Raw genomic sequence first — 138,126 nt, forward strand, 5'->3', positions numbered from 1 at the left:
TGGGTCTTGTGCATCCTGGGGAGGATGGACTCGCAGGGCAGTTGTTCTGTACAGCACTGAGCCCAGCAGGTTCTGAGACTGACCGGAAGGCCAGTCCCAAAATCAGGAAGAGTCTGGGCCAAGCAGGCTGTGCTGTGTGCCTGTCTGAGCTGATGTCACCCATGGGCCCAACCAGGTCTGGTTGGCTCATGGGCTGTGGCCCTTTCTCCCTATCTGATGAGCTCGGGAGAAAGAGTCCGAGGATGTCAGGGCCCTTTTCCAGGGGAGACCAGATGTGTGGTGCGGTGGAGGAAAACTGCAAGGATTCGGGACCCCTGGTGTCTCAGGCAACTCCACCAGTGCAGTGCACGAGGGCCACGGAATTCCCCTGTGTCTCTCCCACTATTTCTGCAAATCGGCAGAACTTGTATCCTACCTAATAGGAAGGAATAAATAATGCTGAAATGCTCTGAACCACAGACTGTGAATTATTGCAGACTGTGGTTGCTGTCTGTCTTTTCAGTCCTGTGACTGTTTACATTTATGCCAGTGTGCTTTTAAAACAACGTGGCTGTGTTGTTGGGGGTTGACAATTGGGAGAACTTACAGAAAAGCTTGTTGTACAATTGTGAAGCTAAATGCATCTTCGCAGCTGTTAATTATGATTGAAGGTTTGGCCCGCTAGACTGTGAGCTCCTTCTGGGCGAGGGCTGGATGGCATTGACTTCATTTTCCTAGTGTCCTGCATAGAGCCTGGTGCAGAGTAGGTGCTCAATAAATGTTTGTGAAGTGCCCTATTGGTGTGTATTCCTTTGCAACATTTTTCCTGTGTGGGCTGGTCCTTGGAATGTGGTCCTCTCACAAGGTAGCTGTCAGAGTAACTGCTGGTGGTGTGGTTCTTCCGTGGCTTAAGCCCCAAATCTCGGGTGGCAGGGATCTGCCCAGCCTTAGCCGGGACCCCAGGCACTCCATGAGCTTGTGTAGCGGGAAGCTGCCTGTGGGTACCTCTGGGCCTCCAGGGAGAGGCAGAGAGTGGAGCCTGGGACATGGCTCCACCCAGAGTGCAGAAGGAGGTTTCTGAACACCAGTGAAGGATTGCTTGGGGTCCACCACCTGGGCCAGAGTCACTGTCATAGAGCCTGCAACACCAAGAATGCCTCCCTCGCAAATATCATGACCCAGGGGCTGGTGGTGGCAGCTTTCTCCAGGTGCCATGCTGAAGTCCAGCCACAACTGAGAGAAGAATCGGGACAAGGGTGTCACCACCCAACCCCCTGACCCAGGCCCCTAGTGCCCAGTACTCCTTTGCGCTCTGAGGCTGGCAACCCACCACCCTTCACAACTGCCCTCCTTGAGGTCCAGCTCAGGGAGGTCTTTTTGGAGACCTGTGGGCAGAGCCAGACTGAGAGAAGGGAAGAAGCACCCACTTCTCTCCTTGAAGAGAAGCTGAGCTATGGTTGGACAATGGGTGTCACTGGCTGGGCACCTGTGTAGCACCCGGTTCCATCATGGCTCTGGTCCAGATTGTGGCTCTGGCAACCTGACCCCTCTTTTCCAGTGCCCCCCACCCCAGCTTTCTCATGCATGTGGACACGCACACACACAGCCAGGCTGCAATCTGGCTCAAATGAGACTGCCTTCCGGCCCTTGGTGAACTGGGAAGTCCTGCACACCATGGGGTGTGGGGAGGTCTGGGGTGGGAGAGCCTCTCTGAGGGGATTGCAGCCTCTCTCTGTCTGTCCCCTGGGCCAGTCTTGTGGGGGGCACACAACTGACCGCGAGGCAGGATGGGAGCTGCCGTTGCAGGTGCGCTGACAGGGAAGGTGACCCCACCGCAGCCTGTGTGTCCATTCCCCACCTCCTCGGAACCGGTTGCCTTCACATCGCTGAATCCAGCCAGTCCCCTCTTTCGGTGGTCAGAGCTCACCTGCCTCCAGACAGGAAGCAAAGCCGCCATTTGGGCCTCCCCAACACCAACAGTAAAGCCTCTGGTCTCCTCAGGCACCACCCGCAGCAGGCTCGGGGCAGCGGGAGCAGCACCCTGCAGGGTCAGACTGCACAGCCGCGAAGGAAGGCCCTGGGCAGCCCTGGTGCCAGGAACTGTGGGGTGGGCAGGACACTGCCCTGGTCCCCACGGTGCGTCACCCCACACTGTGCCTCTGATACAGATGAGGAAACCGAGGTGCCTCCAGCTACACATGGTACCTCGCCTGCCACCCCAGAGCAACTACAGCAGCAGAAGCTGGCCGGGCCCAGGTCTCGAACTGTAGAGCTGCTGTCTCTGGGGCCCCGCGGCCGGTCTGTGCACTAGGGAGGCCCAACACATCTTCCCTCCAGAGCCTGGGGACCCATGGTAGGTTTGGGGCAGGAGTGGACTCAGGAAAAGTGGACAGTATGAAAAGGCAAAATGATAGGATACTGAAAGAGGAACTCCCCAGGTCAGTAAGTGCCCAATATGCTACTGGAGATCAGTGGAGAAATAACTCCAGAAAGAATGAAGGGATGGAGCCAAAGCAAAACCAATACCCAGTTGTGGATGTGACTAGTGATAGAAGCAAGGTCCGATGCTGTAAAGAGCAATATTGCATAGGAACCTGGAATGTCAGTTCCATGAATCAAGGCAAATTGGAAGTGGTCAAACAGGAGATGGCAAGAGTGAACGTCGACATTCTAGGAATCAGCGAACTAAAATGGACTGGCATGGGTGAATTTAACTCAGATGACCATTATATCAACCACTGTGGGCAGGAGCCCCTTAGAAGAAATGGAGTAGCCATCATGGTCAACAAAAGAGTCCGAAATGCAGTACTTGGATGCAATCTCAAAAACAACAGAATGATCTCTGTTCGTTTTCAAGGGAAACCATTCAATATCACAGTAATCCAAGTCTATGCCCCAACCAGTAATGCTGAAGAAGCTGAAGTTGAATGGTTCTATGAAGACCTACCTACAAGACCTTTTAGAACTAACACCCAAAAAAGATGTCCTTTTCTTTATAGGGGACTGGAATGCAAAAGTAGGAAGTCAAGAAACACCTGGAGTAACAGGCAAATTTGGCCTTGGAATACGGAATGAAGCAGGGCAAAGACTAATAGAGTTTTGCCAAAAAAATGCACTGGTCATAGCAAACACCCTCTTCCAACAACACAAGAGAAGACTCTACACATGGACATCACCAGATGCCCAACACCAAAATCAGATTGATTATATTCTTTGCAGCCAAAGATGGAGAAGCTCTATACAGTCAACAAAAAACGAGACCAGGAGCTGACTGTGGCTCAGATCATGAAATCCTTACTGCCAAATTCAGACTTAAATTGAAGAAAGTAAGGAAAACCACTAGACCATTCAGGTATGACCTAAATCAAATCCCTTACGATTATACAGTGGAAGTGAGAAATAGATTTAAGGGCCTAGATCTGATAGATAGAGTGCCTGATGAACTATGGAATGAGGTTCGTGACATTGTACAGGAGAAAGGGATCAAGACCATCCCCATGGAAAAGAAATGCAAAAAAGCAAAATGGCTGTCTGAGGAGGCTTTACAAATAGCTGTGAAAATAAGAGAAGCGAAAAACAAAGGAGAAAAGGAAAGATATAAGCATCTGAATGCAGAGTTCCAAAGAATAGCAAGAAGAGATAAGAAAGCCTTCCTCAGCGATCAATGCAAAGAAGTAAAGGTAAACAACAGAATGGGAAAGACTAGAGATCTCCTCAAGAAAATTAGGAAGGGAACATTTCATGCAAAGATGGGCTCAATAAAGGACAGAAATGGTCTGGACCTAACAGAAGCAGAAGATATTAAGAAGAGGTAGCAAGAATATACAAACTGTACAAAAAGCTTCATGACCAAGATAATCACGATGGTGTGATCACTCACCTAGAGCCAGACATTCTGGAATGTGAAGTCAAGTGGGCCTTAGAAAGCATCACTACGAACAAAGCTAGTGGAGGTGATGGAATTCCAGTTGAGCTGTTTCAAATCCTGAAAGATGATGCTGTGAAACTGCTGCACTCAATATTCCAGCAAATTTGAAAGACTCAGCAGTGGCCACAGGACTGCAAAAGGTCAGTTTTCATTCCAATCCCAAAGAAAGGCAATGCCAAAGAATGCTCAAACTACCCCACAATTGCACTCATCTCACACGCTAGTAAAGTAATGCTCAAAATTCTCCAAGCCAGGCTTCAGCAATACGTGAACCGTGAACTTCCAGATGTTCAAGCTGTTTTTAGAAAAGGCAGAAGAACCAGAGATCAAATTGCCAGCATCCACTAGATCATGGAAAAAGCAAGAGAGTTTCAGAAAAACATTCTATTTCTGCTTTATTGACTATGCCAAAGCCTTTGACTGTGTGGATCACAATAAACTGTGGAAAATTCTGAAAGAGATGGGAATACCAGACCACCTGACCTGCTTCTTGAGAAATCTGTATGCAGGTCAGGAAGCAACAGTTAGAACTGGGCATGGAAAAACAGACTGGTTCCAAATAGGAAAAGGAGTAAATCAAGGCTGTCTATTGTCACCCTGCTTATTTAACTTATAGGCAGAGTACATCATGAGAAATGCTAGGCTGGAAGAAGCACAAGCTGGAATCAAGATTGCCGGGAGAAATATCAATAACCTCAGATATACAGATGACACCAACCTTATGGCAGAAAGTGAAGAGGAACTAAAGAGCCTCTTGATGAAAGTGAAAGAGAAGAGTGAAAAAGTTGGCTTAAAGCTCAACATTCAGAAAACGAAGATCATGGCATCCGGTCCCATCACTTCATGGCAAATAGATGAGGAAACAGTGGAAACAGTGTCAGACTTTATTTTGGGGGGCTCCAAAATCACTGCAGATGGTGACTGGAGCCATGAAATTAAAAGATGCTTACTCCTTGGAAGGAAAGTTATGACCAACCTAGATAGCATATTGAAAAACAGAGACATTACTTTGCCAACAAAGGTCCATCTAGTCAAGGCTATGGTTTTTCCTGTGGTCATGTATGGATGTGAGAGTTGTACTGTGAAGAAGGCTGAGCGCCGAAGAATTGATGCTTTTGAACTGTGGTGTTGGAGAAGACTCTTGAGAGTCCCTTGGGCTGCAAGGACATCCAACCAGTCCATTCTGAAGGAGATCAACCCTGGGATTTCTTTGGAAGGAATGATGCTAAAGCTGAAACTCCAGTACTTTGGCCACCTCATGCGAAGAGTTGACTCATTGGAAAAGACTCTGATGCTGAGAGGGATTGGGGGCAGGAGGAGAAGGGGACGACCGAGGAGGAGATGGCTGGATGGCATCACTGACTTGATGGACATGAGTCTGGGTGAACTCCAGGAGTTGGTGATGGATAGGGAGGCCTGGCATGCTTTGATTCATGGGGTTGCAAAGAGTCGGACACAACTGAGTGATTGAACTGAACTGAACTGGACTCAGGAATCGGGAAGCGCATTCAAAATGACAAGCACTCACACCTTTTTTTGTTTTCATAGTTTCATTTATTTACTTACTTATTTTGACTGTACCGCATCTTCATTTCCGTGAGGGCTTTTCTCTGGTTGTGGTGCCCGGGCTTCTCATCACAGTGCTTATCTTGTGGAACACAGGCTCTAGGGCACTAGGTCTCAGCAGTTGTGGCTCCCGGGCTCTACAGCACAGGCCCCATAGTTGCAGCACACACAGGCTTAGTTGCTCGAAGGCAAGTGGACCTTCCCGGACTAGAGATCGATCCTGTGTCCCCTGCATTGTCAGGCAGATTATTTACCACTGACCCACCAGGGAAGCCCACTCATACCTCCTTTGCTCCAGGACTGTAATAGTGGTGCCCAGGGCCCTGGTCATGCCACCTTCCAGAGGCCCCCAGGCCCTGGCCCCTGCTGGGATCATGCCCTATGCCTGGCAGTGCCCACTGGAGGGGCTCATCACAGCTGTTTCAAGTGATGATGTCTGGGAACCAAGCCGAAGGCTTTGAGGGTGTGGGGAGTCTTGTTCCTCACCGACCTCTTTCTCCTGAAAGGTGCCTGGGCTCCTGGGTGGGTCCTGCCTGCTGCCCTGGCCTCACTCTGACCTCTGACCCTGGGTCAGGCTGGGCTTAGTATTTGGAGGCTATAAAAGCAGTATGTGATGTCCACATGAGCTGGGGCTCCACTAGGGGATAGGGCATAGGGAGGGGCTTCTCCTGTCCAGACTCTTCCCTAACCCCTCCACTCCTTCTCTCTGATCTGACCACTTGCCCACCCACATCCTCCTGGTTAAGCAATTGGCCTTGGAGAGACAAGTCCATGGCCCTCCAAGGTCAATATCACTGTACTCTTCAGAGCTCAGGCTCAAGGCACCACTCGGACCCAGGCCCCAGCTGTCAGCTGGATGCGAGGCGTTCACTGTTCGGGTGTTTTGAATACAGTCCTGAGCAAGAGACCGTGCTGCAGCTCTCCCCACACTCTGGATGGCAAACTAGGAGCTTTTCCGGGCATCCAGCAGGGATGAGCACCGGGTGAAAGGGCCCTATTGTTTCTCTTTTCTTTCATGATCATGGACATCTTTCTTTTTCCTCACCTCTCAGTTTTTGGGATCTTAGTTCCCCAACCAGGGATCAAGTCCAGTGAAAGCACAGAATCCTAACCACTGGACCACCAGGGAATTCCTGATCACAGACATTTTCACACCCATCCAAAAGAAGAGAGAGAGGGAATAATGAACCGTGATGTATCCATGACCCAGTCTGAACAAATATGGCCAACTTTGGTTTATCTTCCCCTCCCTTCCAGATTATTTAAAAGCAAATCTCAGGAGTTCCCTGGTGGCGCAGTGATTAAGAATCCTCCTGCCACTGCAGGGCACACAGGTTCCATCCCTGGTCGGGGAAGATTCCATGTGCCTTGGGGAAATTAAGTCCACGCACAGCAGCAGCTGAGCCTGCGCTCAAGAGCCCACAAGCTGCAGCTGCTGACGCCTGTGTGCCCAGAACAACAAAGAACAAGAGAAGCTCCCGCAACGAGCAGACTGCGACCTGCAGCTCGAGAGGAGCCCTTCCCTCTGCCACCGGAGAAAGCCCATGCGGCAGCGAAGACCCAGCACAGCCAAACTACATAAATGAATAATTTTTAAAGTGAAGAAGAGCTAAAGAGCCTCTTGATGAAGATAAAAGAGGAGAGTGAAAAGTCTGACTTAAAACTCAGCATTCAAAAAACGGAGATCGTGGCATCCGGTCCCATCACTTCATGGCAAACAGATGGGGAAAAAGTGGAAACAGTGACAGATTTCATTTTCTTGTGCTCCAAAATTCCTGCAGATGGTGCCTGCAGCCACGAAATTAAGACACTTGCTCCTTGGAAGGAAAGCTATGACAAACCTAGACAGCATATTAAAAAGCAGAGACATCACTTTACCCATAAAGTCTGTATACTCAAAGCTATGGTTTTCTGGTAGTCATGTATGGATGTGAGAGTTGGATCATAAAGAGGGTTGAGCACTGAAGAACTGATACTTTGGAACTGTGGTGTTGGAAAAGACTCTGGAGAGTCCCATGGACTGCAAGGAGATCAAACCAGTCCATCCTAAAGGAGATCACTCCTGAATATTCATTGGAAGGACTAATGCTGAAGCTAGAGCTCCAACACTTTGGCCACCTGATTGAAGAGCCAACTCATTGGAGAAGACCCTGATTCTGGGAAAGGTTGAGGGCAAGGGGAGAAGGGATGAGGGGAGAAGATGAGATGGTTGGATGGCCTCACTGACTTAATGGACATGTGGACATGAGTTTGAGCAAACCCCAGGAGATAGTGAAGAACAGGGAAGCCTGGCGTGCTGCAGTCCATGGGGTCACAAAAAGTCGGACACAACTTAGGGACTGATCAACAACAACAATTAAAAAAAAAACAAGTCTCAGATATTGTATCATTTCATCTGTAAATAAGTCTGTATCTCTCAGAAATTCAGACTCTTTTCAGTAAAACATATCATATCGCACTTGCAAAATTAATAATTCCTTTCTGTCACTTACCCTGAACGTGGGGTATCTCCTCCCAGCCGCTGCTACTGACCTTGGACGAGGGTTATCTCTTCTGGGCTGCCCACCACTCCAGTGCTGCACTTTGCTAGAGGAGCCGTGAAGAGATACCCTATATCCAAGGTTAGAGAAACCCCAGTAAGATGGTAGGCACTGAGAGGGCATCAGAGGGCAGACAGACTGAAACCACAATCACAGAAAACTAACCAATCTAATCACATGGACCACAGCCTTGTCTAACTCAATGAAACTAAGCCATGCCATGTAGGACCACCCAAGACAGAACGGTCACGGTGGAGAGTCCTGACAAAACGTGGTCCACTGGAGAAGGGAATGGCAAACCACTTCAGTATTCTTGCCTTGAGAACCCCATGAACAGTATGAAAAGGCAAAAAGATAGGACACTGAAAAATGAATTCCCCAGGTCAGTAGGTGCCCTATGTGCTACTGGAGATCAGTGGAGAAATAACTCCAGAAAGAATGAAGGGATGGAGCGAAAGCAAAAACAACACCCAGTTGTGGGTGTGATTGGTGGTAGAAGCAAGGTCCAAAGCTGTAAAGAGCAATATTGCACAGGAACGTGGAATGTCAGGCCCATGAATCAAGGCACACTGGAAGTAGTCAAACAGGAGATGGCAAGAGTGAACGTCAACATTCTAGGAATCAGCGAACTAAAGTGGACTGGAATGGGTGAATTTAACTCAGATGACCATTATATCTACTACTGCGGGCAGGAATCCCTCAGAAGAAATGGAGTAGCCATCATAGTCAACCATAGAGTCCGAAATGCAGTACTTGGATGCAATCTCAAAAACGACAGAATGATCTCTGTTCGTTTTCAAGGCAAACCATTCAATATCACGGTAATCCAAGTCTATGCCCCGACCAGTAATGCTGAAGAAGCTGAAGTTGAACGGTTCTATGAAGACCTACAAGACCTTTTAGAACTAACACCCCAAAAAAGATGTCCTTTTCATTATAGGGGACTGGAATGCAAAAGTAGGAAGTCAAGAAACACCTGGGGTAACAGGCAAATTTGGCCTTGCAGTACAGAATGAAGCAGGGAAAGGCTAATAGAGTTTTGCCAAGAGAACGCACTGGTCATAGCAAACACCCTCTTCCAACAACACAAGAGAAGACTCTACACATGGACGTCACCAGATGCCCAACACCGAAATCAGATTGATTATATTCTTTGCAGCCAAAGATGGAGAAGCTCTATACAGTCAACAAAAACGAGACCAGGAGCTGACTGTGGCTCAGATCATGAAATCCTTACTGCCAAATTCAGACTTAAATTGAAGAAAGTAGGGAAAACCACTAAACCATTCAGGTATGACCTAAATCAAATCCCTTACAATTATATAGTGGAAGTGAGAAATAGATTCAAGGGCCTAGATCTGATAGATAGAGTGCCTGATGAACTATGGACGGAGGTTTGTGACATTGTACAAGAGACAGGGATCAAGACCATCCCCATGGAAAAGAAATGCAAAAAAGCAAAATGGCTGTCTGAGGAGGCTTTACAAATAGCTGTGAAAAGAAGAGAAGTGAAAAGCAAAGGAGAAAAGGAAAGATATAAGCATCTGAATGCAGAGTTCCAAAGAATAGCAAGAAGAGATAAGAAAGCCTTCCTCAGTGATCAATGCAAAGAAATAGAGGAAAACAACAGAATGGGAAAGACTAGAGATCTCTTCAAGAAAATTAGAGCTACCAAGGGAACATTTCATGCAAAGATGGGCTCAATAAAGGACAGAAATGGTCTGGACCTAACAGAAGCAGAAGATATTAAAAAAAGGTGCAAGAATACACAGAACTATACAAAAAAGATCTTCACGACCAAGATAATCACGATGGTGTGATCACTCACCTAGGGCCAGACATCCTGGAATGTGAAGTCAAGTGGGCCTTAGAAAGCATCACTACAAACAAAGCTAGTGGAGGTGATGGAATCCAGCTGAACTACTTCAAATCCTAAAAGATGATGCTGTGAAAGTGCTGCACTCAATATGCCAGCAAATTTGGAAAACTCAGCAGTGGCCACAGGACTAGATATGGTCAGTTTTCATTCCAATCCCAAAGAAAGCCAATGCCAAAGAATCCTCAAACTACCTCACAATTGCACTCATCTCATATGCTAGCAGAGACTTCCCTGGTGGCTCAGACGGTAAAGCGTCTGTCTACGAAGTGGCAGACCCAGGTTCGATCCCTGGGTTGGGAAGATCCCTTGGAGAAGGAAATGGCAATCCACTCCAGTACTCTTGCCTGGAAAATCCCATGGATAGAGGAGCCTGGTAGGCTACAGTCCATGGGGTCGCGAAGAGTCAGACACGACTGAGTGACTTCACGTTCATATCCTACAGAGTAACGCTCAAAATTCTCCAAGCCAGGCTTCAGCAATACGTGAACCGTGAACTCCCTGATGTTCAAGCTGTTTTTAGAAAAGGCAGAAGAACCAGAGATCAAATTGCCAGCATCCTCTGGATCATGGAAAAAGCAAAAGAGAGTTCCAGAAAAACATCTATTTCTGCTTTATTGACTATGCCAAAGCCTTTGACTGTGTGGATCACAATAAACTGTGGAAAATTCTGAGAGAGATGGGAATACCAGACCACCTGACCTACCTCTTGAGAAACCTGTATGCAGGTCAGGAAGCAATAGTTAGAACTGGACATGGAACAACAGACTGGTTCCAAATAGGAAAAGGAGTACGTCAAAGCTGTACATTGTCACCTTGCTTATATAAGTTATATGCAGAGTACATCATGAGAAATGTTGGGCTGGAAGAAGCACAAGCTGAAATCAAGATTGCCGGGAGAAATATCAATAACCTCAGATATACAGATGACACCAACCTTATGGCAGAAAGTGAAGAGGAACTAAAGAGCCTCTTGATGAAAGTGAAAGAGGAGAGTGAAAAAATTGGCTTAAAGCTCAACATTCAGAAAACGAAGATCATGGCATCCGGTCCTATCACTTCATGGCAAATAGATGGGGAAACAGTGGCAGACTTTATTTCTGGGGGGCTCCAAAATCACTGCAGATGGTGACTGCAGCCATGAAATTAAAAGACACTTATTCCTTGGAAGGAACGTTATGACCAACCTAGACAGAATATTAAAAAGCAGAGACATTACTTTGCCAACAAAGGTCCTTCTAGTCAAGGCTATGGTTTTTCCAGTGGTCGTGTATGGATGTGAGAGATGGACTTTAAAGAAGACTGAGCCCCAGAGAATTGATGCTTTTGAACTGTGGTGTTGGAGAAGACTCTTGAGAGTCCCTTGGACTGCAAGGAGATCCAACCAGTCCATCCTAAAGGAGATCAGTCTTGACTGATGTTGAAGCTGAAACTCCGATACTTTGGCCACCTGATGCCAAGACCTGACTCATTTGAAAAGACCCTGATGCTGGGAAAGATTGAAGGCAGGAGAAGAAGGGGATAACAGAGGATGAGATGGCAGGATGGCATCACCGACTCAATGGACTTGAGTTTGAGTGGACTCCGGGAGTTGGTGATGGACAGGGAGGCCTGGCGGGCTGTGGTCCATGGGGTCGCAAAGAGTCGGACACGACTGAGCGACTGAACTGAACTGAACTGAATGTCACTTAATATCCATTCAGTGTTCACATCCCCCAGCTGGTCCATAAACACTTTTTTTTTTTTGATTGTGGGAAATATACGTAGTGAGTACATTCATATTGTTGTACAACCCATGTCCAGAACTCTGCCAGGAATCTTGTTGAAGCTGATTTCTTTGAATCATGGTCTAAGTATGTTCCACACACTGCATTCAGTTGACGGGTTTCAACCTGTAACACCTTTCTTTCCTCTTTTTCCCTAGACGTTTTCTTTTTCCTTAAGAACACAGTGGCTTGCTCTGTGGACTGAGGTTCCTCCATTCTGAATCTGGCTGATCACGTTCCCGTGACATCCTTGCAAGTCCATCCATCAGGGGATGCAGTTTTGAAATGGGGGGCTTGAGAGGGCCTCCTCTGAAGACATTTAAGCAGAGAGAACATGTAGTTACTTAGGGAGAGGAGTTCTGGGAAGAGGGACAAGGAGGGCCAAAGCCCTGTGGATTTTGTTTCCTGGGGGTTCACAGACACTGTTGGAAGCACTAAGGAATCTGCCCAGGCCAGAAAATGTCCCTGCTGTCCTTGAGGCTGGGGACCTCAGGCACTGCCCTCCCAGGGAGGATGACGGTAAGGAAAGTTGGAATGTTCCCCCGGACACACGTGCTGCCAGCCAGGAGCAAGCCTGCAGCTTTGGGCACACTGATGAGTCATGGCCACCCGCCCGTGCCCTCCTCCTCCAGGAAGCCAGTTAGAGCCCCGGCTACCCCCTGGTGCTGACTCCCCTCTGACAGCTCCAAGTCTAAGGCTGCTCTTGGCCCATCGGACATCTGCACAAGATGAGATGGGAACTCCTTGAAGGCTGGCCGCCTGTGGGCCCCCGTGGGCTGCTCCAATGTCTCCAGTCCTTCCCTGTAGTCCTTTGCTTATACTTGGCCCCTGACTCAGCATCACCTGCTCTAAGAAGCTTTCCTTGCTGCTTCCTCCAGTCCCTGCACTCCCACGGGCCCCAGGTCATCCACTTAGGGTATTCCCCTCTGAGACCCTGGAAAACCTACCCACTCCTGCTTTGCCCTCTGCTTCCCACCAGCACTGCTTCTGCCAACATGGCCGCCTGATGCTCAAGGCATCAAGGATGGTCAACCTTCTTAGCCATGGAGGTGGCAGAACCCTGCCTGTGGACAGTGACCCAGAATGGGAGCGTGCGTGGCTCAAAGGGCGCCTCTTACCAGGAGAACAGACTCTGAAGGTGGCCTCCATACCTACTGCACCTGCCTCTCCCGACTTGCCATCCCAAGTTGGTATACACTGGCCTCCCTGCTGTACTGGGCGCGTATGAGTGAGGCTGGTAGGGACACGGTCTCCTCCACCCCAGGCACAGGGTCAAGTCCTGGCCGAAGAAGGGCGAGAGTGACATGGCCACTGCAGTAGGGTTTGAGACATTGTCTCAGACTGTTCCGGCTGCTGTCACAGAATACCATCAAGTCACGGCTTATGGGCTTTCCCGATGGCCTCGCTGGGAAAGAATCCACCTGCCAATACAGGAGACACGAGAGACACAGGTTCGATCCCCGGGTCGGGGAGATCCCCTGGAGAAGGAAATGGCAACCCACTCCAGTATTCTTGCCTGGGAAATTCTAGGGACAAAGGAGCCTGGTGGGCTATAGTCCATGGGATCATAAAGAGTCCATGCATGCATGGCATACAATAACAGAAATTTATTCCTCATATCTCTAGAGGCTGAGAAGTCCAAGATCAAGTTGCCAGATTCAGTGTCTGGAGAGAGCCTGCTTCCTGGTTCATAGACAGCTGTCTTCTTATCATGTCCTCACACGGTGGAAGGGAGCAGGGAGCTCTGTGGAGTCTCTTTTTTTTTTTTTTGGAGTCTTTTTTATAAGGGCCCTTGTCCTGGGATTTCCTGGTGGTCCAGTAGTTAAGAATCCACCTGCCAATGCAGGGGACGTGGCTTTGATCCCTGGTCCAGGAGCTAAGAATCCACAGTCCGCAGGGCAACTAAGCCTGTGTGCCTCAACTACTGAAGCCAGAGCATTCTGGAACCTGTGCTCTGAAACAAGAGAAGCCACCTAATTGAGGAGCCCACACACTGCAACTAACAGCCCCTCGCACCGCAATGAAGACCCGGCACAGCGCATCCAAAAATAAAAAAATATTTTAAAAAAAGAACTCTCATCCCATCCCTTCCTGGCCTAATCGCCTCCCAGAGGCCACACCTCAAGTACCATCACCTCAGGGGTACTGTTCAGTTGTGCCTGACTCTCTGCGACCCCACTCACCTGATTCATTAGGGAGAGAACTGGGGCCAGGATGGGCTCTCTCACATCTGATTCAGGGTTGCTGTTCTGGGAGGTGGGGAGAATACAGCAGAGAGATTGAATAGAAGACTCGGGAGGCTAGCTAGAGTCTGCCTAGTAATGACAGCAGCTCACTCACAGCACTGGCTGTCCACCCAGCTCTGTCCCGGCATGTTTCATGTATTATCTCATTATTGCCTCACAAGTCAACCCTGTGAGGTAGGTACTTTTATTATCCCCATTTAACAGATGGGAAAATTAAGGCAGAGCAAGGTTGAGAGGCTTACCTAAGATTACACAGCCGCTAAAGAGCAGCCTGGCAGCAGGGGCTATGCGTTTGCTCACTAGCCCCACACAATCTGCCTTTCATGGACTCAGAAGCCTGAAGTCCATTCCCGTGTTCCTACTCCCACTGGCAAGGGACCAAGCTTCTCTAGGCTTCGATTTCCTTCTGAGTAAACCTGAGGAAATAATAGTGCCTCTCGCTTGTAAATGTGATTAAATCCACATAGGACCCAATGTGGGTTAGCCCTGAGAAAAGGGAAAGCGCCTGGGAGTTCCTGTCCTTGTGTAGCTCACATCCTGGTGGAATAATAGGTGTATTCTATTCCATCAATTCTAAGATGCATGTTTCTCCATACTCTAATCTCTGAAATGTCCTAAATTCAATATGAAAAGTGAAAGTCACTCAGTTGTGGCGGACTCTTTTTGACCCCATGGACTGTAGCCCACCAGGCTCCTCTGTGCATGGAATTCTGCAGGCAAGAATACTGGAGTGGGTGGCCGTTCCCTTCTCCAGGGGACCCTCCCAACCCAGGGATCAAACCCGGGTCTCCCACATTGCAGGCAGATTCTTTACCAGCTGAGCCACCAGGGAAGCCCCAAATTCCATATGGTGTGTGGTAATAATGCTTCCTTGGTAGCATTCTTCCTTTTCCATGGACAGAGGAGCTTGGCAGGCTACACTCTATGGTGTCGCAGAGTCAGACACGACTGAGCAGCTTTCATTTCACTTTCAATAACGATAAAGTGCATGATGAAAGTTCAGAGAAATCGAGAGATAGTAAAGCTCAGTGAGATGGGAGGATCTCCAGTGAGTCAGAGGGCATGCATAGGTCTTGCCACATCCTATCATCTGACTCTTGATCAGAAGGTAATTCTGGGCTGCTCTCCTCACCCACAAGGTGGCCTGCCTGGAATGAACAAGTTCTCTGGCTCCCCTGATTGGGAAGAGAAGATGGAGAACAGTTGCAATGGTTCACAGGGGTGAGAATGAAACTCTCCATCCAGCACTTTGGGCTCCCCTTGGCTTTTCCTCTCCTGGCCGTGGGAGGAACTGCTACTCTGAGCCGCTGTGACTCTGCAGCCAGGAATCTGTAATCCTTGCCTTCTCCAGTGGGCATCACAGCAGCCCTGGAGCACTGCTCCTGTTGGCTGACTTCTACCTGGTCTGGGGCCTGTGGGAGATGCCTTTATTCTTGCATTGGTTTTCACTTATTCAGGTTGGAAAGTCTGGAATTATCCTTAACTCTTCTCTCTCACATATCTCCTAAACCAATCCATCAAAAAAAAATCCTTTTGGGGACTGCCCTGGTGGTCCAGTGATTAAGGCCCCAGCTCCCAATGCAGGGGGCCTGGGTTCAATCCCTGGTCAGGGAACTAGACCGCACATGCTGCAGCTGAAGATCCCGCATGCCTGCCGCAACGGAAAATTGAAGACCTTAAATAAATAAATAAGATTTTTTTTTTAATTTAAAAAGAAAGAAATCCTGTCGGCTCTATCAATCTTATTAATAAATCACTACTTCACTGCTGCTGCCTTGCTCTGAGCCATGGTTACTCCTCACTTGAATTATCCTAAAAGCCTCCTTCAGGGTTTCCAAATTTCTGCTCCTGCTTTGGCCCTCTACTCTATTCTTTTTTTTTTTAATAATTAAAAAATAATTCCTGCATTTATTTATTTGGCTGTGCCGGGTCTTAGTTGCTGCTCTTAAGCTCTGTAGTTGCAGGGCTTGAACTCTTAGTTCTGGCATGTGGGATCTAGTTCTCCGACCAGGGATCAAAGCCCAGTCCCCTGCACTGGGAACTCGGAGTCTCAGCCACTGGACCCCCAGAGAAGTCCCCCTCACTCTATCAGCAATCTGGCAACCAGTCAGATTGAGTCACTACAGTGGCTCCCCACCTCACTCCAAGGGAAAGTCAAAGCAGCAGCCCACCAGGTCTGGCTCCACATCACCTTTGACAAACCTAGACATCGTATTAAAGAGTAGAGACATCACTTGGCTGACAAAGGTCCATCTAGTCAAAGCTACGGTTTTTCCAGTAGTCATGTATGGATGTGAGAATTGGACCACAAAGAAGGCTGATCACTGAAGAATTGATGCTTTTGAACTGTGGTGTTGGAGAAGACTCTTGAGAGTCCTCTGGACAGCAAGATCAAGCAGTCAATCCTGAAGGAAATCAATCCTGAATATTCATTGGAAGGACTGATGCTGAAGTTGAAGCTCCAATACTTTGGCCACCTGATGTGAAGAGCCAACTCATTGGAAAAAGACTCTCCTGCTGGGAAAGACTGAAGGCAAAAGGAAAAGGTGGCTGCATAGGATGAGATGTTTAGACAGAATCACCGACTCAATGGACATGAACTTGAGTAAACTCTGAGAGATAGTGGAGGACAGAGGAGCCTGTCGTGTTGTAGTCCATGGGATCACAAAGAGTCAGACATGACTTAGCGACTGGACAACAACAACCTCCTACTCACCCTCATGCTCACTCTGCATCAGTCTCACTGGCCTCCTTGTTCTTCAAACAGCCAGGCCTCCTCCTGCCTCAGGGCCTTTGCACCCTCTGCTCAGAATGCTCTTCCCCCAGATAGCTGCAGAACTGCCTTCCTCCCCTCCTCCAAGTCAGCTCAAATGTCACCTTCTCAGTGAAGCCTACTGCTGCTGCTACTAAGTCGCTTCAGTCGTGTCCGACTCTGTGCGACCCCACAGATGGCAGCCCACCAGGCTCCCCAGTCCCTGGGATTCTCCAGGAAAGAACACTGGAGTGGGCTGCCATTTCCTTCTCTGATGCATGAAAGTGAAAAGTGAAAGTGAAGTCGCTCAGTCGTGCCCGACTCTTAGCAACTCCTTGGACTGCAGCCCACCAGGCTCCTCCGTCCATGGGATTTTCCAGGCAAGAGTACTGGAGTGGGGTGCCATCGCCTTCTCCGAGTGAAGCCTGCACTGAACACCTAATACTGCACCTTGCTTTTCATTGATCCCCCTTAGCTGACTCTAGTTCCTTTTTTTTGGTGGGGGGGAAGCACTTAATATTAACTACTATGTTTGCTGTCTGTCTTTCCCCAGTGGAGATGTAAGTTCCCCAAAGGTGGAGATCTTTGACTCTTTTGTTCACTGATACACCTGAAGAGCTTAGAACTGTGCCTTGCACATATTAAGTGCTCAGCAGAGATTTGTGAATGAGTGAATCTGCAGATTAGAGAGAGGTAAATGTGTGGCAGTAATTAATCTTTGAGGAGGTTAGGTGGGTTCAGGGATATGAGAAGATGATATTTGAACTGGATCTTGAAGTATCAATACATCCTGAATTCCAGATGACATAGGTGATGGGCAGTTGATCAACCTGAACTGACTGGCAATTGAGCGGAATGAAGGTGAGAGAGCTTGGTGGCAGGGCACCAATTACAGGGAGGTGTCAACCAGTGATATGTAATCAGAGAGGATATTCACAAGGTTGAGGTCAGATTGTATAAAGTTTTCTTTTACTTTCTTTTTTTTTGGTTGTGCCACTTGGCATGTGGAAACTTAGTTCCCCACCCAGAGATCAAACCCACATCCACTGCAGTGGAAGCACAGAGTCTTAACCACTGGACCACCAGAAGTCCTGGGCAAAGTTTTCAATGCAGGCTAAAGTCTTTTCCTACTGCCAGGACCAGCTACAAAATCTGCGGGGCCCAGGGCAATTTGAATAGGCAGGGGCCCCTTGGTAAAAATTTCAAGAGGGGTAACAGTAGAGCATTATATCAAGCTTCAAGCTTAAGGCCCTTCTAAGAGTGACTTTGTGAGACTGCACAGGTCACAGGCCCACAAAGTCAGCCTGCCTAGCCCACAAGGGAGCTGGTGAGAGCCTTCTAGCCGAGGAGCTGTAATTGGAGCTGGACTTCAGGAAGATTATTCTGGCTTGTCTGGTGGGGCAGGTTGGAGGGAGTCTAGGCAGGGAGACCGGTTAGGCAGCCTTGTGAGGAAGAGGAGACAATGTAGGGTGGGGGCAGGGGCCAAGGGGCAGAATACAGGGATGAGAACTCGAGGGGAACGGAAGCATGCAAGAGGCAGAGCGAGCGTAGTCAAGTCTCCCCGGACAGGGGCCAGGGAAGCCCGCTGAGGGCAGCTCCATTTGCTTCTCCAACCCTTTCCCCTTTTTCCTTACTGCAGGGACCCCAGGTTTTGAGGCTATTTCGCGCACAGGATTCAGCGGTGAGTCTCCCTTTGGCCACCAGAGGGCAGACCATTCTCATGGATTTTCCGGATGAATTTGGGGTGGGGGTGTGTCCTCCGGCTTCACCTCTTCCTCTTTTTCCCTCTCACCTCCTTCTGTGTTTCTTCATCAGCTTCTTCCTCAAGGGCTGGGTGCCTGAATGGAGCCGAGGTGGAGCATGGAGCGGTGTCCTGGAGTCCCACGCATTTATTAGGACTGTAAGTCATACCTGTTAGGAAGTGCGTTCATAGCTACTTCTCATTGCTCTGTCTGGCTGCCTATTTCTCTGGTTGACTTAGCCAAGGGTTCTGCTCAAAATGCTGGAGCTGGAGTTGGAAGTCAAGTGTCAGAGGTCCATCCGCACTCTTTCCCTGCAAGCTCTTGGGCCTCTCTCTGTACCTTCTGCGGACTCGCTGCTTGGGGTTGGTCTTTGGGTCTTGTAGGGATTCTGGCTTCTGTCTACCTTAAACTGCTGTTGAACCTAGGGTAGGTTTGAGGGGATGGTTTTCCAACATGTCTGGGGTACAATGGGTGGGGGCAGCCAGACGAGTCACACCTGCCAGTCTACTCACTGTCCTTGGTGAGGTAGCCGAGGGGGAAGTGAAGAGTGAACTTAGACTGCCACATGGACTTCCTGTTAAAGTAAGGGGCCCTCCAGAGATGAGAGGGACCTCAAGCTTATGAATAGTGACCTCTATTCATTAATAGGAAAACAGGCCCAGAAAGGAAAGGAACGTCTCCAGTTGTTCATTCTTTGTGCCATCCTGAAGAAGCCTCATTTTTCAACCAGTTTCTCTCTTTTATTTTCCCCATGAGTTTCCTTGTTTTAGAAGGGATAAGTGAAATGTGATTAAAGATGAGAATGTCTCCTGCCCAACCTCAGAGGGATATTTAAAAAGGGAACTGGCATGACTCAATATTGCCATAGTGCAATGCCGTTTCGTGCTATTTTGAACAATTAGAAGACTTTTTTTGAAAGCAAAAAATAAAAAAGGTACAAATCCAAAGATATTATTTAGAATGTCATCACGGGAACAAAGGTATGGATTCTTTCAAGATAGGGACGTTGAGGAGCTAAACAGAGATATTATGTGATATTTTCCCCCAAGATCCCATTGCATTTTCACTGCAAAGAGCTAGAGGTAGAATGCAGGGTTGAGGGAATCTCTGAAGACTTTGGCAGCTGGGAGCCAAGGACGTTTACCTGGTGTTTGCCAGGGACCTTGAGAAGTCCTGTGGATTAGATGTGGGGTACACGGATAGACAAATAGAAGCCAAGATGGACGACAACAGGTGATGAACGGTAGGTAGACAGGTAATAGACTAACGCTGCATCTGACAGGTGACTCACATGTTGATAGATAGGCTGGATGATAAAGGAGATGTATTTAATGAGCTGACTAAGAGGAACGGACACACAGATAGGAAGTTGCTTTAGAACCAAACGATGTCAATACCAGGGCTTAACAGTTTTATTTTCTACTTAGTCAAATAGTAACACGCACACGTGATCTACGCTCCCTGGTCAAGATTTGCAAATACCCGAAAACTGACGGAAAGAAACGAAGAGTCAGACTTTGGGTACCATCCGAGGGAATGACCCGAGGCTCGCCCGATCTCGGGTGTTGCCGGAAATGGCCGACGACCGCCGTCCGCGGCGGGGCGGGATGGGGGCGTGGCCCGCTCCCAGCGCGCGGAGAGGCTTCGGGTGTTTCCGGAAACTGCCGAAAACCAGCTTGAAGTGGGCGGGGAAAGGCCTGTAGGCGTGGCTGGAGTACCCGGAGTCTCTTCGTAGATTTCCGTAAACAGAGCCGAAGCTTGGTCTTCGGAATCGCGGAGCAGCGCGCGTCCCCAGGATTACCTTCTTCGGGTGTTTCCGGAATTCACCAGTAGTCGGTGGCTGGGAGGAGAAGGCGCGCCTCCCTCCCGTTTCTAGCCGCTTCGGATGTTTCCGGCTGCTGCCGGCGGAAAGAGCCGAGGACCGGCGGTGGTGGCGGCCATGTTGGGAGCAGCAGGTCCGGCGGCGGCTGCCTGTGTGCCGGGCGCGGAGCAGTGCCGCTGAGGGCAGGGGAGGAGCGAGGCAGGCGGCCGGCTGCGGCGGCAGAGAGTAGGCGGAGCGGCGCGGCCCGGCCGAAAGGCGGCACGGCCCAGCCGGGGGTCGGGGGGGTGCGGTCCGGAGCTGCTCGGAGCCGGCGCGGCCTAGCCCGAGCGGCGCATCCCCGGGCTGGCGTGAACGGCAGCCGGGCCTCCCCGCACCCCCGGCCGGGGCCCATGCGGCGGGTGCTCCTGCTGTGAGAAGCCCCGCCCGGCCGGGCTCCGCGCCTTCCCTTCCCTCCCTTCCTCCAAGCTTCTCGGTTTCCCTCCCTTGAGATACCGGCGCCATGTCCAGCGCTCGGACCCCCCTACCCACGCTGAACGAGAGGGACACCGAGCAGGTAAGGAGCCCGGAGGGCTCCCCACATTCTTTGGCTGGGCCCCTGCACCTTGCAGAGCCTCCTCCCTCCTCAGCTCTCCTCGTGCCCCGGCTGCCAGCCTGTAAGCCTCGGCTGCCCTGTCATCTGGCTCCTGGCCCCGTACACCTCCCTTCCGCGTCCTGTCCGGGGACCCAGCTCGTCCGGACTGCAAGCTGCACACTTGTCTTTCTGCCGACCACCCCCCTCCCCCCGGCCCTTCTCCCTTCACCGCCCTCCTGCGCTCTTCCGTGTTACCTCCCCAGCTTCCTCTTCTCTTCCCTTTTTCTCTCAGGGGCCTTTTTGGTCTTCCTCCACCCACGCTGAAAGCAGCCACCTTCCTGCTCCTAGACCAGCACCCTGCGATTCGCCCCAGATCGTTGTCCACCTCTTCCTCCATCCCTCCAGCCTCGCTTCCCCTCCGCCCGCACCGGTTCTCCCAGTCCCAGTTATCACCCTCAGGGTCCTTGCCCCGGACTGTGACCTCGATCCCTGTCCCCTGTCAGTTCCCCGGCTTTTTACCCTGCCTCCTCCTGTTCCACATTGTGCTCGCCCTCTTGCTTGCAACCCACCAGCTCCACCCTCATCACCTTTCCAAATCGCTCGCCTACTCTTTGCTCATCACTTTCCCTTCTCTTCTCCAGGAGCTCCCTGGTGCCTCGCGCTGGTATTTGTTGCTTCCGTGTTTCCCCGTACAGCTGTCATGAGCATAGTTTTCCCACAGGTTGTCTTTGGGGTTCCAGTCTTCACTCCCTTCACACTCCTGAGATCCCTCACGTTCTTTTCCCCTGGGGCTTGTTTTTTTAAGTTTTGGTTTGGCCTCCTGTTTCTCACTGCGAGTGCTGTACAAGCCTTCTCCCTGGACTCTTCCTGCGGAGGGAAAGACTCTCTATTTCAGCCCTGCTCCATTGACACCACCTGTTGCGCGGTGCTTTCCCAGGCCTCGCTTCATCCTGGTCCTCCCGGTTCTGTCTTCTTACACCATAACACAAGCCGGGCCGTTATGCTTTCCTGTTTCTTCACTCAGGACTCTGTCACTTAGTATCTTCCCCTTTGCTGTTGCCTTCTCGTTTCTCTGCCCTCACCCCTTCTTTCTTAGTACCATTCCTCTTGATCAGGATTGCCTTTCATCTCCATACTCTTCTCCAGCCTTCTTCACATCATATTTATTCCCCCGACGTATGCCCCTGTCCATCCGCTTGTGGTCGGCTAGCCTTTGTGACTCCCGGGACCAGGAATTTTGCATGCTGGTTTCTTGAGCTGCTCCCACTCCCCTCATCCTGGCAATCACTGCTATCATTTGTCACCCAAGGCTTAGCCTTTTCTGTGTCATCTCACCTTGCAGCCGAGAGGCGTCCACTTTCCACCCCTCCCCTTTCTTTCACCATCTCTGGTGTCCCTTGCTGCCTGCTCTGGAGAGTCCTCTGCCTGTCACACCTTTCCTGGTGGAGAAATTTACTAGGCAAAAAAAAAAAAAAATTAACTTGAAAAAAGAGCTCTTCACCCCTGGGGCCTGCGGTGCCTTTTTTGCATCCTTTTCTCTTGTTGCATCCATTATGTTTTCCTCTTGTTCCCTTCTTTCTGGCTAGCGCAATAGAACCATTGTTATATTCTCTTGCATATTAATGCCTCTTGCATATTAACATTAACATCTTAAAAGAAATCTTTCCCCTTTTCATTTTTCCAATGTTTTTCTCTTTTGTTAGCCCCTCAGTCTCTGTCATCTGGACAGTCAGGACCTTAAGAGGAGTTCTGGATAAGTTTTTTCTGCAGTGGTTGACCCTTTCATAACCTGTGGACTGACTGCTTCTAGGGGGTGAACAGGTTGAGAGGGAGAGATGGTTGAGTTCCACTGTATCACTGGGTTTGGCGTGGGACTGCGGTCTTTAGAAACAGGAGCATGGTCTCCATCTCAGTCTGGCCCTCAAATGCCAGCTGTTTCTCTTCTTCCTGGGAACCACCTTCTCAGGGCCCTCTCGAGGTTACCTCTTCCATCCCTTTTCCTATCACAGCCTTTATTTAGCACGTAAACCCTGCTTAACCAGAGGACTTCCCCAGACTGTTGATTCTGAGCTGGTAGGAGGAAGCCAAGTGACTGACTGGCACCCGCAGGCATCTGGGGCGTGGCGGTGGAGTGCCTACTCTCTCAGCAGGGCTGTGGGGGGCATTGTGTTCAGCAGAGCAGAGTAACTGAGTGCCTCAGTGTGCTTTCTTTGTGTTGTTTACTCAGTGTACATGTATTCTTGCCACGGTCGTCTTCTTGTGATGTGTGCATTGATTTCCTCTCTTCCCTTCAAGCCTCACACACACCTGAGCATGTTGCAGGAACCTGGTGCTCGCCTCCCACCGATTTTATGATAGCCAAACTCTGTGAACCATTTGGGAATGTAAGCTGCTGCTTGATAACTTTGTCCAGAGAACTGGCTGCATACGTTGTCATCTTGCTCCAAATTATGAATTACTCATCCTGTTTCCAGTCTGTGGATTTAGGTTCCCCCGAGCCACTTCATTGCTTCTGCTGTCATTCTCAGGATAGTCCCACTACGGACTTGATATTAAGTCTTAGCCTTGAAAAAACATAGGTTTTGAAAAACCTTACAAGCAGATGTGGTATTTTTTAAAACAAGAAAAAAATATGTAACAGCTCTTCGGGTCATAAGGCCAGAGAGGCCTGAAGCACTGGCCTCTTTTGGACTAGATCATGCTACCAGGTGAGACCAGAAAGCTCTTCTTGGTCGTGTTGCGAGTTTAACTAAAGTGGTTGTGGTAGAAGCCTTAATGTTGCGAGATAAAAAGCAAGGGATGTGGTTGGGTTGGTTTTTTTCCCCCAAAGGTCCTCTGTTACCTTACTTAGATTTAAATTATTTAAATTGGTTTCACTGAAAAACAGGTAAACAGACTCTACTGGTTGTCTTCAAACTCCAGTCTCTTCTCGCTCTTTCTCTCCCCCTTTCTTTAAAACATGTGGCTGATGAGAACCTGTTTCTAGGAGCTCTTTGATCACATCTGAATTAAACACACATAGACCCAGAGAGAGAAAATGTTGAAGCATAAAAATAAACCTGGTGTTGCAGAGACATTGCCTGCTTGCTGTCGACTCTGCTTCTAACAGTGAAAGGAGGAGATGAAAGTTAAGCCCTGCCGTTATTGTGATTTTTGTGGCACCTGATTGCAGATATGCTTTTTCACAGTCATAGACTCTTCTGTTTGCAGAAGGAGGGTTGTAACCTGGGACTGGTAGTTTGGGGCAGCTGAATCTGTGAGCTGAGCTTTCTGTTCACTTTTCCAAATGGCTCTGTTGGCCTGGAGGCTTGGCAGCAGTGGAAGCAATCAGCAGGATGACTGTTTGTCTTCCAGCCAGCAGCAGCAGAAACAGGCAAGTGCAGAGGGGTCCAGCGTGCAGTGTCCACCTGCCGCTGGCGAGAGCTTTCTGGAATGCCTGGTGGAGGCCTGCATGGCCCCAGGCCTCCCCCGCCTTTGGGCCTCGGGAACCACAAGGGAGAGCTCCTGCGAGAAGGAAGGAGGCTTTCACTGCCAGCCCTGCCTCTGCCTCTGCGCCTGCCCCTCTGCGGTGGGCGAGGGTGGGGGCTTCTGTCGTCCTTCCAGGGAGTGAGTGGCATTGTTTATTCTCTCAGATGATTCTGGGAAGAGGAGTTGGGAAGTCTGGGTAAGAGAGCAAATCTAACTTTCAGGATCCTGTAAAGAACCACTGAGCCACTCCAAACACACATAGCTAGCTCACGGCTCCCAGGGTTGATTCTGCCTGAACGTTTCACTAAATAATATGGTTTTAGTGTTGTCTCGGCGAGAGCTCGGTCCCCTCTCATTTCACTCCCTGTCCTGCAAGCTGTGCGGCAAGACCTGTGCTCTGGGTGCTGGCTCTGACCTCTGCCCTTTGACTCTGGCAGGGGCCCTTGGTGGTGCTGCCTTCTGGCTAGAGGTGTGGGTGCATTTCAGACCATATAGTCTTTACTTTCTGCTTTACCCCTGGAATGCGGAAAGAGGCCTGGTTAGAGCAAGGACACCAGTGGACCCTGGAGTTCACAGAGCTGCCATACTACAGCCTTCGCGCCTGGCCAAGGCAACTCCCTGGTAAACTGTAATAATTTCTCTCTAGTCTGTGGACTTTGGGAAGCAGCTAAGAAGAGGGATACAAGGCAGTCATTGAGATTTGGCCTGCTTCAGGTTACACGGTGACCAAAGATTGGGCCTGATTTTTTTTTTTTTTTCCCCCAGCATAAATGTCTTAAATAGAGTTGGTGCCTGTGAGGTAGGGAGAGACTGAGAATTTGTTTTCTGAGAGGTTTGCATGGTTAGAGGTCTTGGGAGTCAAAACCCTTCAGACTATACTGCTTCCCCTTTGGACAGAACAACCTCATTCTCAGTGGGCACTTGACCAGGACTAAGCCATGCCTTCATGAACTCTTTCCCACTGAGCACTTAGCCACCTGGCTGGCATTTCTCTTCTCCCAGGAGCTTCCATGACTCTCCTACATATGTATTATGTCGACCTGAATGAATATTTTATGCCTAAAGTGCAGCTAAGCCTCAGACTTTGTGGCCCATTATCGACAAGCGAGGTGGGGGCTGGGCGCCACCCTTGGCCCCGTGATAGCGTCTCTGCTAAGTGGACTCCCCCCAGCAGCACTTTGAAGCCCATTAATGGGTTGGGATGAGGCAACCTCAGCAGATGGAGAGCGCGAGGAGGGCGGCCACCCTTCGTTCTCCGAGGCTGCCTGATAAGGCTCTCCTGCAGCCAACCAGGTCTGGCCCCAGCTCCCTCCGCTTGGTTAAGCTGAAGACTGACCACTAGGCCTCTTCTTTGAGAGGAGTTATGGAAAGCCTTTGGTTCTCTCTTCGTCATGGTGATGCTGCCGTTTATTTGCCACTTTCCTGTCAAAGCCAAAATTGAGAGGGATGTGGAAAGGGTGGGTGGAGTTTAAACCTGGCCCTTCCTCCTTCAGCGGAAGTTCAGCAAAATGACAAACCAGATAGGTGGCTGGGTTTCCTTTTCTCCATGGTAGATTCCAGCATTTGTACATTTTGCACTTGAAGCTTGGATTCTCCGGGCTTTCTCCCAGCCTTCATCAAACAGGCGTGAGTCACTGAAGTGTTATCTATGCAGGTTCCCTTTCAGTCTCAGCAATGGGAAGAGTAAACCTTTACAGACCCGGTGGGGGAGGAAGCCACCCATTTCCCACTTGTGGCCTGGGAGGAGGCTGTCTGTCCCCATGTTAACTCTGAAAGTTCTTGTCACTCCCCCACCACAGCCCTCTCAGTGTGGGCTATGGAATTTCCTTGCCTTTTTTTTAGACTTTAAGATGGTGCCTCTGGTTCTGAAAAAACACCAGGAGGAAATCTCCCTCGATTTCCAGTTATCAGTTGGAGGAGGAGGAATCCCAGGTCCTTTGACTAGACCTGCCTCTGCGTTGGGCTGTGTAAATAAGCTAGATCCCTTCATCTGAACGTCTAGAGGGTTTGAAGCTTCCTTGGCCCCTGTGGGGAGTGCTTCACTCATTCCCCCTTACTTCCATTGATTCTTTCTCATTAGAAAAGGGTGAGTGCTCCCTAAGTTGCTTTAGTCGTGTTCTCCTCTTTGCGACCCTGTGGACTGTAGCCCGCTGGGCGTCTCTGTCCATGGGACTTCCCAGTTAAGAATTCTGGAGTGGATTGTCGTGCCCTCTAGGGGATCTTCCCGATCCAGGGATTGAACCTGAATCTCCTGCGTTGGCAGCCAAGTTCTTTATCTCTAGCGCAACCTGGGAAGCCCAGAAAAGGGCAAAAACATGTATCAGTATATTTCATCTTGTGCAGCAAACTAGTGACTTTAGGCTTACAGAGTCGTAAGAGTCACAAGTAGGTAGGAGGGAGGGTGAGGTGGACCCTTGGCTCAGAGGATCCTGGGGACAGTGGGGGAGGGGAGGGGTGGGTTCAGTGACTGGCTGCAAGCCACGTTTTTCTTTTTAACCTACGGAAGGCGGAGCAGACCAGCGACTTCTCTGTAGAACCAGTCAAGCTGGTTTTGAACCACCTCGGCCTATTTTCCTCTGTGCTATTTGGGAAGTTGGTGATTCAAAGATCTGCCTCCTCTGGGCTCTGCTCATTGAGGCATGAGTTTGGGTGATGTCTGTAAACAACCCCCTTCCCTCCCCTGGTCTCTGAGTTGGGCCTCTCCAGTGAGTGGGCTTTCTCCACACGCCATGCTGCTTTGTCTTGGGCACCTTTCACCAGCATCTTGAAGGTACAGCTCCTTTCCTTTGCAGTTCACAGCTTGGCAGAAGGCCCTCCACCTGGCCAGGAGGTCTGTGCTTGGCTCCTGGTCTGTGGATCTGGAAGGGAATCTGGACTCCTGCCTCCTGGCTATTGTGACCCGGCTGCTAAATCCAACCAGACCCCAGACCTTTTGGATTGGTGCCTAGGAACTGTCTGTCCAAGCCCACTGGAGAAGAAAAAAGGAGAGAGAATAGGTTTTGGTCTTTGGCAGTTCGACAGGTACTTCAGCCATGGGGAACCGTTTGGTTGTCCTTGGTGGAGGTACCTGTAGGAAGCGTGGGAGACTTCAGTCACCATGTGCTGGCATTTCCTGAACACAGGAGGGAATCCGTCTTAGGGAGGAGACAGTGCGGCTGGACCGCCAGTGCCGCTGATGTGGCAGGATCGTGTCCTCAGTCTCCCACTGAGACAGCCTCCAGGCCACGCCTGCTGGTTGACGAGTGAAGCCACCTGCAGGCAGCGCACTAGCGTCTGGCCTTGGCACAGCTGCAGTGGTCTCGTGGTCTCTCCCGAGCACCGTATGACTGAAGGGTTTTGTTGTGGGTGCTGAAGATCCAGTGTGCAGGGCACCCCCTTTTTCTCACCTCTTTGGACCTTAGGGTCTGCTGGCTTTCCCTCACCCCTCACGTCCCCACCTCCTCTCCACAGATGGCCACGTTTTGATTGTCTTTGCAAATAGCATTGGCAGTGTCTGTGGCTTGCTGCTTTGCTTTGCCCACAAAAGTTTGAGGTACTGGTTCTCCAGTCACAGGAAGTGGGGCCCCTCGGGCCCGTTTGGTCTAGCGTAGCATTCTGATTGAGTTGACTTTATGGCAGAGTTGAAAGGGGATCCCAGCGCCTTTGGATTTCCAATAAATGGTGTCGCTGTAGTCAGATTGGGTGCTACGGCTAGAGTTCCTGAGCTGGAATCTTGGGATAGGCCCCACTGTGACCTTGGGCTTCCTCTGTCCCTATGGGGCTGTTTGTTCTTCTGTTAAGAAAAAGGAGTTATAATAGTACTGTCTTAGAGGTATAGCTGTTGTGAACGTTAAAAGAATTAATGAATATAAAGCACTTAGAATGGGGCCTGACAGGATATAAAAATTATTGTCATCATTGTTTCAGTTGACCAAATTAATGAATTTTGTCCGTGTGTGTTGTGTGTGAAGTCGCTCATTCGTGTCCGCGACTCTTTGCAACCCCGTGGACTGTAGCCCGCCAGGCTCCTCTGTCCATGGGATTCTCCAGGCAAGAATACTGGAGTGGGTTGCCATTTCCTTCTCCAGGGGGTCTTCCTGACCCAGGGATCAAACCCAGGTCTTCTGCATTGCAGGCAGACGCTTTATCCTCTGAGCCACTAGGGAAGCCTGGTCTGAGTGCCATGCAACTCTAGGTGGCTAGAAGGGAAATACTTTGGATTATCTCTGTGTTGACTGGGTGCTTTTCTTAGGATTTCGGAGTTAAAAATTTTTTTATTTTTAATTTTACCAGTCAGCTATCTGAAAGAAAATAGGATGCAGTTGGAGAGATTTAGGAGGAGAAGGGGATGACAGAGGTTGAAATGGTTGGCTGGCACCACCGACTCGATGGACCTGAGTTTGCGCAAGCTCAGGGAGTTGGTGATGGACAGGGAAGCCTGACGAGCTGCAGTCCGTGGGGTCACAAAGAGTTGGAGCGATTGAACTGACTGATTGGAGAGGTTTATATACTTTTGAAAGCACTTTTTTTTTTAAGTTCATGTATTGACAAGATACCAATATTAGGCAGCTTTATTGATTAAAGGAAAAAGAAACACATGACCCTCTGCTGGTCCGTACTTCTGTGTTGTGAGTCGTGGTGGTGGTGGGTGTGCAGTCTCTTCATTGGCTGGAAGGCCAGATCTAGCCCCTGGAACCCCGGCTTTTCTGAGTTGCTGGGATCTGGGTGTCAGAGGAGGCCCCACTGTTGCCTGGATTGGATTTCTTTCCTCATGTTCCTTTCTTCACGAGCTGTGTCTACGCTTTGGCAGCAGGAGAAAGCTCCCTGTTTCTCTTGAAGACCACATGGGAACCTAGCAGCTGGTGATTTTAGGTTCCTTTTCCACTAGCCGAGGGGCCTGCAAGGGCAGGTTCTTGTTACCTTTGGTGGCTTTTATGAAGTGAGAAGAAAGCCTCCCTTTGGGAACCCTGGGAGGGTGACAGCCATTCTCAGCCGTTCCTGTGGATTTGTGGACTTTGAATCTTGAGCTGAGGTTTTGGTCTCAGTTGGCTCCTGTTGATGTTCCTCGCTTGCGCTTCTAGAGCCTAAATGCCTTATCAAAGCAGCAAGTTGCTTAGTTTTTTCACGTTGCCACTGTGGAGGGGAAGAAAGGTAAGTGTCGCTGCTGCAGGGCTCATCTCAGAATATGTCTTTCACTGCATTTTCCGCTTCCTTTTGACCCTCTGCTGGCTTGTCTCACTTCCTTTTTTTCTGTTCGGTTGCTTTGAACTCTGTCCCTTCCTTGTCACTGTCCTTCCTGGGTTTTCATCTCCATGTCCCTCTGCCTCACCTGTTTGTACGCCTCTTTTGCAGCCTGGCTCAGAAGGGGAATTTTGATAGTCTGAGATCTCCTTCATGTATAGAATCCCAGAACCACCCCGTCCTTTCTTTCTCTGTTCTTCTGATTTGTGTAAAGTTAAGAGCTCCCTGCTTTGGAAAACATTTTCTTTTTTTGTCTCTGGAGCCACTTTCCTCAGTGAAGCCTGACTTGGCATCCCAGTTTCCCTGGTGACAGGGTCTAAGCTAGTTCTGGCCAATCAGGAATGCCAAAACTCTAGACCATGTCTTGGGAGAGATCTGAGGAGGCACTTAATACTTTTGGTAACACTGTGTTGGTTCTCAAAGTGTAGTCTGGGGACCCTTGGGGTCCCTAAGACCTGTTTGGTGCTATACAAAACCCAAATAATTTTCCTTGTAACATTAATGCTATATTTGCTCGTTTCACTCTCATTCTCTCCCGAGTAGACAGTGTTTTCCAGAGGCTAAACGATGTGTATTGACGTTATCACTCTTGGCTCAGAGTATGTGCTGCTTTTCTTTTTTTTTTTTTGCAATGTGTGCTGCTTTATTTTTGTTTTTCCTAGAATTTTTAAGGTAGTACTTTAAGGTGTAAATATGGAAGTTTTTGGTGGTGAATTCATCACTTCTTCTGTGCTTTTACTAGCTTTCCAGTATACCTGTTGTAATTTCTGTAAACCTCATTATTGTCCAATAAATAGTTATTTTAAAATCCCAACATTTTCCTAGCACCTTTGAAGAAACATGAAAAGTAAGGATAACTTCCAGCACTTACTTGTAAAAACTTTGGGGGAAACTAATAATTCTTAAAATTATATTTATAACTTACTTTAGCCTTAATTCTGTTTTATTCTAAAATAGAGGAAAATTCATAGTATTTTTCTTACATTTAAGGATGAATTGTTGGCTTAAAAAAGAAAGGTTGGAAGTTTTGCTTTCTCAAACACAGCTGCTAGCTCTGTTTACTGCAGTTAGAAACGTATCAACAAGTGAAAGGGAGGGATGTACTCTGAAGAAACTTGGCAAAACTGTAAACAAGAAATGAAAAAAAAATTTAAAAGAAATGAAATCATAATGAAAGATATCTTCTCATCTTTATAGACGCTAATAATGTAGCTTATTGTGTGTTCTTTATTTTTAGTGTTTTCATGTAGTAGTAGGGTGCCGGTTGGCCTTCCCTGGTGGTTCGGACACTACAGAATCTGCCTGCAATGCAGGAGACAAGCGTTTGATCCCTGGGTTAGGAACATCCCTTGGAGAAGGAAATGGCAGCCCACTCCAGTATTCTTGCCTGGAGAATCCCATAGACAGGGAAACCTGGCAGGCTACAGTCCATGGGGCTGGAGAGAGTCAGACACAACTGAGCGACTTAACACCGCAGCTGTTACTACAAGGGTACCAGTTACGTTGCAGCTTCATTCAAGAGCAGTCGTCAGAGATTAAAGAGAGAGGAATTACGTGTTTTAAGTGTACATACCACAGTCTCTTTAAAATCCAAAACTTGTTCCAGCATTTCCAGCTAGAAGTGCCAAAGTCACTGAAGCCTCTTACAGGATGAGGTATTGCTTTGTCCAGAGAAGCCCACTCAATAGCTGAGAGACTGATAAGAAGTTGTGAACAGCTGGGATTCCTGAATGCACACTGGATGAAAAGTCGGTAAAGTTTGGGGCAGTGCCACTTCATGGTACTGTGCTATTGAATTAAAGATTCAGCTGCAAACATGAAGACTGAGTTAATGTCTTGTTTATAGAGTTTTACTTTCACCTTAGAAATAAGCCGATATATAGGCATGGCTCAACTCGTATCACCACCACCTATACTTCAAAAATATTTTCTCTTGTGGGAATGCTCAGCAACAAAACACAAGTTGTGGTAAATATGCAAAGGGTTGAATGACTTTTTTGGCTCTCACGGTTTTTCCTGGAGCAGCTTTGTTTCCAGTTGCATTGTTGGTACAGAAGCAGCGAGCAGCAGAGAAAACTGCTGGCGCCATAACATGAATCAGGGTAGGGGCACCAAGCTCTGCTGGTGGTCGTCATGGACTTTGCTCTACGCGCTTGTGGTTTAAAAAAAAAACTCATTGTCACTTAAGAATGTCCTGGATGAAGCACTGAAAATTGTGTGTTTGGTGTTTTGTTTTGTTTTTAATTAAATCTCAGTCCTCCAGTAAATATTCCAAGCGATGAAATACAGACTATCCATGGAGCATTACTGCTCTTTACCATAGTCCAGCTGTTGGGGAAAATGCTCTTGTGTGTTGGAGCCGACCCAGCTGAGCAGATCATTTTTACTTGAGATAACAATTGATGAACAAACTATAGTTATTCATGCATCAGTGTTTAGTGGACATCTTCTTGAAATTGAACAGAGTGAGCCTGTCATCATTGCCAGTGATAAAATTCAAGTTTTCAAGCAAAAATTAGAATTTTGGAAAACTTGGATTTGTCACAGTTTTTTTTTATGAGATTGGTGGTAAGATTAATGGAGTATGATTTTTTGATATTGTATGAAATCCCAGTATTTGGAAATTCTGCATAGTCAGTGAAGGAATATTTCCTCGGTTCAGTTCAGTTTAGTCACTCCGTTGTGTCCGACTCTTTGCGACCCCATGGACTGCAGCACGCCAGGCCTCCCTGTCCATCACCAATTCCTTGAATTTACTCAAACCCATGTCCATCGAGTCAATGATGCCATCCAACCGTCTCATCCTCTGTTGTCCCCTTCACCTCCTACCTTCAATCTTTCCCAGCATCAGGGTCTTTTCCAGTGAGGCAGCTCTTCGAATCAGGTGGCCAAATTATTGGGAGTTTCAGCTTCAGCACCAGTCCTTCCAATGAATATTCAGGACTGATTTCCTTTAGGATGGACTGGTTGGATCTCCTCGTTATTTCCTCAGTTATCAGTTATCAGTAGGTAAAAGAGCAACTCAGTGCAAGGTGACCAATGGATTTTAATGTAAAAGTACACAAAAGATTCATTTGATAAAATCTCAGATTGCACATTGCAACTAGCCTTTAAAAACAACCACTTGTGGAGTTTTGGTCTAGTATCAAAGAAGAAAATCCTCAATATTTGAAAGGCTATTAAACTTCATTTTCCAACTACACATTTGTGTGAAATGAGATTTTTGTATCTTTCACCCAACCTATGGAAACACTGAATGCAGAAGCAGATACAAGAAATCTCTTTCATTAAGCTTGACATTAAAGAGATATCTTGGAGTATAAAACAGTGCAACTGTTATGAATTTCATTTTGTTTTAGAAATAGTTTCTGCATTTAAAAAATGGGTTATTTGTGTAAACAGGTAATGGGTTTGTGGTTATTTTAAATGAATAAAAATACTTTAAAAAATCAGTTTCAGTTTTTCATAAGGTTACTGTTGATAGCTATGACCCACATAAACAAAAGATCTTTGCAGTCCTCCATACATTTTTAAGAATGTGAAGAGTTCTTGAGACCAAAAAGTGAGAGAAACCTTTGTTGTAGACAAAACCTGAGGTGACGGTCCCCAGTCTTGGGCTGGCTATCTGCGATGACTTCATAGGGAGCCCTTGTTTGCAGTTCCCAGCCCCTGTAATCATGCCTGCCTGGGCCTCAGAGACTTTGACCCCAGTGAGCTTATTTCCTCCTCCTCCTTTTTTTTTTTTTAAATAAATTTATTTATTTTAATTGGAGGCTAATTACTCTACAATATTCTGTTGGTTTTGCCATACATCAACATGAATCCTCCACGGGTGCACACATGTTCCCTATCCTGAACCCCCCTCCCCCCTCCCTCCCCATCCCATCCCTCTGGGTCATCCCAGTGCACCAGCCCCGAGCATCCTGTATCATGCATTGAACCTGGACTGGTGATTTGTTTCACATATGATGATATACATATTTCAGTGTCATTCTCCCAAATCATCCCACCCTCGCCCTCTCCCACAGAGTCCATAAGACTTCTATACATCTGTGTCTCTTTTGCTGTCTCACATACAGGGTTATCCTTATCATCTTTCTAAATTCCATATATATGCATTAGTATACTGTATTGGTGTTTTTCTTTCTGGCTTACTTCACTCTGTATAATAGGCTCCAGGTTCATCCACCTCATTAGAACTGATTCAAATGTATTCTTTTTAATGGCTGAGTAATACTCCATTGTGTATATGTACCACAGCTTTCTAACCCATTCGTCTGCTGATGGACATCTAGGTTGCTTCCATGTCCTGGCTATTATAAACAGTGCTGTGATGAACATTGGGGTACACGTGTCTCTTTCATTTTCCTTCTTCTAATATATACAGCATTGGCCCTGTCACGTTTTTTGATTGTTGTTTTATCTGTGGTTTGTTTATTTCCCCCATTTTTTTCTCTTTATTCCCTGACTTTTTTCTTTTTCTCATTTTCCCTTTCTCTTATTTGTAATTTTTCTCATTTTTTCTTTTTCTGTTCTTTAGTTTGTTAGGTTTTTTGGGGGGGAGGTCTGGCATTGTGTTTTGATTGCATTATAAAAATCAGTTCATCAAGTGGACTTCCTTTGGTGTCTGTGAAGTTGTGGCTTGGAAATACTTTTTTTTTTTTTTTTTCATTAAAAGTAAGTAATGTTTACCTGTAATGAGTTTATTAATGTTCTTTAAATGAATAGAGACATTGATAAGTATGATTCATATAAACAGAATCTTTTGGGAGATTCAGGTTATTTTTAACACTGCAAAGACTTTCTGAAACCAAGAAGTGTAAGAACCACAGTTGTAGACAAACGAAGTTAATTCTTCCTGGCTTTGTTCGGTTAATTTCTTGGTAATTTCATAAAAATTAAAAAAAAAACAAACTTTTTTTTGCAATTCCCAGAACCTTTTTAGTCCTGACTGGACTCACGAAGGCACTTGCTGCCTTGATTTGCTGTCGTTCTATCTGAGAAAGCTGGTTCTCTGTGACCAGAGGGATTTTGACTCAAGTTGGCTTGTCTCCTCCTATGAATACATAACTTTGACCTTATGAGGGTTTTTAAACAGATAAATTTTATTTCTTTAAAATTTTGAACTTTGGAGAGTTAACAAAAATAATCCAAAGTTTTTGTATGTTCTTCACCCAGCTTCCCCTTATGTTCAGTTCAGTTCAGTCACTCAGTCGTGTCCGACTCTTTGTGACCCCATGAATCGCAGCACGCCAGGCCTCCCTGTCCATCACCAACTCCCGGAGTTCACTCAGATTCACGTCCATCGAGTCAGTGATGCCATCCAGCCATCTCATCCTCGGTCGTCCCCTTCTCCTCCTGCCCCCAATCCCTCCCAGCATCAGAGTCTTTTCCAATGAGTCAACTCTTCGCCTGAGGTGGCCAAAGTACTGGAGCTTCAGCTTTAGCATCATTCCTTCCAAAGAAATCCGAGGGCTGATCTCCTTCAGAATGGACTGGTTGGATGTCCTTGCAGCCCAAGGGACTCTCAAGAGTCTTCTCCAACACCACAGTTCAAAAGCATCAGTTCTTCAGCACTCAGCCTTCTTCACAGTCCAACTCCCACATCCATACATGACTACTGGAAAAACCATATATTAACATCTGATCCAACCATAGAACATGTATCAGAACTGTTAGTCAGTCTTGGTATCATACTGTTAACCAGACAGCTTCAGATCTCATCAGTTTTCCTGCTGGTGTCCTTTTCCTGTCGAGGATCCAGCCCAGGAACCCACACTGCATTCAGCTGTCACGTCTCCATAGTCTCCCGTCCTTTCACATCTTCCGTGGCATTGGCAGCTTTGGAGAATGCTGGTCAGTTATTTTATACAGTGTCCCTCATTTACGGCAGTGCTCATGGCCTTGTGCTTTGTGTTTTCATTGTGGTCAAATATGGGTAACAGAAGTTACATTTTTAAGTATATAGTCCAGTGGCATGAAATCCATTAACAATGTAGCCAGCACCACTATTTGTAGAACTTTTTGGTCATCCCAAACAGAAAATCTGTATCGATAAACAGTAACTCCCCATCTTTCCCTCCCCCAGCCTTCCTTAACCTTTTTCCTACTTTCTCTGTGAATCTGTTTGCTTTGAACACTTCATATAAGTAGAGTCACACAGTACTTGTCTTTTTGTTTCTGTCTCATGTCACGTAGCATAATGTGTTCAGGGTTTCATCCTTGTTGTAGATTTAATAATTAAGTTTTAAAAGTTAACCTAGATTTTACTATGATGATATGTATTAACTTGATATGTTGGAAGATAGTTATTAATACACAGTTGTAATGAGTTCAGTACTATATTTTAAATGAATTAATAGATTAACATTTTCTCAGTTGAAGTTATAATACAGTAGCTCTAATCCGCATCAACAAAAGCTATTTGAGGCCCTTAGTAATAAGAGCATGAAGGGTTTTCCAGGAGTGTGAGAATTGCTGTTGTAGACAAGGAGGGAGTTGACCATCCCTGTCCTTGATTGGCTGGTTACTGCCGATGACCTCATAATGAGCCTTTGTTTTGCAATTCCCAGAGTCCTGGCTGAAATGCAGGAAGGCACTTGCTGCCTTGGTTTGCAGTGTATCTAGCTAAGGAAGCTAGACTTTAACCAAGTTTGGCTCATTTCCTCTGCCTAATAGGGGCATTTTCCTTTTTTTTTTTTTCCATTAAAAAAATAATTTGGCTTACTCATTATGACAGTAGTTTGTGTTTTTTTTAAGCTTATATATTGGCTATTGGTCAATTCCAAATTTGGAAACTGCAAAGCTTGCATAGCCTCTATCCTTGAAAAACCTTGGTACCCATAGTAGCTGAAGGCTGGTCGGCTCCAGGCACCCACTAGGGCCAGAACACCCAACAGTCTGTTCTCAGGGTGGCTGCAGAGCCTCCACACTCGGTTCCTTTTTCTTCGTAGCTTAACTCTTTGTTGGCCCTGTTTCTTAGTGAACCTTGCCTGCCAAACCCCACTTTCATGAAAGTGCTTTGCTTTCTCTTGGAAGAGGCTAAGCGGATTTATGTATGTAACAGCGTGTGGACTTTTATCTTTGCTTGATGAATCTTTAAGAGTTACAGTTGGAGTAAATATATTTCTAAACTACTTTATTGTTTTCCACCTTGTTCTTTTGTTTGTATTCATTCTCTCAACGAAGCACCTCTCACTTTTAAAAGCTTCTCTTAGTACCACTAATAGTAGACCTTTGGGCCTCCTCTAATAGTCACTTCGATCAGCTTTAAGCAAATCTGCTTACACTCATCTCATTTGCTCAGGATCACTTCTCATCAGAATCATTAAAAAAGTTTAATCAAGTGATTACCTTATATCAATTTGTGTCTACATATAGACTTGTGGGATTATAGCTCTGTTTCCTATCACTCAGCAAGTCCTATAATCCTCTGCTTTTTACACAAAGCATGTTTCTTTTCGGATACACATGTGGCTTTCACTTCAATTCCCAAAGTGAACTTGATGTGCTTTTTTCTCTCTCTTCGGCCCCTGGTCTGTATGGAAGACAGACTTTTGCTTTCAAAGGAGATTTGTTCACTCTGTTAGCTAAGGCAGTGACTCAGTGACGGTGCCTCCTAGATGGCCCTCTAAGTACATGAGTCTGTTCCAAGTGGTTGGGAAACTCTTAAAGGCAATAGACTGACTCTTGAAGAGTAGACAGTGCCCCCACCCATTCCCACGAGGTGCTGTTTGCTCTGAGGCTAGTGTCTTTAGCTGCCATATCATAACAGCCAGCATTTATTGAGCACTTTGTCCCAGACACTTGTTTAACTAGCTGTTTTACATTCATTAACTCATTTAATCTTTGTAAGATAGTAGATCTTATTATTTTCCCCACTTTGCAGATGAGGAAACAGAGGCCCAGAAATGTTGAGTAACTCTGTTTAAGGTAACAGACTTATGTAGCCCAGAGTGTTTGTTGGTGTTAGAACAAGACTTTCCTGACCATGAAGAGCACTTTGGCTCTGGCTTCAGTTGTGTCCAGGAGTGGAAGATAGATACCTCAGGACTAGCTCCCAGTCGGTGTGGGGCAGAGCACGCCTCCCCCACTGGCTTCAGAGTCCTGCGTGGTCTCTCTGCCCTCTGAGGCCTGTTGTAAAGATGGCATGGTGTAGAGATGCAGCTCTCTGGGTTTAGCTCCCTTGTCTTAACAGCTTATGGGAAACTTTTTTTTAACCTTACTATTTAATCCTGGCTTCCGATTTTCCTGTTCATCTCTTCTCATCTTCTAGAATTCCAAGAACCTCTAGAAAAACTGGAGTCTTAAGACCTTAAATTGGTAACCAGCAAGTAAGTAGCCTAGGACAGTTTGGATTCTTAGATTTGCCTGTTCTGCTTGGTAGCACCTCACTCCCGCTGCCCCCACCCCCCCAAGAAAACTTTTGTTTGTGGACCTTAACTATGTTTTATCCTTACGAAACTAATCTTTTCTTTTTACATGCCATTATGTACCAGTTTCACACGCAGAGGCCCAGAGCTGCTTGCGTTTGGCCTTGACTGCCAAGGTCACGGAGCGCTGTAGCTGGTAGTGCCAGGACCCGTGTGTGTTTGGGATTGCCAATTCAATCCTGGGAGCTGAACTCTGGCCATCCTGCTGTGTCTCTTTATCCCATTGCTTGTGTAATATGCCGCTACTTCCTGTTTGCCTTTGGCAGTCTTTGGATCACTCCTGTCTCCTGAAACTCTGCCTGTGGTCCTCCTAGATTTTAGGAGCTGTTTCTCAGTGAGAGTGAATCTCTGGGATTTCAGTTAACTTGAGTTTGTAAGTTTGTGGTGTAATTTACTTGCATGTCACTCCTGGTATGATAGTGCCTTTTCTTTTATCCTGTTAAAGGTTTTGATTTTATTAACTAAATTCTGAAATTTTGAGCTGATTTTTTAAGATCCCAGCATGGGGCAAGGGTAAAGGGGTGGACTGCTGCCTTTGATTCAAGCATCACACTTCCCCACTTGCGCCCCTCTTGCTGCCCCTAGTAGAAGGAGTTCAGCTGTGTGATTGTATTTGTGTTCAAACCTGTTTCACTTTTCTAAGATCATGGTTATGTGCCGTTTCTACGTTATTTTAGAATCCATCCTTTTGTTACAGGAAGAAACCACGGTCCATGTGAATTATGGTAAGAAGCGCGCCCTGTTAAATTTTTGAGTGGCTCTCCCCCTCCCCTCTTCCCGCCGCCAGCACGTTTTTATCTGTCCTCAGAGGTGGCTGCTGTTCACACACAGGTGTTCTGTAGTGATGCGGGCCACTGCTTCCTTGGAGAGCGCATGGCGGTGTTCTCTCGCTAATGAAAAGGCTGTCATAATGGGTTAGGTCCTTAGGGGCTCTGCCCTTCTGCACTTGTATTCCCAGGGAGAAGAGTCTCTCCGTTAATTACCGCACCACGCTGGGCAGAGAGGTGTGGCTGCTAATTGATTAGATGACCGTCGTTGGCGTTGGTGTGGAACTGTTGGGTGGTTTTTTTTTTTTTTTTTTTTTTTTATGGTCTTTCCCTTACGTGCTATTTTTTTTTTTTTCGATTCTTACATGTTATTATACATGTTTCAATGCCATTCTCCCAAATCATCACACCCTCTCCCTCTCCCTCTGAGTCCAAAAGTCCGCTATACACATCTGTGTCTCTTTTGCTGTCCTGCATACAGGGTCATCATTGCCATCTTCCTAAATTCCATATATATGTGTTAGTATACTGTATTGGTGTTTTTCTTTCTGGCTCACTTCACTCTGTATAATCGGCTCCAGTTTCATCCATCTCATCAGGGTGGTTTTGTTTTTAAATAAAATAGATTTGAGTCAGGTAAGCGTGTTTTGAAGAGATGAAGATTTCCTTTTATCAGCCTCGTGTCTTTGGTGCCATCCTTATTTTTTAACTTGGTCATAAGAAGTGCTGAACTGACTTTTCTCGGCGTGTTGCTGCTGCTGGCAAACAATGTCTTTTCCTCTCCTGCACCTCTGGTGTGCTCCCTCTGTGTTTGGTACCATCAGAATCCTTATTTGGTTCAGTTTTCATTCCCTCCTTCTGTCTTGGAGTGGTTGAACCCTGTTCTGAAATATATTTTTTAAGATGGTGTTTAAAAGCAAACCCTCTGCCTTTCTTGAAACCTCAGAATCTGCTTGTGAAACAGCCAATAGGGCAAGCTGCCAAATCTACAGTTAAAACCGATCCCTTAATGACAGAATGTCAGAGATTGATGTTAAACCTTCATTATGATTGTGGTGTGAGAATTTTTCTCATTAATAAATGTTTAGGTGCTGAGCTCCCAGTTTCACATTTGGAATGCTTTCTGTTCCAAAATTCTGCATAGTAAACCATCCCAAAAGAATCTCATGTGGCTAATCTGCTCTCAGCTGTAGGGAAGATTTTCAGCAAGCCAATCCCCATTCTCCTTCACCTATTTACTTATTTTTTTTAATTTCGGGAAATGATTTTCTTTTGAGTGATGTGGACCAAGTCTCACTAGCTTTATCATTTTTAAGGTAGAACTATATATAAAATATATAAACAAAAAGGACCTACTGTGTGGCAGAGGGAACAATATAGCTGTATTCCGTGTCTTGCAATAACCTATCACAGAGAAGAATATGAAAAAGAATCTGCACGTTTGTGTACACACAAACATTTAACTGAATCACTTTCCTGTACACCTGAAATATTGTAAGTCAACTAAACTTCAGGGTTTTTTTCTTTTTTAATTTATTTTAATTGGAGGATAATTACAATATTGTGGTGGTTTTTGCCAAACACCAACATGAATCAGCCAGAGGTGCCCACGTGTCCCCCCCGATCCTGAACCCCCTTCCCACCTCCCTCCTCTCAACTTCAGTTTAACAAAACAAACAAAAAAAGAACTAGCTTCAGAATTATTTTTCTCCCAACAGAGAAGGACTGGGGCTTTAATCTTTATTCCCAGGCCCTGAATTAACTTTGTTTTTTGGTTGTTTCATTTTTAAGACGATATAGACTCTTCTGTTTGTCCAGGGAATTTCTAAGTACTTTGAGGAGTGAGTATTCATGCCTTCTTAGAACCTTCCAGAAGAATTCTGATGTTGCTGGTAGCCTGCTGATTAAGAATACAATTTAAAAACTGATATGAGTATTCAGCAGGCTATCGCACTGAATGAATGAATTGATGAGGGAGACCAGGCTCGACAACTGATGATTGGGAGAGAAAAGGATAAATATGTTAACGGGTCTCCGCAGTCACAGCTGGCACTGAGATTTGGGGCTCTGGATACAGAGCTTTAGGAAGTCCTTCCACACTTTCACCAAGAGCACCCTATTCTGTTCTAATGCCAGGGGCATTTTTTTGACTTGATTTGCATGACCTTAGACCCGCACAACTTTTTTGACTTTGTGCTTAAGCCTGTCCTGTATCATCTTTGCTTGTATACTGGGCCTGTCTCTGGTTTCTAGATGGGGATGAGACAAGGAAGACTGAATGACTGACTGTTCAGTGCGTCTCCCCAAGTTGATTTCCTCTTAATCAGCATCTCACGGCTCTCATCACAGCCCACTCTGTGGGCAGGCCTCCCCATTCATTGGCGTCTCAGGGTTTAGATAGATCCTGCCAGAACTCATGGTCCTAGCTAGAAGCAGGACCTGGGGATCTCTAAATCTCTCTGAAAAATAACAAAGTCCTGACTGAAATTGCTCTGTGTTCTTGCTACCGGAGGGGGCTTCCCTGGTGGCTCAGTGGGAAAGCATCTGCCTGCAGTGCGGGAGACCCGGGTTCGATCCCTGGGTCAGGGAAGATCCCCTGGAGAAGGAAATGGCCACCCACTCCAGTATTTTTGCCTGGAAAATCCCAGGGACAGAGGAGCCTGGAGGGCTACAGTCCACATGGTTGCAAGGAGTTGGACACAACTTGGTGATTAAACAACAAGAAGCTTCTGGTAAGCTGGAGGGCACAGGCAGACTGTGACTCTGGTTCCTGGATTTGGTCCTGTGCTAGGCAGTGTGATCTGTGCTTCCCTCTCCTATTAGATGGGCAGCTTTATTGAAGGCTGGGCCATATTTTATCCTTCTCCGCATCCCTTTCTTCCCTAGAGTCTGTTAGAGTGCTTTGCATGTGATCGCCTCTGAATGAATTACTTGTGAAATAAAAAAGAAAAATTACAACATGGGTAGTATTCTTCACTTACTACCACCCTTGGGAGAGTGTGTCTGTATTGATTTGTGAATCAGACATCTGCCTATTCAGTTTTTGACCATGTAAGTCACAGGTCTTAATAGGTTCACCTTAACAGGTTCAATAATGACGAAAAAGAACAACTTTTTCAGGATGAGAGGCTAAGGAGGATGTTTTCCCCTATCACTGGATTATCTTAAGAACCCAGAGAGGAGACCACAGGGAGGGCGTGCACTGAGTGAGGCCTGTGTGGCTTCCTGAAGTAGGGAGTGGAGCCGAGAGAGCCCTTCCAGCTTTGCTGAGTTGTCTTCTTGCCCCGGACACACAGCATCTCTGGCTGCGTTGTTGTCTCTGGTTATAAATTGGCCTCATCTTCCCCGCTTTTGCGATGGGTGAACAGAGGGACACTGTTGGGAGTTTAGTCCAGGGTTGGAGAGGCCGTGGGGTCTACATCAGAAGACTGTGGAGTTAGCTTTAGTGGGAGAGCCGCTCGGGAGCATGGCACTGAAGAACTGGCTTCACAGCACCTCGGCACCTTTTTGTGAGCGTCTTAGGGGAGATAGTTACCTTTCGGAACTGACCGAGACCTGTGAAGTCAGGGACTGTGTTTCTCGGACTCTTGAAGATAGGGCAAGAATGAGATGGCCATTTTCTATTTTCTTCTTGATTCCTTCATCTTGGTGACTCAGGGTGTGAGAGTGCTGACGTTTGCGGCTCCTGGTTTTGAAGCAGTGCAGAGGAGACCAGCTGTGTAGGGTGGTGGGAAAAGGACCTGTTGGACTAGTCTGCTTGGACCCGCCTCCCCTCCCCCCACACTGGGCAGGGAGGGTGAAACTGCTGCTTGCTGGCTTTGCCAAATGGGTTTCTCCTCATGGGTGGGATACCATGGCGGGCAGGTGGGCAAGCAGGCAGCTCCCCGCCAGGAGCCCTCCACAGAGCCGGGCTGCTAGGGAGTTGTGCTGAGAGGGGCGGGGGGCAGGTGCTGGGCCCTGGGTGTGCCAGCTGCCCTGCCAGGGGCTCGCCTACTCAGAGCTGCTGAGGCTGAGGCTGCAGGGCCCTTGGGCCTCCTGGGAGGACTGTGGGTCACTGTGGCCACATTTGTGGTGTGTGGAGAGGCTGGGAGTGGTGAGGAGCTGGTAAATTGTGGGTAAGTGAAGTCTCGCGAGGAAGAGGATTCTGGCACACTGAGTTCAGGGTTGTAGTGTTTCTAAGTCCAGAGTTGTCACCTAGCTTAACTTGAATTTTCTCAGCCCTGGGAGGAAGAGGTTTTCCAGTGTGCGAGCTTGGTGTCCAAGGCATGTTAGGTGAGGGTTACGGACCCAGGCTTTTAGGCAGGTTGATGCAATGTTAAGACAGGGTCAGGATGTGGTCTTCAGAATGTGCAGACCGTGCCCACTTCCTGCTGGAAGGCTTGTGAGCACAGAGACACTGAGAGCCCTCACGTCCACCGATGACAGACCCTCTGAGCTCACCGCCAGCCCCTTCTTGGGCAAGTGGGGAAACAGGTCCCAGGAGGGTGAACGCCTGGCTCCAGCGATACAACCTGTTTGGGTGGTGCTGGATCTAGACTCGCTCTGTCTTGGGGACTTGGAGCTGTACCCCCATTGCTTCACTGCAGAAGCAGTCCTCTTGCTCAGCAGGCCTGTGCAGGGTCTCCCTGCAGCCCTCAGAGCAGAGGGGAGGCTGGGAAAGGACAGGTGGAAGGGCAGTCGGCCCCAGCTCCACACACACACTGGCCACGAGCTCTGAAATCCTGCCAGAGACTGCGTCTGTAGAGGCACCAGAAGGCCCTGGAGAATGGATTGAAAGCCACGGGCGCCAGCTCTCCAGCCCTGGCCTAGGTTGAAGCAGTCACGTGGAGCAGAGATGTGCGAAGAGTTGTCTGGTAAAGAGTCACTCTGAAAAAGGCAGGAAGACCCTGCCCTTGGCTTTCTCTCATGAATTAGAAGAGCATTTCTTGAAAGAATGTGAGGTGCTGGGCACTGAGGACACGGGCTTGGCTGAAGCCCTGGAACTTCCCTTAGGTCCCTCCCAGTCTCGCACCGGAGAAGGTGATGGCACCCCACTCCAGTACTCTTGCCTGGAAACTCCCATGGACGGAGGAGCCTGGTGGGCTGCAGTCCATTGGGTTGCTAAGAGTCGGGCACGACTGAGCGACTTCACTTTCACTTTTCACTTTCATGCATTGGAGAAGGAAACGGCAACCCGCTCCAGTGTCCTTGCCTGGAAAATCTCAGGGACAGGGGAGCCTGGCGGGCTGCTGTCTATGGGGTCGCACACAGTCGGACATGACTGAGGCGACTTAGCAGCAGCAGCCGCAGTCTTGCACAGTGGTGAACAAGACAGCTACCTGGAGTTGTGAAGGAGGCCGGCCGTTTCTCAGGAGCCAAGTCCCAGTGCAAGAAGGCTGCTGTCCTCAGGACGCCCGGAGTGACGGGCCAGGACCCTGTGAGGGCAGGGAAAACTTCCCGGAGGATGCGATGTCTGAGCTAAGGCTGACCAGGAAGGAGACTGGGAGCGGAGGATAGAGGCAGTGTTCCAGGCAGTAGGAGGGGGCGGCAGAGGCTGGAGGTCTGGAAGGACAAGAGAAGACAGGTGGCAGGAGCGCAGGGTGAGACTCCCAGAAGGGCCAAGGGCAGGGCTGGAGCTGCGGGCAGGGAAAGGGAGCCAGCCAGAGGAAGGCAAAGTCGGAAACGGTGGCTCCGGAAACCAGTTGTACATGTGTGTGCACCTGTTACCTGTGTGTACGTGTGTGTGTCCTTCATGTGTGTGTGCTTAAGGGGAGCTGTGACCAGGGAGCCACACAGTGAGGTTCCTGGTGCTGGTGTCCTGCAGTGATGACTTTGATGTCCCCCACTTGTAGAGTTGAGGAGGGACTGGTGTTTCTACACGCAGGTGTGGGTGGAGGGCAGGCCGTCCAAGGCTTCAGCCTGGGGGCCGGGCTGGCTCAGGACACTGGGGCTTCTTCAGGCTCAGGGCTCAGGCCCCATTTCCCTCTTCCCATGGGGGAGTGACTCACGGGTCGTCGCCACCACTGGGTGGGGAGGGGGCTCTGCAGGCTTTTCGGAGGCAACCTGTGGCGGCCGAGGCTCGAGGCTGGAGGCTGGTGAGAAAGCGGAAGCACCCGACAGCCATTTCTCCTGCCCCTCCTGACGGGTGTTTCTGTCGCCGCCGTGTGGCAGCCTTGGGCTCTGCTCCCGCCACGGAGGCGCGTTTCCTGTCCGTGAGAGGGACCCTCCTCTGTGGCTGAGGCTCTGCCCGCTACAGCCCGGCCCGTGAGAGGCCCCCCGCCCTCCTGTCCTTGGCAGTCAGGCACAGGCACTTGCGTGGTGGGCCCTAACTTTCAGGATCGTGGAGGTGACCATGCTGCAAACTAGAGTTCAGGGCACGGCCGGCAAAGTGTGTGAAAGCCGACCTACGGTTAGCGTGGCCCCCGTCTGCCTCCAGAAGGTGTAATGGGACAGCGTTTCACTTGCTGACATGGTGGCCGGGCTGTCTGCTCTCCTGCCAGGGAGCAAGTTTCGTTCCCATGCTAGTCCGGCTTTTACTGTTTCCCCTCCTGCCTTTCCCCAGAGACCATAAACCTGCCTACCTCCTGTTATGTTCTAGTTCTGATAGGAGTACCATTCAGAGTTCTTGGCAGGAGACCAGCCCACTTCTCCCCGGGTTGGTCTCCCCTCCTCTTCCCAGCGTGTCGGATGTGTTCGCTCCCCAGAGTTCTCTTATGCAGCTGGCTGGCCCCGTAGTGCCCAGAGATTGGAGCGCTCCTGCAGCGGGAGCCCAGCTGCTTCCCTCCCCAGCTTTAGGGGCTGGGCTTGAAAATAGAGACTCATAATCTCCCTTTCTCCTCCTTCCCCTCCGCCTCCCCCACCACACACCGAGCAAACTGGAGTGACCGGCTCGGGGGCGCAGAGTGGGACTCAGCCCGCCTCACCGCTCTGCGTGGCATGACAGCAGCAATCTGGAGGAAGATTAATGGACGCGTGAGTGTGTGAACTCTGGGGCATGTTACCGTCTCAGACTGGCCCTTGGTGGCAGGTGTGGACTCATTCTGGTGTTAGGGAGATGAGGGCTCCTTTGGGGAGACGATGACCCAACCAGGTGTGTGTCTGCCAAGGCCGCCACCCTTTCTCGTATGTGGGGAAATGGAAAGTGCTTCTAAATACCCCTGCTCTCCAGAAGAGCTAGGTGGGTGGTTTGGAGAGTTTATTCTTGGAATCCCTTGCAGCACAATATCCCTTTCTTCCCTTAGCCGTGTTCTTAGCTCCTAAGCTGGATTTCCTACCTTCACTTCTCATAGGATGGGCCCATGTCCCTGGCCTCGGTAAACCGTGGGTGAAAGGTTAGTGAAGGAGTCACTGCTCTTTTGCTAGGAGGAAGAGGTGGGGGAGGGAGCCCAGGTTGCCAGCAAGAGTTTCGTGTCCCTCTCTGGCTGGCTAGAGAAGGGTGCCCCCCTAGCTCCCGTCTGCCCACCTCTTCGGACAGCCAGAAGAGCACCCAAATAGAGACCATCCTCTTGCTGCTGAGGCCTGAGTGCCCAAGGCAGAGAGCAGATGGTAGCCACCCCCTGCTAAGAGGGCTGTGACAAGCAGCTTCGTAGACAAGCACCAGCCAGGGGCCAGTTTCTGCAGTAACCCTGTGGAGAGCCCGGATGGCTGGGAGCAGCGGGGCCACAGGCTCTGGGGCTGATGCTGTCCCCTTCCTGTGTGTGGTGGCTAGTAATGTCGTTGTGAAGGTAATACCCTGGTTGGAGAGGACAGCCCTGACACCCTGCTGCCGGAGCCCCTGTGCCCTGGAGTTACTGGTCTCCCAATTCTAACTTTGATTTGGGCAAGAAGTGGTCATGCAGGAAGTTCTGTTTTGATAGTTTGACTTCTGATTGGGGATTTAGGCATCTGAGAACTGAGTGCTTTCTTGATGCAAAAGTACCCTGGAAACCCCTTACTTAAGCCCCATGCTACATAGATCTTGGTTAGACAGAAAGCCTTTGCTTGGACATTAATTTGGGACTCTTAATGGGGTCATCTGTTGCTCATTCCTCTAATCCCCCTGACTCTTCCCAACCCCCTGCCCCAAAAGCCAAACCTTTTATACGAAGAACTTCGGGAAAATGGAGCAGTGTCTCAAGGTCACTGGGTCATAACTGGTATTTGGCATAGTGAGCGGGTTTGTTGTTTGGTAAGAGATTTATGCTTTTTATTTGAGCAAAAGATTTCTTGGCGGGAGGCCTCTGTGTTGTGTTCCCAGTGCTTGCCCTGTGCACAAGGTTTGCCCCCTTTCCTCCCCGACAGGTCATTTTAATCCTCTTGCCCATAAACAAGTGGAGCAGAACATGTCGGGCCAGCTCACATGACCTCGGTTATCTCTTCATGGGCTAGCCAGCATCAGCTTTGGATACCACAGTCACTTGACGTGGTAGAGCTGTCAGGGTCAAGAGGTGGAGATGCCAGGAGAAAGCCTGGGTCCTCCAGGAACGGGAACCAGGAGTGCCTGTGATTCCTAAGGACCAGGTAGAAGTCAGCTCTCATGGCACAGGAGTGCGAAAAGGAGAGCCAGACCTTTTCACTCCGTCTTGCCTTTCTCATCCCCGGATTCCTACTTCTGGTGTCTCATTTCTCTTTCTCCTGTGTCTCAGATCCTGTCTGCAGGGGCCCAGGACATGCAGCTGTGTCAGGAAACTGCCCCTGAGGCAGACACATGCCAACTGTAAGATACAAAACCTGAGCCTGAAAACCCCATCTTCCCAAACAGTGATCTTGTTCTGTTGTGTGAGGACAGCTGGCGGCAGGAGCCTGGCTGCTACCGAAGGCTGCTGCGTCTTCAGACCAGCGCCGCTCAGGAGCTGGGCGTGTGGCTAGGTTTTCACCCCCACTGCCACTGCTCTGCCCTTCCGTGTCTCACCACGGAAGAGGCGGGGCTCTTGGTACATAACAGTCAGGGGCTCTAGCCACACCTTGTGAGTGTGTGTGTGTGGTTCTTAAATACTAGTCACATTTCCCATTGTGACTGTTAATTTGTAACATTTCCAGTTCCATATACCTGGAAAATCTTGGCAAGATTGTTGACATTGTGTATTTCAAAGCTCTGGTGTACACTCTGGGTTTTCCTAGGGTTGGACGTGTGTGCATTTCAAGTGCTTTTGATCCGGGCAAGTAGAGTGGCCTTTTATGGAAGGGATAAAACAGTTGAGCTGCTGGAGCCCTTTCTGGCTCTGCCAGAAAGCCACATCCAAGTCCAAGCTGTGCAAATAGATGACCAGAACTTGGTCTTCAACTCCAGCACTCCTAGGCCAGTTCAAAAGATCCATCTCCTTTTTTTTTTGGAAAATAGAGAATTTGTGGTAAGCATTGGGTAAAAAGTTAAAGCCAAAAGCCATGTCTTTTTCTGGCAACCTGCAGACTAAGTTAGGAAAGCATGTGGAGTTACAGTAATAGTAGCTAGCCTGTCATGAGCATTGAGTATATGCCAGGAATTGTTCTAAGTGGATGGTGTTGGATGATCCTGACTTTAGCCCTCCGTCTTTTCTTGATAGAACCCCCTTTATGCCTGTGGGTTCTTTGTCCTTGTCCTGGTGGTGGCATGGACCAAACAGAGCAACAGGCTGGGGAGAAGTGTCCTCCTGCAGCCAGGCATAGTCTTCTAACCGGAGGTATCCCAGCAAGGGGGTGAGGGGGGCCGGGTTGCACTCAGTCTTCAGGTTTTTATTTAAGCCAGCATGCCGACTGGCAGTTAGAGCTGCCCTTCAGGATTTGTTGGGGGAGGATCTATATCTCTTTTGCAGCCATCCTTTCTTCCCTGCCCTCTCTGAGTGAATTTGGAGGTGGAAAGCTAGAAACTTGGCTGCTTGCCTCCTTCAGAACAGCCAGCATCCTCTTGTCTGCAGTCTGTGTAATAAATAGTGCATCTCACAACGCCCTGCAGTGGCCCCCTTCCTCCCCAGCACCACCTGTCGGTTGATGGCTCTAGTTCCTGAGGGCTTCCACCAGCACAGGAGTCCATCTGCACCAGAGGACCTTGCTCCCAGGTTCGCGCCATAGACGTCGGAAAGCTCAGCGCCTCCAGCAGCGTCCTCTGGACCCACATCTGCCTGCCGCCTTGGCCAGGGCTGAACTGGCCTTTTCTGGACTACTCCTTTCTCTTAGAACTAGCACAGAGTCTCTTTCTTGGATTCTGTCTCTGAAAAGATGAATTAACTATTAAAATGCTTTTTAAGAAGGCACTTAACAGTGGAAAATGACTGTCACCTCATTTACTGTACTCTCTGCTCCTGGGTCCTGCACACAGATAGCTAGAGCACCCTGAAGTAGGACCGTTGTTGCTGCCAGGAAACAAACGATTTGGCTTCCTAGGCAGACCCAGGCCCGGTGTCAGCAGCTGTCTTGTGCTCGGTCCCACGGAGAAACTTGTGCTTTCCAGTCTTCTCCACCAAGCTCCTGACAAATGAGCCCTCCTCTGTTTATCCAGCATGCTAACTAAGGCACCAGCCCAGGCCATGGCCACGGCATGTAGCAGAATTCAACAGCCTCTGCCCTTGGCCTTGGTTGAGACTGCAGTGGTAGTGATGGGCCCAGTGAGGTAGAAGAGAGGGGTGTCTGTGACTTCAGTTAGCAAGCAGGGAAGACAGTTGTGAAAAGTGTTTGCCACTGCTATGTCAGGCACTGTCCCAGGCTCCCCTCTACCCGCCCTCTCTGGAAGTTCTGCTCGGTCTTCCTTCATTAGCCCTTCTGTTCCTTTCCTCCAGCCTTGTTCTTCATCTCCACCTGGATTTCTGTTTCCTTAGACCCTCCCTCCTGCCCAGCCACCCCAGATGTTCAAGTCGTCTTATGTCAAGCCCTCACTGAGAGTTTGAAGGTTAAGAAACCCCAGTCTCTACTGCCCATGCTCCTTGGAGAGCAAAGATGCGTTCCTGTCCCGTGTTGGAACGCTGAATTCACTTTCCTATTCCGGACTCTGGTTTAAGGGTCATGTTAGTTGCTCATTCGTGTCTGACTCTTTCGGACTCCTTGGACTGTAGCCCACCAGACTCTGTCCATGGAAGTCTCCAGGCACGAATACTGGAGTGGGTATGAATTCTTTCTCCAGGAGATCTTCCCAACCCAGGGACTGAACCCAGGTCTGCATTGCAGGTGGATTCTTTACCATCTGAGCCACCGGGTTTAGGTGTTAAATACGGTTAATATAGTACTTCAGAGACCGTGTTGGGCCTTGACAGGATGGGCTGGCCTCGTTTGTAACATGTTCCTCCTCAGAATGGAACTTTGGGTAAGTTGAGGGTTTCTTGACTAATACGCTACGGCAGATGTGTGTGCCTTGTGGGAGCATTCTCATTACTTGTAGTCATAGCGCTATCTATCACAAAAGTAAGTTGTCTTTCTAGATGCCAAATGCCAAAGATAAATGTGCACACACCACTGCCTACCCAGAAAGTGTTCCGGAGAGCTGTGCTCAGCTCCTGCAGTTGTTGTGAGTTCTCCATCCCGACTGATTTGACCCATTGTCATTAGCACCGGTTCGGGGTAGCCCTCATTGCTCAGCTTGTTTGCCCTTTCCTGCTTGGGTTTCTAGCGATCTGCTGAAGGAGGAAGATGACCCGTCGACCTGCAGGAACAGCCCTGTGGGCAGTTAATCACAGGAAGAGCAGCCAGTTGGAGGTCAGTGGTCACTTAAGTGGAGCAGCCGCCTCACAGCCTGGCCAGGCGGAGACGGGTGCTGCGAGAGCTGGTGCTGGCTTGGTGGTTTCTGCTCTTGTCCCGCTTGAGCTCTGAACTCGTGGCCACGGTAACTTCTGGGCAGCAGACTTTAGGCCCAATCTTCTTTCTGATGTTTCCTCCTCCTCCTCTAATTCCCTCGTTGAAACTGGAGGAGTCGGGAAGTAGTCGTTTTTCCACTTTCAGAGGAAGGTGCAGTGGGAAGAGGCACTTGTCTTATTCAGCACCTTCCAGTGTAGAGCTGGGACCAGATAGAACCCAGAAGGCCTGTTTCCGAGCTTCATGAAGACATTTGAAAGAAACTGCATGGGAAGGGCAGAGACACGGGCTTAAATCTGCACCCAGGTAGAAAGGCTGTTGCATAAACGCTGAGAGGGGGTTGGTTTTGTTTTAAGATCTCGTGCTTCCTTTTCACTTTGTGTTGGCAAAAACCCCAGGAGAAGATGGGGGATTCTGGGAGGAGATGATTATGCTGGGTGGTGAGTCAGCTGAGCTCCCCAGCTGCCGTTTTCCGTTCCTCTGCTCTCCTGGAGCAGGAGGCAGTTTGAGGAGGGGTGGGAGGCAGGGTGGGGATGCTGACTTTTACACAGAAACGAGGCAGGGGTGTGTGGATGATCTCTAGGGCCAACTCAGTTCATTGGCTCAAGGAGGGAATACTGAAGCAGAGCTCTCAGTGTGGCAAGCACCAAGGAACTGTCTCCTGAAGTCTCTGTCGCGTCCCCAAATCAGTGGCTCTTGGAGTAGCCTCGGCTGCCTTACATTGTCACAGCACGACACCGTGGTTTTGACGGCAGAGCAGTGGAGGGATCGAACGTGGAGAGGCAGAGAGAGCCGTGTGAAGCGGGAGGGCCTGGGGGTTGTGGGGCAGCAGGAAGTTCAAGGAGAGGGAGCCCCCTCTGGGATGACTGGGGGTTGTGGGGCAGCAGGACGTTCAAGGAGAGGGAGCCCCCTCTGGGATGACTGGGGGTTGTGGGGCAGCAGGATGTTCAAGGAGAGGGAGCCCCCTCTGGGATGAAAGGAGCTGGGGGTGGGAGTTGGGGGCAGCTGCTGCTCGGCTCCACCTGCATTCCGAGTCCGTCTCCAGCTCTCCTTGATGACCACCCCGGCCTTGAGCTTTGTGAGAGATGGCGCACCAAGGGCCCTGTCTCCGGAGAGAAGGGTTGTTAGTGAGACTGATGCTCCACGGGTGTCACCCATCTTTGGGGCACGCAGTCTGTGGCCCTCTGCCCGCTTGGATGTTGTCTGCAGGGTACACTGATGGGGGTTACTGGTGTAGATCCCAGAAACTGTCATGAAGGTGGCCCAGCGTGTTGTCTTCCTTATTCATTCGTACGCATTTATTCATTACCTTACTGGATACTTCCGCTCTGTGCTATAGGCGTTGCTGTGGGCCGTGAATCAGACAGACCAAGGGCCTTCCCTGTACGGTGTAGTCTAGTGAGAAGGACGGACAGTAACCAGTCAACTTCAAAGGGCAGTAAACGCCCTGAAAGGGGAGAGGGATCTTGCAGCCAGAAGCTTTGATCTTCCTTCCTCTGCCCTTGCTTATCTCCCAGAGGGAGGAGGGGAGCAACTTTAGGGATCATAAAGCGGTACCACTTTTATTCTATGTAATTTCCACAAGTATTATAAAGCAGGGGAGCTAGGAGCGCGCCCTGCTAGGCACTTGGGGCACACAAGGGTGACCTCTGACTTCTCAGAGCACAAAGAGTGGGGTTAAGGCATAGAAGCCCAAAGTCAGAAGAGCTGAGTGGGCACAGACAGGACGCTGTGAGAGAGAAGGAGAGGTCACTCTCAGCTAAGAAGGTGTCTGGATAACTATTTGAATAAAAGGATTTGGGATAAACAAGGGATAAGAGGGTTACTTACATGGACCACTTAAAAGAGGGTGTTACGTGAGAGCCGGAGCCTTTCAGTATGTGTATCTGTAGCTCTCCACACCACCATTCTGATCCGTTCCAATCCGTTCCCTACATAGCAACCAGGGTGGTAGAGCTGGGGTCCCACTGCAGGTCTGTCTGACTCCGGAGGGACACCCCGCACCACTTTTACAGCCAGACAGCGTGCTCAAGACAAACTACTGGGCAAAGAAAAGGCCCTTAGAGGGCGGCCGGGGCACCTCGGCTGCCCTGGCTCTTCTCCGTCAGCTCCCCACGATTCTGTGTCAGGAGAGCCAGACCTTTCTGCTACAGACTGCCTTCTGCCTCCCCCAGAGCCCTGGGCTGCTGGCAGGCTGGCTCTCCTGTGATATGGAGGAACTAGCTGGTCTCCATGGTTACAGTAACCCACTGGTACGGGAGGAGCCGAATGGAGCGCGAGGCTGGCAGTGTGAGCTCCCCCCAGCCCGTGGCACCGTGTGGCACTGGTAGGTTGGCTGTCTCTTGGGCCTGTTCGGAAAGGAAGGGGTTAAGGAGCTGACAAGGACGGGAAGAGCAGGCACACCTTCCTCCTCTTCTGGGCTGCTCCGAGGGCAGAGGCGTGGCTGCCTTCTCATTCACCCACTTCTCCTGGCAGGAGTGGTTTTATGTCAGGAAGGAGGGTCCTTTTTGTCTGACAGCCTGGCCGTGGTAGGAATTTAACTTTTCCTCATTCTAGAAGGAAAACCAGCTTTGCCGCACTTGTAATCAAGTTCTTAGAGATTAGAGCTCTTCTCAGAGCTCAGAGAACCCCTGTAGATGGGAAACAAAAGTTCCTGCCTGAAAGTGAAGAGAAATCACAGAAAACATGGCGGACACCTTGCTGCTCACCAGGCTCCGTGGTCAACACTGGCGTGGACTTTCTCATTTCCTCTTCACACTAATCCTGTGAAGTGGGAGCAGCTAGAGTCCTCATGTCTAGAGATCTGGCGGCTCCAAGTGTTCTCGCTGATGGTGGTCTGAGCTGGTAAGGAGCAAAGCAGGGCTCCCAGCAGGCCCGGTGCCTCCCGAGCTCTGCCGTGCCGTCCACAGGCACATTGTGAGTCTCGTGTACGGTCCCCGTCCTCGGTCTCTGGGAGGCAGAAGCCAAATCTCTCTGGACTTTGTAAACGGGCTCCAGCGGTGGGCGCTCATTGAAGGTGTGCTCAACAGGCAACAGTAATTGGAGACTGAGACAGAGACCAGGCCCCAGGCGAGCAGATGCCCAGGGATGAAGTGGTATGGAAACTTCTAAAGCTCTGGTTGCTCCGTAGAATCCACCGTGTTTGAAGAGGAGCCCAGCATTTCAAGTGACTCAGAAGACAGGAGATTTGAGGAGTGCTCCTGACACGCTGGCTTCTGTGCATGAAGGGGTGTGAGCTGGAGGGTGGCTCAGCTCGGCTTTCACTGTGGTCAGTTCTTGCCCGCCAGACTTCCAGGCAGACACTGGCCCTGCTGTGGCTGCTGGGAGGTGCGTGGACTCCTTGCGCGGCCTGGGCTGCAGTGCCCGTCTCCCACCCTCAGGGTGAGGCTTGCAGCTCAGACAGCCGGACGACAGCCAGCCACCTTCCTTTCAGCTTCACCTTAGTCGCAGGCTTTACTGTCCTCCTTTGTTGGGGAGGCATCTGCCCTGGCTCAGAGAAGGGAGCGGTTTCATACAAACCCACCTCCCCTCTGCAGTGGAGTGTTAGGGGCTTGCAGGGGTTCCTCAGGTGGCGGGTCACAGTTCACGGTGGGAGTGCGTCCAGGCCCTCCACCCGTCAGTGCTTGCCAGCCTTCCCAGAGCTCTCCTACCCAGCACGCTCCGCTGGCTTATTGACTCTTGGCAGTTGAGAGGGACAGTTGCTCAGGCTGAAAGGGTGCAGAGAAGGCTCCTGGGTGCCGTGAAGGAGGAAGGGTGAAAAAACTCGTGCTTTGCCCCATGGCGTGTCAGCTCAGTTCTCCCCTGTCTCTCCCGCGCATCTCTGAGGTCAGTGCTTGGCACCTCCTCAGTTTACAAACCTTTCACTGCCTCCCACAAATGCAGTCAAGGAAACGATCCCGGTGTCACGTCGCAGAACCCTGGAGGCTAGAAAAGGAAGCCATTTGACCCCACTCTGGCATCTGAGCAGAGGGGCAGGCCTGACAGCCCAGGGTCCAGAATAAAGCCTAATCTCTTCCACTGAGTTGAGTGCCCACTTTAAAGGAGTGAGAGGAGGGGGTGCTGTGAAACAGTCCCCAGCCCCCAAACTGGCCTTAACCAGACATTGGTGCTCCTGCTGTCCCAAGCACCTTTCCTGAATCTTCATATCTTTCCCTCCTCTTAGTCTGTGAACAAAGAGCCGGAGACTTCTGCTTCTTTGGGGAAAAATAAGAGCAGATTAGTCTTCAAGAAGGGTTGAAGGGAAGCTGGTAAATGCAGCCATGAGGAACAGCAGAGTGCTGGAGCGGGCACGAAAGCACTGGGCCCCAGGCCCAGCTCTGCACTGGCAGGCTGGCCTTGGGCAAGTCTCTTAACTTCTGTGCTTAAATTTCTTATATGTAAAATGAACATGCTAGGTTTATGGTGTGGAGAACACAGGGTGTACCTGCCAGCAGACGGTAGTACCAGGGATGTCGAATCTGTTTACCAGGGCTGTACAGAAGGTGAACACGGAGTAGCGTCGTCTCCCGTGTGTCTGTGCCAGCTGCTGTGAGGGCACCGGGAGCTCTGCCCTTCCCTGGAGGAGTTTATGGCCTCCTGGCACGAGCGCTTTAGAAAGAGTTGCCTAATGGGAAAGATGCTAGCCTAGAGTAGTGGAATGAATGTGAAGTAGATCTGGCAGCCAGAGGAAAAGTCAGTACCAGAACCCAGAACGCGGCAAGGAGGGCTCAGCAGGCGCCTGGACCGCTGGGGCTTGGCCAGAGGAAGGTGTGAGGAATGGCTGCCCCTGCTGCGCCCAGGGCTGGGGGAGGGGTCACTGGGGGAGCCTGGAGACGGTCTCCCAGAATCGGGGCTGGAAGGAGTCAGAGAAACGTCTGGTTTGTACCCAATCTTTGGGCAAGATTTAGGATTAAACATCTCATTGTCTATCAGTGACAAAGCTTCTTCATCTAGAATCCATAGACCTAAGGGGCTTCCTAGGGTTCCTGAGTCTCCTGATACTATGTCCATATCACTGCATACAAGTGGAGTGTGCATTTTTCTAAGGTTGAACGCTGCGTTCTGTGAAGTAGGAGGTCCATCTGCCACTGTTGGACAGCTGGTCCTGCTCCCCCCCCCCCCCCCCCCTGGGTCCGGATGGCGGGTTTGCCGCCGCTCTCTGGGGCAGCCTGTCTGATTCACACGGAGGCCCCCCCTCCGCTCGCAGATGTGAGCCCCTACCCAGGCCCCACCTGCTGCAGGTGCAGTCGTGGCTTTATGACAGCCTGGGCTGGAGTAAGTCTCCTCCTCACCCTCTTCCAGCTGTTACCCAGCAGAGCACCTTGGGGAGGGTGGGGCAGCCCACTTCCGGGGAGGGGGAGGGAGGAGGAAGTGGATCTAAACCCGCCTCTTTCTCTCTCTGTCTCCCTCCCTTCCCGTTCCCCTGGGGCCCCTTTCCTCCCACCTGGCTCCTGGGTGGTGTCCGAGGACTGTGTGGGCTTCCCGGCCACCAGGCCCCGGCCTGCACGAAGCCACGGGGCTCTGTCCCCGTCCCTCTCCTTGCCAAGCCCGAGTTCTCTCTGCTAGTGGTGGTTTCGGTTGCGACACAGTCCGGGTTCCCAGAGCCTCTCGGCCTGGCTGCTGCGCTCTTTTTCATTGAGGAGGTGGTGGAAGGTGTCGCCTGCTTCAGCTGAGTAAGGGTGGCTGGCGGCGCCGGCAGCCCCCGCCCTGGGCCTGGCTCTTCCCGGCCTCTGTACTTTGCCCTCGCTGCCTGACAGGTTCTGCTCTGGGCTCTGCTGAATGGAAGTCGCTGGTGGCCCTTGTCCCTTTCTCCAGCCGGGTATGTTGCCTCCTGTTTTCGTTTTGTTTTTTTTGCTGTGGAATTGCCCCCTCCTCTCTCATCCCTCCTACCCCACACACAGGATCTTTGAGGAGTTGCTAAATGGAGCCAGGGACTAACTAGCACAAGGCACCTTCCTGGGAAGAGGCACGGGCTAAGAAACGAAGAGGGTGAATCCCCAGAGAAGATTCGACCCTCAGGTGGAGTCAGCAGGCCTGGCCAGAGTGAAAGGAACGGAACGAGACAGGCCGAGGCCCCGGGCGGGCACACGAGTGCCACGGTGAGGGGTGACGGAGCGGGGGCGGCCCCCGGGGCCAGTGCCCAAGGGACAGGTTTCCTCCGTTCCACAGGGCCCAGGCGCACTCTGCCTCTGGCCCAGGAACGCCTGTCGCCCTTCCCAGCTTGGCCCCTTCCCGGCCCTGGGGAAGTCTCGGGACACTCGAGGCCAGCCCTGAGTGCAAGGCCCCAAAGCGTGAGGTTTTTCTCGGGAGGAACTGCTGGTCAGAGCCTCCAGCGTTAGGGAAGGGGCCCTGCCTACCTGAGTCAGCGCCGGGCCGCTCGGGGTGGAGGCTGTCTTCCGGGCGAGTCTGGCAACACGCCTAGGCCGGGTTCTGAGATCCCAGGTTGAAGGGCCCACTGGATAGAAGACTTTGTTTTTCTTCATCTTCATGCCCTGAATTCTGCCCTCTTCTCAAATGAGGACCCCAAAGCTGCCTAGGCCCAACTTCTCAGTCAGGCCTGCTAAGTAACCTGCGTGTTTTGCTATTTGGTTCCAAATCCTACCTCCCAGGGTGACCCCTCGTTCTTTGTGAAAGCTGCCTGAGGGCCATGGTGTCCACTTTGAGCGGACTTCTGAGACCTTTGGGGCCTGCCCATTCTGTGGTGTGGGCCAGAGCTTGGAGGATGTCGTGTTCCGTGTCTGCGCGCAAGGAGGACAGAGGGGGCGGCAGAGCGTGGTTCTGGCCAGACCCTGTTTAGTTGGCCCAGAAGGGCAGCCAGTCATCAGCCTCCCAGCTTGTTGGTGAGATCTGTGTCCAGGTTACGTGGGCCTCGTCAGAGCCGTGGAAGGGGCCCTGTCTCCGTGGTCGCACCTGCACCCCTGCCTCTGCTCCAGGCTCCGAAGAAGCCGCCGGGTGCAGGGCCCTGGTCCAAGGAACATTTCCGACTGAGGACTTGTCTCTTCTTCCCCCCGGCACCCTCTCCTCACTCTGTCCCTCATCCCTGCTGTGGGAACTGTGTCTCAACGTGGAAGAGGGAGAGGGGAAGGACTGTGTCCTTGGCATCCTGAGAGTTGAATGGTTTTGTCAGAAAGGGGAACGTGTGGCTTATAGAGCAGGGGAATCAAAGAACACGCCCCAGCATTTTCTGCTTGTTTGGGACCCAGACAGGTGGAACCTTCTCTTTGAGTGTCCTGGAGACCTCGCTTGGAACTAACCCTTTGCAGCTGCTGTGGCGAGTCCCCTCCGGTGAAGGCAGAGTGGCTGATGCCCAGCTGGGACCTCTCCCCAGCAGGGACATCTCCCTAGCGGGGGGACCCTACATCTCTTGGCCTCCATCTGAGCTGCAGCTGGATCAGGAGGACTTGACTTTGATGTGAAAGTCTTGTTGACCGTGAGACTTCTGGCTCTGCAGACAGGCTGTGTAGCATTTGAAGTGAAGTGAAAATCGCTCAGTCGTGTCTGACTCTCTGCGACCCCATGGACCGTAGCCTTCCAGGCTCCTCTGTCCATGGGATTCTCCAGGCCAGAATAATGGAGTGGGTCACCCAGCTGTTCCTTTCTCCAGGGGATCTTCCCAACCCAGGAATTGAACCCACGTCTCTCTCATTTCAGGTGGATTCTTTACTGTCTGAGCTACCAGGGGAACCAAAAATAATGGTAATCCTGGTGGTTCTTTATTAAGCATTGGCTAAGGCATTTTACCTGTTCTTTGGAAGGACTGATGCTAAAGCTGAAACTCCAGTACTTTGGCCACCTCATGCGAAGAGTTGACTCATTGGAAAAGACTCTGATGCTGGGAGGGATTGGGGGCAGGAGGAAAAGGGGACGACAGAGGATGAGATGGCTGGATGGCATCACTGACTCGATGGACGTGCGTCTGGGTGAACTCCGGGAGTTGGTGATGGACAGGGAGGCCTGGTGTGCTGCGGTTCATGGGGTCGCAAAGAGTCAGACATGACTGAGCGACTGAACTGAAGGCATTTTACATGTTTTCTGTCACTTAATGAATGTGAAATAGGACTGTTTTATCACTGCTTTACAGATAAGAAACTAATGCTCGTAAACGGGGGGAGCCTGACCTAGACCCTCGGCCTGTGGGACGGAGGTCCTCGGCACCCACTAGACCGTCTGCTGGCACCCGCACGTGGGAGCATCCCGTGTCAGTCATCTTTTAGGGTTTCTTCCTGCTTCGTAGTAATGTCATCTCCCTTTGAAGGATGTTGTTGATGATAGTAAAGTTAACATGTGTTGAGTAAGAGGCAGATTTGGGACCTGGACCCTGGCAGTCTGTCTCTCCTCCTGTACTCTTAGTCACGCCTCTGTCCCAGTGTGGAGGGTGTTTGTTGCCATTCCATGAAGATAGTGTGCCGCTGAGCCTGGGAGTGACTGGGGAGAGGGTGCTGGCCAGCTGTGCCGCACAGAGCAGCCCCAGGGCTGAGAAGCGTGGAGGCAGAGGGGCCGAGCTCAGGATGGGCAGTTGGACGCCCAGGTTAGCTTCAGGGAGCAAAGGACCCAGACCCTCAGGTCGACACTAAATTCTCATTCCAAACTCTGAGGACTTGGTGACTGCCAGACTCCTGCTGCCTTTGGCTCATATCCTCAGAAAATAGGGGCGTGACCAGAAACTTGGGAGGTGAATTAGAGGTTGCCAAGGAGACTTTTCCACCCATCTTCCTCTCTCGGAAGTGGGGGCAGAGGGAGGGTTTTCCTTGTTCGTGGCCCCTTAGGGCTGAAAAGCAGCTGGTTGGGGAAGCATCCTCCTTGCCGAGGAACCCTGGACAGTTCCTTGGGTGGTAACAAGTCATTTCTTTGTGGTTTTTGAGGGTTTCACTGAGAGCCAGAAAGGACTGTGAAAGAAAGAACTTTGAGGCACACTTCTTTGGTCCCCTTGCTTGCTTCCAGACTGTATCCTCGAAGCTTCCAGGGCAGCTCTGGACGGCTCTGGGACAGGGCTCTGGCTGCCCTTGACCCGCGTGGCGCTGGAGTGGTGGCACCGGGTTCTCTGAAGAGGCAGATCAGGGCTCTTGACCAGCGTTAGACCAGACTCTTAACAGTTTGATTGAGATGTAACTCACATCCCATACAGTTCACCCTTTAAAGTGTACGCTTAAGGGGATTTTAGTAAATTCATGGAGCTGTGTATCCATCACCACGGTCAGCATTTCATTCAGAATTTTTTCATTACCGCAGAAAGAAACCTCAGCCCATAGCTGTCATCCCTCAGGCCCCTCCCCTGAGGGGAGTCCCCTCAGCCCTGGACTCATCTCTTTTTTTCATCTTTTCTGGATTTGCCTACTCCAGAGTAGGCATTTCATATAAAGGGAATTGCACAGCCTGCAGCCCTTCGTGGCCAGCCTTGCTCACTGAGCTTAACATTTTCAAGGTTCATCCCTGGTGTAGCGTCTGTTGGTGCTCCTGCTTTCTTTAAGTGCCCGTGAATATTCCACTGCATGGAAATGTCACAGTTTGTATGTCCATTTGTCAGTTGATGGGCATTTGTGTTGCTTCCACTGTTTGGCGGTTGTGAATGTGGGATATTATGAACATCCATGGGTGTACAAGTTGTTCTTGGGTGTGTAGCTAGGAGTGGATCACTTGGAACTCTACATTTAGCCCTCTGAGGACCATACAGTCTCCATACAGATGGATGTTTTCATCTGGACCGTGCCTTTTTTGCATTATGTATATATGCCTGTTGGTGCCAATTGTTGTCATTTCTGCTTCCTCACACCCTTATTTGAGCTAGGGGATATCTAAGGAGGGCCTTGCTCAGATCATCATTCCATGTTTTCATTGCACAAGTGTTCATTGAGCATCTGCCATAATCCAGTCTACCTAGGTGCTGGGTTTTATCAGTGAATAAAAGATACGTGCCCGCCCTCATGAGTTTCCATTCTTAGGAGATAGACAACAAATCAACATAAAGTCATACGCAGTAAAGACAAATGTAAAGCCCTGGGTGCCGAGTGCTTTGCAGTAATTTTGACCACATTGCCCCCGCGAGTGTTCAGTTTTGGCCTGATTAAAGTGTGAGCAGGCCACAGGGAGGGCAGTAGGCGGCACTCCCCTACACGAGCGGGAGGAACTGTTGGGCTGTTCACGGGGGACGTATTCCAGAGAGTGGAGCCAGGGATGGGACGGCTCGTAGTAGGATGTTGATGCTGGACCCCAGGCTGTGCTCTTTTGGAATGGAGCAGGGCTCGCTTTCCCTCTCCTCTTACCCCCCTGCCTTATGACTTGCTCTCTGCACGCCTCCCTGCCTCCCTACCCCAGCCTCTTACAATTTTTTGCAGAGAGCTAAGGGCCAGGGCATGGGGAGCTGAAGGGAGGCACACTTCAAGGTGTGCGTGTTTCTACCCGGCAGCCCCCCTTGGGACACCTCGACAAGCCCAGCAGTAAGTCCAACATGCTGCGGGGCCGCAACTCAGCCACCTCTGCTGACGAGCAGCCCCATATCGGCAACTACCGGCTCCTCAAGACCATCGGCAAGGGTAACTTCGCCAAGGTGAAGCTGGCTCGGCATATCCTGACTGGGAAAGAGGTGAGCGCTGGCCCTGGGGACGTGGCAGCACCTCTCACTGTTGATATCCCAGCAGTATGGTAGGGCTGCTCCCCAAGGCAGCCTTCTGTTTATCGGGCAGAAATGAGATGTGAAAAGGGAGGGATGCTCAGAGGGATAGGGTCAGAAGAAGGCGGAAATATGAAGGGAGAAGCAGATTTGAATCCTGATCTTAGCGTGGTCAAAGAGATAATCCTGGGCTTTTTTTGTCTCTCGTGCAGGTGGCTGTAAAGATCATTGACAAGACTCAGCTGAATTCCTCCAGCCTCCAGAAAGTAAGCTCACAGTACATCCTGTCCCTTTCTAAACCTTTGTCAGGAGTCGCTCATCTGCTGATCCCATTTGGACCTCCTCCTGAACCCCTGGGCTTCCCAGGTGGCACAGTATAGGAAATTCGGATTCAGTCTCTGGGTCGGGAAGATCCCCTGGGGGAGGAAATGGCAACCCACTCCAGTATTCTTGCCTGGGAAATTCCATGACAGAGGAGCCTGGCAGGCTATGGTCTGTGGGATCCCAGAGTCATACGTTATTGAGCACACAGACGCTTGAGCCCCTGGTTCAGAGTCTCCAGTTATTTTGTTGTTCCCACTATCCCTCTCCAGGGCTCTGCTCTCTTCAGGGTTTTGTTGGATCCTCTGTGCTGACTTCTGCTTGGGCTTCCTGGCCTCAGACACTGGCTCGATAGAAGTCTTTTTGCCCTTTCCCAGCCCCTCGGCCTACCTGTCTGACTTACTTACTGCATCTTGTTATTTTCTGGCTTGTGACCAGCCCGTATGCAAAAACGCATGTATACAGCTATTACTCGAAACATAAGCAATTGCTTTAACATCTGGAATGATCCAGGGGAGTGGCTCTAAGAAGTACAGGGATAAGAGGAGGCAGAGAACCTGCCCCCCGGATTCTGGGCCAGCTCCATTTCAAGAGAATGGGGATGGAGGGCTGGGGTTTTTAGAAACTGAACTCCAGTTTCAAGCCTCTGATAATATGTGCAGATTAAGGACAGGTACTCCCAGTTTTCCTTCTCACTTTTAGGCTCCTCCTGACTAACAGTTGGCAAAGTGATTTGCATGTAGTCTTTGCAAGGTGAGACTTTTGCTTCCCTTGACTTAGAGTGGAAACTGAAGTCTTTCTAGCTGGTCAAGGAACCCTCCAAGTGGTACCACATATGTAGGAGTGAGGAAAGAAGGTTTTCATTTGCAGAGGAGGGACAGCTTACCAGTGACTGTTGGTGTAGAGGTGGAAACAGCCCTCTCCCCCCGCCCTGGGCTAAGGCAGTTTAGGGGAAGGAAGAAATCTCCCATCGGGCTCCCAGAAAGCGGCCCCTTTTCAGGTCAGTCAGATTTGCTCATTCTCCAGATGACCCTGGCTCAGATTTTCTGACCTTGATTAACCCAGATCTTTTGATCTCATGGCAGATTGAGCTTTCCTTTTCATGAGCACATTGTGTTAGTTGGGTTAGGAGAGGGTATAACCTCATGCTAACAGAGCCAACTACAGCGAGATTGAGAAGCTTGGGGCTCGGGATTGGCAGTTGTTACTGAGAAAGACACTCACAGAATTAGTGTAGGTTGAGATGCCATGACACACTGACGGCCAAAACCAAGGTGTTTCCTATTTTTTTGTTACCCCTGGGATCCCCTCACGGTTCTTTGAGTCAGAGGAAATGTGGCTGTCATCACCAGGGCTTCCCTGCTGGGAGCTTTCCGGAAGGAAGGGAAAGAGGGCTACTCTGGACACGTTGGCTCGGACCCCACAGAGCAGAAGCCAGCCTGGTGTGGGCCGTTCGGTCTTTGGAGCATCTCAGGCTGCCAGCGTCGGCTCGGCCGTCCTGTCTCCCACTTGTCTCCTCCCCCTGCCTCTTCCTCACTGGCTGGCAGACACCAGCACCAGACACAGGTCGCTTCTAACCCTCTCCATGGCCAAGGCCAGACTGACTCTGGCCAGATCACTCTGTTTAAATTTGATCCCAGCAGCAATCCCTAAACGACACACCTTAAAGAAACTGGCCTCTTCAGGGCTCTAACCAAGCTCAGGAAAGTCCACGCTCTCCTAGGAGGGCACTCTGCAGGCCCAGCGAGTGCCCTCAGGGGAGGAGCCCTGGCAGCTGCCTTCAGGCCCCATTTCAGTGTTGCTCCCCACTCCTGCCACTGAGCTGGTGTCCAGGATTTCTTGCCTCTTCATCCACGATATCTCCTGGGCCAGGGAAGAAAGCAAGGAAAAACCGGGGCTCTAACAGGAAAGGGGAGTGAAGGTCAGAATCAGGTTTTCAAGAGTTGGAAAACCTGTCTCCCATTTCCTTTCCAGCTCAGGAAAGCTCTGGGACTTCATTAAAGGGGGAAAAAAAGATAGGTTCACTTTCTCCCCATAAAATATAGCCTAAATTAGGTCTCCATACCTCCCCTCAAAAAACAAAAACAAAAACACAAAACAGCTAGTTCTGCTCCTTGTGCAAGTGGGAAGGCCTAGAAGTTACCAAAACCCCACCCCCAATTTTCTGGCCCCCGCAGAGGGGATGGGGTTCATTTCTGTCATTTTTCTTTATGGAAATGTATGGTTTGGAGTCCCTGATTTTGTTTCACAAAGAGAGCGTGAGTGTGTGTAGGTGGATTTGATTAAAATTGGCATCAGCTATATATAGGAGTGGCTTCTTCTGTCACCACCCTGAGGCCCAGGAGAGAAAGGCGCACCCACGAGTGCCGAGCCCTCTGACTTCTGTAAGTCGGAAGACAGTGGGGTCCCCCTTCAGAGCTCCCTGCCCCTTCACACAGACCACACTGGAGTCTGCTTTGTCTGTGAACTGTAGAAGCAGCTCAGGTTCTAAATATTCATGTCCATGGGCTCACGCTCCCTCCTTCAGAGGCACCCAGCCAAAACCGTCTGCTGCTGGGGGGCTGGATCGGAGCAGACAGCACCCGAGGGCGCAGCCGGCTCACCCCGATGCTGCCCCTGAGGGTGCAGGTCGGGAGAGCCCCGCTGGCCTCTTGCTGACCCTTCTTGCTCTCCTCCCCGCTCGGGTCCTTCTCAGCCCCTGGGAACGGGCGTGGAAGAGGTGGACTGCCAAACTGTTTCTTCACCCTGGGTCTTTGCTCTTTGGGAAAAGGCATCCTAGCGATGGATCTGTTTGGAGGGGACCTGAGGGGAGCAAGCTGAGCAGGCATGACCCCTGCTGCTATTTTATTTTCCAGCTGTTCCGTGAAGTAAGAATAATGAAGGTTCTGAACCATCCCAACATAGGTGAGGACTGTCGTCGTTCCTCTCCCTCCCCCACTGCGCAACTCCAGTTCCCACATGTAGGCCTCCTCCGTAGTCCTCCTCCTGGAGACACAGTGCCGGCCGGAGTCCGGAGTCTTCCAAGACGCCTCTGGGGAGGCCCAGCTCAGTCTGGCTCTGCCCCTGGCGCTCAGGGCTGTCCTTAGCGGTGTGGCTGCCACGAGGGGAGCTTGTCCTCGGGAGAGCAGGAATGAGAAGGGAGGAAACGTTTGTTCTGAGGATGCCCCTGTGCATGTCGGGGCTTGACCTGTGACCCCCTGCTGCTGCTCTGACTCAGAGCTTGGCCCTTACTGTTGCAGTTAAGTTATTCGAAGTGATTGAGACTGAGAAAACGCTCTACCTGGTCATGGAGTACGCCAGTGGAGGTAGGTATGGAATTGCCTCTTGCTCCTTGTCCCTGCCTTCCCCAGCTCCAGCCAGCTCTGATGTAGACCCCACTCCTGTCACTTGCAGGAGAGGTGTTTGATTACCTAGTGGCTCATGGCAGGATGAAAGAAAAAGAGGCTCGAGCCAAATTCCGCCAGGTGGGTGTGACTCCCTCCCTGGGCTGTGGGCCCAACCGCTCCTCTGGGGGGTTGGCATGCAGGGAGTAGCTGCCCACTCTCAGCAACCTCGGAGGGTCCTTTGGGCTCTGCTTATCAGTGTGGCAGGCTGGAAGTCGGTCACAGGGTCGCAGCTCCACCAGCCCGTATGGCCGCCTCCGGGCTGACCCCTCTTCCTTCCTTTCAGATAGTGTCTGCTGTGCAGTACTGCCACCAGAAGTTCATTGTTCATAGGGACCTAAAGGTAAGGCACGCTCTCGTCTCCCGTGTCTGAGTCAGGGCTGGGCCGTTCACCTCTGTGAACAGTGACAGAACCGCGACACCCTGATGTCCAGGGAAGCTCTAGCCTGTAATTTTTTTGGAGATGATGAGGGAGCCCCTAGGGCTGCTTCTGACACAGGCCTGTGTGACTCGACTTAGGCTCCCATTCCCGCCAGCGAGTAGAGAGCCTCTGCCATTCCACCTCTTCCGGTGCTGCCAGGCCTGGCAGCCAGCCGAGGAAACAGGGTTGACTGTCCCACAGCTGCATCACAGCTGCTTTGCAGATGTGAGCACTCCCATCTCTGTCCCTCACATGTTAGTGTGTGCGAGACTACCTCTGGGTCTTCCCGGCCCGAGTCCTCGCAGGTGACCACGATTAACCCAGGCCTGACAGGGACGCTTTCCACAGCTCACAGCCCTCAGCCTTCAGATCCCAGCCCTCATACAGCTGCCTGTGTGAGGAGCGGGCTTTGCCACCCTCCTCAAACCCAGCCCAGCGTCTTCACGCATATTGGAGGCCGCCCTGGAGTTGGTGGGAAGAGTACTAAGATTGAAGATGACTTCCTGTTTTTTTCTTCCGTTCCCCTCAGCTCCTTCCTGTCTGGTGCCTTGGTGTGGTCCACTTGTTTCCTGACATTTTCCTTCTTACCTCCCAGGCAGAAAACCTGCTCTTGGATGCTGATATGAACATCAAGATCGCAGACTTTGGCTTCAGCAATGAATTCACCTTTGGGAACAAGCTAGATACCTTCTGTGGCAGTCCTCCTTATGCTGCCCCAGAGCTCTTCCAGGGCAAAAAGTACGATGGACCCGAGGTGGATGTATGGAGCCTGGGAGTCATCCTATACACACTGGTCAGCGGATCCCTGCCTTTTGATGGACAGAACCTCAAGGTGGAGTGAAGTGCAGGCTTAGATCATTTGAATTCTCATTTCTTCTCTTGGCCGCTGGTCTTGTCCCCGACCTCTCACCTTCACTGCTTTTCTACATTTTTCCTGAGCCAGAGCTTCAAAGGGCTTACAAAAGGTAGCAGCTATTCAAAGGCATTATGTACCCAGCATCATAATCTCAGTTCTTCTCTTGAGAGCTGGGATAAATTGTATGTTTGTTCACCTCTCCAAGGTACTCAGGATTGCAAGCCTCGGGCTCCTGAAGCCCGAGGGCATGGGGTGTCTGACAGCACCGCCTCTCTAGTGAGGGGCCTTGTCCCAGGCCCTCTGCCTCCTATCATATTTCATTTCTATCTGCCTGGACAGTCAGACTATCAGGAGCCTGGATGTTAGGTTTCTTAAACCCTTGTCCTTGGGTGATTTAAATTTCCCTCCTACAGGAGCTGCGGGAGCGGGTACTGAGGGGGAAATACCGTATTCCGTTCTACATGTCCACAGACTGTGAAAACCTGCTCAAGAAATTTCTCATTCTCAATCCCAGCAAGAGAGGCACTTTAGAGGTGAGCAGCCTGAGACCGTCTGGCCAGGTCCTGGGTTCCAAGGAAACCTCCAGACTGAGTTCTCCCTCTCTGCCGTTCTCCTTCCCTTTGCTCCCCAGCAAATCATGAAAGATCGGTGGATGAATGTGGGTCACGAAGATGATGAATTAAAGCCTTATGTGGAGCCCCTCCCTGACTACAAGGACCCCCGGCGGACAGGTGAGGCTGTGCTGGGCAGTGAGGCTGAGCCTGCCTGGGACTCAGGACCTGCCTTAATTGTGTGCCCTCCCGTGCAGAGTTGATGGTGTCCATGGGTTACACGCGGGAAGAGATCCAGGACTCACTGGTGGGCCAGAGGTACAACGAGGTGATGGCCACCTATCTGCTCCTGGGCTATAAGAGCTCCGAGGTGCGTGACCCCGCTCCATCCCCGTGTGTGCCGTCCTCTGTCAGCAGCAGCCCCTTGCTTCTAGCAGCTGTTGAGGGCAGACCTCATCTCCGAGTAGCTGTGTGGCTGTACTCTCTACTGACTGATTTTAAGCTCCACCTCTGGGGGGCGCTAAGGCCCCACTGGCCTTTGCTTTCTCTGATCGCCATCAGTGGTTCAATGGGAAAGCTGATGGGGTTGGGCCTGGGTCTGGGTTACCACACGGTGAGTATATCTGGTTCATTCTGTGTTGGTTAGGCAGCGTCTTGGTCCACCTGGGTCAGTTCTTTGTTGCCACCAGGCATGTTTCCATATGTGTTTTGTGTCTCTGTGTCGAGAAGTCTTGGGATTCCTGGGTGCTTTGTGTCTTACAGGAGCCGTGAGTCTGTGTTGCTTCTGCTCTGTGCTCATGTCTGGGAGTGTGTATCTGGGGGCCTATATGTCCATCCCTCACGTCTGTCCATCTGGAGGCCTCATGATTGTTGCTCTGCTTGTCTGGGTCACCGTGTCTGCACCTGAACCCATGGGTCTCTGTGGGAGTCGGGTCCTGCTTACCATCTGTGTCCCACTTGCACGCACGTGTGGCCTCCCTGTCCCCTTGGTGGTGTCAGACTCCTTTTCTTGATTCTTAGCCTGCTCAAGAGGTATTGGGGGATGTCTCTGAGTCTGAATGCTTATTTTTGCACATGCGTGTGTGTGTGTGTGTGTATGTGTCTGTGTCCCTCTCTGAGGGCGAGGGTCTTTGTGGGGAGGTTGGTGTGTCTTTGGCTGTTTGTCAGGGTCTGCATTGCTACTTTTCTCTGTTTATCTAAATGCACTTTGGTCTTGCAGTGGGTATGTCTCACGGGAGCCCAAGTGGATTTGTGTCAGGCAGGAATGTGGCGTGGAGGTGGGATTGTCCACAAGCAGCTCTTCATCCCTCCCTCTTGTGTTCTCGCAGCTGGAGGGCGACACCATCACCTTGAAGCCCAGGCCTTCAGCTGATCTGACCAATAGCAGTGCCCCTTCCCCCTCCCACAAGGTACAGCGCAGCGTCTCCGCCAACCCCAAGCAGCGGCGCTTCAGCGACCAGGGTGAGTACTTCCGAGAGTGGCAGGTGTGGGGCTCAGCCCTCTCCGATGGGTTCTGGGGGCTTCAGGTAGCACAGCCTGAGTTTCAGTCCTGTTCAGCCCTTACTAGTGTGTCCTTGGGCAGGTCACTGCAGTACACTTCTCTCACCCTGTGAAACGGGGTTGCTGGCCACACGGTAGGAAGCATGAAGCGCATGGTGGGTGTTCAGTGTGCCGCCCTTGCCCTTACGCATTCCCACCGTCCCTCTGGCCCAGCAGCTGGCCCTGCCATCCCCACTTCCAATTCCTACTCTAAGAAGACTCAGAGCAACAACGCAGAAAACAAGCGGCCTGAGGAGGACCGGGAGTCAGGACGGAAGGCCAGCAGCACAGCCAAAGTGCCTGCCAGCCCCCTGCCTGGCCTGGAGAGGAAGAAGACCACCCCCACACCCTCCACGGTGAGCCATGCCCCTCCCCCCTCCTGGCCAGCCCCGCCCTCTTTCCCAGGCCCCCACCCCGCCTTCTTGCTGTGGGGCCTGCCCTCTCCAGGCAGCTCCTTCCTTAACCAGACCCGGCTTCCTTTGACTGCCTACCTGACCTTCCCTCCTGGGCCACTTGTGCTTACTGTAGAAAACCCTGCCCCCCAGAGTCAAAGCAACATCCTTTCTCCCCACCACTGCTCATGGTAGAAAGGGGAGAAGGGAGCTGGATTTGTCACCACTTTGGTTTTCTGTGATACAGCTCTTCCCTTTCTTCCCCACAGAACAGCGTCCTCTCCACCAGCACAAACCGAAGCAGGAATTCCCCACTCCTGGAGAGGGCCAGCCTTGGCCAGGCCTCCATCCAGAATGGCAAAGACAGGTGAGCAGGCCTGGGCCCTGCCTGCTGTGCCCCCCAGAGCCGCTCCCCCAGCGGTGACGTCTGTCAGCAGCACACTCCCCTCCCGCTCCCTGGAGTACCGTCCTGGCTCTGTCCAGTCCAGCCGTCCACACGCCAGCACCTCCCTGCTCTCCCCTCCATCTCCTCCTCCCTGTGCTCCTGTGACCGCTTCTTGCGGGGTACCCAGTGTGACTCCATGACCATCTCAGCCGCCTTCTTGCTTCTTGACCGCAGCCAGGGCATGGCAACTGTGCTGTTCTGGGCATCAGTGCCCCAGGGACCCCGGCTCAGGACAGAACCCAGAGACGCCCACTTGAAGGGTGCACACATTGAGGGTGACTCCAGCTGTGCCTGTGAGAGCAGAAGCCCCTGACCTTGACCGTCGGTGTTGATCTCCTGGCTCCTTGTCTTCTGAGCTTAATGAAAACTCCTCTTAGCAGCACCCTGCTCTTTCTGGCAACAGCACGTCCTTGTTCTTAGAATTCCTAGGAGACCAGTGCAGCTCGGGGGCAGTGGCCTCCTGTCGGCTTTCGCACCCTGCCCTCTGCTCCTCAGCCTTGCCTCCCTGGGCTATGACTTGTGCCCCATTGCTGCTTCTGGGCCTGACATGCATCCTGCCGAGGCTCCCCGCTGGCCCTTCCCGCCCTGCCCTTGCTTCCTAACCAAGCCTCCTGCCCCCGCCCGCCCCTAACCCAGGCCTCTCCGCTGCTTTTGTCTCCTAGCCTAACCATGCCAGGGTCCCGGGCCTCCACGGCTTCTGCTTCCGCCGCGGTCTCTGCGGCCCGGCCCCGCCAGCACCAGAAATCCATGTCGGCCTCCGTGCACCCCAACAAGGCCACTGGGCTGCCCCCCACGGACAGTAACTGTGAGGTGCCGCGGCCCAGGCAAGTGTGGTGGGGCAGCTGATGCACCGCTGCCCTCAGCCTGCCCCCCCTCCACCCCCCACAATTTCTTCCCACCTGGGGGTCCTGCTTTGTTCTTGTCATCTTAGCCACAAGAGGTGGCTGTCTGCTGCAGCCGGGAGGTAGAGGGAAGCAAAGTAGCTTACGGCCCTCCTCTCCTCCTGTTCTCCCTCTCAGAACAGACATGCACGAAGCCGCCCCGAGGCTCCAGAAGGAAGCCTTTTTGTTCTGAGCCTTCCTGGGCTTCCCTAGGACCCAGGGACAGTCAGCATCTCAGGGACTCAGCCCTTGAGGGTTGGTCAGCATTGTCCCCTGGAGGTTCCAGTCTGCCCAGCTCCAGGGAGCTGCTCCTCTCCAGCCTGTACTGCCCCCCACACACGAATCCTTCCCTGCCTCCCTCCCTCCCCGAAACCATCTCCTCCCCCTCCCCCTTACTGGCGTCCTCAGTGGCCACATCCCTCCCTCCTGTGTCCTCTGTGGTGCCGCCTCCCTCTGCCCCAGCTTCCCTTCCCCTCTTCCCGCCCCAGGGCGCTCCAGCCGCTGGCGGGGCCGCCGCCTTGTGCCCTGATGCATCTCCCCCAACTCTTTTCCCGCAGCACAGCCCCCCAGCGTGTCCCTGTCGCCTCCCCCTCCGCCCACAACATCAGCAGCAGTGGTGGAGCCCCCGACCGAACTAACTTCCCCCGGGGTGTGTCCAGTCGAAGCACCTTCCACGCTGGACAGCTCCGGCAGGTGCGGGACCAGCAGAATTTGCCCTACGGTGTCACCCCAGCCTCTCCCTCTGGCAACAGCCAGGGCCGGCGGGGGGCCTCGGGGAGCATCTTCAGCAAATTCACCTCCAAGTTTGTACGCAGGTGAGTAGGGGGCCTAGGGCAGCAGAGAGGGTGAGGCCAGGCCCTGCACCTGCCTGGCGGAGGGGATGAGAACACCTGGGGTTAGAGCTGGGAGTAGGTCCCTAGGGGGTTAGAAGCAGCCTCAGGAAGCCTAAGAAAGTGAGTCTTGTTGGCACCTGAGGCGCTCAGACCTGTCCATCCCTCTCAGGCCTTCCCAGCTCCTCATACACACCCCTTGTTCTCTGGCCCAAGCAGATGGCCGATGCCGCCTCCTCTCTAGGAGAGTGTGAACTCAGATGCTAAAATAAAAGCCCCCCTCTTCTCTCCTGGGTTCCCATGGAAACTTATATTTGGTGACGCAGCTGCAAAGTCATGAGGCCTGAGCCAGGCTGGGCCGGCAAGGAGAGTTTCTCCTGGTCTCTTGTCTCCCCCCATTTGACCTCCTTGCTCCCCACCCAGTTGGTTTTGTCTGTCACAGCCATATTCGTCTGCTGGGCTGGACGGGGTGGGGTGGGGGTGGGGCGGTGTGCCAGGATGAAGGCCACGATTTAAGTAACTGCTGGGGGCCCAGGGTGGCTCCCACGCAGCCTGCTGCACTCTGACGCTTTCCAGTGTGGGAACCAGGGTGGAGATCCTCTTCATGAGGTTTCTCACTCCTGGCCCCTGATGACCCATAGAAGCAGCATTCATCCTTGAGGTGCATCCAGCAGCCGGCCTCGTGGGGTGCTCCCTGTCTCCATCTCCCTGCTTCCTCAGCCATCTTAGCGAAGCTCAGGGTACAGCAAGCAGGAGGCTTGGAGAGAGTGGGTTTGCCCGCCCTTCCTCCGTACTTTGCTCCACTCAGCTAGCGTAGCCAGGCTGGGCCCCTTTCCACCTCGGCATACAGCTGTGGGGCTGCAGGGTGGGGCATGAGCAGATGGGGGTGTCTGGGACTCTAGTCTCGCTGAGCGGCTCTTCAGAAAGTGGGGGTGACCCTTGAACCTGTAAAGCCCACTCCCCACCTGCTTATCCACATACCGTCTTGTTGGTTTTTTTTTTTATTTCTTTTTTTATTTTGTCTTTTTTTGTTTGTTTTTTTAGAAATCTGTCTTTCAGGTTTGCCAGAAGGTAGGCGTTGAGCCCGCTGTGTGTGTGTGTCTGTGTCCTGCCTCCATCACTAACGCCCCTCTTTGGCTCTTGCGCCCTCCTCCATCTGCTAACCATGTCCGTGTGGCACTCTCTGCCATCTTAAAGGGAAGACAACAGCCTCTGACAGGGTGGCCCAAGAGGCCACGTTTGCCCACTGAGGGCAAATGGCTCTGAAAATGATGGGCCTGTCCCCCAGCGAGGGGGACCTTCTCAGGGAATTCTCCCTTTAAGATTGTCTCCTTCCCCTGGCCCCCTACCCCGGGTTTTGGTCACAAACGTGATGGGCTCCTCTTCCGGCCGTTTCCCGTGTCTGTGCATGCGCTCTGAAGAAGCTCCACCCGGGTCAGAAATGTGTCTGGGATGGTGTCTCACTCTGGGTCTCCTGGGCCTCCTCTTCCCTGGTGCCCTGAACTGAAGGTCCTCTGGGATGGCAGGACTTGAGGGGCCCTGCAGGGACACCGGGGTGTCCAGGCTTCTGCCTGACGCCTCAGGCCCGAGAAGCCTTTGCCTCTCGAGCGGGGCACAGCACCCCCTTCTGGCAGCTCCGTGGAACAAGCCCAGCCCTCCCCCACCCCAGCAGGCCTCAGGCCTCCAGCCTTTGCTGGGCGGCTGGAGCTGAACATCCTCTCTGGGCTGTGTTCTCCAGTTTTGGCCTGTGGCTTCCCACAAGCCAGGAGCTGGGACGTCCTACCCCTGCGCCCTGGCAGCAGAGGGAGATCCCCCCCGCACTCAGGCACCTGCCTTCCTGGGCCAACTCCTGGCTCTGTCGCCCCCAGCCCTGCCTTCGTCTTGTCTGGAGGCCTGGGTGGGCCGCATACCAAGCTGAGGAGCAGGTTGGAGCCCTGGTTCCCCAAGGCCGGCAGCCCAGGCCCTGCCCTGGGGCGGGGACACCTGACAGGCACCCGGTGCCCGGCTGACAGACAGCCGAGACAGGGTCTCCAGGCTTTCCCCCTTCCGCCCGCCGCTCCCCACCCAGCTCTTCAGTGCATGGCTGGCTGTTGACTCATAAGGCCCCAGTGGGGGCCTCCACCCCCGGCGCAGGAGCCAGGTGGGGCCCGAGAGTGCAGCCAGGCTCCTTTCCCTGCTCGGCGCAGGCGCCTGCTCGCTGCGCTGGTTGCTGGTTGCGTTCGTGCGTCTCTGTGTCCTTTTACATGTGCCTCTGCTGCTCGCGCTCTCCTCCGTCCTTGCTCTCCTCCGCACCCCCAGTTCCCCGGCTCCAGGCACCCATCTTCCAGCCAGGAGCTGGAGAAGCCGCTCAGCGGGGCCAGACCTCTTCCCCACCCACCCTCCCAAGGTGTCTGCTCTGCCCTCCGTCTCCCTTCTGTATCAGCAGATGGCCTGGCAGGCAGGGGAGTTATAAAAGAAAGAGGGAGGCAGGCCTGTCTCCAGCAGGCCTCAGGGCCCTTCTCCCCGACATCCAGCCCCAGGCACTGAGCCCCAGGCACACTCCCAGCAGGTCTTAGCCCTTTGAGCCTCTGGAGATAGGCCTCTATTTATTCCCTCACCCCTTCCCTCTAAGAGGACCGCAGTTCTGAGACCCAGCCGTAGGGCCCTAGAGCAGGAACCTCCTCCCCAGAGCCCGGGCTGTGGGCTGTGTGCTCCATGAGCGCCCGCACGTCCACACCCTTCTCCCCGGCTCCTCCTTGCTGGCACAGATCTCCGTGTGGGGAGGGGCAGCCCCCCCCCCCACCGTGCTGGGCTCCCTGTTGGAGAGGGACGGTCAAGCTGCCAGCCTGAGGGGCCACGGGCCACCGAGCCTCACGGCCTGCCAGTGATGGGCAAGTGGCCTTCTGGGCTGGGGTCCTGCCCGCCCACCGGTGGCACCTCCCCGGACCCGCCCTCACAGAGGTCCCAGCACTAAACTCTCCCTCGCTCTGTTTTTTGAGGAACCTGAATGAACCTGAAAGCAAAGACCGAGTGGAGACGCTCAGGTGAGAGAGGGCTGGAGCCAGCGCCGGCCCTGCGCGGGCCACCGGGCTCGCCATGAGCCTCCTGCTCCTCTCTTCCTTCTGCCACACGGCTCTTCCTCCCGTGCTTCTGCCCTGGCTCCACCCTCGTGGGGCCTCCCTCTCCTCATAGCACCCCTCACCCCTACTGCAGCAGGTGTGGGCCCTTCTGAGATCCGGTAGATTCTGGAAGCAGGAGCCTCAGGTCGGGTGGTTGGGGCTACAGACTCCCACCCACGGACAAGCTCAGCTCTTGTGAAGCAGCCACTTCTCTCTGTCCGGTCTGTGAACTGCTCGGGGCTACTGTGCGGTGCTCCCTGTTCTTCCCTGAGCCTCCGCTCTTCGAAGGAAAGCATGGAGCTGTCACCTCGTCACCCCTGGCCAGGGGTTGGCTCCTCCCTGCTCTGCCCTGAGAGACGGGGGTGCAGGACTGCCCAGCCTCCTGGCCCGCTCTGTTCCCCGAGCCAGCTCTAACGCTCCCTCTTCCAGCACCGCTGCCTCCGGGGCACCCTCCCGCTGTCCTCTCTGGTCTCAGGGTCCATCTGCCAGGGGGGTGCTCCCGTGGGTGAGACACCGCAGCGCCCGCCTGACGCCCACCTCTGCCCTCTCAGCAGACCTCACGTGGTGGGCAGCGGCGGCAACGACAAAGAGAAGGAAGAGTTTCGGGAGGCCAAGCCCCGCTCACTGCGCTTCACATGGAGCATGAAGACCACGAGCTCCATGGAGCCCAACGAGATGATGCGGGAGATCCGCAAGGTGCTGGACGCCAACAGCTGCCAGAGCGAGCTGCACGAGAAGTACATGCTGCTGTGCATGCACGGCACGCCCGGCCACGAGAACTTCGTGCAGTGGGAGATGGAGGTGTGCAAACTGCCGCGGCTCTCTCTCAACGGGGTCCGGTTTAAGCGGATATCGGGCACCTCCATGGCCTTCAAAAACATTGCCTCCAAAATAGCCAACGAGCTTAAGCTTTAATAGGCTGCCAGGAGTGGGGGGCGCGGAGGCGGCCAGCTGGACTTCGCTGCTGGGGCCGGCGCTCCGCCCGCCCGGGCCAGACTGCAGAGATGGGTCGGTGTGTCTCCCCTGCTGGCACTTTCCCCCTCCCCGCCCTTCTCAGTTTTTTCTTCCATGTTTGTGGGGGATGGGAGATGGTTCTCTCCCCCTCCCCACGGCTACCCCTGCCCATAGAGCCCCCCTTCCCCCCTCTCTCCCACAGGAGGCAAAGGAAGGGGAGGGAGGGGTTGGGGGGGGCAGGGCTCCCCCTCGGTACTGCGGTTGCACAGAGTATTTCGCCTAAACCAAGAAATTTTTTATTACCAAAAAGAAAAAAGAAAAAAAAAAATTTCCCAGCGGCCACCTTTCCTCCCTGCCCCATTGGGACAGTCGAGACTGGATCTGTGGGGTTTCCCGGGAGGGTGGCTCAGGGCTGGAACACTCTCAGGCAAGAGTGGTGGAGTTCCCTGTCAGGCCCTCCGCCAGGCCCACTTTGGGCTTCTCCCCTCTCCTCTCCTCCTTCCCCTCCAAGCAAACCACCAGAGGTGGCCTTCCCCTGACCTCAGGCCCCTGGGCTGGAGGCCTGGGCGGCTGGGGGCTGGGGCTGGGGCGGGGGTGCCGCGCAGCCCAGAAGCGGGGAGGGGGGGGTGGCTGGCGGCGGCCTGGGGCTGGCAGGCTAGGCGCGGGGCTCGGCCTCCCTCCACACTGTATCCCCTGCCCCTCCTTCCCCAGAGGCTGGGCATTTCCTTCCACAAGCTGCTGTGGGGACATTTGTTCCCCTCCTCAAAAAGTCTGTGCCATCTTCTCCCACCCCCTCCTGGGTAGAAGGCGGGGCTGACCCCAGGGCTGGGAGGGAAGGGGACCGCAGGGCAGATGGGCTCCCGGCCCCCAGGGGCCGCCCGGGCTGCTAGTCTCCGGAATAGGGACGATGGCATCCTCCTTTCTGGGAGGGCCTTTGTCTGAAAGCACAGCCCCCTCACCGGTCCTCTCCCCGCTGCCCCTCTTCATTGGCATTAATCTGGGCACCAGCTAGTTCCATAGCAGTGACTTCCCTCACCACTCATCTCTCGGCCTTGCCTTCTCTTCCTCACACTGTCGCCCCTCCTCTCAGGAGACACTGCCCCGGGCCTCCAGGGCCGCCTGGCCGAGGCTTCGGAGGGCAGCGGGGCCGGGAGCCTCTGCCCTCCACGGGGTTGGGGGACAGGTAGGCCACGGGCCTCCCAGCTCACCGACCTCCACAGCCAGGGTGGGAGTGGCTGGTTATGGGCGCTTGGCTGGTGGCAGCCGCTGCTTCCCTTAATTTATTTCTCTGCTGTTTCTGTTCTTGAGAAATTGGGAGAGGGGGTCCTAAACAGAGGCTGCCTCTACCCTCACCTGAGTTGTACATTTTTTGTGATGGGTTTTATTTTTTATTTTATTATTTTATTTTTTTTTTTGATTTATGACGACTCCACCCCTACTCATCACCCCACTCCCAGGCCTGGCTCCATGGCAAGTCAAGCCCTTGGGTCCCAGGAAGGGGCCTCGCCAACCTCAGCCCTCCCTCCCCAAGCCCTGACCATGGGCTTCGGCTCCTACCAAGGGCTCCCCCTCCCTCCTTCCCTCCCCCTTCCTGCCCTATGGAACAGCCCGGGTGCTCCCAGGGGCCCGGAGGGCAAGGCTTGGCTCCCAAAGGGGGTGGTGGCTGGGGGTGGGGGTGGGGGGGCGGCTCCCAGGCAAGGTGGCCCCTCCCCACCCAGCCCCCCTTCCTGCACTTAGTTTCTCCTCTGGATCAAACACGTAATAAAGAGAATGTTTGGAATCTGAGCTGCCTCCTCCTGTTTCTCATCCCAACTGGGCAGGGACCCAGTCCCCATGGGCAAGATATGGCCCAGCCCACCTGCCTTGCTGGGGAGAACTGATTGCTGTTTGGGCCCTGGAGAAGGGACAGTGCTGGGTGGATCCATGGCCCTGACAAAGACACTAAGCCTGGGACCCTTAAACCAAAAGAAGATTCAGTGAGCTTGAAGGTTTTATTTTTAAAAAACATTGAAAAATAAACCCATGTCTGCATATGTTCCCAACCCTCACTCTATCTAGGCTGGTGGGCAGGGGGGCACCCTCAGAGCTCCTCAGCATCCCCACTTGGCCCCTGAAGACAGAAGAGCTAGCTCTCTGGCCCCAAGGGACCTCTCTGCCCACCTCTCCCCTCCAGTGCCCTCCCCACCTCACCCAGACTTATTGCTACAAGAAGGGAAAGAGGAAGAACAGCCGACACATGAACTGTCCTCGCCCCCAGCCCCCACACTATGGTCTCTACCCGCTACACGAAGGGCAGGACCAAAGGCCAAGCCCTGGCCGCTAGGAGACAGCCATTCCAGCCCCAGCCAGGGAAACAAAGTACCCTGAGGCCAGCTCACAAGGCCCCAGACCCTGGCCGGGCTTGGCCACCAGAAACAACGTGCAGAACCCACGGGGCCAGCTGTGCCAGGCGCGGCAGCCCTGGGTCCTGAAAGACCTGGCGCGACCTCTAGTCCCTTCTGTCCTTGGTGAAGCCGGAGGTCCCCCAGGGACACCTAGCCGAGGGCTTCTGGAGCCTCTGGTTGGCGGAGAGCCTCAGGGCTCAGAGCGAGGGTGCCGGAGGCTCCAGTGGGGCTCCAATCAGGGTGGGTGGGGGCTGAGGGCCAGGGCGGGCACTGTGGCGGGAGGCAGCCAGGGCAGGGCGGATGAGAGGTGGTGGTGGCTGGTTGGGGGCCAGCCGGGGCTGAAGGAAACGGCCCTGCTGGAGTGGGGGTGGCTGGCGTAGCAGGGTGGGGGCCGTGGGCAAGGGTGGCCTCAGCAGTGGGGGTGGCTGGGACAGCGAGGTGGGAGGTGGAGGAGGGGGCGGCGCAGGGGGCCCCGATCGGGGTCCCGACGTGGAGACGGACGTGATCTGGACCTGAGAGGAGACAGAAGGGCGAGAAACGGGGTTCGAGCACGCCCGCAGCCCATCTTTAAGGACGGAGGTGGTTCCTCTCCTCTCTCCTCGAAGCGCTTCTCTCTCCCCTTCTCACCTCATCATCTTCCTCCAGGGCTGGGGCTGGCAAGGGAGCCCCTCTCCTGGCCTCCTCCACAGGGACCGGGGCTCCAGGGGCCCCATCCTGCTCGGCTTCCCACTCCTGCAGCACCTCCTCCAGATTGAAGCGGCGCCGGTAGCTCACAAAGAAGGTCTTCACCTGGGTCAGAGTCTTGTTCCCAATCACCTCTGCAATAGCCCCAAAGTCTTTGCCATACCTACGGATGGCTGCAAGGGTCAAAAGGGCAGCAGAGTGTGAATACCGCCTTAGATCTAGTTACTTCCCTGATCCTTCCCCTCTGCCCCAGCTCCCTGGGGGGAAGGAGACACTCCTGGGGCCCTCTGTTCTCCCCAGAGCCTCACCCACCTTGTACGGCCAAGAGCTGCTCATCCGTGGTCCAGCGAGAGTTGAACTTGGTATTGGCCTGCAGAGCAAGGGATGGATCCTTGAGACTCAAAAATAGGAGAACAGAGGACCTGCTCTCCAAACAAAACTCCCCGTTCTTGCTCTGCCACCAGACAGAGTCCCTCCTGCCCCCCAAACTTGAAAGAGCAGCCTCACCTCAGGGGGGCGGAGTGGATCAATGCCGCCCTCCAGGGCTTGGCGGAGGCTGCTATTGGTCTGCTTCATGCTTTGCACCTGGGAAGGTAAGTCAAGAGAGGGCCATCAAACTCCACACCAGGAGGCCATCAATAGCAACCCTCACCCAGCCATCTACCTCATCTCACCGCTCACAACCATTCAGTAGGGGAGACACTGGGGTTTGCCCCTTTTCAAAGACCAGCTTTATTTATTTATTTATTTATTAGTGACCAAAAAAGAACATCAAGTTACCCAGAAACCCAGAGGATGGAGAAGATGCAGGCTTGGCAACCACACAACCTCCCTTACAGCTCAGCTGCCCCCAGTTAAGAGTCCCCAGCTGCCAACTGTCCCCTCTCACAGCTCCTCCTTCCCCTGGGCCCCCCTACCTGGCGCTTGAGGGAGATGAGCTGGGAGTCAAGGCCTCGAAGCGTGAGGTTGGCAAGGTCCGGGCTCCCTGACACTGCGGTGAGGCCCTCGGGGCTCAGGTACATGCCTTTGGGCGGGCGCCTCCGAGTTCTCAGCGGATGGTGGCGGTACTGGGAGCCCTGGGCCTCCTTCTTTCCTGGGCCCGGCCGGGCATTCAGGGGCCGAGAGGGCAGAGGCTGCCAGGGAAGAAAGAGGAGGTGGGCGGTGCAGAGCCCAAGGAGAGGGCGGGCCAGCGGGCGGGCCAGCAGAGCTCTGCACCCTCACCTCTCTCTTGGGGTCTCCCGCGTCCGGCTCCCCCTCACTCACGGCTCCTCGTCCCTCTTCAAGCTCATCGCTGCTTACACGGGGGCCAAGGAGCGGGTGAGGCAGGGGCTAGGGCCTGCAGGAGCACCATCTACCCCCACCCATAGCTTCCCCAGACCCCGACCTGTCCTCCTTGTCCTTTCGGCCCCCAAGCCGCCGAGCCTGTCTGTCCATTACACTGGTCCGGCTGCGGGTCTTCTTCCAAGAGTAGTAATACTTCACCAGGCTAGGAATCAGCTTGTCAGGCAGCTGGGGGCAGGGGGGCAACGCCAGAGGCTGGAGCCCACCTAAGACTCCAGGCCCCGGGAAGGCTTATCAGAAAGAAGGGCCCAAGGAGCGCCGACAGGGGTGGAGGGCTTTACCATCTGCTGGATCCGCTGGAAGCACTTGCCGTGGAAGCCAAAAGCCTGTTCAAACAGCACCTTGTCCTCCACCGTCCACTCATCCGGGAATGGGGTGAAGTTGGCCAGGTCAGCCAGCGACTTCTCTACGTCGTGTTTATGCCACAGGAGCATGCCCAGTGCCTGGCCCAGGAGAGAGGAGGACTCAGGCTCAGCTGCCCCCAGCACCGTGCTGTCTCCTCCCCAAATCCCTGCGGGGCCGAGGCTCACCTGCTCAATGTTGTAACCGTGCTTCTCCTTGGCCATCGCAATGTACTTGTCAACTGCAGAGGCGGGAGGAGCCAGCTCTTGGAGGAGGGGTTACAACTCCTAACCCAGGCCTGTCCAGACAGGGGTATGCCCCCAGGGACTAGGCCCCTGACCCTGAGCCCCAGGGCAGGGGTTGAACCCACATGTCTCAGCCTCTAGCCCACTTCTGGGAGGAGCCGGCCAGCAGCTGATAGGAGAACCAAGCCCCCAGCTCCCAAGGGTATGCATGAACCCAGGATCCCACCCCACTCACGCTTGGCATCTGACACACAGTGGTTGGGGGACCACACCAACATCCCCTTCAGCTCCTTGTTACTGTAGCGTGCGGGGCTCTCTGAAAGGCAGAGGACAGAGGACACCATCACCCGGGTGGCCCTGGCCTGGACCCAAGGCCAGAGGGCGGCGGAGTGAGGCCTGTGAGGTGAGGCCCAGAGGGGAAGGAGGGGCAGAGAACCAGACAGGAAGGCAGAGCAGGAAAACTAACCATGCCACAGGGCTGGCCACCCACCCCCGCCTGTCCCACCAGTGGGCGCCAGTTAAGGGCTCCCTCAGGTGGGGCCCAGGGCCAAGCCACGGGCCCTCAAGTCCCCTCCCTTCACAGCCTGTCCTGCCACTCACCAGGCTTGCACTCCGGAATTACGGCCTGGTAATTGGTTCCAACGCGGATCATGCTGTCTGTGGAGCCAGGGGGAGGCAGTCAGGACTCCGGGGAGGGAGGATGGGAGGATGGGAGGATGTGGCGGGGGAGGTGGCTGGCCTGGAGTTCTTCCTGACCACCCAGGGCCCCCATCTTCCAGGAGGCTCACTTTTCCCTGATCATCTCCTCAGTTACCCTCAGTCACAGAAGCAACTGGAAAAGGGAGAGACCTTGCCTAGCTATAGCCCTGGGGGGGTGGGGGGGAGGACAGGGGCCAGTTTTAAAGCCCAGGCCCAGCAGAGCCCTTTGTTCTGACTTAGTGGGGGGGGGGGGGTCGAGGGGGGTTGGAGGGCTGCCCCTAGACCTGGACCACAGCCCTGCAGGGAATCCAAGGCTCCTCCCCACCACATGAGCCTCACGGCTTGGTGTGGAGGTGTCTTTCCAGCTCCTGCCCCGACCAGACCTCACTCCTCTGCAAGGTGGTAAGGTATGAGGAGCTGAAGCTGTGAAAGGGAGGGACGCCTGAGTACCTCGGGGGCTGAGGGCAGGGAGGGGGCAGGCAGGACCGCCTTCCCGGCATCTAGGGGCCCAGCCTCCAGATTCCCAGTACCGGCTTGGGGAGAGCAAAGCAGAGGCTCCGATTCAAGGAGGGCAGGAGCCATGCCTAACAGTATCCCTGGGGTCGGCAACTCTCCCCCGCGCGCCTCCCCCCGCCCCGGGCCGGTGCGCCTTTAACCCCAGGCTGCCGGGCTCACCGTGCGAGTGCTCCTCCTCGCTGCTGTCATCCTCCGAGTGCGGCTGTCCGCCGTTGGGCGCCGTCTTGGCCCGGCTGCGGGATAGGATCCCGGAGCCCGCGCTTGGCTTCTCCATCACCGAGGGCATTACCCCTGCCCAGCCGCCCCGGGGGGCGCGGGAGCCTTCGCCGAGCCGCGGTGGTTGCCGCGCTCGCCCGGAGTGCCGTGCCCGGCCCGGCCTGGAGGGGTCGCCACTGAGGCTACGAGAGCCAGGAGGTCAAGCGTGGCTAGGGTCCGGCGGGGCAGAAGCCCAGCGGGCAGCCCGGCGCTCTCCGCGACCCCCAGAGGTGAGGGCTTCAGAAAAGTTTGTGTAGAAGTGGGGTACGCGGGGGAAGAGCCGCAAGGTCCGGTGCGGCTGCGGCGCGCTCGCTCTGTACGCCCCCACGGAATTGGGGGCTCCCCGGAGAAGTCGGGGCAACCTGCCCTCGGGGTGCCGTGGAGCCCCAATTGCCCGCCTGCCCACGCAGTTCAGCAAGCGGGCGCTGCGGCGCAACTGCCGCCCGCCCCCGCCCCTCCCCGCGAGCTCCGCGTCTCTCGGCTGCACCAGGATGCCCCAGTCCCCGGGCGGGGACCCCTGTCCGGACCAGACCCCCGCCTGCGACGGCAGCCGGCGGCGGCGGGACGGCACGCACGGCGCGCGGCGCTGGGGCAGAGTTGCCGGGAGGCGGGGGAGCGCAGCCGCGGGCGCCGCCTCGCACCCTAGCCGGCGCGCTCGCTCGCTCGCTCGCTCGCTCGCTCTCCCCGGCGCGCTCGGGCTGCTCGCTCGCCCGCCCGCTCTCCGCCGCCGCTCGCTCCTCGCGCACACAATGAAGCTGCTGGCAGGGAAGTAGTGCCGGCTGCGGCCTCAGCACCCCTCCCCCAGCCGATGCCTCCGCCAGCTGAACATCTGGCCCTGGGGTGGGAGGCAGGGCCCGGGGGGCGGGGCCTGGGGGCCGGGGCTAGACCTCCGGGGGGTGGGGTCAGGACCCGGGTGGCGCGCGGCTTCCCTCTGCCTGCCCCCGGGACTCGCAGACTTGCCCCCCAGGGGGAGACCCTCTGCCCCCCCACCCCACCCCCAGGAGTAGCCAGGGGTCAGCCCCACCCACGCGCACACCAGCCCCACACAGCAGCGGGCTCGGGTTACCGCCGCCTGCCCCGGGGGCCCTGAGGCCGCCTGCCCGCCCGCCCGCCCGGGTGGAGCCCAGCTTTTCCTTCCATTTCCCTTCCTGCCAAGGAACTCCCCGCCCCCCCTTTCCGCAGAGGGGACCCCCCCACGCACACACACATCATGCGCCCTTGGGGGCCAGAGCGGATGGGAGGCCGGACAGGCGAGGATTGAATTCCTCCAAGAGCTACTGGGCCAAGGAGCCTGGCTTCTGGTGTGCATCTGTGGGTCCCCAGGGGTCACCTCAATTCCCTTTAACGGCTGCAGTGCGCACCCCAAAACAGTGGCCCATGGGGTTGTGGGATGGGGCGTGGGAAGTGCAGGGGAAGACCTGGACTGCAGAGTCGGGGGGAAGCTGGGGGTCTGTCCTCCCCGCCCGCCCCCCACGCCCGCCCCGAGTTCACTGTCACCCCAGCTGGGAGGAGAGCCCCCTCCCCCAGGACGAGCACGGGCAGAGTGACAGACCGGGAAGCGGGTAGCGCGGCACAGACGGAGAGGGGGGAGGGGGTGGGCAGAGACTTTCAAAGCCAGACCCAGCCACCCTGCCAGGCACACAAAGAGCCAGCACACACACCGGCGGCGGCGGCTCGGAGCCTGCGAGCCGCGCCGGTGCCCGTACCCGCCGCCCCAGGCACGTGCTGCGGCGCACACAGGCCGAGGCCTCCTCCCGCCCGCGGCCCCTCCCACCCGAACCCCGGACTCCCAGACGCACCTCCGCCCGGGCACACCCCGCTGTGCCCAGGCTGAGCCGAGCCGGCGCTCGCACCCTCCTCTCCCTTCCCTTCCCTTCCTCGGCCACTCTGTAATCAGATTCCTAAATTTAGAAGCAACCCCGGGCCCAGCCAGGGGTCCCCGCCCCCACACGCTGCCTGCGGCCAGCCGGCCGGGGTCCTGCGGTCGGGCCACGACCCGGCCGGGGCCTCCAGGTCCCGGGGGCTTCTGAGGGCGGCTGGGCAGAGGCAGGCCCGACCCCACCCGGCTGCGGTGCTGTCGGGCCACAACTGGGGCCACCCAGCCGGCGGCCACGTTGCCCGCCACACCTCCGGCCAGAGCGCTGGGGCCTTTTTCCTCCTCTTAAATCATGGGTTGGGCACCAAGCCCCAGGGTGGGGAGGTCTGGATGGAGGAGAACGAATAGGCCAAGGGCAGGTCTGAGCTGTGAGGTAGGCTACAAATGAAAAGAGCCTCCTCAGCCTAAGCCCTCCTGAGTGGCAGGGTGCCACCCCACCCCCAGCACCTCCAATCTTTAGGGAGCCTCTCCTCTCTGTCCCCTCCCGCCTGGCAGGCAGCCAGGGCTGCTTACAGCTCTCTCCTATGATGGAGTCTTCCATTTTGCCCACAGCAGCCCCCCATTAGGCAGGGCCTCGGCTGAGTCCCCTAATTCCCCCTTGCCTCTTTCCCATACTCGTACTCAGGGTTCAGGGCCCAGCATCTCACCTCACCGCCAGACCTCAGCATCATGCTCATTCTGGCCTCCCTCCTCCCAGGCTGCCCCAGGTACCCCCAGCCACCAGCATCCTGCCATCCTTTGCACCCTGCCCCCCATAAGGAGGTAGCTGTGTTCTCACTTCTCCCTGGAGCCTGGAGCTCAGGGCCAGAGAAGATTCTACTCTGGAGGTGGGGGCAGGGAGAGAAGGCTTATGCCTTGGAGTTGCAGAGGAGGGGGGGAGTCTGCGGACCCTGGTGTGATGAGGCTTCTGCCTAGGAGGTGGGACACCACATGGGAAGGGTATCCTAGGAATTTGGGGATGATGGTGGGGGCCACGATGTCCAGAGAGGAGGTACATTCCTAGTGAGCAAACCTCCCCAAGGGGCATCCTTTGCAGGGTTAGGAGGGGGAGGGGCAAGGCCCCACCCTCCCACCTGCTGCAGCCGCCCCCCCCTCCCCAGCTGGCCCCCTCTTTTGTGCAAAGCCACACAAAGGACAAGGGGCCCCGGCCGGCCTGGCCATCTGCTCCCAGCAGCCAGAAGGCTCTTAAAGAGACAGCACCCCCTCCCTGCCCCGGGGCTGTAGGGTGCGATAGAGCGGGTGCTCCAATGGAGCCTGGTCTCAGCGGTACCCCACATGCCGCCCACTTTCCCTGGCTCCCCAGCCCCAGGTGAAGAATCCTCCTCTCCCAGAGCTACGAGGTGCCACGTGGCCTAGAATGCAGGGGTGTGGGAAGGGGAGCAAGGAGGCAGCCAGGGACCAGCCCCTCCTCTCCTGCCTTAGACGGAGGGGCTGGGGGAGCTCAGCACTGGGGTCCCTCGGCTCCCTGAGGCCACCTCGGAGCTTTATGAGGGCCACCGGTCTCCTGGAGTGCCCTCCCCACCGGAAAGCTCCCCTAGCCCTTCCTTAGGGAGGATGCTGGGGCTTGCTTTGTGAGGCCTGCAGGCCGCTGGGCAGGAGCCCAGTGATCTGATCCGGGCACATTTGTTTCCTGCGTTTTCCAGTTGAGGAAACTGAGGCTTGGCACAGCCCCCACAGGGGTCTCCACGAAATTAAAGCCACAGGCTGTGTCTGAAGGCGGCCTCCCGCCGCCCACCCAGGCCAGATAAGGCTCCTCACCCTGAGATCTCCAGGAAGCCAGAGCCTTTGCCACACTGCTAGGGATACAAGTTTACAATATTTGTGTGATTGTTTATTTCTCCACTGTTTCCCTGCTGAGCCACCGCAGGGATTAGGTCCCCTGTGTTCACTGCTGTGTTCTCAGCGCCTGGTATATAGTAGGCACTCAATATTTGCTGAATAAATGCCAGAAGCCCCCAAATCCTTCCTCTTCACTGTTCCTCTGTCCTCCGCTTGTTAGGCATCTCACCCTCTCCCTCCTCCTCGAGGTGAGGCAGAGGGGACAAAGGTCGAAGTGGGATGCTGGGAGAGAAAAGGAGGGTGACCTTGAACAAGCCATCAGCCTCCCCTCTCCCTCCTCCCAAAGGCGGGGGCGGCTCCAGCCAATCCCGAACCCCTAGCCCTGCCAGACAGACTGGGACTGTCCTGAGCTCTGGCCAGGCCAGCCTGGCCGCTGCGGCGTGGTGCCTGGGACCCTGGCCAGGCCCTCGGTGGCCACAGCCAAGGGGCTCAGCTTGGGGAGGGTGGCAGGCAGGCGGGCCCTTGGGTGGGGGAGGGAGGGTGGCAAGATCTCAGGAAAAACCTGGCTGAGCAGCCGGGGGAGTTGGACAGGAGGCCAGGGGAGATGAAGCTGGGGAAATGGAGAAGGTGGGCTATGGTGCTGAAGGAGCATGGGGGAGTGAGGGTGCTCCCTCCAGGGACCCCATCCCCTCAACCTGCCCAGACAGGACCTTGGTTCCTCCGTCCCTCCCAGGGGGGCCCCCGCCCCCCTGGGCCCACTGGCAGGCTGTGTGCCCCAGGCACTGCCCTCCTCCTCTCTCGGTCCTGGTAGTAACCCCCTGAACAGGCCCATACTCCCACCCGGGGTTGTCAAGAGACTGGGAGGTGACAGAGGTGACGCGATCCGGTGCTTGGCACCGCCTCGGCACTGTGGCCACGTGAAGAGGGCAGAGAAAGGAGGCCGGGCCCGCACATCTGTGAGCGGTGCTCACCGAAGCAGGAGCAGGCAGGAGGTCAGTAAGGAGAGACCCCAGGCTTCCTGACACCCGCGCCGAGGAAATCTGACTCCCCCCGAGCAGAGCAGGAATGGGGGTGGAAGATCAGAGAGACCTTAGCAGAGAGACAAGAGCAGGCGGTGGGACCCACGAAGGGGCAGCTTCCAGACCTGGGAGCCACCTCTGTTCCTCTGGAAGCCAGGAAAGGAGCCTCCTCCCCTCGCCCTCACCTGGGCCACAGCTGGCGCCCTCTGGCGGTGACAGCGTGGACCAAGGGGGCCCACCTCAGCCAGGCCACAAATGTCTTCCCAGGGAGTCTGAACACCAGCCCCCTGAGAAGCCCACTCTCTGGGGTACAAGGGCATGGGGTTAAGATCCTCCAGGACCGACTGAGTTTTCTATCCAATCCCCAGGACCTCCCCATGGCCCATAGCCCCCTAGAACCACCCAGAACAAAGTGGGGTAGAGGTGAAACCCCTGGAGAAATGGCCGAGGAGAGGGGAATCAGAGGGAAAGTGCAGGAGCTCCCTGCCAGCCAGGAAGCTCAGACCCAGGGTGAGTCCTGGCTCTGCTTCTTGCTTGCTGTATGGCCCGGGGTGAGTTACGTGGCCTCTCTGAGCCTCAGGTCCTCCATCTCTCGGAGGGAACAGTAACTCTGACCTCATCTGATTGTTGGGAAGATCCAACAAGCATCATCTCAGATGGCAAGTCATTCAAGTCTCCATCAATGCTGGTTTCCTTCTGAAACAAGGGTCCCCTCTTGAACAGCCCCCAGCAGAGCTAGAGAAGCCCCTCACTGCTCTGTGAGGCAGCCCGTGCCCTGCGGACCAGCTGAAGGCCATTGCTGTGTGGCATTCCTAGGCCTCTGAACTAAAAGCTCTTCCTCTGTGACATTTGACCCTTGACAGCCTCCCTCTGACTGCTCTTCTGTTCCAGATTCCTGCCTTCAATGTGATCTCTCCATGGAAATAGAGCTGGAGAAAGATCCTCAGATACTGCTTTGGTCAGGCCCCACTATTGCTCAATAACTTTCCATGGTTCCCTATTGCCTTCTGGGCAAAGTGGAAACTTCTCTCCCAACCCAGTACTCAAGGCCTTTCCAGCCTGTATCTGATCCAGCTGAACATGTCTGCTCACTACTTGCTGAGCCCTACCCAGAATACCCCATCGCCCCTGCAGACCCTGGCCTACTCACTTGCACAGCCCCTGCCTGGCTGGTCCCTCAGAACTGCTGGCTCCTGGTGGCCGGCTCTGCTCTGACATGGCCCATCCAGGGCTCCTGGCTTAGCTGTGAGCGCCCCTCCTGCCCCTGCTCAACCTCCCCTCTTCATGCTCCCCTTCCACCACCCCAGCCACTGCATGGCTGTTAGCCCATGACCTGGCCTCCAGCTTCCAGAGGGCATTGAGGCCTCTGGGAGAAACCCACCTTCAAGGCCTGCCCTTGTACCCCAAGATTCTACTCCTTCCCTCTGACCTCCAGTTGCTGGTGTGCCTTCCCCTTCAAAGCCAGCCTGCCTCCCAGGCTCTGCATCTCCCAGACACACACACACACACACACACACATACACACACACAGAGACACTCCTGAGAGTACTCGGGGCCTAGTGCCTTGGTTTGGTCTGGCCCTCACGGTTTCAGCTCCACCCCACTTTGTTCTGGGAGGTTCTGGGGATTGGATAGGGTTAAGGCCCTTCATCCCAAGACACTCCCATCCCCTGGGTACAGCAACAAACTAACACACAATCACCCCTTCAACCCAAGTTCTCCTTTAGCTACCTTCAACTGGGCTTTCCTGGTGGCTCAGCTGGCAAAGAATCCTCCTGCAATGTGTGAGACCTGGGTTCAATCCCTGGGTTGGGAAGATCCCCTGGAGAAGGGAAAGGCTACCCACTCCAGTATTGTGGCCTAGAGAATTCCTTGGACTGCATGGTCCATGGGGTCACAAAGAGTTGGACACGACTGAGTGACTCACTTTCAGCTAAAGCTACTGCTGCCTTTTTGCTCTTTTAAAAGCTGGGTTTCCTAAAAAAGGCTGTTCACACCCTCCATCCTTGTCCTCACCTCCCACTCAATCCACAGCCTGCTGCAGGGTTCTGTACCCCTCGACCACTCCACGGAGACTGCTCCTGCCAAGGTCACTAGTGGCTGTCACCGCTAAATTCAAAGGACCTTTGATGGGCCTGGACTCAGTCCACCTCTGGGCCAGACAGACAGAGAGGACACGAGCTCCCAACTGACTCCCATCCTCTCTGCCGCCAAACCCTTGCTGGTGAGCATTCGGTCCCAGGCCACACCCTTAAGCCCCTGGGCTGTGGACACTGCAGCCTCCATCTCTAGCCCTGGCCTCTGCCCCTGGCTCTGGACCCTGTACCCTACCAGCTTCCTTCTGGACTTCTGGGCTCAGTTTTCTCTTAGACACCACAAGTTCAACCTGCCCCAAATGGATTTCCACCTTTAAAGTAGATAGATTTGTCGTTTGTCAGACACTCAAAGTCATGTCAGACTATTTGTGACTCCCATAGACTGCTCCATGCAGGCCTTCTGTGTCCTTCCCTGTGTCTCCTGGAGCTTGCTCAAACTCATATCCATTGAGTCGGTGATGCCATCCAACCATCTCATCCTCTGTCATCCCCTTCTCCTCCTGTCTTCAATCTTTCCCAGCACCATGGTCTTTTCCAATGAATTGGCTCTTCTCATCAGCCAAAGTACTGAGATTTGCTTCAGCATCAGTCCTTCCAGTGAATGTTCAGGATTGATTTCCTTTAGGATTGACTGGTTAGTTCTCTTTGCTGTCCAGAGGACTCTCAAGAGTCTTCTCCAGCAGTAAGATAGATAGATACATACATAGATACATAGATAGATAGATAGATACATAGAGATATTTAGTTTTCTTCATTTACTTATTTGGCTGTGCCAGGTCTTTAATTGCAGACGCAAGATGTTCCATCTTCACTGCAGCATGGGGAATCTAGTTCCCTGACCTGGGATCGAAGCTGGGCCCCTCGCAGTCAGAGGAAGGAATGTTAGCCACTGGACCACCAGGGAAGTCTTGGGTGTCCGCCTCCTGACTACCTGTTTGCACTGCCTGCTCCCTCTCCCCACCAGTCCCCAAAGTAAAAACTGGACTCCTTCTTCTGTTTCACTTCCAAGTCCAAGAGCCTCCTATTTCCGTCATTCTCTTCCCCCATGGCCACTGCCTCACTCCATGAATGAAACAGCCTCCCAGCAGGCCCCCCTGCCTCCTCTTTTGGCCCCCAGCATATTAAAAAGCAGAGACATTACTTTGCCAACAAAGTTCCGTCTAGTCAAGGCTATGGTTTTTCCAGTGGTCATGTATGGATGCGAGAGTTGGACTGTGAAGAAGGCTGAGTGCTGAAGAATTGATGCTTTTGAACTGTGGTGTTGGAGAAGACTCTGGAGAGTCCCTTGGACTGCAGAGATCCAACCAGTCCATCCTAAAGGAGATCAGTCCTGGTTGCTCATTGGAAGGACTGATGCTGAAGCTGAAACTCCAATACTTTGGCCACCTCACGTGAAGAGTTGACTTATTAGAAGAGACCCTGATGGTGGGAGGGATTGGGGGCAGGAGGAGAAGGGGATGACAGAGGATGAGATGGCTGGATGGCATCACCGACTTGATGGACATGAGTTTGAGTGAACTCCGGGAGTTGGTGATGGACAGGGAGGCCTGGCGTGCTGCGATTCATGGGGTTGCAGAGTCGGACACAACTGAGCGACTGAACTGAATCTTTCTCAAGTCCAATCTAATCAAGTCAGCCCTCTGCTTTTCCATATCCTTTGATAATCTCCTTCAAAACCGGCCTCCTGACATCCCGTCCCCCTTTGCCTTTCTCCTTTGGGGATCCATGTGGTCCTGTGGAGTTGATCCCACCCCAGTGTCATCCCTGGGTATCATGATTGGTTCAGGAGTGGACTAGAGACCTAAGCTGGCCCAAACAGCGTGTTACAAATATGGACGAAGGCCAAGAAGCTGAGTTAAGAGGGCACCAGAAAGAGATGGGGAAAAACTGGTTTCTCAGTGACTTCAACTTCACGTGAAGCCATGGAACCGCTGAACTTTTTAGTCACGTGAGCCAATACCTTCCCTTGATTGTCTGAGCCTGGTCAATTTCAGTTTTCCATCACTCGCAACCACAGCTTCTGAAATAACACATCTCTCCAGATCACCCTGCTTGGACTTACACGCCAACCATGCCCAGCCACCTGCAGTTCCCTTGGAGTCTGTAGATCGAGTCCTGATAGCAGGCTTGCTGCTTCTTTCCTTGTTGACTCCTTCTCATTTGCCTTGTAAAACGAAGCTCAATTTCACCCAGTCTAGGACATCTGCTCCTCCTCATCTCAGCACTGATCACACTCTAATGTGATCACAGACCTGTTTTCCTGTCCGTCCCCTCCTTGAGGCTGCGAGTCCTGAGAGGGCAGAGGGTCTGTCTTACTCACCTGTGGCCCTCTCACTCCACAGGTGCCTGCACTGCCTGGTCCCAGAAAACCACTCCTGTCAAATTTCCCCTGATTTTACCAACCTATTAGGAGCCCCTTGTAGGCAAAGATTTAAAATAACAGCAGAAAGTGCCAACTTTTGTGAGTACCTATTATTTCTATTTTCACAGCTATATTCCCCAGACCCTAGATTACAAGTACATAGTAGATTCTTAATAACTATTGTTGAATAAATTAGTGGATGAATAACAAACAAATGGAATGCTCATAGGTACGGACCACAGTGTGCAAAACGCTTGTCTAAACTGTCTCATTTTCCTCTACAGTAACCCTATGAGGAAGGTGTTCTAATTATCTTCATTTTACAGATAAGGAGCTGAGGCTTCAGAAGATCACACAGCTTGAAAGTGGCAGAACTGGGGCTGGTTTCAAGCCAACCGATGCCGCAGCCCTGTTTTTCATATCCCTGAGTCCACATCGTTCCAGTTAACATGCATTTGGCTGTGCCAGGGGGACCCGCCACTTAATAGTGCTTTGAGCAAAGTAGTGCGTCCACGAATGCTAAGTTGCTTCAGTCGTGTCAGATTCTTTGCGACCCTGTGGACTGCAGCCCACCAGGCTACTTTGTCCATGGGATTCTCCAGGGAAGAATACTGAAGTGGGTTGCCATGCCCTCCTCCAGGGGCTCTTCCGGGGGCTCTTCCAGGGGCTTTTCCGGGGGCTCTTCCAGACCCAGGGATCGGACCCATGTCTCTTATGTCTCCTGCCTTGGCAAGAGGGTTTGAACAAAGCAGATATTTTATTATTATTTCTCCTACGAAGTGTGGAGGTCAGTGTCACCACTGACAGTGCTCAGTGGTTGCCAAGGCCTCAGGAGTTTCTCATCCCTCAGCTTTGCCTCTTCCACACATCAGAGTATTTCCCCTTATGGTCACCAGTTGGCTGCACCTGCTCCAGGCATCTCACCCTCAGAGGATGCTTTCTAGAGGAGGGGAGGGACACACAGCAGGGGCTTTCTCCTTGGCATGTGTCTTTTATCAGGGAGAAAAGCCTTTTTCAGGAAATCCTCAGCAGCCCTGTGCCCCTTAAACCCATCCTGGGTAAAGGGGCATAGGAGTCCCATGCGTGGACCAGACCCGTCATGTTTGTGTATGATGTCTGTACCCATCATGGTACAGCTGCCATGAGATCCAGAGAGCTCCACCCATCACCTCAGCAGCCAGCAGTCAGGCTCTGTTAGCAAGAAAGAAGGAAGCATGGCTGTTGGGTGGACAGGCAACCTCGCCCCCTGCCGCTCTCCCTATACCCCAGACACAGCTGTCTCCGTGCCTTGGAGCATTCGGAACTGCAAAAGGAGGAGGGGGTTGTGGTTCTCTTCCCCAGCAGCAGACATGGATTATGGCCCTGAAGTCACAGCCTCCGGGTGCCCGCATTTCTGAGGATGAAAACCAGCAAAGAGGGCTGTAGTTTCTGGTGGAGAGCAGGCTCAGTGGACCCAGTGGTGAGTCAGCAGAGATGGATAACCTGAAACAGGCAGACAAGTTGATGGATTTTGAACTGTTTGCAGGTGAGATGTGTGCGATCACGCATTCAACAAGTGTCCATTGTCCATCGTCTCTTCTGACTCTCCCTTCTCCACGAAGTCTTAACTGGCCCAGGTTGTCTGGAGACTGCTGATGAGGACTCTGAGTCTATACCTGGCTGCACAGACAGGATCCCAGAAGGGATTAGTAATGTCTGCCATGGGCACAGGATGGGTGGCTGGGACGCAGAGAGAAGGAGAGAGTCCAGGAAACAATGAATTATGGAAAGACTGTGACCCTAGAAAGGGGGCCCTAGGGCTTTATAGGTTAAGTTGTTGTTCGGTCGCTAAGTCGTGTCCGACTCTTTGTGATCCCATGGACTGCAGCACAGAAGGCCTCCCTGTCTTTCACCATTTCCCAGAGTTTGCTCAAACTCATGTCCACTGAGCTGGTGAGGCTGTCCAGCCGTCTCATCCTCTGTTGTCCCCTTCTCCTGTTCTCAGGCTTTCCCAGCATCAGGGTCTTTTCCAATGACTCAGTTCTTTGCATCAGGTGGCCACAGTATCTTTATAGAAATAATCAAAATGAGGTCCGTTGCACCTGAAAATATGTGAGTTATTTTCAAATATCTTTTGATATTGATCTCTAACATAACTCCACCATGATAAGAAACAGTCTCTGTATGATTTCAATACCTTTAGACACTCAAATTTTTGCACCTCGTCTTACATCCCTGAATAGGTTCTAGTGTTTCCTATAGTCTATGGGAACTTGAATAGACTGTGTATCCTACTGTTGTGTGAAAATTGTATAAATCTTAATTATGTTAAATTGGTTCATAGCGATTTTCAGGTTTACTATATCCTTCTCTTGTTGTTCAGTTGCCCAGCTGCGACTGACTCTTTGTGACCCCATGGACTGCAGCATGCCAGGCCTCTCTGTCCCTCACCATCTTCCAGAGTTTGCCCAAGTTCATGTTCATTGCATCGGTGATGCCATCCAGCCATTTCATCCTCTGATGCCCTCTTCTCCCTCTGCCCTCAATTTTTCCCAGCATCAGGAACTTTTCCAATGAGTTGTCTGTTTATATCACATGACCAAAATCCTAGAGCTTCAGCTTCAGCATCAGTTCTTCCAGTGAATATTCAGGACTGATCTCCCTTAAGATTGACTGGTTTGTTCTCCTTGCTCTCCAAGGGACTTTCAGGAATCCTCCATAGCACCACAGTTTGAAGGCATCGGTTCTTTGGAATCCTGCCTTCTTTGCAGGTCGAGCTGTCACGACCGTATATGACCACTGGGAAGACAATATATCTTGACTATATCCTTCTACTACTCTGTATATTCATTCTGTTAATTTTTGAGAGCTTGATATTGAAACTTCAACTAAAAATCTTAATTTATCTACTTAAAAAATAATTGTAATATACAGTGGAACTATATGTAACCTTGTTCTGTATTTTCCAAGTCTCCTGTAAATGTGTTATCATATTTTCATAATTTAAAAAATTAACCATTTAGAAAAGATTTATTAAAGTAAATAAAATAATAAAACTATGGATAAAAATTAAAATGAGGTCAACAGGGTGGGCTCTAATTCAAGATGACTGGTGTCCTTGTTAAGAATGGGGAATTTGGAACAGATAGCCACATATAGGAACAGCACGTCATCACGAAGATGGCCATCTACAAGGGAGAGAGGCCTGGACATCTCCTTCTCACACCACAGTCCTCAGAAGGAACCAGCTAACTCTGGGACACCCCTGGTAGTCCAGTGCTTAAGGCTCCATGCTCTCAATGCGTGGGGATGGGGTACAATCCTTGATCAGGGAACTGGGTCCCACGTGCAGCAACTGCCTTAACACATGCCTTAACAAAGGCCCAGCACAGCCAAATAAATAAATAATCTCTTTTTTTATTTTAAAAAGAAGGAACGAACCCTGCCAACACCTTGATTTTGGACTTCTGGCCTCCAGAAATGTGAGACAATAAACTTCTGTTATTTCAACCACCCAGTCTGGGGTGCCTTATTACAGCAGCCCTGGAGAACTGCTGCACGGGGCAATGGCCTCTGGGCTCAGAGGTGTTGACAAAGACCTTGAAGAGGCTGTAGGCCTCCAAGTCAGGACATCTCACCCCCTTTCCACCTGTACACCCTTCTCTGGCCTTGGCCTCTTTGACTATCAAAACTTGATGACTGCCTGGCCCTCTCTCAGCCTTAAATCTAGCTACCAGTTGTTGCCTCCTGTTGACTTCTAATGCCAAGGGTGGGGCCTGTGGACCTCAAAGTTGAGAGTGACAAGCATGACATTTAACCTCCTTGTATTAGTCAGGCCACAATAGTGCTGTGTAACAAGTGACCCAAAGCTTCTGGGAATCAGAACCTCAGGAGTGACTGACTGCACGGGGTGGCTTTGACTCTGGGTCTCCCATGGGGTAGCTACCAAGAGGTTGGCTGGACTTCAGTCTTCTGAAGTCTTGACTAGTGTGGGACAATCCTGAAGAGTCAAGGTGGCCCACTCACTTGCCCAGCAGCTGAGAGTTGGCTGTTGGTGAGAAGCGTCAGCTCCTCACCTCCATGTTACTGCTTGAGCATCCCGACAGCATGGTCGTTGGCCTCCCCAGAGGGAGCTATGCGAGAGACCAAGGCAGAAGCTTGGTCTTGAGTTTCATCACCTGGTCTTGGGAATGACACAGTGTCACTTCCGAAGTTCAGTGTTGGAGAGGCCTATGTAAGGGTATGAATACAAGAAAGTAATGACCACCAGGGGCTTCCCTGGTGGCTCTCAAATTAAGAATCTGCCTGGAATGCAGGAGACCTGGGTTCAATCCTTGGGTTGGGAAGATCCCCTGGAGAATAGAATGGATACCCACTCCAGCATTCTTGCCTGGAAAATCCCATGGACAGAGGAGCCTAGAGGGCGACAGCAGTGGATGGGACTGCAAAGAGTTGGACACAACAGAGCTATTAACACTGCTGCTACTAATGATCACCGGGGCCATCAGAGTGCCTGGCAGGATAAGCGATCTGGTACTAGAAAGGATTCTGGGGGCAAAGGGTTGTGAAGGAAGAGTCTTACAGATTGAATTTGGGAAAGATGGAGCCTTGAGAGTACATTTGTGTCCCACATACCACAAACTGGATGGCTTAAAACAGTAGCAATTGATTTTGGCCAGGGACTTCCCTGGTGGTGCAGTGGTTAGGAGTCTGCCTGCCAATGCAGGAGACACAAATTTGATCCCTGGTCCAGGAAGATTCCACATGCTGCAGAGTAATTAAGCCCGTGAGCCACAACTACTGAGGCCCATGCTCAGCAACAAGAGAAGGCCCAGCACCCCAGCTGGAGAGTGGGCCCTGCTCATCGCAACTAGGGAAAGCCAGGACACAGCCGCAAAGACGCAACGCTGCTGCTGCTGCTGCTGCTGCTAAGTCACTTCAGTTATGTCCAACTCTGTGCGGCCCCATAGATGGAAGCCCACCAAGCTCCCCCATCCCTGAGATTCTCCAGGCAAGAACACTGGAGTGGGTTGCTATTTCCTTCTCCAAAGCATGAAAGTGAAAATTCAAAGTGAAGTCGCTCAGTCACACAACGCAGCCATAAGTAAATAAATAAGAGATAAACTTAACACTTGAAAAAGGTTTTTGGCCAAAAGTCCAAAATCAGGGTGTTGGCTCGGTTGGTTCCTACTAGAGGCTCTGAGAGGGAATCCATTCCATACCTCTCTTCCAGCTTCTGATGACTCCTGGAAACCCCTGGTGTCTTTGGCTTGCAGCTGCTTCCCACCACTCTCTGCTTCTGTCTTCGTATAGGCATCTTCCCTCTGTATGTACGCCTCAACTCTTCTTCTCTTTTCTGTTGCAAGGACACTAGTCCTTGGATTTAGAGCCAACCCTAAATCCAGGATGATCTCATCCTGAGATCTTTAACTACATTACATCTGAAAATATCCTATTTCCAAATAGGGTCACAGTCACAGGTACTAGGAGTGGACTTGGATGCATCTTTTTGGGGACTTTATTCGATGCACTTTGCTTCCCAGGTGGTCCAGTGGTAAAGAATCCGCCTGACAATGCAGAAGATACAGGAGATGCAGATTCCATCCCTGGGTCAGGGAAGATCCCTTGGAGTAGGAAATGGCAGCTTACTCCAGTACTATTGTCTGGAGAATCCCAGGGACAGAGGAGCGGGCGGGCTACAGTCCTTGGGGTCGCAGAGTCAGACACGACTGAGTGCCTGAGCACACACATTCAACCCACTAAAGGAGGCCTCTCCACAGAGGGGCTGATTGATGCCATGAGTTAGTAGCTCCATCTGCTTTGGCTCACGTGTCACCTCTAGGGAGCCTGCTATCTCTCCTTTGTGCCCCACGGCGCCTGTGCCTGCCACCAGCACTGCACCATTATTCCTTCAATGAACATTTACTGAGCACCTGCTCTCTATCAGGCACTGAGCTGGGTCCCAGAGGTTCACAAGTTCAGGTTGCCAAATTTAGCATGCGAAAACCTGGAACACACTGAAATCTGAACTTCAGATGCAGAGTGAGTTTAAGTTTGCTCCCATATTACATTTGGCAACGCTGACAGCAGCAGAGGAGAGAAGCCCAGCCTTCAAACTGCAGGAAGTTACCATCGTATAGAGGAGACGGCAGGGTGCAATGGGGAAGAACAAGGCATCAGGAGACCCAGGGAGTGTGCCGGGCCGGCGGCAGTGAGGGCAGCAAGAGAAGCCTTCCCATCTCCAAGCTGGGGCCTGGGCTGAGGAAAAAAGAGGGTTTCCCCAAGTGGAGAAGGGGACCCTGGCCGAACATGGAGACGGCCATCTCCAAGGGCTTTCACTGGCCCACCAGCTGTTCATTTTTGTTTTTAAAGGGTGATGAGTGGTGGCACAGATGCCAAAGAAGAGTGTATCAAGGAGAGGGGGTGAAGGATACACCAGATGTTGCCTGGACGTCCAGAAAGATAAGGACTGAGACGTGTCGCTTGGAGATAGCAGGGCTGCTGGAAAACGTCCCCTGGGAGAGGCTTCTGTGGGGTGGCGGGAGCAGAAATCAGGCTGTGACAGGGGGAGAGTGAGCAGTGTAAGGAGAGGAGACGTAGAGACAGGGAAGGCCACTTTCTGCGGAGGTTTTTGGGTGGAGGGAGGCAGAGAGCAGGGTTGAGGAGGGCTGGAGGAGGGACGGGTGACTGAAGGGAAGGACCCTGATGGGAGGAGGCTCAGCTCTCAGGTGGCAGGGAGGCGGGGGGTGGAGCACCTTCAGATTCTTTTCTGGTCTTTTTTTGTTTTTGGAAATGAGGGATTCTCCTTGACAAGGTAAATAGATGGGGGAAAAAAACGGAAACAGTGACAGAGTTTATTTTGTTGGGCTCCAAAATCACTGTGGATGAAGAATGCAGCCATGAAATTAAAAGACACTTGCTCCTTGGAAGAAAAGCTATGACAAACCTCGACAGCATTATTAAAAGCATAGACATCACTTTGCCAACAAAGGTCCATACAGTCAAACCTATGGTTTTCCCAGGAGTCATGTAGGGATGGGAAATCTGGACCATAAAGAAGCTGAGTGCCGAAGAACTGATGCTTTCAAACTGTGGTATTGGAGAAGACTTTTGAGAGTCCCTTGGACAGCAGGGAGATCCAACCAGCCAATCCTAAAGGAAATACACCCTGAATATTGGAAGGACTGATGCTGAAGCTGAAGCTCCAGTAGTTTGGCCACTGATTCGAAGAGCTGACTCATTGGGAAAGACCTTGATGCTGGAAAAGATTGAGGGCAAGGGGAGAAGGGGGTGACAGAGGATGAGATGGTTGGATGAAATCACCGTCTCAATGGGCATGAGTTTGAGTAAACTCTGAGAGTTAGTGAAGGACAGGGAAGCCTGGCGTGCTGCAGTCCACGGAGTCGCAAAGAGCTGGATTTGACTTAGTGACTGAACAACAACTCTTCGACCAGCTGATCACCAGGTGCAAGGTCTGCCCATCCATCTCCCACTGGGCTGTTGGGGCTGTGACGGCTGCCCCCTGGGCAGGGCTGTCTTCCAAGGCTGTTCCCCAGCATAGAAAACTACAATCTAGGGCAGCCCCCAAGCCTCCACTAAGCACCTGAGTGAATGAATAGCTGGGGGCAGTCGAGGGCTGTGAACTGAGGAGGGCAAGTGGCTGTCTTGGGAGGAAGGGGAGTCCAGGAAGGAGGTGGGAGGGGTGCAGGGCCTGGGAGACAGTATGTCCATCCTGAAGGTCAGAGGAGGGTGGAGGAGGTGGCCCAGGTTCCCTGGTGAGAGCTGGAGGGTGTGACTACCGAGGCAGCTTAGACAACAGCCTGGTCCCTAGGGGCAGAGGTTTGGCAGTGAAGGGCAGGAGGTTGGGAGAGACAGACTTCTGTGGCGATGCCTCTCTTGCCCCAGGCCATGCCAGATGCCTTGCAACCTCACATCTTGTTTAATCTCATTAATCCTCACCAGTAGCCCTGGAAGATGATGTTGATGATGAAGATGACTGCTGTTGGTGGTCTCACTTTATAAATAAGGAAACTGGAGTCACTGTACCTGTCAACTACCAACTGGCACTTACCAAGAGCATTGCCAATGACCGAAGGACAACGGCATTTGCCATCTGCCTCTACAGAGATTCCCTGTAGCTCAAATGGTGAGGAATCTGCTTGTGATGCAGGAGACCAGGGTTTGATCCCTGGGTTGGGAAGTTCCTCTGGAGAAGGGAATGGCAATCCACTCCACTATTCTTGCCTGGAGAATTCCATGGACAGAGAAGGCTGGCGGGCTACAGTCCGTTCGGTTGCAAAGAGGCAGACTCGTACTGAGCAACTAACACACGCCTCCACAGAGATTGAACGCTGTGCTGGTATAGCCGTTGACCTTCAACAACCCCCGGGGGAGTTCAGGGTGGAGTGAGGCACTGTGTGCTCCAGGGAATCTGGTGGGACAGGTCTTTAGACAGTTGGATGTTTTTAGGAACAGATTTTATTATCTCAATCCTTGCAGTCTCCTCATATTTAGAGAAGCACTAAATCCTTTCATGGTGACATCAGATCCTCATGAATAACAAAAAACCTTTTGAAAATGAGTGCTTCATGGTATTGATTCCCCCTTCACCAAAATCTTGTATATTGACCTTCCCCCACTGCCACTATGGAGCAGCCTCTCAGAGCTATCTAAGATGCTGCCTCCAGGGCTGCAGTCCTCATTTTGACCCAAATAAAACTTCATTCACAACTCTCAACTTGTACAACTTTACTTCCCTGGTGGCTCAGATGGTAAAGCATCTGCCTACAATGCAGGAGACCCAGGTTCGATCCCTGGGTTGGAAAGATCCTCTGGAGAAGGCAATGGCAACCCACTCCAGTACTCTTGTCTGGAAAATCCCATGGATGGAGGAGCGGGGTACGCTACAGTCCATGGGGTCGCAAAGAGTCAGACATGACTGAGCGACTTCACTTTCTTTTCTTTCTTTCTTTCTTTCTAAAGTCACAAAAGATGGAAGTAGCAGAGAGGATGTTTAAACCCAGGCCAGTCTGATTCCAAAGCAAGCTCTGCCCACCACCCAGGGAGACCAAGGAAGCTCTGAGCAGGAGAGAGCCAAAATTGGTGCAGCCCCCAGGGAGAAGGATACTGCTATGGGGCAGGAATAGGGCACCGGGCCTTCTCAGGCCTCCTGAGGGCCTAGGTGATATCACCTCCCCAAGGGACTACTGGGCCCACCTCCCAGGCCTGGTCTGGTGTCCAGCAATCTTCAGCAGCCTGGAGCGGATGGACCCAAGAGTGAGGACTGGCCAAAGAGACAGGGCACAGGGTATCCTGGTGGCGGGGATCCCTGACCGTGAAGTTCAATGTGGGTGAGGATACAGAGAAGCCAAAATAGGCTGGGGGGTTGCACTCTGCCCTTCCTCCCTCTGTGGACCCCCTTGCCCCACCCCTGCATGCGTCCTTGGCAGGCAAATACTCTTTCCTCCCCCGGAAACCTCCCTACCTCCTCCTCCTTCACGGGCAAGTTCAGAAGCCCCCTCGATCTACCTTGACCACCCTTCCTCCCACCCTTAGTTCCCTCTCTGGTCCCTAGAATGCTAGAAACCAGATTTTCTGACCCAGGAATGGGATGCAGGCCTAAGATTTGTTCATTCTAGTTTACTGACATTCCCTCTATGGTCTCACCCAGTCTCATCCAGCTTTAAATACCATTCATACCTGACGTGCTGAAATTGATATCTCCAGGCTGGACCTCTCCCCTGAGTTCCAGCCTCTGATTATTCCAGCCTCTGTGAATGTCTAAAAAGACATCTCAAACCTGACGTGGCCAAAACTGAAGTCCTGGTCTTCCCCTTCCCCACCCACCTTCCTCCTTTCAAAGTTGTCTGCATCTCAGTCGAAGGCACTCCATTTTTCCAGGAGCACAAGCTAAAAACCTTGAAGATGTCTTGGCTCTTCTCTTTCCTCCACACCCCATATCCAGTCCATCGGGAAGTCCTTGGATCTTCCTTTAACATGCGTCTATGTCCTGAGCCCTTCTCCCACCTCCACTGCCACTCAGCTGGGGCAAGCACCATCACTCTTGTATGGATTACAGCAGTGGCCTCTGCACTGCCCTGCCGTTGACCTGGCCCCTACACTCTTCTCAACCCAGCAGCCAGGCGGTCCTATGAGCACATAACCCAGGCCTTCTACTCCTTCCAGACTATCTAATAGCTCACTCTAATTCCAGCCAAAGTGTTTTAAAATCTACAAGCCTGGGCTTCCCTAGTAGCTAAGTAGTCAAGAATCTATCTGCCTGCCAATGCAGGAGACACAGGTTTGATCCCTGATCTGGGAAGCTCCCACATGCTTCAGGGAACTAAACCCATGCAGGACAACTACCAAGCCTATGCCCTAGAGCCAGGGAACCGCAACCACTGAAGCCTGCGTGCCTAGAGCCCATGCTCTGCAACAAGAGAAGCCACAGCCGTGAGAAGCCCGTGCACTACAACTGGAGAGTAGCCCCCGCTTGCCGCAACTAGAGGAAAGCCTGAAAACCGAAAAGACTCAGGACAGCCCAAAATAAATAAATAAATAAAATTATCTTTAAAAAAACCTCTACAAGCCCTAAAGAATCCTCCTCTAACTTGTCTGATTTTCACTTCCCACCCTTCTCCTGCTGGCCCACTTTGCTCCAGCCCGCTGTGCGGCTTGTAGTTAGCTCCTCAAACATTCCAATCGTGCTCCTGCTGGGGAGTTTTGGACTACCTGCACCCCCAGCCTGGAATGCCCTTCCCCTAGATGGCCTCCAGACTTTCTGCCTCCCCTCCTTCAGATGTTGACTCAAATGTCACTTTTTGTTTGCCTTCTCCGAACGTTTTAGTTAAAACTATAAACCTGGGGACTTCTCTGCTGGTCCACTGGCTAAGATTCTGTGCTCCCAATGCAGGGGGCTCAGGTTCCACCCCTGGTCATCAAACTTGATCCCACATGCCTCCACTAAGCGTTCACATGCTGAAACTAAAGATCTTGCAAGTCAGAATTAAAGATCCCGTGTACCACAGCTAAGACCCGATGCAGCCAAATAATAAATATTAAACAAAATAAAAACAAAATTTGACTTTCCACATCTGTCTTCCCTGTTTTGTTTTCCTGCTTATAACGTGTATCATCCAACATGATATGTATGTTACTGGTTCACTCATTTCGTTTATTATTTTCCTCTTTCTCCTAGAATACAGTTTCTATGAGGGCAGTGCCTTTTCTGTTTGTTGTTTTCTTTGCTGCCTGCAACAGTGCCTAGCACATGATGGGCACTCAACAAACGCTGCTTGAGTGGCTGTTCGGGGGCCACCCCTGTGCTGTGCTGAGGGAAGGACACGGAGTAAAACCTGACAAAGCCTATGAGGCTTGTCTTGGGTGGTGGTTTTCTGATTTCCATGAGTACGACCCTATCTGGGGAGCTCTTAGAAGCAAATATTCTGGCTCCAGCCCTGGAGATTCTGGGGTAGGCCCCAGGGCCTGCACAGTGCACAGGTTCCCCAGGTGACGGTGATGAGGGTCAAGCGGGGGTCACACTGGTCTGCTGGGATAGACTGAAATGAACGACGCCCAGGACGCCGGATGTCTCAATTTCACATCACCTTCCACTCCCCAGTAAACATGTCCGCCTCCCCTCTGAAGTGTAAGTTCTGGACCGGGACGGCACGTTGTTTCTTTCTGCATCCCCTGGGCTCCGCATAGCATTAGTATAGTCCTGTGCTGTGCTTAGTTGCTCAGTCGTGTCCGACACTTCGCGACCCCATGGACCATAGCCTGCCAGGGTTCTCTGTCCATGGGGATTCTCTGGCAGCAATACTGGAGGGAGTAGCCATGCCCCCCCTCAGGTATGGTCCTGCTGTTGCTGCTGCTGCTGCTAAGTCGCTTCAGTCGTGTCCGACTCTGTACGATCCCATAGACAGCAGCCCACCAAGCTTCCCCGTCGCTGGGATTCTCCAGGCAAGAACACTGGAGTGGGTTGCCATTTCCTTCTCCAATGCATGAAAATGAAAAGTGAAAGTGAAGTTGTTCAGTCATGTCCGACTCTTCGCGACCCCATGGACTGCAATCTACCAGGCTCCTCCGCCCATGGGATTTTCCAGGCAAGAGTACTGCAGTGGGTTGCCGTTGCCTTCTCCGGTATGGTCCTAGTCAGTGTTTATTGAAAGAGCGAATGAATGGAGGATGAATGAATGGTTAGAAGATAGATATACAGATGAATTAAAAAGAAAAAAAAAGTTAGATGGATGAATGACTCTGGTTAGAAAAGGGATTTCAAGAGTTCACGATCTAGAAGGTGGGAAATGTTCCAAACACCTCTCCTATGCCCGAGGGTTGTAGGAGGAGCAGGTATTTCAGAGGTCTTGACGCGTTTGGTCGGCTGGGAAGGTGGCTGCTCAGCGGATGACCGGGTCAGGCGGAGGAAACGCACAGGCAAGCGCAGGGGCGTTGTTGCCACCCACCCGGCTGCCCAGCAGCGCGCTGCCCCGCGAGCTGTGAAGCCGTTGCCATGGTTACAGACACAGCCTGGAGAGAAGGGGGCGGGCCCGGGCTTACGTCATTCCCAGCGCGACGCTTGCTCCGCGCCTCCCGCCTCTTTCTGGTGTGCGAGACCCTCGGCCCGCCTCCCAGGCTCTCCACCTGCGCGCCTTACCCCTGCCAGTCCCTGCGCGGGGCTCTGCGCCGGCGCGGTTCCCGCCGGGGCGCGCTGGGGAGCCCGCGAGGCGCATGCGCAGCACAGGACCCGCCGCCGCTCCAGTGTCGCCGCTACCGCCGCCTCCCAGCCGGCAAGTGTGGGAAGGAGGAGCTGAGCGCCACCGCCGCCGTTGTCGCCATGGGGGTGAGTGAGGCAGGGAGAGGAGACGCCAGGGCTGGGAGGCTTCCCCGCTCCCCTTGCCACCCCCCTGCGCCCCCATTGTTCCTTGAACCCCCTCTCACGTGACCCTGACCCCCTCCGGCCTCACGTGACCCCCCCTCCCAGCCCCCACATGACTCGACTACCTCAGTCGAAGTGTCCCCACGCCCGGCCCAGCCCTGGGAATCTCCTGGGGAGCCCCCTCTCCGGGCCCCACCCCCTACGGTGCCCCCGGTCTCTCGCGTCGCGCCGGCCCCTGCCTTCCTCTAGGATCTGTTATCTTCTTGGCGCCCACCCGCCATCCCCGAGCAGTCCCTGGGTATCCCCTACACCCCCGGGGGCCACCCATCATCCGGCTGTCACTAGCTTCGTGGCTTCCCATATCCTAGGCCTGCACTGGCTCGGAGGGAACCGAGGCCCAGAGGAAACGAGGCACCCAGCCAAGGTCACAGACAGTGACTGGGGCCAGACCCTGACTCAGGGCTCTCGAATCCCCGGCCTCAGCGCTTCCCGCTACTCGGCGAAGCTGGTTTCCCCAGGATCTTTCGAATGTCTCCACCGGTTCCTCTTGCTCCAGAAACATTCTTTTCCTTATCGACAGAGGCTTGCCTTCAGGGGCTTCCCAGATGCACGCAAGTGGGTCTTATTAGTTGGGTTGCTAGTGGTATTCACACCGCAGGTGGTTTTGCATGGGGAAGCTGTGCAGAAGGTGAGCAGGGGGCAGTGGAAGGGCCCTGGCGATGGCCCCAGCCCCGGGTGGATAGTGACCACCTGTTCCGCAGAAGGCAGTCTAGAGGCGCGTTTTATGCCTTTCCCGGGCATGTGCTGATAGAAGGTTGGGCAGAAGTTACTCGCGTGTTTCTGTGAGTTCACCTTCCTGAAGTCCTAGTTAGAGCAGCGCCGGTCGCTCTCCTGAATAAGTAACTGGCCCTCCCTGGCACCCGTGTATCTTAGTTTTTACACGAAATTTCCACCACCTTTAGGGAGTCTTCACTTTGGAGCCAGAGAAACTCCAGTTCCAGCCTGATCTTCCCTTACTGGCAGCATGATGTTGTGCCAGTGACCTGGCCTTTGTGGATTTGAATTTCCTCATGGATATGATGAGGATGACCTCCCCTTTGAGACAGATGTGAGGATTAAATGAGATAGTAAATATAAATAATCACATGGCTGCCTCTTAAATAGGGGCTGTTATTTTCCCCTGTATTCTCAGCCTTCAGTTTTCTAAAATAGATTTGTGCTATTTTTAACCCATTGGTTTTGTCCCTACAGTTATTAACCTAGATTTTTATCCTCTCCACTCAAATAGTTATTGACTGAATAAATCAACTTGTTAGACAGAAATGGTTGTCTTACCCATGTCAGAGCACTTTATGTAACCCATGTCAAAACCTATTCATCGTGTTTCAGCAAGGACTTTTGGACACTGTGCTTCATGTGTAGAAAATCAAGTCTAGAGGCCTTAGGCATCTTTAACCTAGATTTTAGTGAAAGGTCCCAGGCCCCATCTTCTGTTGAAACTGAATAAAATCTTGTGTCCCTTGGTGAATCTGCCCAGCATCAGCCATTCCAGACTGAGCAGAAAGCAACAAGCATAACATGCCATTCTGGTTGAACACTTCCTCATTGGCTGAGTTGAAACAGCGGCCTCAGAGATCCTGAGATCCTGCTTCTTCCTCTAGGGCCGCAATCTTATTACTCATACGTTACAGATGTGTTTCTCAGAACAGCCCCTACCTGGTTGGTCTCTTCCGGCCTAAAGCTCACTACAAAAGAGATTTGAAGTTTCCTCCCTGATGCAGAGCCAGAACCCTCTCGTTATCCTCATTCTTTATGGGTGGGGGGCTGTGGACTCCCCCACCTCATGTCGGAAAGGTCATGGTTCCTAGTCATCGCCCTCCAGCAGAGCGCCTTGCTCCATATGGCGGTCTGGCTGCTGGCTGAGGGAGAGGGGGGCCTCAGGTGGAGTGCCATTCTCTTCAGAGTTCTCTCGCCCTTGCTGCCACACAGGTGATGTCTCAGGAATTAGAATTTAGAGCTCTGTCTCGGGTTTCCCTGGTGGCTCAGCTGGCAAAGAATCCGCCTGCAATGCAGGAGACCCTGATTTGACTCCTGGGTTGGGAAGATCCCCTGGAGACGGGAATGGCTACCCACTGCAGTCTTCTAGCCTGGAGAATTCCATGGACTGTATAGTCCGTGGAGTCGCAAAGCGTCAGACACGACGGAGCAACTTTCACTCACTCTCTTTGACAGAAACAAGTTTTTCTTCTGGATTCCTTGTGGGATGGAAGCCTTAATACTGAAAACCTAAAGGGTACCAAGGCTTTTTTCTGAAAGGTGCCTCCTGCCCCCATGTTGGTGTTTTTTAATTTCACTCTGTGACCCCTCACAGTCATAGAGCTACTATTATGCCCAGCAGTCTTAGAGATACCACTTGAGGGATTTACAGGTGGTCCAGTGGTTAGGACTGTGTTCTCACTGCCAAGGGTGCAGGTTCAAGCCCTGGTGAGGGGATTAAGATCCCACAAGCTGCAAGGTGTGGCCAAAAGAGAGACCACTTTGATAGAAATAGCAAGGGGAGGAGTTTGACAGCTGCATGTGAAAACAGCCTTGCCTCACAGTTTGTTACAGCAAGCATCATTTACGTTTGATGGACGGAGCATGGACTTTGGGGTTCAGACCTGGCTTTGAATCTTGGAGGATTTATTCAGCAGGTGTTTATGGCTACTAGGTACTTGTGAACAGAAATCCTTACAATAAAGAATTTTTGTATCTGGTATAATGTATCCTTTTTTTCCATTGCAACAGCCCCGTGAGGTAGAGGAATTGTTAGCCCCGTTTTATGGATAAACTCTGGGAGTTGGTGATGGAGAGGGAGACTTGGCGTGCTGCAGTCCATGGGGCTGCAAAGAGTTGGACACAACTGAGCAACCGAACTGAACTGATTGATAAGGAAACTGTGGTTCAGGGGAACCAAGTAACTTGTTGGAAAGAGAGTAAATAACTTGCCCAGAGTCACACAGCTATTAAGTAAGTGGGAGGGCTGAGAATCAAATCTGGGTCTCTTGACTCAAAATCCCACACTCTTTATTATGTAAAGCTCCCTTGGGAAAGACGCTTAACCACAAGGAGCTTTACTGTTCACTGTGCTTATTTCCCATTTTAATTAGGAGACTCTTCCTGTGTCCCCGCAGGATAGTCTTACCTCCACAAGGCAGGACAAAGCTAATTGGAACAGTAGACCACTTTTCCTTGCAGGTGCTCGTTTCGGGGGAGGGCCTCTGCCTGTCTGGCCCAGCCAGCCGTAGCCTGTCTCATACCTGGTGTGCAGGCAGCGAAGCGCTTCAGGGGCACTTTCTTTATCCACAGTCTTGGGCCACAGCGGCCTGAAGCTCCAAGAGCCGCCTGGTTCACCTGTTCCCCTATGTGAATGAACCCATAAATCTGGAGGCCCAGACCTGGCCCTCCTGCTGCTTGTGCTTAGGAATTGCTTACTTTTGGTGCTTAAGAATGAGACGCTATGGAGGGAACCTGGATTTCATTGCCTTCTGGGTTCTGGATGTCACACGTGCAGCACCTCTGATCCTTCACCTCTGTATCATGCTGGGAGAGAGCTAGTGTGCAGGGTGAAGGCAGGGAGCTGGCCTCGACGGTGAAGGTGGACTTCTGGCCTAGCCTTGCAGCTGTTCTGTTAGGCCGGCAGTCGAGTCCCCATTTTCCTGGAGGTGGAGTTCCTTTCTCAGTTGCCTGGCCTGTTTGATGCCAAAGCGCATGTCCTTTCTGCCCCATTGCACAGCCCTGGTGATCTTCAGCCTCAGGTTTCCCTGTTCTTTATCCCTACCTCAGTGTGGAGGTGGGGTCTGGGGTGGTACTGTGTGGGCATTCACATCAACTGCCACCATGCCAGAAGGGTAATGAGGAATGAGTCACCAACCCAACGGCTGCTTTGGGGGCTCCCAAGGTCTCATCTTGACCTTATCCGAACAGAGCCAAGAAGGTCTTGGCCACGGGTAGGCTCTCCCAGTGGGAGACAGCATGGCTGGGGGGACAGATGCTGACTCTGCAGCCCAGCCCCTGGGATTTAGTCTCCCCTTTGCCATTTGCTCTCTGGGGAACTCTGAACAAGTCACAACATCCCTTTGAGCCTCAGTTTCTTCTTGTGAAAGTGTTCTGCAAGATGAGTGTATCTCAGTGTTGTCTTGAAACTCAGATTCCCAGAGGGGAAAAAAAATGGATGCTCTAAAACCTCTCTGTGGTCGAGAGGGGCTAGTTCTTTCCCCAGATCCCAGCGTCATGAGGACAGTCTGCTCTCTTGTTCCTTCCTCCAGGGAGATAAAAAAGGGGCTCCAGCCCGGTTTCCTGCAGTGCCCAGCCTGCAGCTGGTACACAGCTGGCGCTGGGCGAGGCTGTACCTAGAAGAGCCACCCCTGTGAGCTGGTATCGGAACTCTTGCCTCCTGCTTGCTTGTGCAGGAGTTAAGGACTCATTCCTGGAGGAACCGAGGGTAGAGTTTATCTGGCAGCTGGGTTTTTCAGCTCACCCTTTCCTGGGTTGTGTCCCAGCTAAGGTGGAATTGGAAGTAGCAAAATGTCTCATTGGTGAGGTCAGGAAGTGAGGGGTGGGGTCAGACGAGGCCATGTGGCTGGTGAAAAGCTGAGCCGTCTTCCCAGTGCCTTTGATTCAGGAGGTGCCTGTGCTGCTCTGCCCTTCCTTGGAAGTGAGAATGGGAAGTGTCGTTTATTGATCACAGGCCACAGTAACCCTCACGGGCTTAATACTTTAAAGGAGGTATTCAGGACCGTGCTCATCAGTTGAGGGAAGGAGGCTCCAAGAATGGCTGTGGCTTGTCCTAAGACCTGAAGGGAGTACAGGGCAGAAAGAGGCTTTGGATAAGGGCTGTTGAGCTTTGGGCTCTTTTCCCCATGTTTCCAGTTTGTTTGTTGGATCGTTCTTTGGCGGTGGTGGGTCGTTGTTGCTGCGCGCAGGCTCTTTCTAGTTGCGGGGAGCAGGGCCTCCTCTTCATCACGGTGCCTGGGCCTCTTGTGGCAGTGGCTTCTCTTCTGGGCTCCGCAGCACATGGGATCCTGCTGGAGCAGGGCTGGAACCCGCCTTCCCTGCACTGGCAGGCAGACTCCCAACCACTGGACCCCCAAGGAAGCCTACCAGTTTTTACACAGGGTAAGAGGGGAGGGTCCATGTAGACTTGAGAAAACCTCATGTGACTCTCCAGACCAGACGTGCTCCATTTGGAGGTATGGGGAAGGGGGGGTGGGGTTCGTGGTTTGCTTCTCTGTGTAGACAGCCTCCCCTGCAGCTTGGCTCTGCTGACCACGTGTCAGTGTCGCCTCTGTCCCCAGGTGAACTCCTTGGGGCCCTTCACTCTGCCCTTGGCATCACTGGGTGTTAAGTGTGCCTGCCACTCACTGGCCTTGCCTGCGCAGCCATTTCTGGGAGCAGCTCAGTCTCCTTAAGCTGGAGTGTCTCAGGCCTCGCTTAGAAAGGGACCCACCTCCCCAGGAGGCTGTTCCCCGAGCAGATCTTTGTTTCTTGAAGCCTGAAGACACTGAAAAGGCTTTGAATAAATTTATACTTAAGAGCAGCTATCAGCAGCTGCCTCAGATGCCATTGCCTTCCTGAAACCTGCCCTGAATGTGTCTAAAATTACTTGTTCCTGCCTTAGGAGGGAATGAACAAGTGAATATTTATTAGGCAGCTGCTGAGGTGCAGGGCTCTGAGCTCTCACTGAGTCCTCCCGCTGACCCAGTGGTCCTGTGGTCAGTCCTCTTCCCGGTAGGGAAGCGGAGAAGTCTAACAATGCTCCCACGGTCTCACGACTGGGAAGCGCTCAGGTCTCCAGCCAGACCTGAGTTCCTGCTGCTGAGACGAATTACGCGAATCAGGGACCGGCCCTTAGGGTCCCCCGAGGGAAAGTCAAGTCCGGTCTTTCGTGGGTCACCGCCTTCCAGCCCACTCTGCTTTTCCCTCTTGCAGAGGAAGTCGAGCAAAGCAAAAGAGAAAAAACAGAAGCGCCTGGAGGAGCGAGCGGCCATGGATGCTGTCTGTGCCAAAGTGGACGCCGCCAACAGGGTAACTCCCCTCTCCCAAGTCCCTTCCTCCTGGAACTTGAGCTTGGTTTTAAATTTGACTTCTTTTGGCGCCACCCTGTGGCAGAACGGAGTTACTACGCATCTGCACCTTTATTGCCTCCTTGCTGCGGTGGGGTTGGGGTGGGGCTTTGGACCAGCCTGGCTGGAAGCCTGGGAGAGTTGTGAGGAGGACCAGGGATGGACCCAGGCGTGCAGGGAAGTGTGGAGTCAAGAGAAAGTGGCTGCTTCTCTTTGTGGGTCTGTTTCCTTACCACTGGAAAAGCGTCTGGAAAAGTTTTTATTAGGGTTTTGCATCTTGGGGAGGAAGCCTCCCTAGTAAAATATGGTATAGTCTTCTCATTCTTGCCTTCAGACATTTACTGCCTGCCTGGGAGGTGCCACAGGTTGTGTGTGCACTGGGGGTTGCAGCAGCCTGGTTTCAAGGGGCCGCAGTCAGTGGAGGAGTAGCCGTGATTCTGAGCACCTGGGGGGCCTGACTGGGAGCAGCTCAGCTTTCCCATGAACCAGGAGAGATTTGGGTCACCCTTCCTGCTGCAGTTCACGTTCCAGGTTTTGTTACTCTTTTAGTCCACTCAGTAAACAGTCATACTTCCAAGGATGTGGCCCAGGGACATGATTGACCATCTTGGATTTTGAGCAGGGAAGGTTAGTTGAGGACCTCGTAGAAGGACATGAGTGGATCAGGGGACCTCTCTTCTCTTGGCCCAGGTGAGCACTGAGCAGGTTTTAGGCCCGGAGGCCAGTGTTTTAGTGTTAGGCAGGAAAGGTTCTTCTTTCCTGTGTCAAATGAAGCTACGGCTTTGTTGGGCCTTCTTCCTACACCCTACACGTGACTTCAGAGCTAAGACAGATGGTGGGTCTGTGTGAGGGCTGCTCCTGGGCCGGGGAGCTGTGCCTCCACGTGGGTCTGCGTAGGGTGGAGCTGGCGATGGCCAGGCCCACGCTTGTGCTGCGTACTCCCCTTTTCTTTCCCTCCACAGCTTGGAGACCCACTGGAGGCTTTCCCAGTGTTCAAGAAATATGACCGGAATGGGTGAGTGTTCAGCGTTCCTACCTGTCCTCTCCTTGCTCTGTAGGAATTCACCTTTCCAGAGTAGGTGTCCTCAGACTTCCTTTTTCTTTGTTAGTGAAATAGCAGAAACAGTGGCTAGTATTCTGCTGATACAGATCCCTCCGTTATGGTAACAGAGGGGTCTGCGGATGAGCACAGGTGGCCTGATCTCAGACTGACGTCTGTGTGGGACTTGGCCGTGCTCTCCAACCGAGAACCACAGAGCAGAAACAAACTTGAGAAGTCATCTGGGGTCATTCCCTCGTTTTAGAAAGAGAACCAAGCCTCCGAGAGGCTAAATGAGAGTCTGAGCTTGAGGAGCTTCTCCCTGGCAGTTGAGGGGACTTTTCACTCTCATTCCAGTGCTCCTTCCCTGAGTATATAGTATAATGGTTAAAAGCCACTTAGGGCTTTGTGACCTTGGACAAATTCCTTGCCTTCGCTGTGTCTAAATTTTTGAAATGGGTGCTTTGCCCACAGAGTCATCAGAAGGATTGCGTGCACTGTTAGTGCCCGGAACACACTAAGGCTGGACCCGAGTGAGCTGTTATTACTCCTGTTCTCTTCCCTAATCCAGCTCACTGCTGATTCTGGATTAAAGCTCCCCTCCCCTTTCTCTTGCTTTGGCTTATAAAATAGGTACCAGAGATGCTATTGGCTCAGGAAAAAATGGGGGCTATGATTTTACAGAATCATCACCATGGGTTTGAATCATAATGATGCTTCTTATTAACCATATTTGGTTAAGTCGACATACTCTTCGAGCCTTATTTTTGATTGGTTAAATGGAATGATGATACCAAACTTGCAAGGCGGTTTTAAGGATCACAGAGACTATACCCAGCACTGTAAGTAGGAGCTGGTGTCAGTATTCTAGTGAATGAGATAAGACAAGTGTAAATGCGTGAGTTACGAGGAGCAGCTCTAGTAGGTAGTGCTGCGTTCGCCTTGCGTGGCTGTGTCTGAGTTTCACAGGATCACGTTAATGTCTTCTTCCTGTCTGTGATCAGATGCGGCGCGACTCCTCTCAAAGCTGCATCATCATTCAGGTTCCAGGAAGTCCTCTGACATAGTTTGGCTATGGCAAACCTAGGCAGTGCATTAGAAGGTGGAGATGTCACTTTGCCAGCGTGACATAGTCAAAGGTCCATCTAGTCAAAGCTATGGTTTTTTCCAGTAGTCATGTACAAATGTGAGAGGTGGGCCATAAAGAAGGCTGAGCACAGAAGAATTGATGCTTTCGAATTGTGATGCTGGAGAAGACCCAAGAGTCCCTTGGACAGCAAAGAGATCAAACCACTGAATCCTAAAGTAGCTCCACCCTGAATATTCATTGAAAGGACTGATGCTGAAGGTGAAACTCCAGTACTTTGGCCACCTGATGCTAAGAGCCGACTCATTGGAAAAGACCCTGATGCTGGGAAAGATTGAAGGCAGGAGGAAAGGGGGCGATGAAGATGAGATGGTTAGATAGTGTCACCGGCTCAGTGGATATAAATTTGAGCAAACTGGGAGATAGTGAAGGACAGAGGAACCTGGAGTGCTGCGGTCTGCGAGGTTGCAAAGAATCAGGCACAACTTAGCGACTGAACACCAACAGAGATTCCTTACTGTGATCTCAGTGTTCCCGCCCCGCATTCTCATGACTTCCAGAAACACGGGTCAGCTCTGAAGCAGGCACTGCCAGTTGACTCTGGGCTCATTTGATGCCTGGAATTGTGTGTGATTTGTGTGGCTAAGACTGTACTTTCATGTGCTTAAAGAAGTCAGATTAGTGGAGAATCAATACTCTCCAACCGGCCTTTGGAAAATTGATAGCTAAGACAGATGCAGTGCTGTGCTGGGTCATTTCTGACCACTGCATGGCCAGTAGTACAAAGAAAGAAGGCTCTTCAGAGCCAGGAGTCCTGTATTCACATGGCCGAGCACACATGTAGCTCATTCAGTGCGCCAGTCAGCAGGGGTGACGGTGGCTTCCAGGGGTGATGACCTCCGAGGAGTCAAATCAGTCCTTTCAGAATGTGGCGCTTCCTGGAAAATGTGATTTCACAGTTTGCCAAAGAGTTTAACTGTAATTTACTTAAGTCATCTAGAAGTAAATAGCAGATCGAGGGAATTGCCTAGCGGTCTGGTGGTTGGGACTCAGAGATTTCACTACTGTGGCCCGTGTTCAGGCCCTGGTCAGGGAACTAGGGTCCTGCAAGCTGCATGGCATGGCCCCGAAAAATAGACTGATACCTTAATGCCTCATTCATTAGTTTAGGGAAGCAGAACTTGGAGTGAACCTGAACCCTGATGCATTCTGTTGGTCAGCCGAGACCATCCCTGTGGCCTCAGAGGAGGCCACAGGCAGGACTCCTCAGCGGGAGGGGGCTGCAGTCTTCCTGAAGGGCCTGAGGTCATCCAGCCACTTTTGCAGGCAAGATTGGAAGATAAGAATGAAGGGCTCCCATGGGTGCCCAGTGAGGACTTGATTCAGAAATGAGAGCAACAGGAAAAATGCCTCAGGGCAGGAACTAAGAGACCAGAGAAGACTCGGGTGTTTATAACAAAGTACAGAAGAATGGGCAGAGAGAGCAAAGAGGTAGCCGAGAGGGGCAGGAGTTGACAGAGGGCTGAGTCTGATAAGGACGGTGTGGGGTGGGGGGGGCAGCAGGAAGCGGGGCTTGTGGTCAGGATGGCGGTAGGCTGGTGATGACAGTCATTAATCTCAGCCTGAACGGCTTCGTTCCTTCACAGGTACCTTCTGGAGTCACGTCCGGGCTCAGCTTTTCCCTGTAGATGAACTGAGACCAGGCGCGCCTCGTCGTCAGGCTGTCCGGGCAGCGGGTGGTGCTGGGCCTGGCGCCGGCTCCAGACGCCTCCTCTCCTCTTGCAGGTTGAACGTCTCTATTGAATGTAAGCGCGTGTCCGGCCTGGAGCCGGCCACCGTGGACTGGGCCTTCGACCTGACCAAGACCAACATGCGGACCATGTAAGCACGCCTTGGGCGGGGGCCGGCTGTGCCCTGCAGAGTCGCTGTGCTGACTGCCGCTGTCTCCCAGGTACGAGCAGAGCGAGTGGGGCTGGAAGGACCGAGAGAAGCGTGAGGAGATGACGGACGACCGAGCCTGGTACCTCATCGCGTGGGAAAACCGATCGGTGCCCGTCGCCTTCTCTCACTTCCGGTTTGACGTGGAGTGTGGTGATGAAGTCCTGTACTGGTAGGGGCTGCGGCGCGGGGGTGGGCACGGGGAGGAGGCAGAGGCCACACGCATGTCTGGGCCTGGGCCAGGCCTCACGGCCCCTGCAGGCTCACCCTGCTTTCCTCCCCCAGCTACGAGGTGCAGTTGGAGAGCAAGGTGCGGCGGAAAGGCCTGGGGAAGTTCCTCATACAGATTCTGCAGCTCATGGCCAACAGGTAGGGAGGGGGTGGTGTGTGTGTGCGTGCGTACGTGCGTGTGTGTGAGTGTAAGTTCCTCATACAGATTGTGCAGCCCATGGCCAACAGGTACCGCTGTGTGTGTGTTGCTCTTGGGAGGAGCTGCCTCTGCCGTACACCCGGCAGGGGAGGTGGGGACAAGGCTCACAGGAGTGTTCCGGAAGAAGGCTCTGGAACCTCCCCGCCCTGCCGTGACTCCACGTTTGGTGCAATGGGCCCAGGGCAGCAAGCACCCCCAAGGGCCTGTTCTGTGCGTCTCCACTAGGACGCGGAGGAGAAGCCAGTCAGGTGGGGAGCAGCCTCGTCTCAGAGGGCGGCAGTAAGACTACTGAGCAGGGCTTAGGAGCACTCCCAGGAGCAAGCGGGAGACAGCAGGCGGAGACACGAGAGAGCATGTGTGATTTAGCACCTGTTTCTCCTTCTGGAAGGTTCTCTGTGCTTCCTTCTCAGCACACAGATGAAGAAAGTTATGTTAACGGTATTTAAGCACAATCACGGCGCCTACCAGTTCTTCAGAGAAGCGCTGCAGTAAGGAGCTGGGCCTGGTGGGGGACCCTCTGGGCAGCGGCAGCTGCCGGCCCCTGTCTTTTTCCCTGTCCTGGCCCCCCTCGTCCTGACACGGAGTTCCTGGGCCTGAGGTCCAGGGGGCGGAGGCTGGGGGAGATGGTGTAGGCGCGCCTCCGGCTTGGTCCCCTGCCCTGCTCCTGAGCCCTGACTCCTGGGGTGAAAGGCAGTCCACCGTCCCCCACCAACCCTTTCCTCCCGCCTGCCTGCAGATTTGAAATCGATGACTCTTCCCCAAGCATGTCCGGTTGCTGTGGGGAGGACTGCTCCTATGAGATCCTGAGCCGGAGGACCAAGTTTGGGGACAGCCAGCACTCTCATTCGAGTGGGCACTGTGGCGGCTGCTGCCACTGAGTCCGAAGCCGGAACGCGCTCTCCAAGGCCTGTCCTCTCCCCAGTCTCACGCCACTTGCCAGGCGGCCTCCTCAGTCCTGACCCTGGGGAGGGGTGGTCCGCCTGGCCCCCTGCTTTGCCCTGGAAGGGCAGGCTGCCCGGAGGAGCAGCGAGGAGCCGGACACCCGGCGCATCCTCTCAACAGTGGCTGCCTTCTCACGTGGCCCTTGGCCCTGAGCGTGGGGCTCTGTGACCTCCCTGTCGCCGAATTCCTGACAAGCCCCCTCCCCGCCACACACACAGCTGGATGAATGGAGTGTTTGTTCACAGCTTCGTGAAAATCCTGGAGCCCTGGGTCAGGGCTGGCTGGTTCCCAAAGAGGAATGGGCTCGGCGTAGGATCTTGTGCCGAGAGAGGCTTCAGAGTGGCTCCTCCTGTTCAGTGGAGGGGACGCTCGACGGAGACCCCTGGAAGGCCTTTTGTGTCACAACCCCAGGGAGCAAGGGTGCTCTTTCTGGCTGTGCCTTTGTGGATCCGCAGTTAGAGTGGAGTTGTCCTAGGGACCAGCCAGCTCTGGGAGCCCATGGTTGTCAGCGAGATGCCGAGGGGCCGGGAAGCCGCGTCGGTGGGGCCTGTATGGGAACCAGGGCTTCTCTGGCTTCTGACCAGGCTGCATCCCGAGCTTGGCCCCGTGATCTCAAGGTGGTGACCCGAGATTTTTATCCACAGGAAAGAGCTGGAGCCCGGCCTGCTCATCTTCATCCCCTCTCGGTGCCTCTCTGCCTCTCGCCTGCCCCCTGCCCCGATCTGACTCTCAAGGGGGAAATAACATCAGGGAGCCCCTCGTCTTCCCCCTTAAGGTCCCTTGTTCCTGCCATATTTAATGCTGTTTCCTCTCATCTTGGTGCTGTTAGCTCTCTGAGGGTGGGTCTCCTTCCCCACCGCCATCCCCCCTGCCCTCCAGACTTCAGAGAGCCCCCAGCCAGCAGCAGGCCTGCCTGCACCCCCAGCCTGGCCCCTGCTCCCTCAGGGAGGCCCGCCCTGGCCAGCAGCACAGGACGCGGCCCCACAGCTGCCCTTCTCCTGGTGCCGCCAGTGGTGGCAGGTGGGTGGGGAAGCCCCTTCCTCTCCTCTTGTGGGGTGGACAGGGCGTGGGGTCAGAGCTCAGGCTACCCCTCATCCCCAGACCTTACTCCCCTTCCAGGGAAGAGAATGACCAAATCCTTATCCAGGAAAAAGCACCTGCTGCCTCCCCTGGGACAGCCTGGAGCTCTGCCTTCCAGAGCATCCCAAAGGTCCTGCCTGCGGAGTGTTGCTCCCAGGAGGTTGGTCAGTGCTTCTGACCTCAGTCCACTCACACTCCAGCCCCTGCCCTGGCTCAGGCCACCTGTGCAGGCCCATCTCCCCGAAGCTGCTCTGGCTTCTCCCAGGCTCCCACGTGTGCGGGGCTGGGGCACACAGCCTCCCCACTGAGTGCTCTGCGATGCTCTTGACTGGTCAGCAGTGGACAGACATGGCACTCCCTTGGAGAGGGCCCCGCACCTTCACACTGGAGCAGACCCACCTTTGCCCCACTCGGCTGGCTCCCAGGAGTTTTTACCCAAAGGGGAGGGTTTTCATTGCTGGGAGGACGTTAGAGGGTTCCTTCTAAGAATCGTGAAACAACAGAAGCATATTCAGGAAGAGCTTTTCGTTTGATCCCTGCTGTCTGTCAAAGGACACAGAATGATAAACATTCATCATTTTAGATCATGGATTTCTGATAACCTCCCACTCACAGGGCCCCAGAGGGACCCCAGTGTAAATCCCACATAAAGGGAGGGAAGCGTCCATGTCTCTCTCCCTCCACTGGACACCTGGCACTGAGCCCCATTGGTCAGTGGACACTGGTGTGGGCCATGCCTGTCCAGCCGCCTCTGCCGCCGCCCGCAGGCTGCTGGGGATGGGGGTCAGGCTGGGCAGGGAGGCAACAGCCTGAGGCTTGTAGGTCACCCTGTTGCCATTGAGCCTGTTCAGTTCTCAGCCATCAGTCTCCATTTCTGCAAGGTCTTGGTTTTAAGAAACAGCAGGTCTTGTACCAGGCTTTCTGGTTATGTTGTTTGCTGCTGCCCAGTCGCTTCAGTCGTGTCTGACCCTGCGACCCCATAGATGGCAGCCCACCAGGCTCCCCCATCCCTGGTGGTTTGTTCGGGGCATGTTAAAAAATATTAATTTGAGACTTGTTTTTTAGTTTTCCGCTCTATTTCAGGTTATTTTCATTGATGTCAGATGTATACATGACATGTGTGTGGTTCTTTTTAACCCTTCCTGGGTTTTTTTGTGTTTTTTTTGCTTTTTTTAGAGGAAACTTTGGAGATAAAATGCCTTCTTGATATATATATATATATATATATATATATTTTTTTTTTTTTTAGCAACTTGTTATCACTGGAATCAAAGGGAAAAGTGATCTCTTTTTTTGCATTGGTTGTGTTTGTGTGTCACAAATAAAAGACACTTTGTTCAGCTACTGGGACGGCTTCCTGGTGCTGAGGTGCCATAGCAGTTAGGGCTCAGACCATCCAGCATTGGATCTAAACTCTCGGGGCACGTAGCTGTGATGGCCCCACACCTCTTCCTGTGAAGGAAGCCTTGGGCAGGGAAAACCTCAGGGTATTGGTGGTGAGGAGCCAGTCGTGGAAACAGACCACCGAATGCATATGTTTGTGCCACTTCTCAGAAGCCCAGGGCAGAGGTCAAAGGTCTCCTGAAGGGTGCCTGCTCTGCATGCTGGAGAGAGTCCCCTGCCAAGTGTTGTCACATTTAACGTCTGCAGGCAAACAAATTCCAGAACGCGTGTGGGAGTTGACTAGAGTGCATTGGTGTTTCTTTGACTTAACTGGGGTTCTCAGAATATTCTTCATCTCTTGAAAAGATTCTGGTCCCCCCTTCACTCAGGAAAGACAGAGGCCCAAAGGAAGAGTAACTCATGTCAGGCCTGACAGGGCAGGAGGATTAGGAGCTGGGGGAGGCTCAGGCCTCTTGAGTGTGAGAGACGGAGCTGTGCGGCTTTTCCCAGGCGGACTCCCCCTGAAGCTTGTCCCAGGGAGCAGAGGCAGGAAGTGGGCCGGGAGCCAGGGCTCAGAGTGCTTCCCGTGGACGATGAGGGCCAGCCTCCTGGTGTTGCTGCTGGGCGGTCACCCCTGCTGGAAGGTGGAGAGGGCGGCCGGGGTGGAGCCCCGAGCCCCCAAAGTCTTCACAGTCTGGCGGGACTGCGATCTGAGGAAAGGAACAGAGTCAACAGCTGTCTCGTAGATGCCCCGTGTTAGGGCTTCAGCCCTGTGGGTGGGGGCACAGCTGGGCACGGTGGGTGCAGCTCCCTTACCCTGGAGGCATGAAGGAAGGCATCCCAGCCCTTGGGGAAGAAGAGCGTTTTAAATGCTGGAGCATCACTCGGCAGCCTTCTCATGAGATGGAACTCTGCCTCTACCACCCCACCCCCTACCTCCGAGTTCTTTGTTCCTTGAAAGTGAAAGTCACTCAGTCATGTCCGACTCTGCGACCCGTGGACTATACAGTCCATGGAATTTTCCAGGCCAGAATGCTGGAGTGGGTAGCCTTTGCCTTCTCCAGGGGATCTTCCCAACCCAGGGATCAAACCCAGGTCTCCTGCATTGCAGGTGGATTTTTTTTAACAGCTGAGCCACAGGGGAGGACCTTGTTCCTTGAAGGCTGTTGTAATCCCAGGCAGGAAATTGGAGTCACTGTCCCCTTGCTGCAGAGTAAATGCCCAGATCTAGAAGGATTGGAGGGGCCTCCCTTTGCTGCCACTGGCCCCGTCTGCCCCCCACACCACTTTCCTAAGTAACCAGGCTTCCTCTTTGGTCCTCCAAGGTGGCTGCCCCCACCCCTACCTCCATCTGCAGTTCAGACTTCCTCATTCCAAGTGGTACCAGCTGGAGCGCCCACCCCCCCTCCCCGCCACCACTTCAGTGAGCAGATAGAGCAAGAGGCAGAGTTGCAGGATGAGAGGTTCTCAATTTCAGGCAGAGCCTGAGCTGGTCTCAAAGTTTCCCCAGTGTGTGAAACCTGGTCACCGATGGTTTCCACCACCAGGCTTTGAAAGTGGCTGCTTCAAACACAGGCAGATTTATTCTAGTTTTTTCTGCTTTTCCCTCTTCAAAAGTATTAACAGGTTGTTTCTCATGAGGTCAAGGGTCTAGGGCGATTGGGAAGATACTGCAGAGGCACCTCGGAGACTGGACAGCCCGATGCCCTCGCACTGTTGCTTGGCTACGGAGGGGAGGGGACTGGCATCTGGTGGTCCCCCGGGATGCCAGCGGCCACTCACCCTTGGTCTTCACCGTGCTGAGGGCCCAGCAGGGTCTGCATCTGTCTACGTGCCCTGGTCCGTGGTCGTGCCCCCAGACAAGATGCTGTGGGCATGCAGATCCTTGTGGGTGTGCACGTCACGTTTCACGATGGAGTTGTGGGTTGTCTTGGCCCTGGTGGACTCCCTGTCTGGCAAAGCCGACACCTGTTGGCCTGGTATCTTCCCTCAGGTCCTGGCCAGTAGGGCCGCTGTCTCCTGAGAGAGGCCTGCCTTTTGTCCCATGCAGGGAGCAGGGAGCTGCCTAGAAAGATGGGGACTGGAGCTGAGAAGTTCAGTGTCAAGGCATGTCTGCCCTATGGGGGCAGGCTCACCCCCAGTGGAGGGCTGGAGGAGGGCCTTAGGACGGGGCCAGGACCAACAGTGATGACCCGCCCTCCAGAGGAGGGGAAGCAGCCGTAGTCATCTCGTGCTCAGAGTCCAGGGTCACAGACCCCAGGTTTCCCTCAATGTTCCCTGAGTGATCTCCTGCCAGAGCCTGGGCTCCAAAATCCATGGCCCAGGTTAGCCCCCTCCAACCTGGACCCTCTGCCTAGGGTGGGGGTGCAGCACCCGTGGGGGAGTGCTTCCCGTGGACGCTGAGGGCCAGCCTCCTGGTGGTGCTGCTGGGCGGTCACCCCTGCTGGAAGGTGGAGAGGGCGGCCGGGGTGGAGCCCTGAGCCCCCAAAGTCTTCACAGTCTCTTGTGGGGCGTCCGCATTTCTGCATCGCCCGGGTCCTGCCTGTGCCATGGTGGACAAAGTGAACCCTGAACACCATCACTTGGGGCTGTGGGGCTCCCTGCCCTGAGAAGCCGAATGTCTGCTACAGGTTGGCAGGAGAAGGGCCGCCCTGTGCGCAGGGTCGGACACCCCAAGTTTGGAGAGAAGAGATCCTACAAAGGGACCAGGTGAGAGGACTTGGAGCTGCTAGCAGAACGAGGTTGGGGCTGCAGCCGTGAGCCGAGGCCTGACAGCTGACCTGGGGATGGCTGCAGCTGCCACGGGTGCGGCCTGCCCTCCTCCACACCAGGGTTCTGTGCTGCAGGGTGGTCCTGGCCTGACACAGGAGGGTGCCATTGTGAGGGGTGGGGTGGGGAGGGGGGCTCAACCACCCCACCCCCACCAGTGGTGATGAAACAGTAGCTGCGCTCAGCAAGGATCTTCACGAAGGTATCAGTAGGGTCCCAGCCCTCCTGGCCCAGGCGCTGGGTTTCGAGGGGCAGTACATAGCCCTCAGGTGGGCACGTTGTGGGTGCTGCCATCCCTGGGACCCAGCGTGAGCCTCGGGGTGGGTTGCACAGTGGCTTCAGACAGCTGGGGAGGGGGCGCCAGGAAGTGGCTTGTACTCCCAGGGCAGCCCATGTTCTGAATGTTGGCTCCAAGGGGCAGGACGGGCGGGGAACATGACAGCAGCGGGGGCAGGTGTCAGGGATGGGGGCTCTCGTGCAGGGCCTCAGGGTCTTTGGGGGCCTGGCTGTGAGATGGGGTGTGGAGAACAATGAAAAGTCTCGGGGACTTGCCCAGGGCTGGATGTCAGAGGTCAGCTGTCTGGAGAAGGAGAGAAGGCCCAGGGTTTGGAGTAGTAAGTCCAGGCAGAGAGGTCTGGATGCAGGGTTGCCACATGGCAGGGGTGAGCCTGGGGGTCCCCTTGGGTGTGGCCAGAGGCATAGCCTCAGCAAGGGCTCCGATGCCCCCTACATGACAGAAGGTTCGGTGTCTTGTATATGACCTGGGCGGTCCTCAGCTTGCTGTTAACGTTCGAGTTGAGTGGGGCCTCCAGTGTTCTTGCCTGGAAAATCTCACGGACGGGAGGCAGGTGGGCCATAGTCTCTGGGATCGCCAAGAGTCGGACACAGCTGAGCACGCACAGCAGCACAGCCCATGCGTGTATACTAGAGGGTGATATACACACTGAGTGTGCGTGCGCACACACACACACACACGGTGAGCAGGACCTGGTGCTCCACCCAGGCCACACGCGGCTTGCCGCAGAGGCTGTGGCGCACACAGGTCTCCCTGCTGTCCGAGGTGGGGGTGTTGCGGTCCGGGGGGTACTTGAACAAAAGGGTGCTATGCTTGCTCCGGGCTTCTTGCCCACATATGAGTCCTTCTGGGCAAGTCCATCATGATGTCCTAGGGAGCCGGGGAAGGAGGCCTTGGGTGTGTTTGTGGGGGGTGCCTCTAGCCTAGTGGCCCTACCCCCTGAGGGTCTCAGTTTACCCATCTGTACCACAGGGCAGGGGCGGTGGCAGGCAGGCTTGATGACCTCACTACCATGCCTGCACAGGTGTGGGGGACCTTCGCCAAGCCAGAACCATTGCCACACACCAGCTGGCTCATCACTCACTCTTGGCCGCTGACTGTGGGCGCCACCCCCACCAACCCAGCCCACAGCCTCCTTTTGTCTTGGCAGCTGTACCTGTGCAGCCAGCTGCAAGGAGCCTGGGCCAGGACAGCCGTGTCTCCCCGGGGAGGGCAGCGCCCCTGCCCCGCCCCCGTGTCGCTCCGCCCCTGACAGCTGTGTCCTGGCCTGGCCCTGGATGTCTGGCGCCCGGTGACAGCTGTGCCCCAGGAAGAGCAGATGCTCACCCTGTCCCACCCCCGCCTGGGGGCTCCTTGCTCCTCGTTGAGGACAACCCAGACCAGAGCCGGCTCCTCCTACCCCTTCCCCACCACCTGTTTTTTTTAATTAGAACTTTTTTTAAGAAATTGAAGTATAGTTGCTTTACAATGTTGTGCCAACCTCTGCTGTACAGCGGAGTGACTCAGTTATATACATCCTACATTCGTTTTCATAGTCTCTTCCATTGCGGTTTATCACAGGCTGTTGAGTGTAGTTCCCTGTGCTGTTTATTAGGACCTTGCTGGTTATCCATTCTAAATGCAGTGATTGGCGTCTACCCACCCCGGACTCCAAGCCCATCCCCTCCCTCTTGACAGCCACCAGTGTCCGTGTCTGTGAGTCTGTTTTTGTTTTGTGGACAGGTTCACGGTGTCATATTTTAGATTCCACGTAGAAGTGATATTGTACGGTATTTGCCTTTCTCGCTCTAACTTACTTCACTAGTATGATGGTCCAGAGTTGCATCCATGTTGCTGCGAATGGTATTACTTCATTCGTTTTATGGCCGAGTCCTTTCTACCCTTTTTTGCGTGGAAACCCCCATTTTTAATTTCTCTGTGTGACCCCTGGCAGTCATAGAACTACTGTTAGGACTGGCAGTCACTGAGATACCACTTTGATAGTAATAGCGAGGGGAGGAGTTTGCCAACTGCCTGTGAAAACAGCACTTACATCACCCTTTGCAACAACAGGCGTCCTATACATTGAAGTGATGTAGTGGAGGGAGCATGGACTTTGGGGTTCCGACCTGGATTTGAGTCTTGGAGGATTCTTTCAGCAGGTATGAAGTGAGTACCTGCTGTTCGCTGAGTGCTGGCTGTCCCTCGGCACATAAAGTGGGTGTAACAGCTCCTCTGACTCTGGGCGCATACTGTCTGGTGGGAGTGGAGAGACAGGGCGGCTAGAAGACCTCTGAGAATCCTGCCCGTGGGCTCTGTGAGCCTGCAAGTTACCTCACCTCTCTGTGCCTGCTTCCTCAGCAAAGAAGTAGGCATGCATTCCTTGCTGAATTATTATAAAAATTAAATCCCCTCCCTCTCCTCGGACCCTCCTCCTTTGGACAGTGGGCCCTTCCTGAGCTCTACAAAGGCCTCCTGCTGCTCCCCTCACCCTAGGGAGACAGTCCCCACAGGCTTGTAGAGAGGCCACCACTGACCTCAGCTAGAGCCCTGGGGTGGGGGTCCCTTCACCCTCTACCCTCGGTAGTCAGAGCCCAGCCCTCACTTGATGTGCCAGGAGAGGAGTTCAGGTCAGTGGGGGGCTGGAGCTGTGCATATTTGGGGGGCAGGCGGCTGAAGGATTTATGCCTGCTGCCCCACAGTGCTGAGGCCTGACCTCCTCCCCAGGACTCGCAGCTCTACTAGAGAGAGCAGTTGTTGGGCCAGAGCCTTTAATGGACAGGGGCCTGGCCTGGGATGAGGTCACCCAGTGTGTCTCTAACTTGAGTATGGCCAGTAGGGTCTGGAGTCAGCCCTGGGATGGGGCATCTGGGATCTTCCCAGTCCATACATGACCATCAGGACTGGGGGCCCAGATGGGGACACGTCTCGGGAGAAGGGACCAGCTCTTCCACCCGCCCCCAAGGCTTGGGATCTATTCTTACTGCTCCAATCAGGGGAGCGAGTGGGATGGAGGGACAGCTTGGGCCCTTGGATCAGAGCCAGGACTCAGGCTGGGATCTCTCGGTCTCATGGCAATGCAGGAGAGATTCCTAGCAATCTGAGCAGAGTGGGAAGTCCTGGAATGAGTTCCCCATCTGTGCAGGCAACACGGTAGTTACCAGGGTGTCAGAGGAGATCCCTGCCTCCCAGAGAGTCTGTCACTCACAGGCAAACTTCCCTCACTGGGCCAGGGAGCCCCCTCTCCATGCTTGCTTATTATAATGGCAAAAGAAGCACCCGCAGGACTACCAAGACCCTCCACTGTGGGGGCTGCAGGTTCGATCCCTGACCTGGGAACTAAGATACCACATGCTGCATGGCACTGCCGAAAAACAAAGTGCCCAACGTGCAATCTTGGAAAAAGATTGCAGCAGAAAAGGACCATTTCCCACCACCATCTAGAGTGTTGAACCACTGTTCAACCCTTGCGTGAACTAGTGTAAACCACTATTCACAATTGTGTGTCTGAACAGACTTTTACCTATGCATATTCCTAACCCTAGGGATTTTTTCTTTTGTTTTAGAAAAGCAAGCCCCTATCACACTTCATGTTTTCTTTGCTTCTTATTTGTTTTAAAACTTTTAAAAACGGAGGTGTAACAGGTATTGTAACCTAATATCAGTATCAGCTTGTGCTATACCGTGCTTAGTCGCTCAGTTGTGTCTGAGTCTGCAACCCCCATGAACTGTAACCCACCACGCATCTCTGTCCTTGGGGATTCTTCAGGCAAGAATACTGGAGTGGGTTGCTGAAGTGTAACAGCTGAGCTGTTTTCAAATCCTAAAAGATGATGTTGTGAAAGTGCTGCACCGCAATATACCAGCAAATTTGGAAAACTCAGCAGTGACTACAGGACTGGGAAAGATCAGTTTTCATTCCAATCCCAAAGACAGGCAATGCCAAAGAATGCTCAAACTACTGCACAATTGCACTCATTTCAAATGCTAGCAAAGTAATGCTCAAAATTCTCCAAGCCAGGCTTCAACAGTACACAAAGCGTGAACTTCCAGATGTTCAAGCTGGATTTAGAAAAGGCAAAGGAACCAGAGATCAAATTGCCAACATCCATTGGATCATAGAAAAAGCAAGAGAATTCCAGAAAAACATCTGCTTCATTGACTACACTAAAGCCTTTGTGTGGATTACAACAAATGTGGAAAATTCTTAAAGAGATGAGAATACCAGACCACCTTACCTGCCTCCTGAGAAATCTGTATGCAGGTCAAGAAGTAACAGAACTACACATGGAACAACAGACTGGTTCCAAATTGGGAAAGGAGTACGTCAGGGCTATATATTGTCACCCTGCTTATTTAATTTACATGCAGAGTACATCATGCAAAATGCTGGGCTGGATGAAACACACCTTGGAATCAAGATTGCTGAGAGAAATATCAATAACCTCAGATATGCAGCTGACACCACCCTTATGGCAGAAAGTGAAGAGGAACTAAAGAGCCTCTTGATGAAAGTGAAATAGGAGAGTGAAAAAGCTGGCTTAAAACTCAACATTCAGAAAACTAAGATCATGACATCTGGTCCCATCACTTCATAGCAAATAGATGGGGAAACAATGGAAATAATGACAGACTTTATTTTCTTGGGCTCTAAAATCACTGTGGATGGTGACTCAGCTGCCTTACTTACCTCTCCCAGACTCTTTTCTTCTCTCTGACGGAGGTTCTGAAAGAAGTCACATCACAGGGTCCACGAGGAAAGCCCTGGAACAGAGCACAGAGGTGCCTGCTTGACAAACGTTCACTCTTTCCCTCTAGCTGCCAGTGGAGGAGAGGAACGTGAGATTCCTCAAGGGAGTAACCCAGGGGACCACAGGAAAGTCCATCCCTTTCCAAAGCCTCTCCAGGCCTCTTGCCTGGCTGTGCTCTAATCTGGATGTTATTGCTTTGTTCACTGGTCAAAGGGCTGACAAAGCCCCGTAGGGCCGCAGGGAGGTCCCTGTCCCTTCATCCTCCCAGGGGCAGGCAGCTGGGGCCTGGGCCTCCCACCTCTGTGTTCTTAGGCTGTGTCCCTTGGGATGTGGAGGGGGAGGTGCTTAGAAGCATGTGTCCTGGGCTGTTTGCCAGGTTGCAGACCAGAACAAGGGCATGGGGCCTGGTAGCTGGGGGGAGGCTGGACTGAGACTGCTGGACATTAACAATACCCATGAGTAGGGTGGGGGAGAGGAGGGGCGGAGAAGGGCCCTGGAGAGCTCAGGGTCGGGGAGCCCATGTCTCCAGAAAAGGCTCAGGCACAGCCTACCCTCTGGGGCACTCTGGGTCCATCCCACCTTTCTGTGAGCACCCCTCCCTGCTCACATGGGGCTGAGGCTTCTCCTCCAAAGCCTGTGTTTTCCTGGCCTCTTGCCACCTCACTTCATCCCCATCCTCTGCTGCTATCTTTGATGCCATTGACCCCGATATCAAAACTGGGACTTCTAGAAATTCTTTTTTACAGCAGCTTTCATGGGTTTAAAAGCATGGGTTTTGAAATGGAGAGAACCCGCCCTGGAATCCTGGCTGGGCAGCCTTGGAGCCCTATGAATTTGAGCAGGTCACCCAGTTCTTCAGGCTTATTTTCTCACTTGTAAAACATTTGAAATAATAATAGCACCTCCGTCGCCACATTGTTGTGAAGGTGGAATGAGATTATACAGATAAGGCCCAACTCAGTGACTGGCCCCTTACCCCCTTTCCTGTTCTCCTCTGTTTAGTCTACTGCAATTCATAAATATTCTCTAAGTGTGTGCCAGGCCCTTTGGAGACAGTGGTGAACCACACAGGCTCTGCTCTCAGATGGCCCGCATCCTAGAGATGAAGACCACTCCTGTGGGCGGTACTGTCACAGGGGCTGCTGGGCACAGAAGTGGCATCAGCCTGGGGTGGCCAGGGAAGGCTTCCCGCGGCAGGGTCACCTGTCACTTCCTATCACATCACGGCACTCTCAGTAACTTCTCATCAAGTGTTTGTCTTTTGTCTGCCTCTGGAATGTCGGCTCTGTGATAAGGGAGTCCTTGTTCACTTTGTTCGCTGTGTGTCTAGAACAGTTCCTGAAACACAGTAGGGGCTGGCAAACATTTGTTGAATAAAGTAAGCTGTGTCCATAAGTGGAGGCCTGGAAGAGAAACTGTGAACTGGCACTCCCAACAGATTGGGACTTGAACTCACATGTTGGGACTCCAACTCAGCCAAAATGCAGGCTGGGACTTGAGTCCATGATCTTGTAACTAAGATCACACACCAGGTTTCGGGGCTTAATGAAGCTCAGGTTCTTGATGTCTCATCACAGAAAGAATTAAGTGAGACAAAGTGATAGGTAAGAAGTGGATTTATTTAGAGAGAAAAACACTCCATAAACAAAGTGTAGGCCATCTCAGAAGGAGAGGGTGACCCCAGGGTATGCGGTTGTCATATTATAGGAGTGGGTAATTTCACAGGCTAATGAATGGGAGGAGTATTCCAGCTATTTTGGGGATGTATGTGTGTGCTCAGTTGTGTCTGACTCTTTACAACCCCATGGACTATAGCCTGTCAGGCTCCTCTTGTCCATGGAATTTTCCCAGCAAGAATACTGGAGTGGATTGCCATTTTCTCCTCCAGGGCATCTTCCTGACCTAGGGATCAAACCTGTGTCTCTTGGGAAAAGGGTAGGGATTTCCAGAAAGTGGACTAACACCTGCTTTTTGACCTTTATAGGGACCTCCCTGGTGGCTCAGACGGTAAAGCGTCTGTCTACGATGTGGGAGACCCGGGTTCGATCCCTGGGTTGGGAAGATCCCTTGGAGAAGGAAATGGCAATCCACTCCAGTACTCTTGCCTGGAAAATCCCATGGACAGAGGAGCCTGGTAGGCTACAGTCCATGGGGTCTCGAAGAGTTGGACACGACTGAGCGACTTCACGTTCACGTTCTTGAAACAGTCACGGCACCTGTGGTTGTGCCATTTAGCTTGCTGATGTGTTACAATGAGCATATACCCAAAGTCTAGTGGAAGTTGACTTGTCCACAATATTGGAACCCATTTGGTTCTAATGATTGTCTCATGTCCTCTGGCTATGTCATTTTTTAAAGGTCGTGCCCTGCCACCTTCCCTCCTGTTTCAGAAGTAGAAGTTGGAGTGGTGAAAAAGGAAGGCTAGTTAGGTTAAGTGTTGAAAAAGTGTTCATTAGAACCTAAGATACAAAGCAAAATGCTTTGGGTGGGAGGATCAGAGAGCAAGGAGAAGGGTGAGGAATACTTCTAGATGAGGGTGGAAAGTGACATCCAGAAATTGACTTTGTTTAGTATACAATGAGGAGCCACAAATATTTTAAAGTAGATGTATGTCTTGGTTAGGAGGGCTTCCCAGGTGGCTTGGAGGTAAAGAATATGCCTGGCAATGTAGGATACACAGAGATGTGGGTTTGATCCCTGGGTTGGGAAGATCCCCTGGAGAAGGAAATGGCAACCCACTCTAGTAACCTTGCTTGGAGAATCTCATGGACAGAGGAGCCTTGCAGGCTACAATCCATAGGGTCACAGAGTCCAAAACGACTAAGCAACGAGCATGCACACGTATGACTTGGTTAAGGACTTCCCTGGTGGTGGCTCAGTGGTAAAGAATCAGCCTGCAATGCAATGCAATGTGGGAGATGCAGGTTTGATCCCTGGGTTGGGAAGATCCCCTGGAGAAGAAAATGGCAACTTACTCCAGTATTCTTGCCTGGAAAATTCCATGGACAGAGGAGTCTAGCAGATGACAGTCCGTGGGGTCGCAAAAGAGTGGTACACAACTTAGCGACTAGGTAACAAATGGCTTGGTTAGATTTATATTTAAAGAGAACGGAGAAAAAAAAAAAAAGAGAGAAGGGAGGAAGGTTGGCTGCTACTGCATGGAGACTGGAATTGGACAGGAAAACTGTAAGAGTTCAGTTAGGAGGTTAGTAGCTCTTTGGAGACCAGTTCAGTTCAATTCAGTTCAGTCGCTCAGTCGTGTCCGACTCTTTGAGACTCCATGAATTGCAGCACGCCAGGCCTCCCTGTCCATCGCCAACTCCCGGAGTTCACTCAAACTCATGTCCATCGAGTCGGTGATGCCATCCATCCATCTCATGCTCTGTCGTCCCCTTCTCCTCCTGCCCCCAATCCTTCCGAGCGTCAGAGTCTTTTCCAATGAGTCAACTCTTCGCATGATGTGGCCAAAGACAGTAGTGAACCAGATACAGGCTCTGCTCTGTTAGTGCCAGGCGGTCAGAGTCCTGACGGGGCAGGGGATTTCTAAACAGAGACTTAAGTATGAATGGAGGGAGGAGTCAAGAATGCCGCCTAGGTTTCTGGCTTATGTGATTGGATAGCTACAGTTGTTACTCACAAAGATAGGCTGCCTTGGAGGCGGGGCATATCCGAAAGCAACGCCCCATCTGTGCCCCGCCCACCGGCGGTAGGATGGCGTCGATTGGCTGTTTCGAGGAAGGCGCCAAAACTGACAAGGGCGGTGGGCGGTGTTTCTTTACGTCACTTCCCAGGGACTTCCGGGTCGCTGTTTTCCCAGGCCCCTACCACTCCGGAACTTTCGGCCACGGCCGCCATTTTGACTTCGCGACCTTGGACTCCGGCTGTGCGTTACCTGCAGTGTACTCCGTGCTGTCATGTCTGTGCTAACTCCACTGCTGTTGAGAGGCCTGACAGGCCCTGCCCGGCGGCTCCCAGTGCCGCGTGCCCAGATACATTCCAAGCCGCCGCGGGAGCAGCTCGGGACCATGGTGAGGAGCGGGCCGGGAAGGGCATGGGAGATGCTGCAGGCGAGACCGAGGGTCCCGCGGCAGGTTTGGGGCCTGCCGAGTCTGGTGCGCTGCACCTCGCGGCTCACAGCGTAAAGGGGAGCAGCTGGGCTGGTCTGGGCGTCTGGAGAGCGACAGTCTGCCCTAGGGTTTCAGGTCAGACCACGTCAGTGCGGCCCTGTCGCTTCCTTGCTATGCAAGCTTCATTAGCCCGCCCGCCCGCCTCTGAGCCTATTCACACATCAGCTCATTGGGAGATGCCTGCGGGCTGTCAGCACTGTCGTTGTTAGTAATATTTGGGGGTGGGGAAGAGGACCCCAGCGGGCTTTAGTAATTCCCAGAAACGTGGGAGCGTTTAACCCTTAATGACTTGCACCTGTTTGGCTCTTTTCTGCGTTTGCCTCAGTGGGAGTTCTCGGCCTTGAATGCCAGTCTTTAGAATCCAGGTTAGTGGGCTTCCATTTAGGCGAAGAGCCCAGAGAGCGCTGCAGCGGTGGAGGAAATAGTGACTGTATCTGCAGTCGAGTGCCTGCTGTGTGCCGGGCACTGTGCTAAAACTGCTGCCCTGGTCTCCTTCAGCCCTCCCAGTCACTTCGAGAGAGGGCCGTTATCTGCATTTCCTGGCTGAGAGAGCTGAAATTTAGCAGCAGTGTACACCGATTCAGTGGACATGAACTTGGGCAAAGTCCAGGAGATGGTGAGGGAAGCCTGGCGGGCTGCTGTCCATGGGGTCGCAAAGAGTCGGACACCACTTGGTTCCTGAACAACAACAATTGACTTGTCAAAAGTCACACCTCCAGTGGAATTTGAACGAAGTATGACTCCAAGTCGTGCTGTGGCCTTCCTTACCTGCTTTGGGGGATATGCAAAAGGCTGTAAAAAGTCTTAGCTCTAGCCCCAAAAGTTGGGTAGGGAGAGGTTTTTAAGACAAGGAAGGAGAGGTGTGTTTTGGAGTTATTGGTCTGTGCAAAACAGGCCAGCTTCAAAGCAAGATTAGATGCTTGTCCCTCTCCCTTCACTTTGTAACCTGGGCTGACCTCTGCAGCCATATCTGATCCTTAAGACCTAGAGTGGCCCTCCCCTGGAGCCTGAATCTCGATTCCTGGAGCGAGTTCTCTGCTGTCTGGGAACATTGCTCAGGCTCTGAGGAACCTGAGGGAAACCTTACTCTGGGGGTTCCTTTTCTCTTGTGCTCTGTGTAGGATATCGCCATTGGGCTCACCTCCTGCTTCCTATGTTTCCTCCTGCCTTCCGGCTGGGTCCTGTCACACCTGGAGAGCTACAAGAAGCGGGAGTGATGGGAGCTGTCCTCTCCCTCACCCCGAGACCTGACCACCCCGGCCTTTCCTGATCATGTCTGCTGCATTCCTGGCCGGCCTCCCCTGGATCATGTCCTCCTGTTACAGTGACCTCTTCTGCAATCACGACGTCTTGATTTCTCCACGGTGACATCCTGGGACCACATGTATCTGTAGAAGGCCCTGCCCAGTAGGGCCTCCCTTGTAACAATAAAGTCTATTTAAAGCGTGCTTCAAGGGGAATCCCCTGGTGGTCCAGTAGTTAGGACGCTGCGCTTTCATAGCGGGTGGGGTTGGGGGTTCGACCCCTTGTTGGGGAACTAAGATCCGCAAGCTGCACGGTGTGGCCAGAAAATAATAAAATTATTAATAAACGCTGCTTCAGAAAGTCACCATGCCTTCAGCCTGGGCTCCTGCCTCAGTCCTTGAATTGAGGATGGGTGTGGAGAAGAGGCTGCACAGCTCTGCTGGCCCACTGCGCTGCAGTAGGTCACATGTGCTCAGCCTTACTCCTCCATGCCTGAGAGTGGTGCTTCCGTTGCGTGCTTTCCTTTCTTTAAAGGTTTGCTGGCCTCCGTGGAAGACACATCCCGTTGTGGTTGGGCAGCCTTTCTCGCTCCCCCTCTGGCTCCCTTGGTTGTGCCAAGCCCAAGACTGTCTCAGTGTCTCTCCCAACGGGGCCAGCTCTGCGGCTGGAAGCCCCTTCTCGGTGGGCTAGCCGTCCTTGTCCTCTGTCCCTGGGCTCTGGCCGTTTCCCAAGTGCTCGTTGCCCTTCCTGGGTGCTGCTGGGTCAGGTTACAGTACCTTGCATTGTTAGGTCACCCTGGGGCCCCTTTTAGCCCCATATCTGTAAATGCTTATGCACTGACCAGCTTCCTCGTTCTCCCTGCCTGCCTCCGTGTACCCTCCCCTCCTTGACTTGGAGAATTTGCTGCTCCTCCATCCGTTCCCAGGGTCCTTCCTCCGTGATTCTTCTGGGGGCATCTCCTTAGCTGGGACAGGTATGTGAAGCATGCCCCACTGAGCTGGAACTCTGCCTGCCAGTTTCTGAAAGTAAGGCTGTGACCCGCTGGATCCACCCCTTTAGTTCTTCTCTTTGCTGAGGTGACATGAATGATTTCTGAGCAGACACAGGCTCAGTGTCCCTTGTGGAGCTGCTGGATGGTGGGCAGAGGTGCCAGGTGAAAGCGGAGGGGCTGTGGGTGCTTTAGGCCCTGGGTGTCGGAACAAGCATCTCGCCAGCCCCTTCTCAGGGCTCGTTTCCTGATTTATGTTGACAGGAGCTGCAGGGAGGCCCTGCTCACCCTCCCTTATTTAGTCTCCCCTGGCCTTGCGTGGTGTCCAGTGATGCCTGGTTGCTGTGGGCACAGGTTAGGCTGGGAGTCTGTGACGCTCAGCTGCCTTGGCTTTCTGTGGTGCTCCACTTCCCTGCCAAGCGTTTGATTTCAGTGTCCCCCGTTTTTCTGCCGCTGGATCCCCAAGGGACGCAGTGGTTCCCGTGGCCCAGGAGGGCTAAGGCCCAAAGCTGTGCGTCTTGAACCACTCCTCGGACTGAAGGGAAGCCAGTGGTTACAGGCCGGATCTTCAGGACCCTGGTCTGAGAAAGCCCTTAGGAAGCCCAACAGCCCTTCCCGCCCTTGTGCTCCTGCGCCTGCTGGGCGCAGCAGTGAGCTGAGTGGGCAGGGTCATGGACTTGGGAGTGCATGGGAGGGTTTAGGACGTGAGCTGTCATGCTCGGACCCCATCTTCCCCTTGTCCTCAGTGTAGCCCCTGGGCCTTAAATCTGGTTACCGTTCTGTGTCCTCACCGCTAACCAAGTCAGAGGCCCAGGGGCCAGTCTATGTAGCGAAAGCAAGGCTCCTTGTGCCCCCAAACAGCATTTTCTGTGTCTGTCTGTAGATCTCTGTCGGATCCTGGGTCTGGGTGGGTGTCTGTGTCCTGGTGTGCACGCAGCGGGTGGGGGGGGTGTGGAGAGAAGGGTGCAGTCATGGCAGAGAATATAACATCAAGCACAGTGGACCGGGAGTCAGGAGGCCTGGGTCTGAGACCTGGCTTGGCCATTTACCACTTGACCTTCGCCAAGTCAAGCCTCTCTGGGTCTCAGTTTTCATGACTCTAAAGTGAAGGTGGTGATGTGGCAGGAAGGAAAGTGTCCTCCCCAAAATGTCCGTGCCCTAATCCCTGCACCCTTGTGACTATGTTACCGTCATGGCAAAAGTGTGATAAAAATCAGACATGCTGAAGTGGGAGATTAACCCGTAGGCTGAGTGTAGTCACACGGGTCCTTCAGGTGGACAGGCAGAGATGCCCCTGCAGACTCTGCCTGCCTTGGGGCTTTGAAGATGGAGAAGGTGGGCTGTGTTCCAAGGAACACAGCAGCCTCTAGAAGCTGGGAAGAGTTCTCAGTTTACAGCCAGCAGGGACACAGGACCTTAGACCCAGAGCTGCAAGGCACTGAATCCTGCTAACAGCCTGCGTGAGTGGGAAGCAGACTCTCCCTCAGAACCCTGGATGGGAACACAGCCTACAGATAACCTTGATTTCAGTCTGATGAAACCCTTACCAGACCTCTGACCTCTCACACTGCAGAACGAAACATTTGCGTTGTTCTAAACCACTAACTGGTGACTAGCTAACCTCAGTAAGGAGCCATGGATCCTTCTGGTCCTGTGTGGCTGGATCCTCTGCAGACTTGAGGTGAATCTCAATGTGAGACATCTGCGGGAGGCAGGTGGATGAACAAGCACAGGTGGTGTGAGTCAGATGGGTGGGGTGAAGGCTCTCTACGCAGCCTCTGCCTCTGCTCACTTTCTGCCTTAGGTGGTGTGAACCCTGCAGACAAGTAACAACTTACCCGGCAGCCCCCGCTCAGCCTCATCAGCCTGGCTGCGCCATCAAAGCCTTGCTAGACCATAATTTTGGAGCCGGCTGCCTGTGGACGGCTGTACATTCCCACAGTGGCATCTCCAGAGGTCCATTTCCGGGCTGGGCATGCCCCTACTCTTCCCAACCGGGCAGCTGCCTGACTAAGCCCATCTTGGAAAGGATCGCCGGGGCCTCGTCTTCCGCCCACCTTGAGGCTTTCTCCTGCCAATGATCCCTCTGTGAGGATTGCGGCTTTCCCACGGCCTGTGCCACATCCTGTTGCCTGGCCTGAAAGCCATGTGGCTCTCTAGGGCTTCTGTACTGTCCTAAAACTCTTTGTCTGTGGCTGAGGTCACAGAGTCCTGGGTTCTGCATGGGGTCTCTTCTCCTTCCAGTGGAGAGAATGCTATGGTCATGGATACCTCGTCTGGACACATTCCAAGCCTGTGAAGAGGCATCTGTGCCAGGTCGGGTCTGTGGAACATAAAGTCCTAGGCTGCTGCCCATCACCTTTGTGACTTTCCAACAGCAGCCTAAACCCAAGCAGCAGTGCTTCCTGTTCCATGATAGGCCTCGGGAAGCGGGACCAGCAGTGTGTGACCATTCATTTCTGGGTTTGCAGATTGAAAGGCCGAGGTGAACATCTGGAGCTGGTGATTCCTGGCAAATATGCTATTGGGTTTTAGGTTCTTCAGGATAGAAAACCAAAACCCGAAAATGGTAGAAAGTATCAAGAAAGACAGAATGAGGGTAAGAGAATAGTTAGTTATCACCAAATTGACATGGAAAAGAGCAGGGCAAAAGTTGACCATCCTGGGACTGGATTAAGAGCCAAAGCTTCCCCCGGCCTGACAAGAGGGGGAGGGTGGGCAGCAGGCAGGAGAGCCCCTCAACTACACACCCTGCATACACTGAGGGTGCATATCCGTTCTTTGAGCCCCAGACCCTTGTGTTGAGGGAGGCATTTACTTGGCGTTGGCAGCATGGCCGCAGTCCAGCACTGGACCTCAAACGGATTCCTTCTCACCCTCCAGAGCAACTGTATTCTCTGTCCCCACATGAATCCCAATCCAGCTCCCCTTTGTGTGCTCCCCACCCTGCCAGACTCCCTAGTCAAAGTAAGGAGTGGGGGTAAAGGTGGAGTTGTCTTACAGCTATTTTCAAGACTTTGTAAAGCCAAAATGGAAATCACGCTTTTGTCATTGACTGCTCCTCATTTGGTAATACCAGTGCTACTGACTGAGGGCTTCCCAGGTTGCTCAGCAGTCAAGAATCCACCTGCCAATGGGGAAGATGCAGGAGGTCCGCGTTTGATCCCTGAGTTGGAAAGATCCCCTGGAGGAGAGAATGGCCACCCACTCCGGTATCCTGGCCTGAAGAATCCCATGGACAGAGGAGCCCAGCGAGATACAGTCCACAGGGTCACAAAGTTGGGCACGACTGAACACGGCATGCACAAGCTACCAACTGAAGATCTAACTGGCAGTTCCAGATTGCACTGGCAGAACTGGGAAAAGGAATGAACAGCTTGGTGTACGCTGGGTGTGTGTTGCGCTCTATGGGCGATAGATAGCCTGCCAGGCTCCTCTGTCCACGGGAATCTCCAGGCAGGGATACTGGAGTGGGTTGCGATTTCCTCCTCCAGCAGATCTTCCCCACCCAGGGATTGAACCTGCATCTCCTGCGTTTCAGGCGGGTTCTTTCCCACTAGTGTCGCCCGAGAAGCCCAGTTTGGTAGGAATGGGATCCAAATGGGTAGCCCCTTTGCTTCCTTGAATTTCGAAGCAAACACAAGGATTGGTGACCTAGGAAATAGTAATTTCCAGTGTTGCTGGGGCACAGACTTGGCATGTGTAGCGTTGCTGTGAGAGCGCTACTGTGGGCAGTGTGGTGAGCCCAGGCACCAACTGTCCCTACTCCAGGACTGGATGTAGCTCATGAAGATATTCATCCTATTCTGCACCTGTATTATCATGAACGGAAGGATCTGATTGGGGCTCAGACACGGCCTCCTCAAGTGCTAAGAGACCACTGTCATATCATGGAAAAGGCCCTCCATAGTGAAAGGCAAAAAAACAGTGCCCCTGAAGGTGACTTCTCTAAATAACTGCATCTTCAGCATCCCAAGGCCTTGACACTTTTTAAGTTTTATTTTTAGATAATTCACAGGTGATTTTAACAGGGTACACAGAAAGATCCTGTGTATCCTTTATCCACTTTCCCCCACTGGTAACATCTTGCGTTTGAAGCTACAGTACAGCATATTCCAGGATCTCCATATATATTCAAGATAAAGAGCACCTGTCTCCACAAGGATACTCCTGTTTCATTTTTATAACCACATCCACTTCCCTCCTGCCCCCGACTCAACCCTTGGGAACCACGAATCTGTTTTTCATTGTTGTCAACTTCTATCTTAAAAAAAAAAAAATCCTGATTTTCTCATAACCACAAGGGCAGGGAGTCCAAAGTTAGGTCGACCCCGAGGGACCAAGGTCTCTCGGTCAGAAGCAGGACACCAAAGCCCGCTCGGAACCGAGACTCGGTGGAGGGGGGCGGTGAATTCCCAGAGCTCGGATATTAGCAGAATTCCCGGTCTCCTCGGCCAAGTGATCCTCATTGCATTCGCCTGTCTTGAGTTCTGGAGCCCGCAGCGGGAATTGCCTTCCGTGATTTGAATTTCATTTTCCTGCTTATCTCAATAATACAATCCGCGTTTCAAACTCTAGCGAAAAGAAAACTCAAGTGGCCCCAGGAAGCTCTTATCACCACCTGGCACATTGGGAGCCTGGGAAGATGGAACCGAGCAAGTGTGCGGGAGGAGGGCGGGCGGGGATTGCCTTCACTTCCCCGGGCTTCCGCCGCTGCCGAACGAGACTGCGAGCCCCTCGGTGACTACGCCCGAGGGGATCCCGTTGCTAGGGGCGTTACCAAGGAGGGGCCTCGAGGAGGGGCTGTCTTCCGGGGGGAGGCCAACTAGTAACCCGGAAGCGGTCGGCAGTGCGGCGCTGTTTAAAGATGGCGGCGGAGGAACCTCAGCAGCAGAAGCAGGAGCCGCTTGGCAGCGATTCCGAAGGTACCGACCAGGGGAGAACCGCCCGGCCTGGCCCAGCGGGGGCGATGCCGGATGGCCGGTTCCCGAGGAAACCAGGGCTGGGGCGGCTGGCGGCGAAGCGAGCGGAGGGCCCCTTCCCCCGCCTCCGCCGTCTCCCCTCCCCCTCACAATGGAAGGAGCCGCCGCCGCGACCCCTGGCCGGGCGGGCGGCGGGAGAGAAAGCGGGCCGGGCTGCGGCCCGCGACTCTTCCCTGTCGCGCGCTCCTGGGGCGGGGCCTAGGCCGCTCCGCCCCCCCCACCCCCCGCCCAGCCCCCTCCCCGCTGGGCGTCCGGCTCCCGGGTCCCCGGCTCTCCCGCCCCGGACCTGGCAGTCAGGCCCGGGCCTAGTCCGGCCCCGTCTAGTCCGCCTCCTCCAGAGGGGCCCGAGCCCGGGAGGGCGTCGAATTACGCCGGGCTGCGGAGCACAAAGGACTGGGCGGGCCGCTGGGGATGCTGCGGGCGGCCCGGGGTTGTGAGCGGCCGTAGGTGTGTGCCCCGGAGGGCAGCGCCCTTCGTTTCCGGTAGAGCCCTGTCTCCTAGCCTCGTAGCCCCTTGCTTCCTGTCTCGGCATAGTTTCCTTAGACCCCTGAAGAGTTGGACCTCTCAAAAAGGTCCCACCCTCTTCACCCCTGAGTTAGACACTGGGGACTGAGGAGGTCACTAGGGTTGGGAGGGATGGCCCAGTTGCAGTGCAGTGTTGGGGGTGGGTGGAAGCCCAGCTGAGGCCCCGGGCTGCTCAAGATCAAAAGGATTGGCCGTAAAAGTCATTTAGCACACAGCTCCCTTTCTAACCGCACACTGAAAAACTGAGCTTTTGGGGACCTAGACCCTGGGCCCCCCCCCCCCCCCCACGGGACTTGTTTAGGATCGTGTAAGTTAAGAAAGAACCAGAGCCAGGATTCAGGTCTCCTGGCTCCTCACCAGTGGCTGCTTGGCATGGGGCCCACAGGGTGGACCCGCCCAACTCAGTGATGAGTATTGAACTACACCTCTTAAGGTACCACCTCCTCAGGGCATCACAGTGAAGAGGGGAAGGTGGTGGTATCTGTCTCTGTTCACAGCTGATGATGAGCCTCAGCAGTGAGGTGCCAGCAGAGTTATTGTGGCGGAGAGCCCAGGCTTTGCAATTAGACAAACCTGGGTTTGACCACAGGTCTTCCTCGTCGTGACTTCGGGCAGATGATTTCACCTGTCTGCATTTTTGTTCTTTGTAAAATGGGCACCACTAAGAATACCCAGGATGGCAGGTGGAGGAATGGTGTGATTGAGTAAAGTAAAGCTCTCATCTAGCCGAAGATGGTCTGCTTCCTCATCTGTCTTTCCTCAGTAGACCTGGCTCAGGGGCCTTCCCGGCTGCTCGGAAGTGATGTTAGAGAGCCGGGAGAGAGGGCTTGTTCGAGCTGGAAGAGTGTACCCTGGGGGGCGATCACCTTGGCCTGCTTGCTTTATTTTCCACTATTTATACTTATTTGGCTGTGCTGGGTCTCAGTTATGGCATGTGGGATCTAGTTCCCAGACCAGGGATCAAACCCAGGCATTGGGAGCTCGGAGCTGTAGCCACTGGACCTCCAGGGAAGTCCCTGGCCTCTTCCCTTTAAAGATGAGATAACTCATGCCCAGGAAATGGAAGGACTTTGCCAAGATCCCACAGCTGGGGTGGAGCAGGGCATGACGCATGCTTCCAGATTGCACGTCTGCTCTCCTGGCCCGTTCTTGTCCTCGGCCCAGCTTCCTGGAGTGGGGAGAGCCAGGGCCCACTGTATTCCTTGGCCTTCTTCCTTCTTCCAGGTGTTAACTGTCTTGCTTATGATGAAGCCATCATGGCTCAGCAGGACCGAATTCAGCAAGAGGTGAGTGGCTGTGGCCAGTGGCCTTTCTTTGGGGATACCTTGGTTGGACTGAGGCCCACCGTTTGTCTCTACTGTG

At 53.1% G+C, this 138,126-nt stretch overlaps 5 protein-coding genes and 1 non-coding gene across 31 annotated transcripts in view; 5 read left to right on the forward strand and 1 right to left on the reverse strand.

Moving 5' to 3' along the window:
* Positions 1-18,532: 18,532 nt before the first annotated feature.
* Positions 18,533-76,431, forward strand: MARK2 (microtubule affinity regulating kinase 2). Of its 25 annotated transcripts, XM_040256123.1 has the most exons (20): positions 20,693-20,770; positions 37,752-37,809; positions 60,772-60,948; positions 61,188-61,241; positions 64,152-64,200; positions 64,536-64,601; positions 64,690-64,760; positions 64,966-65,022; positions 65,696-65,932; positions 66,370-66,489; positions 66,588-66,687; positions 66,765-66,877; positions 67,836-67,968; positions 68,221-68,402; positions 68,708-68,805; positions 69,546-69,707; positions 70,322-70,579; positions 71,639-71,665; positions 73,573-73,617; positions 74,244-76,431. In XM_040256123.1, exons 3-20 carry the CDS (start codon positions 60,814-60,816, stop codon positions 74,605-74,607), a joined length of 2,271 nt encoding a protein of 756 aa, XP_040112057.1. In that variant the 5' UTR covers positions 20,693-20,770; positions 37,752-37,809; positions 60,772-60,813; the 3' UTR covers positions 74,608-76,431. The 25 variants fall into 25 exon arrangements, with proteins under 25 accessions (XP_040112059.1, XP_040112042.1, XP_040112044.1 ...); XM_040256125.1 differs by lacking the exons at positions 20,693-20,770; positions 37,752-37,809 and adding an exon at positions 18,533-18,553; XM_040256108.1 differs by lacking the exon at positions 37,752-37,809 and having other exon boundaries at positions 19,789-20,770.
* Positions 76,432-76,618: 187 nt separating this feature from the next.
* RCOR2 (REST corepressor 2) lies at positions 76,619-81,524 on the reverse strand. Of its 2 annotated transcripts, XM_040256136.1 has the most exons (12): positions 81,017-81,521; positions 80,243-80,299; positions 79,878-79,958; positions 79,586-79,638; positions 79,337-79,498; positions 79,099-79,223; positions 78,936-79,005; positions 78,632-78,847; positions 78,222-78,299; positions 78,027-78,084; positions 77,658-77,887; positions 76,619-77,542 (listed from the first exon to the last, which is right to left on the reverse strand). In XM_040256136.1, the coding sequence occupies exons 1-12, from the start codon at positions 81,141-81,143 to the stop codon at positions 77,228-77,230; spliced, it is 1,572 nt and encodes a 523-aa protein (XP_040112070.1). In that variant the 5' UTR covers positions 81,144-81,521; the 3' UTR covers positions 76,619-77,227. The 2 variants fall into 2 exon arrangements, with proteins under 2 accessions (XP_040112070.1, XP_040112071.1); XM_040256137.1 differs by lacking the exon at positions 77,658-77,887 and having other exon boundaries at positions 81,017-81,524.
* Positions 81,525-98,976: 17,452 nt separating this feature from the next.
* TRNAC-ACA lies at positions 98,977-99,048 on the forward strand. The gene has a single exon. It is a non-coding gene; the product is annotated as a tRNA-Cys (tRNA).
* A 3,849-nt stretch (positions 99,049-102,897) lies between these two features.
* NAA40 (N-alpha-acetyltransferase 40, NatD catalytic subunit) lies at positions 102,898-117,064 on the forward strand. Its single transcript, XM_040256139.1, has 8 exons — positions 102,898-103,064; positions 109,071-109,166; positions 110,167-110,219; positions 113,116-113,211; positions 113,282-113,440; positions 113,554-113,637; positions 114,109-114,186; positions 114,435-117,064. Exons 1-8 carry the CDS (start codon positions 103,059-103,061, stop codon positions 114,574-114,576), a joined length of 714 nt encoding a protein of 237 aa, XP_040112073.1. The 5' UTR covers positions 102,898-103,058; the 3' UTR covers positions 114,577-117,064.
* An 11,655-nt stretch (positions 117,065-128,719) lies between these two features.
* LOC120874713 (cytochrome c oxidase subunit 8A, mitochondrial) lies at positions 128,720-130,478 on the forward strand. The gene is made up of 2 exons (XM_040256343.1): positions 128,720-128,925; positions 130,146-130,478. Exons 1-2 carry the CDS (start codon positions 128,812-128,814, stop codon positions 130,239-130,241), a joined length of 210 nt encoding a protein of 69 aa, XP_040112277.1. The 5' UTR covers positions 128,720-128,811; the 3' UTR covers positions 130,242-130,478.
* Positions 130,479-135,863: 5,385 nt separating this feature from the next.
* Positions 135,864-138,126, forward strand: part of OTUB1 (OTU deubiquitinase, ubiquitin aldehyde binding 1) — an 8,370-nt gene continuing 6,107 nt past the window's right edge. The window contains exons 1-2 of the mRNA XM_040256293.1: positions 135,864-136,182; positions 137,989-138,050. Of these exons, the coding sequence (XP_040112227.1) occupies positions 136,125-136,182; positions 137,989-138,050 (120 nt within the window). The 5' untranslated portion in view covers positions 135,864-136,124. The remainder of the gene's footprint in view (positions 136,183-137,988; positions 138,051-138,126) is intronic.

Source organism: Oryx dammah, unplaced genomic scaffold, assembly GCF_014754425.2.
Source record: "Oryx dammah isolate SB20612 unplaced genomic scaffold, SCBI_Odam_1.1 HiC_scaffold_15, whole genome shotgun sequence".
NCBI lineage: Eukaryota > Metazoa > Chordata > Mammalia > Artiodactyla > Bovidae > Oryx > Oryx dammah.

Excerpts from the sequence above, each read along its gene's own strand:
- MARK2 (XM_040256108.1), top strand. The coding sequence starts at position 20,717 with ATGTCCAGCGCTCGGACCCCCCTACCCACGCTGAACGAGAGGGACACC. Across the intron at positions 65,023-65,695 it reads TTGTTCATAGGGACCTAAAG|GCAGAAAACCTGCTCTTGGA; the intron begins GTAAGGCACGCT and ends CTTACCTCCCAG. Across the intron at positions 67,969-68,220 it reads GCGGCGCTTCAGCGACCAGG|CAGCTGGCCCTGCCATCCCC; the intron begins GTGAGTACTTCC and ends CCTCTGGCCCAG.
- RCOR2 (XM_040256136.1), bottom strand. The coding sequence starts at position 81,143 with ATGCCCTCGGTGATGGAGAAGCCAAGCGCGGGCTCCGGGATCCTATCC. Across the intron at positions 79,639-79,877 it reads CTGTGTGTCAGATGCCAAGC|TTGACAAGTACATTGCGATG; the intron begins GTGAGTGGGGTG and ends CCGCCTCTGCAG. Across the intron at positions 79,224-79,336 it reads TCCAGCGGATCCAGCAGATG|CTGCCTGACAAGCTGATTCC; the intron begins GTAAAGCCCTCC and ends CCCTGCCCCCAG.
- NAA40 (XM_040256139.1), top strand. Across the intron at positions 110,220-113,115 it reads AAGAAATATGACCGGAATGG|GTTGAACGTCTCTATTGAAT; the intron begins GTGAGTGTTCAG and ends CTCCTCTTGCAG. Across the intron at positions 114,187-114,434 it reads TTCTTCAGAGAAGCGCTGCA|ATTTGAAATCGATGACTCTT; the intron begins GTAAGGAGCTGG and ends GCCTGCCTGCAG.
- LOC120874713 (XM_040256343.1), top strand. The coding sequence starts at position 128,812 with ATGTCTGTGCTAACTCCACTGCTGTTGAGAGGCCTGACAGGCCCTGCC. Across the intron at positions 128,926-130,145 it reads GGGAGCAGCTCGGGACCATG|GATATCGCCATTGGGCTCAC; the intron begins GTGAGGAGCGGG and ends TGCTCTGTGTAG.